Source organism: Haliotis asinina, chromosome 6, assembly GCF_037392515.1.
Source record: "Haliotis asinina isolate JCU_RB_2024 chromosome 6, JCU_Hal_asi_v2, whole genome shotgun sequence".
Taxonomy (NCBI): domain Eukaryota; kingdom Metazoa; phylum Mollusca; class Gastropoda; order Lepetellida; family Haliotidae; genus Haliotis; species Haliotis asinina.
Genome location: NC_090285.1, coordinates 1784015 through 1912190, shown reverse-complemented (window position 1 = coordinate 1912190; position 128176 = coordinate 1784015). Strand labels below are relative to the sequence as shown.

General features: G+C 41.0%; 6 protein-coding genes across 10 annotated transcripts; 2 read left to right on the top strand and 4 right to left on the bottom strand.

Annotated features, from left to right (window-relative positions):
* Positions 1-20662: 20662 nt before the first annotated feature.
* Positions 20663-27013, bottom strand: LOC137287564 (baculoviral IAP repeat-containing protein 7-B-like). The gene is made up of 7 exons (XM_067819927.1): positions 26911-27013; positions 25680-26593; positions 25007-25155; positions 24567-24591; positions 24044-24142; positions 23112-23222; positions 20663-22986 (listed from the first exon to the last, which is right to left on the bottom strand). Exons 2-7 carry the CDS (start codon positions 26389-26391, stop codon positions 22790-22792), a joined length of 1293 nt encoding a protein of 430 aa, XP_067676028.1. The 5' UTR covers positions 26392-26593; positions 26911-27013; the 3' UTR covers positions 20663-22789.
* A 3758-nt stretch (positions 27014-30771) lies between these two features.
* LOC137286928 (rab-like protein 3) lies at positions 30772-40666 on the bottom strand. 3 transcript variants are annotated; one of them, XM_067818968.1, is made up of 9 exons: positions 40538-40666; positions 38182-38273; positions 36461-36578; positions 35576-35678; positions 35037-35193; positions 34820-34891; positions 34477-34503; positions 33343-33385; positions 30772-31218 (listed from the first exon to the last, which is right to left on the bottom strand). In XM_067818968.1, exons 1-8 carry the CDS (start codon positions 40581-40583, stop codon positions 33350-33352), a joined length of 651 nt encoding a protein of 216 aa, XP_067675069.1. In that variant the 5' UTR covers positions 40584-40666; the 3' UTR covers positions 30772-31218; positions 33343-33349. The 3 variants fall into 3 exon arrangements, with proteins under 3 accessions (XP_067675069.1, XP_067675067.1, XP_067675068.1); XM_067818966.1 differs by having other exon boundaries at positions 33362-33385; positions 40538-40614; XM_067818967.1 differs by lacking the exon at positions 33343-33385 and having other exon boundaries at positions 40538-40651.
* Positions 40667-43482: 2816 nt separating this feature from the next.
* On the bottom strand, positions 43483-44622 carry LOC137286722 (tigger transposable element-derived protein 2-like). Its single transcript, XM_067818705.1, has one exon. The coding sequence runs from the start codon at positions 44620-44622 to the stop codon at positions 43483-43485; it is 1140 nt and encodes a 379-aa protein (XP_067674806.1).
* A 1416-nt stretch (positions 44623-46038) lies between these two features.
* Positions 46039-52914, top strand: LOC137286925 (general transcription factor IIE subunit 1-like). 3 transcript variants are annotated; one of them, XM_067818961.1, is made up of 5 exons: positions 46039-46186; positions 47977-48641; positions 49120-49330; positions 50168-50363; positions 52713-52914. In XM_067818961.1, the coding sequence occupies exons 2-5, from the start codon at positions 47995-47997 to the stop codon at positions 52886-52888; spliced, it is 1230 nt and encodes a 409-aa protein (XP_067675062.1). In that variant the 5' UTR covers positions 46039-46186; positions 47977-47994; the 3' UTR covers positions 52889-52914. The 3 variants fall into 3 exon arrangements, with proteins under 3 accessions (XP_067675062.1, XP_067675061.1, XP_067675063.1); XM_067818960.1 differs by lacking the exon at positions 46039-46186 and adding an exon at positions 46465-46659; XM_067818962.1 differs by lacking the exon at positions 46039-46186 and adding an exon at positions 47747-47755.
* A 2070-nt stretch (positions 52915-54984) lies between these two features.
* Positions 54985-72783, bottom strand: LOC137286720 (mycocerosic acid synthase-like). The gene is made up of 8 exons (XM_067818703.1): positions 72780-72783; positions 70093-70235; positions 64641-64858; positions 63434-63594; positions 62852-63055; positions 62325-62506; positions 61795-61969; positions 54985-61583 (listed from the first exon to the last, which is right to left on the bottom strand). The coding sequence occupies exons 1-8, from the start codon at positions 72781-72783 to the stop codon at positions 54985-54987; spliced, it is 7686 nt and encodes a 2561-aa protein (XP_067674804.1).
* Positions 72784-79431: 6648 nt separating this feature from the next.
* Positions 79432-89611, top strand: LOC137286887 (uncharacterized). Its single transcript, XM_067818901.1, has 6 exons — positions 79432-79735; positions 82898-83182; positions 85773-86162; positions 86424-86516; positions 87409-87492; positions 87617-89611. Exons 1-5 carry the CDS (start codon positions 79675-79677, stop codon positions 87477-87479), a joined length of 900 nt encoding a protein of 299 aa, XP_067675002.1. The 5' UTR covers positions 79432-79674; the 3' UTR covers positions 87480-87492; positions 87617-89611.
* The last annotated feature ends 38565 nt before the right edge of the window (positions 89612-128176 follow it).

Below are 128176 nucleotides of genomic sequence, written 5' to 3'. Positions count from 1 at the left end.
TTTGGTGTTCGTAATAAAGGCTTGCTGGGCTTTTTGTATCCCCTGTTCTATGTACTTTTTTTTCTCGTCCTCGATGATAGCAGACTTACGAGACTTGGATCGAATATCTTGTTTCATTCCATTATATTTTGTGAGTTCAGAGAGGATTGAATTCTGAGATCTTACTATCAGAGAGTGCCGTGGAAATACGCTCACTCACTGTGTTGAGCTTTGCTTCGGCCAGAACCCTGATCTCGTCGTGTTTCAATGCCTTACGATGAAGTCTGCGTGATACTAACTTAAGCGCCAACCCTGCCAACCCTGCCACCCCTGCCGTTATTTCAATACCTAGCACTATAGGTGCAGCCACGATGGTAGCCAACAACCCAACGCCTGCCGCCCCTAGTCCCATGCTGGTTGCCATAAGGGTAGTGTCAGCCCCGTCCACGATATTGAAAGCTCTATTGTACTTCTTACATAGTGCTTTCCGCGTGTCACGGTCTTGTTCTAGTTGGCGTTTCACATCACATAACTGCCTCAAGCGGAACCCATCTACGGTTTCCAGCGTCTTCGCTACTTCCTCTACGACTGGGTACAGACCCATCCTATAATATATATTTTGGAAGATATTTTAATTGGGGTTCAGTTAATATTCTATCAATGAATTTGAAGTCTACAAGTTCTATACAACTAGTCAGGGTAATAGGTGAGAATCTAATAGACTTTCCTGTTGTAATAAAAACCCCACTGAGGCTTATTAAGCTGGTTATAGGGCCCGTGGGGGTATCCTGTTGTATAATAATACGACAATATTGGTGTATGTGTTCGTCATACCAGTGGATTGACACCCCGGGTAAAATTTGGCATACTCTTGGGGGGTTTTCATTACCTAAAACCCAAAAGAAGACTTCTATGATGAGTGTGAAAGGGGAGAATCTTCTATTAACAAGATCTTCGATATAAGGATTATTGCTAAATGTTAATTTATTTTTTACTATAGTCCTTAACCCATTTTTTTCGATATCAGTAGATATCATGGGTACTAATCCCATCTCCGGAATGAAATCCCCGGGCCAGATACCGTTGTTCCTAATCTTAGAGATACGCCACTTTTCTGTGTCTATTGTGATATAAGGTGAGGTGAGTGTTAAGTTGATCAGAAATTTGGGCTCTTTAAAATCTGATAACGACACCCGTCTGTACACGTTGTCTTTGAAATGCAGGATATATAAGGCGTCTTCCTCACCAGGCTGATCGAATCCCTCCGTATCTCCTAGATCGTTAAGCGTAGTGTTGGGATGATGACTGGTCATTATTATATTATTACGATATAATTTCCAACTGGTTTTTTGATAATAATTCAGGGGCGAACTTCATACCCATGAAGTGTATGTTGGCAGGCAGGAAGATATTGGTTAGTGATATCTTGTTTTCCACGATCACGTTGACCCCCTCCAGACTGGTGTTGGAGTCGGAACCCACCCGCACGTAAACGTTGCAAACTTGATACTGGTGTCGTTTCACTCACCCGAGTTTGATCCCATTCACGATCTCGACATCATTCCCCGATGTTTCCCCTAGGTAGACTTTGATGATCAGTGTTGAGTTTGCCGGTAGACTCTCTAGTAGAGTGGCCACGCCTTCGAATTCAGACACCAACTGCAATTTCACGTTTTGTATGGTCGGTTTACTCGATAGCATGTGGGCTGCCACAGTGTTGACTGGGCTGACGACTACGCTACGTCTCTGAGTTGGGACGTAAGCCACGAGCATGGTTCCATTGTTCACGACTTTGTTTAGGTGGTTGTCTTTGTTATCCGTGAACACGTAGGGAGAGACGAGTCTAATATTGATAAACCAGTCGTCTTTATCAGGTAACAACACCCACTTGTCATCTTCGGTGAAGACGAGTATATATGGCTTGTTTCGGGCGACGGTAGTGCTCTCAACATCGTCTAAGTCGAACAGTTTACCCCCGAACGATGGGTATATTATCCAGTTATCACCGGTGTTGACAAGGGCGTACTTAGTGTTGACTGTTGCTCTTGTGGTATCTACTATATCACTTAGGGTTCCACCGGAGACTTCAACGCGTTTGTAAATGTTGTTTTTCAGTTGCAAGGCGTACGATTTACCATCTACTCCGGGAGCGTCGAAACCGCGTGTGTCTCCGAGGTCGGAGATCCCGATATTGGCGCATTTTTTCACTCCGGGCCCTTGTGCGCTGGTCATTTTACATGAAGCGTTAAGCTGAGGTATCTTATATTTACAGGATTATGATTTATATCTAACACCGATATTATCAGCTCAGATATGTTGCCCTGGGTTAATCTCTTATACTGCCGTGGTGAAAACGACTCGGTTCTACCGTCGTTGTATTTCTCAGTTTTCACCGGCACTGCTCTCAGTATAGTGGAAGGGTGACCTCCTTGAATGTTGTACGTTGTGCTCACCTGACCGAGATGAATGTACAGCTCTCGGTACGGTACTAGGTCGGGTAACTTCGTGCCTGTGACGGTTGTTGTTGGTTTTATCTCGTCAGGAGACATACCGAGTATCCTCGCTAATGGTCGGCCGAGCCTCAAGGAGGTTCTTCCGTTGTTGATTAACACCACTGTACCGTTTGAGTCGTTCATCTTGAGTTCGGCTCCCAGGGGTTTGAAGACCTCGTCGTTTAGAGAGCACACGCTGTAGTAGCCGTCAGTTATCTGACTGCGAGCCCCACTGACGAACAGCTTATTGTTGCTGGCGTTAATGTTAGTCCATTGCGGTAGGTAGGTGATATCGCAGAGTGCGACTTCGAGTTGACCTGACGTGTTATCGATCGCGTGCGTCAGCTGAACGGCCTCACCTCTCGTTATTCCTGGAAGTGTTATGTACATGTTAGAGTATATATGCTCATTATATAATAGTTTTTAAAATGTATTCCCCTGGTGTGTTTTACCCTAAACTGGATGTAGATTTCTCCCCCATGAAGATCGTGGTTGCTCCTGGGTTGTATTTCAATGCCCAGTTTTTAGATGTGTTCGATCAGTATAAGCTTTCGGTGACTAACATTGAGGCAGTCCACGCTTGGTTCAACAACCCTATGCAGTTCTGGCAGAATCAATTAAACTTTGCCGTGTGGTGCGCTACAACGGGGTGTGGTGTGACATTGACCGACACTCGGCGTGGACCGCTGAGTCAGTCTGTGTTCAAATTCCACGTGTACTACCAGGTCAGACGTATCCTTAAAGAGATCAGCGTCCCCCTCCCACAAGACAGTGGGTGCGCAGTCGATGACGCGTTCCAACATCATCGGTAAGGGAACTGCTTACGACGCTCAGACACAGTTCGTTTCCAACGTTGAGGATGCTATCAATTCTCCAGTTGATCTCCCGCGGGCCATCGACCGTTACCAAAACGTGTTAGAATACGCCAGATCGAAAGTCAATTACGTGTTCGGCGTGGGGCTGTACATGGCTCCGAGTGATATGCAACTGAGAGTAAAAAAAGTGGTGGGTTATAACAACAAAATAGTCATAGCCACGGCGGATCAAAAGTTGGGTATCAACCCCGATATTAACCCCCTCTATATCCCCCACATTCCACCACGTGAAACGGGTATAGTGGCGCCACCCCCGGAGTCTAAAGTTCATGTGCCCCCCACACACCCCCATATGCATGTGGGGGTACCCCCTTATCAGCAGCATATTGATAATAAAACGGCCCTGGCGGTTGGTGGGGTAGCTTTGGGACTTATTTGGTTAAAAATTTCTTAGCCGCTACGTACACCAGACCAGCCACGGCGACGATGGCTGCCCACAGGTTTTGACTGAACCACGTGGCAGTTTTAGCCAGAGCGCTCAACAACCACGAGACGATGCTACCCAGGATGCCGGGAAGGGCTTCGGCGGCTTTACCAGCCAGTTTAGCTAGGTGTTCCCCGAGTTTTTTTATCCAGCCTTTAACACCCCCACCGCCACTTGGAGTTCCCCCACCGGCAGGCCCCACAGGGGTACCCCCTGTCAGTGACACCACCAGGGTTGATATGATGAAACCCAATGCAGTCAGAATGCTGGCGATGGTGATCCCTTGCTCCCGGAACAATATCCGAATCCTGTCTGCTAACGTGGTGTCTCGGTGGAGGACTTGATTGATGGTTTCCCGTATACGGCTGACCTGGGATCGAAGCTTTTCTTTGAAGGAGGATGCTGTCTCCAGCCAGACCTTCTTTTCCTCTTCCAAATCACGTATTCGTTTCTCGATGGGGGCTTTCCGAGCCTCGTCCTCAGTTTCACCGAGTTTTTTCCTTTCATAAGCGATGTGGTCGTCTATCTCACTCATTTTGGCCGTGCTTTTCCAGAGATGACCACGAATGGTTTGCATTAACAGGTCCAACCCCCGCAGTTCCCGAAAGGTACTTTTGAGCCCCGGGAAGGGCTCGTTCTCGTAGTCGGCCAACACCTTTTTAATATCATAAGTCATGTTTTGATCCGATGGGGCGTCCCTGATGCCTTCCAGACTTTGAACTAACTCTGGAGGAATCTTAGGTCGCGCGCCACCGTAATCTATGAAGCCTAGTTTATCGCGGATAAAGTCAGGCCCATATCGCTTTTTCAGTGTTGATAAGGCAAGCGGTTCTCTCTGGCTTTTTGTCATGAGATCGGCATCCGGGTGAGACTTCAAACGCAGCGCGCCATCGATGATGGTAAAATCGGAATAGTACCTTCCCGGCGCCTTGATGTTGTCTTTCTTTTCAACTTTGTTGTAATAATCGTCGACTGCGCCCTTAATGAGTTCGGCCCTTTGCTTCGATAATGAGGTCTCAACTGCGTCGACAGCCGGCTGTAGGCCCGTACTGAATGAGGTCTCCTGGTCATCATCGAATGCCTGGGCACTATCGCCCGACATCTCCGTCATATCTATGTCTTCATCCATTAGTATTAAAAATATATTTCATTTATATAACAATGTACGGTAGAAAATTAGATCCTTTCAGAAGATTGAGAGAGCCATTAGGAGCCAGAGCCGTGCGACAGTCGGTGACCATCACCAACAATCCCAGCAAGATAGACCAGAATCAAACTCTGCTGGTTAGATTTCCAAACCTTGGTGAGAATGACCTCATTGTACCAGGCACTGTTCGACTGGCGTTCAATATCACGTTGACCTTCGACAACGACAAACGCGAGCTAGTGCGGAACGTGGGTCGAGCCATCATCAAGAAAACGACCGTCAAGATCAGCGGTAACGAGGTGCTGAGTATCGACGACAGCGACGTGTTTCACTGCTATGGGGATCTCTGGAAAAGCGAGGGAGAACGAGTCAATGATGTGTACCAGGGTATCAGCAAATCAACCCGGTCGCGTATAGGGTATGCCTTCACGCCAGACCAGCTAGACAAGCTATCGGACGGTGAAAAGGCCATCGCTCGAGCATACGGGAATCGATTCTGCGTGCCGCTCGACTTCGAGTTGCTCATGGGACACGCGCCGTTTTACCAGGCCGCGCTGGGTGATAGGCTCGAATACGAGCTCACGTTTAACGACTATAGCAAAGTAGTGCGTACGCCGAACGGTGATGAGACCAGTTATACCATAGACAACATCTCTCTGGAGTTCGACATGGTCACTAGCCCGGAGCTGGCCAGGCAGGTTCGAAGCCAGTACTCTGGGAAGATGGCTATCCTGTACGATCGCGTACTGAGGCATAGATCAGTCGTGCGAGATAAGAGCGACAGTGTGTGGAATATCAACCTGAACGTGCCTGCCCGATCGATGAAAGGTATCCTGGTCGTCCCCGTGGAGGATTACGAGCCATTCCGGAGGGACAGCGAGAAGTTTTTCAACCCCGAGATTGAAAAGGTGGAAGTGACCATCGAGGGCGTGCCCAACCAGCTGTTCAGTCATGGTATGAGACCACACCAGCAGTGGGATGAGATAAAAAGCTACCAGTGGGGACCTCACATTATATAACAAAGGACCTGGACCTCGGCTCCGTGCAGATCGGTGAATACCTGACCACCAAGTACGCCCTATGGTTGGACATGCGATCCACGGATGATGATAAACTGCACGGTAGCGGGCGCCGTACAGATAACGGCAGCGAAGGGATAACCATCCAGATTACTAAGAAGGCTCAACCCGCTGGTAAGTTGAAATTATATCTGTACGTTATTATGGACGCGCAACTTAATATAGACAATGGGAGATTCGTGCAAGCCATCTACTAGTGGGGGTACCCAGGGGTACCCACAACTGCCCACTGACCCACACTGCGCCATAGTGTGCGGGCAGACTGGCTGTGGGAAGACCGTTTTCGTGTTGGATATGTTGGAGGGTTACTACAAGGATGTGTTCGATAACATCGTTATCATGTGCCCTACTCTGAGCATGAATAAAACGTACGCGCGACCTTGGGTGATGACGGACCCGGACGTACACAAAATCGACCCTGGAACACGCCTGCAGGACTGGTTGAAAGCTCTTCACGAGAAATTTAAAGGGGAACCGACGCTGTTCATACTGGACGACTGCAGCGCTAATCGCGAGATAACAAAAAAGAGAGACATGCTATCGTACCTGGCCTTCTCCGGCCGGCATGCAAATCACAGCGTCTGGGTGCTAACGCAGAAGTTCAACTCGGTGTTGAAAGACCTCAGGGAGCAGACGCGATGGGTGGCCTTATTTCACTGCAAGGACAGGGATTCGTTCGAGGAGTGTTTGAGAGAGAACGATGTGATGAGCAAATTAGAACGGGAACGGGTGAAGAAACAGCTCGCTGAAACTAAACACGCTAAGCTCGTTCTAAAAACCGACCAACCAGTAGCATATAGGGTGTGCTAAAGCTAAGCAAAGCTAAGCAAAGCTAAGCAAAAGCTAAGCATATAGCTATGATATTTGAAGTGTTTGTCGTGTGCAACTTAACCTTCATTTCTCTGTGTTTTGTCTGCATCGGGTATTATATAGTTAAAACTAAATCTTACTTGTTATATTATAAGATGGAGTGTGAGGAATTGCTCGAACAATTGTTGGTGGAGGGTTCCCCCACTGATGATAAGCGAGAGAAACTGGTGGCGTTGGCTGTTGGCGGCAAAGCCAAACATTACTTTGGAGACTACACTCCTGATAAAATTCACAAAATGTCAGCCGAAGAAATCGATAAGCTGTACGCTAGATACGAGTCCCGGCTCGGAGCAGAAATGACAAAGACAATAGGATCGGCTATGACCCAGATATACACCGGTATTGTGTCATACTTCCTTCCCATTCCACCAGAGCGCCGACTTTACCTGTGGGAAGACCTCGAGAAAGACCCTTTTATCGAACACGCCGTGAGCTCTATCAGCTGCGGGCTGTACCACAAATATGGTATGTTGTTGGCTCCAGTGACGGCGGCGATTATCACAGCAAAGCATTGTCAATTTGAGAGAAAAAATAATAATAATAGTATAGATGGATGCCAGGGAGGAGGAGGAAACCCCAGTGGTGGTACCCCCCACACCCCCAACAGTGAGGGAAGTGACTCCTTCACAGGAGACCAGGGAACCAGTGGGGGAAGTGACCCCAACAGTAACCAGACAGAAGAATCCTAAGAGAGTAGCTGCCGGTAAAAAACGGTGGTGTAACCAACATAAAATTATTACAGTGACCAACCCCCGACTGTTGTTGGCTGTAGGCGTAACTGCTGCCTTGGCTATCTTGTGGTTATATACACGTGAGGGACGTGAGGTAAACGTGGGGGTACCCCCCAACAGTGAGGTGGTAACCCCCACTGTCGACCCGCATATCATGTTATAATTTAAAATATTTTTATATATACATAATGTCTGAGGGGAAAACGTTCGTCAACGACGCATACCACGCCACAGTGGACGCCAGTCTAGCAGTAGGGTACGCTCGGTTGACTAAAATGGTGCTTAAACAACCAACTATCAAGCTAGATTTCAACCTGCAGGATATGGGTATGCTCATAATGAACCTTGGTATGGCGATGGCCACAAAAGACATCCTAGTAAAACAAGGGATAATACCTGATAATATAATGAAATAAATATAGGATGGCCACGATAGCTATGATGATCGGTGGGGCGTTAGTGAATGCCCTGGCATTTTCCGGGAGTAATTTCCTCTTCTCAAAACTACGAGATGATCACACGGCTGAAATACAGGAAGAAAGGAAGCGGCACAATCTCGCTACTGAGAACTTACAAAAGGCACAGGCCGAGTACGCTAAAAAACGCCTCCAGAGGATCGATTTTATTAACGAACAACTCCAGCGTGAAAACCATGCCGTTCAAACATTCAACGATGTCGATGAAGCAATGAAAGAATACTACCTACTAACTGGTAAACGATTGGAACCGCTCAATAAACCCACACTCGCTCAGTACTACACACCATCCAAGGGACAAATGAATCGTGAACTGGGCTTCATAGTGTTGGGTATAGCAGCTACTGCATTGGTTGCTAAGCAATTAAATTAAAATACCTATATAAGTAAACATGAGACCCGCTCCATACCGATGCGAATACATACTTATGGGGAAGACCGAGGCCTGTGGTAGGAAATGCAGGAATCAGGGGTTCTGTTGTTTCCATATGGGAAGTCCTAACTACACGTGTTCTGTGTGTGGTATCGGGGTTAAAGGACACTACTGTCTATGTAAAGCTCACGGAGCGAACGTAGTCAGACATCAACTCATCTACGAGAATAAAAAAGTCTGCATAAAAGAACGTAGGCGACTGCTCAAGATAGACTCCAAATAAATGGGGTTACCTCCCTTTACTGTGACCCAATTAGACATTGGTTATGTTAGGTGTAAACACTATGACTACTGCGCGCGAGCTCAAGCGGGTCGCAAAACAGAGAGGTGTGATCGGGTATTCTAGAATGCGGAAGTCAGCATTGTTGAGATTACTAGGTTTAGAAGCCCCTCCTACGGTAAAACAATTAAAAGCTCAAGCAAAACAGCTTGGATACACGGGTTATTCAAACCTGGGGAGAGCCGGGTTAGTCGAATTGTTATCACATCCCCCCGTAGCACATCCCACTGTAAAACAACTGAAAGCCGAGGCACACGATTTGGGTTTAGGCGGGTATTCCCGTATGAGAAAACCACAGCTTGTAGAATTATTACGACAGAATAGAGCTATTGACCTACAGTTCGTGCGCACTGAGCGCGCTGTAGGCAACTATTTGAGAGGTTGGCGCATGCACGTTGATAGAAACATAGACATTACAGATATCAAGCCTCTGATAGCTGATAAGGTCAACCAGGAACTAAATAACCTAGGAAGTATCAAGTTTCAGATCACAGTGAAAATGTCGCTCGATAAGCAGGTTGGGGGCCCCACACGGGCCACTGAGTATGTTCAGCCTTACTTCCGAGGTCAACAAGAGGTCGTCACACATACAGAGACCATTGACGCATCAATCGATACCAGTTTTCAGCAGATACGAGAATACCTAGAACGCTACACACACTTGGGGTCCGGGTGGGCTGTAGATAAAATCGATAATGTCTATCTAGACATAGCTAACTACGTGCCGTTCAGAGGCGGGTCATACCTAGCCTTGCCTCCCTACTATAGGAACAAACATGCCATAGTAAACGTTAAGAATAGAGGAAACGATTGCCTGAGGTTAGCTATCAGGTCAGCCTTATTTCCAGCTGACACTAATCCGAACAGGCCTTCTAATTATCCTCAGGATGATGGGCTCAACTGGGATGGTATAGATGAACCCACCCCCATATCCCAGATCACTAAAGTAGAAAAACAGAATAATATGGCTATAAATGTCTTTGGGCACGAAGGTAACAAAACAATAGTACACAGGGTCAGCCCGGTGAAGGATCGCCAAGTTATCAATATATTCATGATCCAACGAGGTGAAAAGTATCACTACACGTGGATAAAACATCTCAGCCGGTTGTTGCACGACCAGTCGAAACACGATGGGGGAAAACACTTTTGTGTACGATGCCTACACGGTTTCAGTCGAGCTGATTTATTAGAATCCCACCGGGAGGATTGCCAAGGTGTGGGGCAGACGGCTATACGAGTCGACATGCCTAAGGAAGATAACAAAATCCTAAAATTCAGTAACCACAAGAACCAAATGTCTGTGCCTTATATCATATACGCCGACTTCGAAGCCTTGGTTGTGGGTGGGGATTCCCCCAGTGGTGCCGCCGGCGAGGCTCCCTTCACCCACAAGACACAAGAGCATAAAGCCTGTGGGTTTGGATACATTGTCGTCCGTTGTGACGGGGAAACGAAAGCTCCGGTAGTGTATAGGGGCCCTGACGCGGCTGAAAGGTTTCTAAAGTGTTTGCAGGAGGAAGAAAAAATTATTAGGAATGCATTGTATAAAATCGCTCCCATGCGTCTGACCCAAGACGACAAGTTAGCTCACAAGCGTAGCACTAACTGTCACGTGTGTGACTCACCACTTAACGGTGATTCGGTGAGAGATCACTGCCACATAACTGGTAAGTATAGAGGCGCCGCTCACAGCGCGTGCAACCTCAAGCTTAAAATCAACCCTAAGACAATAAACATCCCCGTTGTCTTTCACAACTTGAGAGGGTACGACTCACACTTGATCATGCAGGCCATCGCGAAAATCGATGGTAATATAACGTGCATCCCCAACAACATGGAGAGATACATCTCCTTCAGCTTAAACGGACTTAGGTTCATTGACTCGTTTCAGTTCCTCCTGTCGTCACTCGACAGTCTGGTCAAGGCCAACAATACCTTCCCTATCACCGATCGATACACAGACGCCGAGACTAGACCCCTGCTTATGAGGAAGGGTGTGTACCCCTATGAGTACATGGATAGTTGGGTCAAGTTCACCGAGACCAGACTACCCCCTATTGACTGCTTTTATAGCAAGCTGAATGAGGCGTCCGTCTCACGAGATGATTACTCGCACGCGACTAACGTATGGAATAAACTGGGTTGTAAGAACCTGGGTGATTATCACGACCTGTACTTGAGGACAGATGTACTGCTGTTAGCCGACGTGTTTGAGACGTTTAGGCGGACGTGTTTCAAGCAGTATAAACTCGACCCCGCATGGTATTACACCAGCCCAGGTCTGTCGTGGGACGCCTTGCTTAAAAGGACCGGAGTTAATTTGGAATTGCTCACAGATTACGACATGCACCTATTCATTGAGAAAGGCTTGCGAGGTGGGATTTCCATGGCATCCAAACGATACACGAAAGCAAATAATCAATACGTGAAAGGTTACGATCCTAACAAGCCAACCAATCACATTCTCTACCTCGACGCAAACAACCTGTACGGCTGGGCCATGAGTCAGTATCTACCTACAGGGGGATTCGAATGGGTACCCCACGTTGATGTTATAGGGGTTGCACCAGATTCGAACAAAGGGTATATCCTCGAGGTTGACTTAGAGTATACCAAGGAATTACACACATCACACAACAGCTACCCCCTGGCCCCCGAACGTATGAGGGTTAACCCAGACTGGATGTCTGAGTACCAACATAACTTGTCAGGTGGTCGTGTAACAGACGTTGAAAAACTCGTGCCTAACTTAATGAATAAGACCAAGTACATCGTTCACTATCGCAACCTACAGCTGTACCTGTCGTTGGGTATGAGACTAACCAAAATACACAGGGTGCTCATGTTCGACCAGAGCCCATGGATGGAGCCCTACATCAGAATGAACACAGACCTACGAAAAAAAGCCACCAGTGATTTTGAGAAAAATCTCTACAAGCTCATGAACAACTCGGTGTTTGGTAAGACTATGGAGAACCTGAGGAAACGCGTGACCGTGAAGCTGGTTCGGTCGAGTGAGGAAGACAAGCTCAGGAGATTGATAGCCAGTCCGGCATTCAACCGTAGTAAGATATTCACAGACAACCTGGTTGCCCTACACATGAAGAAAAGCCACATAAAATTCAACCAGCCTGTTTACGTGGGGATGAGCATCCTCGATTTATCCAAACACCTGATGTACGACTTTTACTACAACGAGCTCAAGAAACAGTACGGTGACAGGTGTGAAGTGCTGTACACTGACACGGATTCCCTGCTGATGGAGATTCGAACCGATGACGTGTACGAGGACATGAAAAAACACCTCGATTTATACGACACCAGCGACTACCCTAAGACCCATGCCATACACAGTACGGTAAATAAAAAGGTCCTAGGTAAGATGAAGGACGAGTGTGCTGGCACGCCCATAGCCGAGTACATAGGTTTGAGACCTAAGATGTACTCCATACTGAAAGCCGACAATAGTGAGATCCGGAAGGCTAAGGGGGTTAAGAAGTATGTGGTGAAACAACACATCAAACACGCCAGATTCAAGGAAGCCCTGTTCAAGACCCGTACCTTTAGACATAAAATGAACACACTTAGAAGTGATGGGCATAAGATATACGGACTGACTATAAACAAGACGTCCCTGTCGCCTATGGACACGAAACGTTGGATAGCTATTGATGGGATAAACACATACGCGTATGGACATGAAAAAATTTGAGGCTATTTACTACAGCCCGCGTGGGTACTGGAAAGGAGCTAGCGCAGTAGATAAGCTAGCTAAAATAGCGCGAGTACCCCCGGAGGAAGCCAAAGCGTGGCTTGAAAAACAAGCCCTGTGGCAGATCTATTTGCCGGCACCACGCTACGTGCCTAGAAGGAGGTTCGGTATTAACATACCTAATAGCGTTCACCAGGCAGACCTACTGTTCCTACCCCACGACAAGAGGTACAAGTATGCCTTAACCGTAGTGGACGTAGCCAGTCGTTACAAGGAAGCCGAACCCTTGACCACGAAAGATTCGGCCCAGGTAGCCAGAGGATTCGAACGCATATACAAACGCAGCCCGCTGACGTGGCCAACAGAGCTGCAAGTTGACCCCGGACGGGAGTTCATGGGTGCCGTGTCACAACTGCTAGCCAAACACGATACAAAGGTCAGGCGTGGCACGGCCGGAGCCCATCGCAGCCAAGCCATAGTTGAGAGATTTAATAGGACTTTGGCTGAGCGCTTGTTCGGTCATCAGTATGCTAGGGAGATGGCCACCCCTGGAAAACGATCGACTGAATGGGTCACGAGGTTACCCAAGGTGGTGTCGGCAATCAACCATGAAGTCACCCGTCTAACCGGTAAGAAACCGGCAGACGCTATCAAACTAAAATCAATAGTTGCAGAGTCGGCCGCTCCATTGCGTGGGAAGGAGAAACAGATACCAGATAGGGCCCTAGTGAGGTATCTATACCAGCCGGGGGAACACGAGGGTGATAGCCGTAAGCGGGCCACCGATCCTATATGGTCAGTCAAAACTTACAACATAGATAAAGTGGATATGAAAGCCGACGAACCTAACTGATACTACTTGAGGGATGGGCCGGGTAGGGGGTTTGTAAGAGAAGAATTATTGATCGTACCGTACGGCACAGTGTTACCTCCAACACACGTTAAGTAGTAGGGGTAATAGTAGCAAGAGCTAAGGGCCCAACCAAAGCCTTATTTAGTAAATAAGGCTTTGTAGAGACTTTTCTTGAAAGTGTTTTAGAACTGTCATTCCCTATACTACTAATCACCATATTTTACATTTGATAATTTGATATGTAAATAATAAAAGAGCAAAGGTTATTCTTACCAACCATGACTAATCTGATAATTACCCGTCTGACTGTCGACGCGTCTGACATTTGGGAAGATGCCAGTGTGCCACCTAACCCGCTCAGCCACCGCAACTCCCACAAAAACTGGAAGTCACACAATTGGTAGTCAAGAATGAGTACTTTGTTTACCCCTCTGATAAGTGTAGACTGGCACGGATCCCACGACCGAAAACTGTATTACGCAATGCCATTATGGAAGTGGTCAGATGTAACAGGTGTCATATTCTGGTAGCCTAGACTGCGGACTTTGTGTATCACTCTGAGCGTATATTAGATAAGTCTCGACTACCAGTTGTCCGACTTTCATTTTTTTGTGGAAGTCGCGGTGGCTGAGCTGGCTAGGCGGCTGACTTTATGTGCTGGCGATTAGGTGCCCGACTCTGAGGGTGCGGGTTCAAGTCCTGAATCCCGGATGGGACTCAGCCAAGAAGTGCTAGAATTTGTTGAGCTAACCAATAAAAACCGCCCAAATATGTATGTGTATATAGTGGCTAGATGAATAATTGTTATTCTTATACGATCTTGGAACGAGCGGTTTCTGAATCTGTTTCTCTTTAAACTTATTAATTGCTCGCGGTTGTTGGCAGATTGGTCAATTAACAACTTGCAAATTGCAATAGACAGGTGGTATGTGATCGAAGTGAGACTGTCACAGCAAGTGAACGAAGCAATGGTAAAACGTCGCGATCGCGGTTACCGTCGTTTAGTCTTTGAACGGCAAAAAAATGCCCATAAGAAGGGAGTGAGTGAGTTTATTTTTACGCAACACTCCGCAATATTCCGTATCATATAAGTGAACGTGTGTGGATGTGGACCTATTACGAGAAACACCACGTTTCCTCTTTCATCATCAAGTGAAAAGATTACTACGAGGAAGATAGATACATGAGCACAACAAAACTGGTAAGTTAACAATGGCGGGCAGTTAACAAATGAGCCAGATGTTAACTGGCGCTGATTGGCATTGGCAATTAACAAATAGAAACTACAAATTAGTCCAGGAGTAAGAAGTCGAATCAAGCTGTGATCGGTAAAGGATGGGGCGTGATAGCACTGAATGGCGGTGATAAAGAAGACATAGAAGCGGAAACAGATAATCATATTGTTAAGTCTCAAGTGTTCTTGGTCATGGTTGACTTCTGGCTGGGATCTCCCCGCGGTTACTGTTATTGCTTTAAAGGTATGTCAGGGCTAATCGATCGAGGATGTCCCTTTGCCGACTGCTGTGATTTAAAGGTATGACAGACCTGATCGTTCGAGGATCTCCCCGCGGTTACTGTTGTTGTTTGATGGTATAACAGGGCTAATCGATCGAGGATCTCCCTTTGCTTACTGATATGTTTGAAGATATGACAGGCCTGATCGTTCGAGGATACCTTTGGCTCGAAGCTTTCCCTTCACTTATTGTGTTACTTAAAGGTATGACGGGCCTGATCTTTCGTGGATCTCCCCTTGCTTACTGTCATTGTCTGAATGTATGACGGGCCTGATCGTTCGAGGATCTCCCCTTGCTTATCATTGTTTGAAGATATGACTGGCCTGATCGTTCAAGGATCTCTCTTTGTTTACTGTCATTGTTTGAAGGTATGACAGGCCCGCACTGAGGCTGAAAATTGGTCCATCACGTTGTCATATGATTCCAAGGTGCAAACGTTTTTACCAGCATCGGTAGTATGTTTTAGATGAATATCAATGGAAACATTAACGCGAAAAAACATTAATTCAATGCAAATTCAATACCTGTATATCGCTGATGCATTTCATGAGAAAGCTCGGATCTCATTGTAAAGAGATTGTTTCTTCAGCACCGCATTTAGATCAGTTGTAAAGAATTAGTGGAAGTCGCGGTGCTTGGTGGGTTAGGTGGCTGACTGTGAGGGTTGGCCATGAATTAAGTGCCTGACTCTGATTGCGTGGGTTCGAATTCCGGATGGGACTCAACTAAAAAAAAGTACTAGAATTTGAACTTTACCTAGAAAGTGCAATCCCAAATGTAACGTTACATTAGATCACAATCTAAATGGAATTGTGAAATCACAATTGTAAAGAGTTGAGACTTACTTTAACACTATATGTCAATCTACTGACACTCTTCGCGACCTGTTATCGTCAGTGTTAAAGTAATCAATTCATTCCCGCACAAAGAGAATCTATTTCGTGGGCAAATCGAAACTTTTCATTCCTTGGTGTTGATCGACGTTATATCACAACATCAGACGGACCTCCCTCGTACAGCCAAATCCCAGTCATATACTAGAGTTGGCTCATATGGAGTAGCATATGTTGTCCTCTGTTATTTTTAGCGCAGTCCGAGTACTCGTATAATTCTTTAAAAGCAACATCAACGAAATCCCCAGAAACTCGTTAGGAATTTCATGTTATTGTCCAAGGACGTCCGTCGTGGTCGTCGCCCTCGGGTGGTAGTTTAGGATGGTGGAAAAGAGACAGGGATGACATGAGTCGGTGTTAGAGTTGAAGACAGCAGCAGCCATGTTTTATTACTGTTTGGTCGAAGGATGGTCAAAATGGTAAAATACAGTGGTAAACATGTGACAGAACGCACATCAGGACTGAATGGCCAATGATCCCGATGTGGAGACCCGCTCTGTCACTTACACACATTCAGAAGTCCGACGGCGATTCTTCATCGTCGACGTAGTCGTAGGTGGGGCGACGGCCTTGGCCGACACCCCGACTAGACGCACAATCCGTCCACTTCTGTCGATGATCTAGTCTCCATGGTTGGTCTTGCTGGTTGGTCTCGCTGGATGGTCCCGCCGGTTGGTCTGTCGACTGACCATATCAGTCAGGTTTTTATACACAGGGCCATTACGTCACATTGTGCAAGATCACTGGCCCATGCACATGTACATACGTAAGATTCGCCGACGTAGGGAGGTGTTAATTGACATGTATTGATAGCGTTTGAGAATTAAGGGTCCTGCCCGGAGGGGGGTTTATGATAAGAGGGGATACACCGAATGTTTGCTGAATACATTACATAGACAAAGGGGATAGAATTTCGGTGCAATTTGGACTTATATTGAAACAAATAGATTGTTTGAATAAATGAAGTTTTAAGGAAACTTATTGAAATGCTTTAGTCTATGACAACACCCCTGAACGTCGTGGAGCTTTTGTCCTCAAAAGCACCTTTTGAAAATAATGACAATATTGGATGTACAAGTATACGGTAAACTGCATGAAACGTTGACGCGTTGACAATATCTGGTAGAGGCATTGATCATAAGTCACATAATCGTAATGGCATTAGATAAGATATACAGGAACGTCAAAGTAATATATGAATCGAATTGTCAACATTAGTCAGGCGAAACATAACAATAACAATACCGGACGTTTATACACAAAATACAGGTCAGCGGAGATTCCAGCCGTTAACAAAAACACAGGTGAGCGGCTATCCAGCTCGTACAAATAAAACATTGGACGTTTCCACCGAGCGGCAAAATCCTGCTCACGGTCGACCATACAGTCGGAATACCAGACTGATAAGTACACGTATGACTTACAGGAACAAAAACAGAATGTGCGTAATGCGTCGTCGTTTGCATTTGAATGTAATATTTTCATGACAACAGTAAGATCTTTGAAATTGGGAGTCTTATATTGGTGAGCCTAGACTCGACAAGGCTAGCAGATGTAGATGTGATCTGCACTAAAAGTAGAATTGGCATGAGAAAAAAAATAAACCTAACCAACTTCAAAAGTCTAAACCGAAAGTTGATGACAAATTAATTCAAGTGAAATTGGCTCGTAGATATTTCAGCGAATTGTATATTGTGTGCCAGTTACCATAGAAAGTATTATGCACATGGATACTAAATTTTCGCCGGTATCATAACTAAGCACAAACACGTTGGCAAAACGAAGTAGGATGTAGACTGGATAAACAGTCTCCATCAAATATGCTTGGAGAGACATAGCTTATTATACTTCAACGACTGCTTTTACCACATAAAAAGATTTAGACGTTTTCACGAAGAATAATTACAGTATTGCATAGCTCGTTATAAGCTATTGTCTATAGTAATAGTTATAGAGGTACAAATTGATAGAAAAATCCTTGAAACCGGGAGTCTGATTTGAGTGGGACGACTCGGGACCCGCAGATAGCGTTGATCTGCATTAAATGTGTAAATGCAAGAATATGTATAGTAGAGTAAGTGCCTAACCGACTTCAAAAACTTCACCTAATAGAGATGCACGTCTCATAACATCAGGTACAGATTGCAATACGTACTCAGTGGATGAAAAATATGACATATATAAACACATGTAAAACAATGGTTGGATAAGATTGACATACCTGAGATGTACAAGAACGTCCGAGAGAAATGTATACACAGTAAAACTTTGAGATAGTTCGAACAAACGTCCACATGTATTGTCACATACACAGAGTAGGGAGTAGTAGTTGCTGACTTGATCTTGACGCATGACGTTGACGGTTGTTGTACTGACAAATGGACTTTGCTGGGTCTTGTTGTTTTCGATGATTTAGTGGAAGTGCTGAGGTTTGCCGGCTATGAGCTGCTGTTTCGCTGATGACCGTCGGGTCGGCTGTCTGTCTAAGGTCTTCGTTCTTCCGCCAACATGGCGCCCGACGTTGACCCTGCTCTTGTCAACCACCATTTCTAAACCACCAGTTGCTTTGCTGCGAGTTAGGGTAGGGGAATCGTGCGTGAGTCACAGCAAACTCACGCTACCCGGATATTTCTCCACCATCTGTCCAAGAGCGATCGTCGTGGTCGCTCTCGGGTGGTAGTTTAGGATGGTGGACAAGAGTCACGGTAGACAAAATTCAGTGGTAGACATGTGACAGAACGCACATCAGGACTGAATGGCCAATGATCCCGATGTGGAGACCCGCTCTGTCACTTACACACATTCAGAAGTCCGACGGCGATTCTTCATCGTCGACGTAGTCGTAGGTGGGGCGACGGCCTTGGCCGACACCCCGACTAGACGCACAATCCGTCCACTTCTGTCGATGATCTAGTCTCCATGGTTGGTCTTGCTGGTTGGTCTCGCTGGATGGTCCCGCCGGTTGGTCTGTCGACTGACCATATCAGTCAGGTTTTTATACACAGGGCCATTACGTCACATTGTGCAAGATCACTGGCCCATGCACATGTACATACGTAAGATTCGCCGACGTAGGGAGGTGTTAATTGACATGTATTGATAGCGTTTGAGAATTAAGGGTCCTGCCCGGAGGGGGGTTTATGATAAGAGGGGATACACCGAATGTTTGCTGAATACATTACATAGACAAAGGGGATAGAATTTCGGTGCAATTTGGACTTATATTGAAACAAATAGATTGTTTGAATAAATGAAGTTTTAAGGAAACTTATTGAAATGCTTTAGTCTATGACATTATGTTTCTAGGTATGTATCTGTGCTGATCGTGGGTATAATTAGTTGTCGATGACCAAGAGCAAATATATTGTCAGCCTCTCTCTCCAGCAGGAATAAGGACCGAGTATCCTTCGAAGTATCTAAACCAGCGTCGCCACTGTCAACTATTGCATCCAGATTGTTGTTTTGCGCCGGAATAAACACTATTCCGGGTGTATGGCGTCAGTAATCAAGTCTGAACCTGACAAACAAACACTATTCCAGGTGTATGGCGTCAGTAATCAAGTCTGAACCTGACAAACAAACACTATTCCAGGTGTATGGCGTCAGTAATCGAATCTGGATCTGACAAACAAACATGAGCATACATCTACGCATTTCGGACACGGTATCCAAGACGTGTCAACCAGGTCAGCTAGCCTGACCACCTGATCCCGTTAGTCGCCGATTACGACACGCATGTCTTGCTGAAGATCAGTTCTAACATGCACTGATCTTCACTGATCCTGCATCCAGGGGCATGTATCGTACTCTGACAATGTTTCACTGCAGCTGTTTATTGAATGTTAAACTGGTCAAATTCAAATGTAAGGTAAAACAAAATGATTTTTGAATGAGTTTGATAAAATATGCCAGGATTGCATCTTTGACAACGACACGCTGTACGACTTTCAGCGTCCGTTTCCGATGCGAGGGTTTTCTATATTTCGTTCATATGACATGTGCCAGCAGTCTATGGAAGCAATCTAACTGGATGGAGGCGCCATGTCTGTGACATCGGCGGGCTGGAAACCCTACAACCCGTAAAAGAAATAGCTATGGAATCAAAAAGAGAGGAACGTGCTGTGATTAACAACTGTAATATCGAACTAATCCATATCACATAAAACAGCGGCTTAAACAGCGCCTCATCTGTTGGACGAGTGATCATAGCGGACGATAAAGTAAAATACATTGAACTGAAATCGGATATGAAGGGTCTGTTCCGACATTGATAATATCCACGCATTTTTAATGCAGAGATTCCTTTTCACAGTGTTACAGAAGAATGGCAAACATACATACGAAATGAATAAGAACAACTGACTGTCCCGGATGGTACTAGAATTTGTACTTTACTAAGAAAGAGGAGGTGGAGGATATGGTCACTAACTTTGACATGCGATCACGTGTGGCACATTTGAAGGAATTCAAGTAGTTAAGTCCACTCACCTAATTCTATAGGTAAATTAGAAGATTACGGCTACAGGCAAACGGATATATGTCAAATGAATTCCAAAGGCATGTACATTTTTGAATATGTCTGACATACATAAAAACTAAAGTATGTCCATGCTTCATAATACACACAACATTTCGTTTACTTCTGCAACCATATCAATTTTTACTACTTATATCTGTGTGGATGATACCAAGATACTCTGAGAGTGCAGGTTCCAATCCCAGATGGCACCAAAATCTGAATAAAAACATAAAATAAAACTAGAATAAACACACAGAAAACAAACATGTACTCTCTCTCTCCTCTCTCTCTCTCTCTCGTGTGTTCATTTCAGATAGTTTTAAGCACATGAAGTATTTTCTGGGAAATCCCATAAACAATTGGAAAACATGTCACTCACAAACCATCTTCTGAGTTTTTACTAACAGTATGATGCAAAGGGAGACACTGACATCTGAAAACATATAACCATATATATGTAAACATATACACCTTGATGAAGTTGTAGACTGTGTTGTATCCCACTGGGGACCACAGTTGTACTTGGGCGAACATTTTAACCAGCGTTTGGTCCACCTGGCCACATGCACGTGTGGTAAGTTCCTCCACACTGGACACGCAGGGTATGGTTCAGACTGTCCAAGGATCACAACCTGTTTTCATCTGTTTGTAGTTACAAGAGAGCACCATCAAAATCTTGCAATGATTTTCTGACTGGCAAAGGTTACCAACAGATCTATTAAACCGCCATTGGTGGTCAGGCAGTATATAAACATTGCAGCTTTCTTGTGGTTGTGAGTTACAGCTGCATTTTCTGCTAATAATGCAGTTTCATAAATAATGTTTGCAATGTTACAGCTACCTAAAAACAATGAACCAAACAATCAGATGATGGAAGCTATGTCAGCATTGTTACAGCTACTTGTAAACAATGCACCAGACAATCTGATGATGGTACACATATAACAGATATCCAACATTATGTCATCCATCACCTGCCTTCTTACCCTTAAGTTTGCATAAACATATATATGAATAGACATGTTTAAATACATCTAACTATAGTGTATTAAAAGTGAGATAAAACAATCTGTAGATCAGAAAAAACAAACACTGAAATTAACTCATATTAATTAACTCATTAGAGATGAATACATCTAGTGTTTTGCTACATAGTTCAATTTAATCACTTATCTATAACAATTGTCACAGCTCCTCTCGGTTGTACATATACTGAGAAACTGGTGTCACAATGTTTACAAACTGTCTGAAACAACTGATCCAGCAAGAAGATGAAGCAGGAGCTCAACATGACACTTTTGACAGGTATGTAATGGCTTGTCAGTGAAAACATTATATCATAATTAGTGTATTCTGACTAAAACTTTCTCTCTCTGTAGCACAGGCACAGGCACAGGCACGCACGCGCGCGCGTGCGTGTGCATGTGCCTGTGCTACAGAGAGAGAAAGTTTTAGTCAGAATACACTAATTATGATATAATGTTTTCACTGACAAGCCATTACATACCTGTCAAAAGTGTCATGTTGAGCTCCTGCTTCATCTTCTTGCTGGATCGCACACACGCAGAGTAAATTTAAACAGATCTCTCTGCCAACACATTTAACGATTTGGAAGAGTATAACTGTACATAAAATGACAAATATTAGATAACTGAGTCTAAGATGGAGATATACAAGTCACAAATATACAACATTCAAACGGGTTCGGACACAAAATCTTAAATCACAGCCATTTTCACAGTGTTTGTAATAAAGCACTATAATAAGTGGGTCTATAAACAAATGGTACATTATCAAATGACCAGACTTATTCCTGTAACCAACCCATGAGAAGTCAGGAATACTTGCAAGCCTATCAGTTCACTTATTGTTTAGGATGAAGGCTTTTATGGATAGACGTCTTCTTTCTTGTAGTAGATGTGACGTGTTGATTCTAACACCGTTATCAAGCAAAAGATGCACTTACTGTTTAGTACAATTGGACAGATGATGTACTACGACAGTGTCATGTGTAACATACAGCACTACAGGCATAAGAGAGGTATTACTAGCTCACGTATCTGGATGATAATACATCCAAAAGAATATAATCCAAAAGAAAACAAGGGAGTTGTCTCTTCAGTTTGCCTCTGGACACATGACAGACGCCAGTTACAGTGCAGAGCTTGGCTTGTTGGCTTCTCTGAGTTGAACTCCAGCATTTAGTTTTGAGACTGGAATCATGCATTAATTTTCTGGTGTAATGACATCCTTAGAAATCGTCTGAGCTAACTTAGCAACACTCAGAAAGGTCAGATGTACAGATCCTCAACTTAACAGTTCCGCATGTGGAGGGGCCAGGATTCCAATACTGTTATGATGCAGCACACCTGATACAACCTCCAGACATGTCTAACACTATCACACAAGTGTTGCTGGTTGCACACATCATACAGTATGATAGACAATATTGATAATCTGATAATAGTCTCCCACACACAGGAACTTCTGAACTGGTTCATATTGGTTCTCACAGCCAATAAGCTTTGGCAGACCCATTGATCTTGGTGCGACATATGGGGCACTCTGACAGTGATGTAGCACACTGGCTGCAGCAGGTGAGGTGGCCACAGGGCAGGAAGATGACGCTGATCTCCTTCTCCAGACATACCTTACACAGACGCTGCTCCTTCAGCTCCCGGTTCTCATTCAGCAGCGCTTGTACATCTGAAGACAGTACCAATGATCATCTTCACCCTTTTAAGTCAGTGAAAGAGAGGCTTATATACAACCAGAATTGAGCATGTTATCACCTTTTGTTTCAGCTTGCCTTCATCTACAGAAAGCCTTACCGTCATTAGTTTGTGAGTGTCCATTTTCAGTCATCATCCTGGTCTGTGTTTGGGACCTCTCCTCTATCTTTTCTAATATGGCTACAGCCGATGGTATTGAATCTTGACCAACTGTGGACAAAAATCCAATCAGGAATAAACATGCACACTGCTCAGTTTTTCAAAGTCCAGACATTAATTGCATGCAGAGACGAGGTAACCATTCACCACTTGTCTCCCTAAGTGTGTTTGGAACGTCCTATACATAGCAGCAATGGCAAACTTGGACAATCCATGTTCTCTGCGTTGCAGCCCAAAACAGTCCACAACATTACACAGCGTCTGGACAAGACAATCCAGAGGATGAGATCAAGAGCATAGATTAATTTCAGTGCACTTCTATGTGTCTAGAGAGTGATCATGCATGACAACTAGATCCCCTATTTCATCTCTTGCGACAAGCATGAGCTGCTCAAGAGCATTTTGATCCTGCATCCTCAGCGGTATCAGAACAGGTGTGAAATGATCGTTCAACACTGTCCAGTGGGGATTCTCAGCAGCCAATATGGCAATCATAAGCCACAATATATACAGGCTTCTTAGATGTGGGACATTGTTCTTGAGGCCAGTAAAATTCACAGGGTAATTTTTTAATCATATCACTCTCTCTGACTGAAGCTATAATAGATTTTAAGTCATGCAAGATTATGGAATGATTAAAATGTTCATCCTATAAACAGCTTAATGATAAAAACTGTGTCATGCCAACAATATCGTATTCTCAACTATTTTTGTAATCGTTTTGCTTAGTTTCTAAATTAAGAACTATTCTGCGGCTTTTAGCCAAATTTGGAAACCTTTATGCACAGTGGTCACAGGTAGCCATCATGTGTATTGACTCTGCTGCAAAACACAACAATGAAGCCCCTGCAGCATCGTGCAGGACAACCTACCTCCATCCATATGCAGATCCTCAATGGCTTTACTGATGTCCTCTAGCTTGTAACCATGGTCGATCAACGCCTGGACTGGTGCATTCTTCACAAATTGATCTGAAGCATGATGAAGAAGAGAATGTGCTCTAGTTCCCATCTGAGCATTGCCCAAACAGGCACAAGAGAGGGTCCTCATGCCTTGCACAATGATCGCAACTTCAGCTCATAGAAATTCAGGCATAAAAATGCCATATCCTATCCTGCCATTATCATCTCCAAATCTGCAGCAAATCTTAAACATTCCAAGTTTGGAATTACAAATTATCACAGGTGTGTATGTCATGGACTCAGTAACTGAACCAAACAATGATATTTTGTAACTTGATTGCCAACGGAATTTAGCTTGGACACCTATATAAATCCCTGCAATCTAATTAACTCAGAGCAATAATTCACTTGCAAGTCCACTATCACGGATTTGTGACTTGTGAAAGGAAACATAAACATTTCTATGCTTAAAGTAACAAAGAAAAAATATTACCTGCATCAGTTACAGCAGTGCCATTCTGAAGACATAAACAAGCAGCCTGTAATGTCTCACTCATCATATGGACATCATCAAACTAAGGCACGTCTGATATTTCATGCCTTTAACTAAGCAATCAGAATCTAGCACTTCCCAAATAAATTCATGGCAGAATGTCCACTTTATATGTTGATTAACTACCTGTAGTTTATTTTCTGACCTAAGCCATGTATCTGGAATATTGATGTGTGCCTTATTAAACAACAAACCAACCAGTCAACCTGTGGTTCAGATGTTTGTTACCAGAGTATACAGTACGGCTGGTGTCTTGCAAGTGTACCACAGAAGCCAGCAAGCTTTTCAACAAAGGAATACAACAGGGTGTTAACAATAATATTCTAAACATACTTATGGAAGTGTTTAATGAAACATTTTGATAACGGAACAGTCTGTACCTTGGGGCCTGATGAATTGTCTCCCTTGACAAGTTTGACAAAGGGACAGTCGGGAAACCACCTTTCATGTTCTGCCATGGGATCATCAGTTGGGTCCCAGTTGCTGAGGACACCGCCACAGGAAAAACACTTTGCTCTGTCCCCCTTCCCTATAACCATGAAATGGGATATGCAGTCTGGAGGAGGATCACAAACACAGGAACAAGCATCACAGTGTAATTAACGATCCACCAGTTCAAGAAATTAATTCATAAACATAGCATAAACAGACATCATGGCATGTGCCTTGTTTCTGCATTTTATGACAATTTGCATTCAAATCCATTAATAATGGATTTATATTTACTGATTTATATTTACACTTGTCAGCAACAAATACAAACAACAGAGAAAAGTGTTCCTTCACTCTTCAGCGTCACTAGACATTCCTGAACATCTAACATCTGAGACTAGCTGACTTATGTTCAATTTGAAACTTTGATAAGTATCATGGTTAAGAATCATATGATACACAAGAAGAAATCTCTGCATACATGCTATATCTGGGATAACACATTGTCCATAAATCAACGACTGAAAAACATATTTGGACTAGTAGTTAGAAAAGATTCACCATGAACTCATCTACAGTTAATTACAGCATTGAGTCATTGAGGCTGAAGAAAGTATTTACCCAAATAATACATCCCAGCCTTTGCCAAGTCCTCGGGCTTCTGTTTCATTTGACTGGGCCAGTCTTTGAATGTTCTCAGGCGTGTTGACTCCACTGCATATTGAGGATGTTTGGGGTTATTTCTCACAATGCCCAGGCTGTCTGCCTGCGCTACCTGATGGCTGCTGGGTGCTGTCTGGTGACAAGCTGCTCGAGCCCTGTGTACCACACAGTGGGGATAGTGTTTCTTGTGCTCTTCCGAAACAACATCTCCCTTCTCCCATAGCTTCAGTACTCCCATACAAAAAACACACTTCACTCTGTCCCCAGGGCCTACATAATAAAACCCATCCCGGGCCAAAGCCTTGGGGGTGACAGGAGGGTGTGCCGGCCATTTACCTTCAAATGTTTTTAACCGATTACCTTCAACATGCAAAGGATTTGTGACAATGTCTACAGGTTCCGAACAAACATCAGCTCTGTTGAGAGGGTTCTGCTCTGGGGGCGTCATGTCAATGGGCTCCTCGACTATCCTGCGCCACACCATATGGTTGGTTCCATACACTCGATGTTGGGTGTATTCAGGGGGCATCGAGGAAATGTTGTTCTCATGACTGACGTCGAACGGACTCTGGAAACCTACATCAGGAGGATTATCTGTTGTCAAGTCCATTTCCAATCCATTTTGATATTCTTCATCCTGTGGTCCGATGTCATACCCATTGTCATCCATTATGACGATTTCTCAGCTTCAATTCAGTTTTCAAAATTGCTGAATTACATATATTATACACAGATCCCTCCAGGCAGACAGCCCATCATGTTGATGAAAATGTTATGTTACGTCAAGATATATGATATGATTGTTTATTGCTTGTTTGACGGTAGTTGAGTAGATGTATAGTAGCTGCTTGTAGGTGCCCCAATGTAAATACCTGAAATGTGTGTCAAACCGGAAACAAACGTAAGTGAAAGTATTCAAGGGAAGAAACAACATAATATTCTGGTCAGAAAAACAGATGGATAATCATTTCGTACACGATACGCAACACAACATATCACCTTCCCTGTTTCAGTTAAAACACCGGATGTCCTGTTATCTCCAATAACATTCCTATCAAGTATTAAGTATAGTCAATTCAATACAAACGTCTACCTTTAGACTTTAATAGTCGATCACACTCGATCCTGTGGGTATCTGATTGGAAAGTACCAAAATAAGAGCAAAGACGAATCAGTGACCATGACATACCACCAGTTTCAAACCACTCCTCACTGTGTGGAATTTACCAAGGGGCAAAACAAACAGAAGAATACACCTTTTCCCAGTCTGGCCTGGGATTCCCCTTCTGGTTATTACGTTCCTTTCGTATTCGTGACCAACTGTAGCTATTCCGGGACAACCCGAATTGGAGTTACGGAAAGGGGCGAGTGGTAACATTTCGCAGCATTCGTAACTACTCGGTTCATTCCGGCAAGCCTTCTTGCAGGTTACGGAAAAAGGCGAGTTGTTACGGGGTTCATCCGGCTTGTTCCGGAAAAGTACGAACGGTGAAGGGAATTCCCCTTTTCACCGCTGCTTTCGGCTTGGCAACAGACAGCTTCAGCTTTTGTTTTATATTGTCGCAACTTGTGTTTACACCTGATGATGGGGCTAGAACAAGCCTCGAAACGTTGGTGGTAGATAGAGTATTTCATTAGGTCTGTGTGTTTATGACATATACGACACTTTCGTTTGGTAATAGCTAATTAAGATACACACTGCAGTACTGTATGGGAAAAGAGTATGAAAAGCTTAATGGTCACATGCAACCAAAAATCAAACGTAATCGAAACTCTGTTGTCACTTATTCATGATATATGAAATGCACTGCTGATTAAGAAAAAAAAAATCATCAGCGTATAATCGCAAATCAAAAGTGCAGTATTTTGCACTTGTTTTACCTCCTTCGAAACAAAGCAGCCACGATATCAAACCCAGTCAGAGCTGGTGCCAGTGGTGGGTGTGCACTCAAGTGTACCTCAGCTTTTTCATTGACCACTGGTTCATTTGCCGATACGCTTAGTCGGCTCTTTGTTTACAGCTTATAGTCCGGATAGGTATACGTGTTAATTGCATGTGGTCAGTGATTGCAGTTGTGCATTGCATGTTGTCATTAGCAGACACACAGGCAGACCTAAGTGTCAATAAACCAGACACTGAGTTTCCTCTGAGACAGAGTCTGCTTATCTCAAAACTTGGGTTTTACTTTGCATGTGACCTATAAGTCAGCCATCGTATTGAATGCCCCCGAATATATATAGGTGGCATGGCCACCCGATGATCAACAGGACTGCACATTATTTACAAACACTGACATGCATTTAACCGCCCCAGTTTTATTTCCCTAAAGGATATTATCTTACCTCTGAGTCTGTTGTTTGGCCAAATTTAGTTCAACAAATATTTCACACTTTCATATTTCAGCTACATAAGTTGTAGATATAAATACGAAAACACATTTTCCCCACTGTTTCTGACAGTACTTTACTTTCATAATGATGATTGTTTGACTGGCCTTCTAGAAGTTAGTGAGAAGAAAAGGGGTACCAGTCAAACTACCCCAGCTACAAAATACCCCAGCAAATTTGATCAAAATGACCCGGATTTTTTTTATACAATTGCCTAAGGTTTGGTCAAATTGCCCCAAGAGCTAGTCAAAATGCCCAAATTTCAAAATGATGAAATATTTGCCATAAATGCATAGTTTTTGTCAACTTCCATATTATAGCCTTCATATAAAAGTTCCTATAGGAAGTAATACTTCTTAGCACAATGCATATTCTTGCATAGACAAAAGTGAAATATCAATTATTGTGCATGTAATTAATGTTTTTTGTAAAGAAGTACAGGAATTAAATGAAATGTTTAATGGCCTTAAATGCATAGTATTTGTCAATTGGGACCTTATAATACTCATTTCAGAAGTTATTAGGATGTAGCATAAGTCTTCCTTTCAGTTGTACAGTGTTGTCTATTCAGGAATATTCCTTTTGCTCTCATGTGTAACAGAACTATCCAACATTGATTTTCCTAATAACTTTTATATGATGATCATAATATTGAAGTTGACAAAAACAACAATGCATTCATACACATTTCATCATTTCAGATAAAGCGGGGCATTATGGCTACCCACTGGAGCAATATGACCTAAGATCTGAGGCATTTTGACCATACTACCAATAATGTCTCTAACAGACGCATGTGATCACAGTGCTCTTGAAATCTCCCTCACTGCCCAAATCATCTCATGTCCTTAATTTTCTTAATTTACCAGTTCTTTTTGAGGGTGCAAAACTTCAAATTTCAAGAGTTTTGAGGGCTTGTCCAGTAAAGGTGCAACAATCACATATAAGCCAGGACTTTCTTTTATATGCTTCAAAAATAGTAGGGGAACCTGAACTTTGAAGTCTGGTTGAAAGAAAACCCATTGAGGAACGTTACAAATGGCATTTATCTTGTGTATGCAGCTTCATTTCACGTTATCACCACATGCAAACACAATGCATGGAAAGCATGTGCACAGCATGGGAGCCTCCTACATGTACATAGGGTGTCATTATGAACCTTGACGTTTTTCAGGCAGGTCGATAAATAACTGTAGACAATATTTCCTGATAATTTTCTTGTATCCGTGCATGGTCAGGGTTTTCAGGGTCAAATCACACACTACTGACTGAAAATGGTATACCTGAAATTTTCATGCTCTACTCCTAAACAAGGGGGAGAAGTGAACAAACAGCTTTGCTTTGAATGAAATCCATGTGGTGATGCATTCTCAAAACATCCATTATTATTGTATCAACACTGATTCAACCCCATATATCTTCCAGTTTTGACAATGAAAGTATAGTTCCCCTACTTTTTCGAAGAGTATATAATGCAGCTACATCAAGTACATCAACTTGATCAAGTTTGGATGACAGGCTGACAGAGCATTTAAACGAGAGTGCCACCCTTCTGTGTGATTGGTCGTTCTAGGTCCATCTGTATCAAAGTGCTTCCAGAGTAGCAGCAGCTTTTCAACACCTGTTTGTTCCTGCACTCCACCTTTACTGGTCCTTATTTCAACTATGTAAGTTCATCTGAATGTGTTTCCTACTTTTATTGTTCTAATAGATAAATCAAATGAAAATAGTTTGCATTTCTGCATACTCATTTTTCTGCCAATGTGTCAAAAATGGGACAATATGCAGATAAGTGAACTTAAATTACATAACACATTGGACATAGTTGGTGGGACATCAACCTCTTAATTCAATGAAAAGGTGGATGTGTAACAACACAGCGCATGCTGTCTAGTGGACAACAACCTACTGTCTAGTGGACAACAACCTACTGTCTAGTGGACAACAACCTGCTGTCTAATGGACTGTGGCAGGAACCTGCTGTCTAGAGGACAACCTACTGTCTAGTGGACAACAACCTACTGTCTAATGGACAACAACCTGCTGTCTACAACAACCTGCTGTCTAATGGACTGTGGTGGGAACCTTCTGTCTTGTGGACAACAACTTGCTGTCTAGTGGACAACAACCTACTGTCTAGTGGACAACAACCTGCTGTCTAATGGACTGTGGCAGGAACCTGCTGTCTAGAGGACAACAACCTACTGTCTAGTGGACAACAACCTACTGTCTAGTGGACAACAACCTGGTGTCTACAACAACCTGCTGTCTAATGGACTGTGGTGGGAACCTTCTGTCTTGTGGACAACAACTTGCTGTCTAGTGAACAACAACCTGCTGTCTAATGCACTGTGGCAGGAACCTTCTGTCTATTGGAGAACAACCTGCTGTCTAATGAACTTTGATGGGAACCTTCTGTCTAATGGACAACGACCTGCTGTCAAATGGACTGTGGTAGGAACCTGCTGTCTAGTGGACAACACCCTGCTGTCTAATTGACTTTTTTCTGAGAGGTTTATGAACTTACACCACCATTGTTATCTGATCAGTGTTCAGGCACTGCAGCTGTCTTCAGGAACCTCCACAAAAATCGACAGATCACACGAATGCCTCAGTTCAGCTTTTTGGACAATGCCCTACATAAAAAACTTAACACATTTGGTTTCCTGTACAATATAATATTTATCAATGAAATATATACATCATGATGACTGAACAAAACATTACAGTCTTCAATCAAATCTGAGAGTTTATAACAGCAGTGTAATGCTGTATGTTCCACCAACAGATTAAGATTGTAAATGGTTGTTCCAGACCGATGGAGATTTGCAGAGGATAACTCTTGAGCAGACCTCTGAATCTTAGCTGATGGGTCTCATTCACACAGTATCGTGATGACATGGGTTCCTACTGTTTATTCTCACAGTGTCACACAGTGTAGGAGGAATGTTGCAATTCTGCCACAATAGTCTGCTGACTTCGCCTCCCATGCCTGCCCAGACGTCTACTGGACAAACACTGATAGAGTTTTAACACTTTCATCATGACCTCAGTCCACATGGGAATTTTTCCAGAACCGTCTCCTATCCTGATTTGGACTTACATGGCCCTGAAACAAGAAATATCAAGATGTATCAATAAATGTTTGAAATATACACTCACTTGACAGAATAAGTAAAACTGACAATAGTCGACATGGCTTGAAATGTCAAGAACACGTTTAGCATGGACCATCTCCTGTCAACATATCCTGAACTAGATATAGGATGATCTAGTGCTGAAAGTGTTGATACTGTTTGCTCAGTCATTAGGCCAGGCCAGTTAAATGTTTGTTTGTTGAAATGAATGGATGGGCCTGCACTAAATTTAAAGGAAAGACAATATTTAAAAATTGAGACACGGAGTAGTAATTATGTCAAACTAAATCGTGAACATTAGTTTCCAAATGTATCTAAAGATTTTGTTTCAAAGATTGAAGCCTGAAAAGCAATTCTTGTAATTTTTTTTAATAACTTGAGGATATTGTTCAATCTAACAGCTAATATATTCTCAAATTAAATCCCCAGTTTTCCACTATATCAAGGATCAAAAATAGACAAAAAAAGGCAAAAGCCCCAACACACATTATATTAAACAGCATTATAGGAAAGAGGTAAGAGAAACCTCCCACCGTCATCTCCATCAAGGGAGATAACTGCCACCAAGGAAAAGACAATACACAAGAGAGAAGTGGAATACAGGAGAAAATACTTGAAAAAATAATAATGATAAACTGCACCTGAATAATTGTGTTGAATACAAACTAAGGCATGAATACTTCAAGCAGTATCTACAGATGAAAATGACTGAAACTAAATTCACACCTTAGTCAGATCAACGCAAACAATAACACAGCAAAATATATCTCACTAGCTCGGGAGGAAAAACATTCTGAAGAGATGCTCAATTTAGTAATTCAGGCATCACTCAAACACTTGTTAAGAAAGTGAAACGTGAGGAGGGCAACAAACCCATGTTCTCATTGACACACACGACACATTCTCTCATACTGATATACACCAGCATACAAGCTTGTAGTACACAAACTGACAGGACACAGGGAGACATTTTCACTCACTGACATATGATACACACTAACATACACTGACATGTGACACACTGACAGGATACAGGGACACATACATTGACATAGGCCATACACTGGCATAAAACACACACTGACAGGACACAAGGACAGATACAGACAGACACATCCTCACGTATAGACATACACCTATAACGTGGGATACACTAACATATGACACACACTGACATACGACCCACACTAACACATGACACACACTGACATACGACACTGATATTATATTAACATATAATAGCACATACTGACATGCACACTACTTACACATCACACACACTGACACATACTAACAGGATACAGTGACATGACACACAGTGACATATGACACACTGACATACACCACACACACATTGACATGACAAAAACTCACATGACATACAACACACACACTGACACGACTCACACACCGACATATGGCACATACTGACATATACACACTGCCTACATACGACACAGGACACAATGTCATATACTGCCACAACTACTTACACACGACGCTCTGATATATACTGCCACAACTACCTACATACATACAACACACTGGTATATACTGCCACAACTACTTACATATGACACACTGAATATACTGCCACAACTAGTTACATACGACACAATATACATTGTCACATACCAACATGTTCACGACACATGACACACAGCACACCTATACACAACACACACTGAAACATGACTGTCTCTTGCACATTTCCACACACCAAGTATATATTCTGTTGCACTTCACTTTGTCTGTTGGTATCACCTACAATGGTTGGAATTCAGGAACAGGTCTGCCAACATGTTACATTACTATATTTGTGATAACTTTATGTTTCATGTCATTTTTCATTTATTTGTTAAATAGGAGATATGAAACACCTTTTCCATATTTTTTAGAAATTGCAAACTGTTCCAGTCAATGATGCTATTGTCCTACAACTAGCTGCATACATCATTTCTGTAGCACCACTGTCATGGCTGCTCATGGTGAGGGTGAACCATTCCCCAGATATGACTTTGTAACACATGGTATAAGGATGCAAGACCAATGACAACATGCCAGAACCCAGGGTGAGAAAATGTCAAGGTGCTCACACAACGCTCAGGTAATTACCTCGAGGTCCTCCTCGCCCACCTCCTGTATAGACACAGTTACTCATCTCAGTGCCCTCTTGCACTTTAATTCATTGATTATATAATTTACATTACATCACTGATTTATACATTACTTTACATCACTGATTTATACGTTACTTTACATCACTGATTTATACGTTACTTTACATCACTGATTTATACGTTACTTTACATCACTGATTTATACATTACTTTACATCATTGATTATAAACTTTACATCTTTGATTATATACTTTGCACCATCTATTATTGTTCACAATCAGTGCTTTGTACTCAGTTTCTGTATGTACACATATATTTGTGGTGGCACAATATTTCTACCTTGCATGCATTCATATCATGATACTAGAGTCAGGTATGCATCACATTGAATGGTTCATGTTACGATACTAATCCTGATAGCAGACATTTGCTGTGCTGCACAAACATCATCTATTCCACCTTGCCATGGAAACATACCAGTTTATGTTGTACTAAAATTTGTCATGTCCTGATATCATGCTGTCAGAAGAAGAATTTTGGGAGGTCAAGTAAAGCTCCCTCCGTCTAGCCATCAGTGAGTGACATCACAAAACCTAAATATCACCTAATAAACAGCAATACAGCTTCCAAACAGGTCAGTAAACATAAACTAGTATACTGGTGTGTTCATCTCTTGGCGTCAATACGTCAATGAGTTGTGACATCCTAAATCCACATGCAATTACATGTCTGCCCCATATATGTACAGATTCAAATATGAATGTACATTTCGATGTTATTTCTATGTTCAGTTCCAAAAGTGTCATTTGTTATCTGAACTTTAGCAACAACACAACAAACTGTTTGTCAGAATTCAGCCAGGATGTGGTACCAGATTATCCACCATTACGTGAGTGATGACAACTCTACATGTACCAGTACCACTACAGACAAACTACACTACAACACTAGAGACCTGTCAATCATTTCTCCAGGGAAGTGTAAAGGTGAGAAAGGTTCAAGAGGCCCAGCACCGGGAGCCAGGTTGAATATTCCAATTGCTCTCTTACTGTTACTGGTTAATGAATCTATCACTCAGCAAACTCATAGGCCGCTCGGTTACCACTGACCTGATTGCCGGCACGCCGCTCGATTGTCTGGAAACATATATCATGACAAATTACATGGACGAAGACAATTATACCTAAAAACAAAAGCATAAACAATTACTTTTGACTGATAATCAAGGACAAAAGGTCACACAGTCTCTGTCTGCAACCTTCCACTTCATATTTCCCGGAGGTAAACTGCACAAATTCACCCCAAACCCTAAATGAGGAAATAGTATGCAAGTCTGGTACACAGATCAATAAAAACATTTACTACTAATTGTTCCTAACATGCTCTTTAATGTTTCTTGAGAAATATATATACATGTATAGTGTATATCGTCAATTTTCAATTTCAACTTACCCTATCAAAAAATTTGGTCAGCTTCACTGCATTTGTTGTGCCTGGGGCTAAATACTTTACTTGCATACAATCCTGAAAATAAATATTCTTGATCACATGATGATATCAGTTGAGTCATAAATATAAAATATTGATTTTTTTTTTCGTCAATTACAACTGCCATGTCCCATAGAAATTTGACATGCATCTTTCATCTCAAGCATGCAGTGCCACCTACCAGGTTCAGCTCATCAGCTCCGCATTCCTCAGCTATAGATGAATATTTGTCATAGGTGCGTGTGTCCTCTCGGAGACTTTGTGCAAGGTCGGCCTTGCTGCCCACCACCAGGATTGGGATCTGGTTCCCGGCAAACAGCTCAGGGTCAAATTCATATCTGAAATATGTTGTTCAGATGATACCATAGTCACCACAACAGGAGTCCTGGGGACTAAGAAAACTGACAAAGATGGTACGGCAAGTGCTTATCAAAGCCATACAATTCAAATCTTTGAAGGGCATGACCTGATGAAGGAGCAAGCATACTCTCAGAAACATGTTAGTCACAAAAAAGAAGTTGACATCCATAAATCTTGCTTTTCTCATACAATTTAAGTTAAAGTATTTGCAGAAATTAAGCAATAGTGAATAAAATCGGTCCTATCAACACAGCATTCACCTGTCAAATACTGTCACAGGAGGGCCATCTACAAAGATAACCTACAGATTGGTCAAAAGTTGATCAAGGTGCTATGCCTTCAACAACCAGGTCACCTCACCCATTGCCTTTCTGTGTTGAGTCTCGGTTGAGGACCTCAGATAACCACTTTCTGATATTCTGATGGGACTTCCTGTTTGTCAAGTCATGGACAAGAATAATACCTGTGCCAACATTAAGAGAATGTATGAGACATATTAATAAATACAGTGGACATTATTTCATTGACTTCATGCAGTGCATGAAATAAGGCCTGGCCAACCGCCCGACACAGGCTAGATTTCTGACGCACATTAACAGCTAGTTAGCCCAATGGTCTGGCAAAACTTTGAGATAATATGTTCCATACATCTGAGTAAATTAACCATATCATAAAATTTACTTTTCAGATTAAGTGTTACATTTAGACTTGACAGTCACCATGGGAACCTATTTTATTGAGGTAGATAAGGTTGCTGATACTGTCATTATGGACTTCTACTGACATTTGGCATTTATACATATTTTAAGTTGACAGATGTTAAATTTTCATTTCTGTTACAAATAATGTTTCACACAATCATAACTCATTCAATATGATTGCAACAATCCTAAATTCCTCTTTAGATCAGTAAACTGAAGCAACTCTGTATTATCACAGTATTGCTACTTTTTACGATAGCATCCGCAAATGACACCTCTCCATATATCTAGTAACAAATTGAAATAGTTTCAAAAAAGCTTACCTAGGAATTTCAATAAGATGAACACCATCATCATGTTGTAACCAAAACATCTCAAACTTCTATTCATTTGGATCCAAGTTAACAATATTGTAACAAAATAATGTTTTGCTGCCATGAAACATACCATACAATTCATTACAGAATCTCTTTACCGCAAATAAAAGCAGTGGTTTGTGGAATAGCCTTGTAGTGTGGACAGAGTTATTACTAAGGTAACTTACCATTTACTGAGTTATAGAAGATTGAGCGGCTGTTCTGGTGACTAGCTGAGCCCCCGATGTCCCATAATTCAATAAAGTATGTCTTCTCGTTGGGAAGTCCTGCTCTGTATTCATGAAGCTGAAAATTAATCAACAAAAGTCTGTGATGTAATGGTACATCTCTCATTGTATCAGAAATATTGCTATTCTGTATTGAAAGAATTATTTAAACAAATACAACTATGAAAAAACACTTGCTTCTTTTCATTTGTGATGATACATCAATTGCTTTCAGAAGTTATGGGCAACTACAGAAAAAGTAGTTATGGAAGTTTTCTTGACACACTTAAGTTATAAACGACACTCCTAACTAACTCCACAGAGGCTTGTGTGCTAGAAACTGCCATCAAGGTATAAACTGTCTATGACAGGGTTGTAGTACTAAATAAAAGGAGAGGGATGTTACATGGTCAACACACTGAGTTTGTTTCAGGGCGAATTCAACAATGATCACTGTGTTTATCTCATTTAAAGTATACACACATTTCAAGCCAATAGAATTGCCTACAAAATGAGACACACAGCACAAAAAACCGATGAAGTACTTTGGGAGTTTGAAAAATCGTGATTTCTTGATTCCGAGCCAAAATCGCTTCTCAGAATTTGTAGCAGTAACTCGCTTATTTTCTTGTGCATTTCACAGTACATACAAATGATGTGCACCATGTTGAACTGACAGCATCATTCAGCATGCTAATTGCCACTTTTTGGAGACACTTACACCTTACTGTCATAATGATTTTAGGTACATTTATTCATTGCACACAGGATTGCATCATGCCCGTTCGCTATTGACAGCCTTGGCCTTGACCTGCCCCACACTGAAAATAGCCAGGAAGTTCAAAATATGTCCCATCTTTTCGGTATAAAATGACACACCTAACTAATTCTGTGAGTAGAGACCCGTGAAGGTCCCGGGGTAGAATAGGCCTTCAGCAACCCATGCTTGCCATAAAAGGCGACTCAGCTTGTCGTAAGAGGCGACTAACGGGATCGGGTGGTCAGGCTCGCTGACTTGGTTGACGCATGTCATCGGTTCCCAATTGTGCAGATCGATGCTCATGTTGTTGATCACTGGATTGTCTGGTCCAGACTCGATTATTTACAGACCGCCGCCATATAGCTGGAATATTGCTGAGTGCGGCGTAAAACTAAACTCACTCACTCACTGTGAGTAGATGTTGCATACTTCCCACTGTGACTGCAAATGAATCAGTGCAGTATCCATCTAAAATACACATGTTCCATATCTTTGGTTTCTCACTTCCTGCAGACTGAACACTGTTCGTGTTAGTGGTACAAACATTTTTTTTATTCTGTCAAAGCAGAAACCTGGATAAGCCAACAACTTGAACAAGCCTACAGTGGCTTATATAAACATGAATCCAGTACACTGTTCCAATAGCTCGTTATATAACTGAAATAACTTTACAAAAAAAGAAAAATACTGAGACGAAATAACAGAAAAATGATTGAATAATCAACAGCTGTAAGTCTGATCACAACATTTGGCATCAATTATCAAAATTAACACTTGTCATGCAAATCATTTCAGTGTTGGAATATGGAGACAGGAACATATTTGGACAGGGTTTTCAATCCACGACATTCGATGACTGGCACGGTATTGTTGGTAGAGAATCAACTTATCTTATCAATTGCATCCTAAAAATCCGAGTTACCTTCACTTCAACTGAGCAGCCAATTGTCGCAGCGGGATTTGATTGTGGTTCATTGTGACAGATGAGATGGACAAGTGACGTTTTACCCACACCTGCAATAAGGAACAGTCATGATCGATGTCAGGGGTACACTGCACAATACAGTTCAAACTTAAAGGGGCACTGATGCGGAGCAATTTCCGTGGACTGGTGTAAACTTTTGTTATTGTTTTTCTCCCGTGAGTACCCGGATGATATCCCAGAATTTGTGACTGGTTCGTGACCTCTGCTGCGCAGTCCGTAAGCGCAATTGATAGTTTAATTATAGACAGATCAACTGAGGTGAAGTCATTTGTACTTCATTACAAATGTATTATGAAAACAAATGAAACACTTTGAAGGTAAATCATCTGCCAGTAGTAGAAATGGTAAAAAAATATTAGGACGGAAGAATAACGAAGCCAATGTACGTCTCTATATTTTGTCTCATAACCCTAATTAGTTTATTGTCATATTTGTATGATTCTGAAAATTAATAAAAGAACACACGATTTGCTTATACTCATCGTAAATTTCTAACATAACAGCAACATTTATACATTGTATAGATTGCCAGTGTGGATCCTATTTCACACACATACGCGATCTAGTGTGTGTTTTCTGTCATACAGATTCTGCTGAATGCTACAACAAATAAATTAAAACAAAATGCAAATAATGAATGTAAAACAGACTAATTTTATAGCAACAATGTCAGGCTACTACCTTGTTCAGGAATGTATCCATCAATATCCACGTAAAAGAAATCGTATTCCATTCATCTGCAGCTGGTAAATAATCCTGCTCTGTGTCGCGTGTCTTACAACTGTCTCCTTTGCGAAAAAGTAACACATCGTTTCACGTCTTTCGTTGGTGAAAACCAGATAAACCTCTCATTGGTCTCCCAAGATAGCACACCTGGCAACTAATTGTATGATGTCAACTATTCGAAGTAATTTAGTTAACCAATAATGAGCAATCAATCAATCAACGCAAACGTGGTTAATTCTTTGAAGGGAGGATGTTGTTTTTGCACTCACACTTTACGACAGGGTGTAGTCATCTACACCCACTGCCTTTTGACAAATCCGCTAGGAGATAAAAGTAATTAATCAATCAGTGTGTTCTCGGTTAATCCTTTGATCGATGTTTGTTTTTGTAACTCAGCTGATAAACCCTCTTGCATCACTTACATGCACATATTACATAACATACAATACATTTGCCATTACAGACCTTAATTTATAATGTTGAGTATTTACTCCAGACAGGAGAAATGCCAAATGGGAACCTTTGTTGAGTAACCGAAGTGGTGTTGCTACTAATTATACCTGTTATAAATTCATGAATTGACCATCAAGAGAATGATGACAAATAACACGTGTAGGTTTACACCATCAAACGCGAGTTACAGCAAGGAAGATGTAATCTCTGTGTCGCATGCAGCCTGAAAACACTTATGGGCCGAAACTGTTTTGAGGATACCAACGGAATTTCGTTACATAAGGAATACACACAGGCATTTGCTGTGTACTTTGGTAAATAAGTGAAATAAGTTGTTTTTTTACGTAAGACAATTTTCAGATTTCTCTACCAAAGCCAAGGTCATCGTTTTTTTGTTTACGAATTCAAATAAATCAACTGTGTGTTTTATTATCATAAATGATAAACCATTGTAGCAACCATAGCTACCAAACTTTACGTATGATATTTGCTATCACAGCTCAACCAACACTCAAAACTACCTAAATATAAAGCTTTGCAATCTTCCGTACTGAAACAAATGGCTTGCTACGTGCCTGTAGACATCATATTTTCATGTAACATGATTAAATATCGAGGTTAAAAACACAGAAATAGGATCAAATTGGATCAGTAAGTATACCATCCAAGCATCCGAAAAGAACTACACTGCTGGGATATATGGTTACGATCAGACAAGGAATACCATGGATATTTTTAAACAAATGGCATGTGATGGGCATCCGGCCTCCTGAGTGTTTAAGTGAAGAAATTTTGCTAATATGGACAGGAGCCCAGTTCCTTTGTCCGTCACGGTCGAAGGAGTGGGCGCTGGCCAATTTGCGGTCTGCTTTCGTAATTAGACCGTTGGCGAGAAGCATTATTCGCTCCGCATCAGTGCCCCTTTAAAGGTCCACATAAACTCACTTGTTCAGATAGCAGACAGCCCAAGGGAAATAACCCTCTACATTATCACAATTAGTTCTTGATGACGTGGCAGTAACATTCAGCTCACTTGCAACCTATACAGTCAGCCTGTTAAGGACATTGAGTAGAATATATGGAGTATCTGTCATCATGCTCTGTATTGTCTTACCGGAATCGCCGACGACCACAACTTTAACTTTGTCTATTGCTGCCATCTTGCTTACTTCCCGTCTTTGGGCTTCGGTTAGTACCCGCTATGCGAGGAGCTGCTGCTACATCATTCGGAAAGTATCGTAATGTTTCGGATGTTTACGTATATGCTATAGCCTAATCGGCGCTGTACCAAACTGACACTACTTTGGTTGATTAAAACGGCATAATTTCGCCATGTCTTGCCATCAAGACTTATCATTTTGTTACTTGAGAAAGTGAATGATATAGAGTCCGTATCTAAAAATCTTAGTTCAAAACATTGCACAGATTTGAGGCATAAAAATATATCCCAGTGTTAGGGGTTTTCGACGGTATAAGACAAAAACATAATTTTTATCTTTAATATCATTTTAAGTTTTGATTTTGCTAATCTTGAGTGATAAGGTATATTCATCTATTTCACAAAAAAAGCATCATGTGTTTCCAACAAAAATAGCGTTTATAACATCGCATCGGCGGAACTGTAGTCGCTTGTCACATCCGGGTATTTTTGTATGTGTTTTCGACGGTGAGCCATAGGAGTCAGTGCTCCGAATACCGTACACGTTTGGCCACAGACATCACCTGAATCGCTTCGGTTACAAATACTACCTCATGGCGCATGTTGTTTAAAAGATCATCCAATCATCTTGCCTGCTCATTAAACCGGTTGAGTAATCCATTTTCCGTTTTTACCATGTGTTCAGTCAAAGGAGGCTACCCTCAGTCATTTAAATTCGTACAGATTGACTGTAATACCGTACACTGTTTCTTCTAATATCGTACACGTATCTTAATTCCGTACACTATCTAAATGACACTTTCGCTGCTGTTAGTTCTTAATACAAGTTACATCTGCTGGTTAATTATTAACTCATATAAATGATTAGAGGTAAATCAAGTTCAAAACTATATTCATTTTTTACATTTCTTTATTCATAATTATCACTAGAATATAATGAACTTGAGCTGATGAATATCGAGTGTTGTCAATGTTAGCTAATGTTGGAAATGAATACTTGTTTTAAATGTAAATTTTTATTCTTCATTTGATCCTTTAGAGATAAGTATATTATAACATATTATAATACACAAATGTATTTCTAAAAGCATTTGAAAACAAACACAGGAAATACACATCAAGCAGTTTTACTAAACCAATAAACTAGAAATTCCTATAGTTATAAGATAAGACATGAAATAAGAGTTTCGGGGTTGGGTAACTGATTTGTAGCTGGCCCTGGGGGTTGGGGGTTGGGAGGGTCGTCCTTACTGACACATTCCGCGGGAAAATGTGAATTGCAGTGACGTAGTAATGGTGCATCATCGTCATCAACGGTTTTAGGTTGAATCAGCGCCTCCTTCCAAAGTTACACAGTGAACTGTTAAGACGTCGGATAACGTGAGCATGGAAATAGAGATTTCACTTAGCGTCAGAAAGAAACGAATTTAAAAATATTATGGTTTTGTAACAAAGACTTTAAGCACTGCAGTACAGGAAAATAGTATTTCAAGTGTCATTAACGAAAAAAATGGAAACCGAATGACTAACTGGGAGCACCTGTAGTACAGCGGCGCACTACAACATCTCGTGGGGGCAGGGTCGACATGTTGTATGTCACGTGTCGCCAAAATCAAGATATCCTGAAATGCATCGCAGAAGGTAAGAGTTTGAACAATACAAGATTATAATACAAAATGGGCAATAAGACTTAGTGGCGTCATTCTAAAGACAGTATTTTTGTGCAGTACTTCTTGTGGGCTGAGGTCCCATTGTTAGACAACTAAGCGCTTTTCCTCACAACCGCGTTTTAACTAACGGGTTACATTACGGGATATCAACGGGACTACCACTAGTTTATGGTACAGCGCCTGTTACAGTTGAGGAAACAGCCACGAAACCAATTTCTTTATCATCCTGCTGAATCAAACATGGCACCGCAATGTGTAATATGTGAATGAGGCCACCTGTCATGAGTATTTTTCACCAATATGCTGTTTTTATCAGCGTGTTGACTAAGGGTAATTATCAACTTATGCAGGAGTGTGACGATGTTACGTTTTTCTGCTGGCAACAATGACTGCTAATAATTTGGCACACCAATTTGAATATATGTTGCTTAAAAATACCAAATACAGAAATTTCCTTCCAGCACATATGATAGTCAGGTAATAACAGGCGTTGTTGATCATGCGTTTGATTTTATTGTAGAACTATGACTTACTCACTAACACAAAATCTAATAATTGCATCAAAACTAAATTTTGCACAGTGCCATGAAAACCGCAGACCAACACTCACGATTAGTATTATAATTTTTGACACCCAAATTAGTAACAAGCTGTCATTATGATGTTGTCTAGCGCCTAGCGGTTTCACCTGCATGGGGTCACCGTCCTAAGAAATAGTGACAAGTGACAACAAAAATATTTATCGATATTTTTTTTGTGTGTGTTAGTGAGTAATTCATCGATCTTAAATGGATTGCAGCAGCTTATGGGCACAGTGTATTTATAAGATAATCTTAGATATAGAAGCTGGCTTCCAACCCTTCTGACGAGATTGCCTGGCTTCCATACGCGCTTGTTTTTCTCTTTCTAGTTTCTCTTTCTCATCTCTTTTCTCTGTCTTCAGCTTAATGATCTCATCGCTCGTCAGAATGCGATGGGAAGTCAGCTTCCGTGGATTTGATTTGGAACTTTGTTTCATTACAGAGGGTGGGAGAGAAAACTCGGACTTGATAGCGTCCATAGCCTCAACCTAGGACACTGTAGCTATTTCAACAACTAAGTTGCCTGGTTCATCTAAAGAAGATGGAGTGTCACCTGTCAAAACCGACAAAATGAAGTCAGTGTCAGACAGGAGAGACGCGCCCTCTGGTAACGTTGCTTCAGATGTAGATGAATCCACTGATGCCCCAGCTATTGGTGTAGAAGACGCTCCGGCATCAGGCGTGATGGTGCCAGAATTGACTGGAGTGTCAGCTTCAGCAACAACTGGAATATCAGCAACTCCCCCTTCTCCAGATGACTCGAAGCTAACGTCAAGGGGATGGAATTCCTATTTACAGGGAATATTCCGCATTTCCTAAATCCACTGCAGACATTTGAGGGCGTGAAAGCAATACCGTAAGCTTGTTTGAACAAACGGGGCCATTCCCATTTGGTCACTAGATTATTTGGTCTTTGCACCATGAATTCGCTGCAAACCCTGTTCCACTCCCTCCTGAGTGGGCCAAAGACTGATTTGTCTAGAGGGCAAAGCCACTGGGTTGTGTGAGGAGGAAAAGCTAGGATGGTTACATCATTTGCCTTTGCCTTCTCAAGAAGCCCAAGTGTTTCGTGCGAACTGTCCAGCACTATAAGTTGAGGCCTCTCCGGTCCACAGTGTTTCAGGAAATGGTCCTCAAACCACCCTTCACCCAATGTGTCTTCCACCCATGCACGACTTTGGTATGTGTAGGCCGTGCCAGGCACTCCAGCCGGAGTATTGTATACGTAAGCCTGGAGACATTTTGGGGTCTTCCCCTTAACTATGGCCATAGGGGGGATGTTGCACCCCGCAGCATTTATGCAGGCTAAAACAGTGACATTATCACGTGTGTTCCCCACACGCCCGGGAACATTTTTAACACCAGCTTCCGCCAGAACTTTGATTGGTTTGTGTGTCAGCGGAACACTTGTTTCATCAATGTTCCAAATTAAGTGCGCTTTATCGTTTAGTTTAAGACTCTTGACAAGTTCCTCAAGTTCATCAAAGTAACTATTTGTGACACATGGATTGAGCATTCTTGCCCTGACTGTGGTGAGAGGGACGGGCGATCTCAGATGTATGTCGGGGTGGCGCTTCATAAAGCCAGCTATCCACCCTTTACCAGGCACGTCATTCTTGAAAGGGGTCGTCAGCTTAAGTCTCCTGCATATGCGTGCCACTTTTAGCACCAGCTGACGACGGGTAATGCCGAACCCTGTCAGTGCTGCGGCCTTTATTTGGTCGGCAATGCCATCTTCAACGGCCGCTGATAGCACTGATGGGCGACCAAGATTCCCTTCCTCAGACATCCCCCTGACATGATCGCTTATAGTCATGACGGGAAATTTGAAACGTTCAATACTGTCCAATTTGACACAATATCGAAAGAACACGTTCCAGAATTGTATCTTGTTGACATTCCTTTTCGTTATAAACATGAAGCACACGTCTTGCTAAAAAGATTGCAGACATGGGGTCTTTAGGTGTCTTTTGATATGTCATTATTCGACAAACAACTTCTGCCACTGCAAGTCTACATCTAGAATGGTCTAAATATTTCTGCAGCAGGTCAAGTATTGCTTCAGCTTCGTATTCAACAAACACATCATCCAGGATTAAGGCGTTTAAAGCTGTACGGGCGACTGCAATCACTAGTTCATGTCCACTTCCAAATGATTCGCTGAGCTGAGTGGATTTTGAAAGCGCCATTTTCTGTAAAGTTGACAGTACTGTTATTGATATTATTTGGGACTGATAAATAATCGTAAAAGTGTGATTTATGCGTTTTTGTTATATAAAATTGTATTAGCTTCCGTGTAAATAACAGTTAGACTGTTGACAAATTGTTCTACTGTGTTGTTGACATGTTCTGAATATGTTTGTGTATTCACATTTATGTATTTGTTGCTACAACGTTCATGGATTAAGATATGTAGTTTCTGTTGGTATGCAATATTTATGTTGTCATTTCACATCATGGCTGCGTTTGCAGAGTAGTGAAGGGGTAAGGTTTAATTCGTTATTTGATATATCCCCGTAATGGCACGGCATGGGACCAGAAATGGGCTCAACACATTGTTTCCACGTGGGAATCGAACCCGGATATTCGGCAAGACGAACGAGCACTTGAACCATTAGAGTCTACCCTGCCGTGGCCGTAAAGGAGTGACGAATAATAACCGACACTTTAAGGCTGCATGGGCTAATACTAACAATAAATACATTTCTGACAATGCGTCACTACTTCAAAATAGAGTTTAAAAACGGCCATATAAATTATTTTTATATTACATCTATATATGTTACATCAATTTGTATATCGATGCCTATGCAAATGTTTCATGTGAGTACATATTACATGAGAAAAAAAATAAAATGTCACTGTACGAAATTAGGCGCATAGCAAAAATATATCATAATCTGGGCATCAAATATCGTACGTCTTATTCTTTTTAAAATTTGAAAATAGCTTGTATGAAACCTATTTTTGAGAATACGTTTTTGGTTAGTTAAAATACATTATTTCGGGTTTCCGTACCGTGAAGTGCTTTTTATATTTCTCGCTTTGAGCTGTCGTGTGTTGAGGTTCTCGGATCGTGACCTTGACATCAACCCGGCAAGGAGTGGAGAGAGTCGCTATTGCGCAAGTGCACATCGCGATAACCAATCGTATATCGAAAAGGAAAGCACATGAGGAATACACACGATAGCTAAATATAGAGATGGGGATTACCGCATTTCAACCGATAATGGTCTTGTTTTGCCACACATCAACATAATAAGCTATTGCGCACAAATGAAAGTGTACGGAACTTAGGAGCCTGTACGGTATTCGGAGCACTGACTTTTTTACGCCAAATATGTCGTGAAAAGGTATTTTTCTATTCATCAGTTTGGTCGTAGAGCTTACTCGGGATACATTTAAAAGGTTGGTGGGGAATCCAACTGATGTGGAATCTGAAAATGCACGACAAAATTATTATTTCATTTTGTCTTGAAAGGGACCACTTAGCCATACCTTAACATGATCGCTGTAGGGTCTGTATAGTGTACATACAATGTTATCAATAAGCCGGGGCAGCAAACACTCTAATACATGTACATGTTATCACCCCCAACGCAAAAACTGAGTGATAGGTTTTTGGTAACCCGAAAAGGGAGGTAAGCCTGTTTTCAAAATGGCGTCGAAAATGATTTTGCGGGAACGTCTTTTGAAAAGTTATTGTTTGTTCTTGTGATCCTCCCAATGAAACATCAAGCATACTTGATTTGAACGAAAGTGTTAACAACTGGACTTGAAAGTAGCAAAAGGATTCATCAAACCCTGGAGTTTTCAGAACAAATATGTAAGTCTGCTTGATACAAATATACCATCAGATAGGGGAAAATACCGATCGGCCTATAATAGGCCAACCGGGATATTATAGGCTATAAACAATAAACATAAAGCAGGCCCCCCTAAGTAATTGAAGGAATTACAGCAAATTTGAAGGAATTGCATCTCAAATGTAAACAAACGCAGCGATATCGGTAATTTAGCGGTAATAACAGAAATACATCGGCCCTATCGGAAGCAATGTCGGTAATACTGGAAACACGATCGGCCATCTTCGGAGATTTTTCGGTCGCGAGCGGAAACTCACGCAGCAAAACATGGCGTCGTTGGAAAAAGCACCCGTCTCGGTGAGATTTGTTTTTAGTTTCTACTATTACATTTTTATACTTATCCATCTTTGACCACCCGTGTTGAATGCGTTTAGGTATGAGGTGTTGTCGGGGCAATAGCTTATGTTTTTAGGAAAAGATAGTCACTCTAGGAGAGCGTCACAAGTCATGCCCCTGTAGTTTGTTTACATCTGAACATCGAAGTCGTGCCGATGATTACGAAAGTGCGCCAGATATAACATCATTTTTTTTTTGTAAAATGTGTTTAAATTTGTCAATTGCACCTCGTAGCAAGAAAAATTAAACTCTTAAATCTTAAACTTCTTCATGGCGCACGTTCATGATGTTCGTAATCATCGGCACGACTTCGATGTTCAGATGTAAACAATCTCCAGGGGCACGACTTGTGACACTCTTCTGCAGTGACAATCTTTTCCTAAAAACATAAGCTATTGCCCCGACAACACCTCATACCTAAACGCATTCAACACGGGTGGTCAAAGATGGATAAGTATGAAAATGTAATAGTAGGAACTAAAAACAAATCTCACCGAGACGGGTGCTTCTTCCAACGATGCCATGTTTTGCTGCGTGAGTTTCCGCTCGCGACCGAAAAATCTCCGAAGATGGCCGATCGTGTTTCCAGTATTACCGACATTGCTTCCGATAGGGCCGATGTGTTTCTGTTATTACCGTTAAACTACCGATATCGCTGCAATTGTTTCGCGAGTGGGCTGCGTTTGTTTACATTTGAGATGCAATTCCTTCAAATTTGCTGTAATTCCTTCAATTACTTAGGGGGGCCTGTAAAGGATAGAATCAAGGGCTGCGAATCTTGAATGTGGGGTGCCCAAGATTGCCTGAACTTTAGCGAAAGAAAATGTTGAATGTGAAACATTAGAATAAAGTTTTATATGTCTGACATGTCACTGTCCAACCACTATTTTGTTTGTGAGTTGTTGGTTTTTGGACGAGTAATGATAGTGTTTTGTTTGTAGAGTACCAACAGTTCCATAATGGACACAGATATAGCAACTGAAGTTCCTGACTCCCTCAAGCGACTGATTCGGCTGATAGTGCGAGGGTTCTATACTGTTGAAACAGCCATAGTTATTGACATGCTGGTCAGGAATCCCTGTATTAAGGAGGATGATATGTTAGAGTTGCTCAAGTTTGAAAGGAAACAACTTAGAGCAATCATCAACTCTTTGAAAGTAGACAAGATTCTGAAAGTGAGAATGAGGGTAGAGACTGATGCAGAAGGAAAGACAACAAGGCACAATTATTATTTCATTAATTATAATGTCTTTGTGAATGTGGTGAAATACAAGCTTGATCATATGAGGAGAAAGATTGAGCTTGAGGAACGTGATAACACAAGTCGTGCCTCATTTAAATGTCCAAACTGTTTGAAGTCATATACTGACCTGGAAGTTGGGCAGCTCGTAGACCCAATGACAGGCTCATTACAGTGCACCTACTGCCAAACTGAAGTGGAAGAGGATGAGAGCTCCATGCCAAAGAAAGATGCTCGCACAACCATGGCCAAATTTAACGAACAGATTCAGGTCATATACGACTTATTACGAGATTGTGAGGATATCAAACTTGCACCTGAAATATTAGAACCAGAACCTATTGACATCAAGAAATTATTACCAAGGTAAGTTTTGTTTCAATCACCCCTTTTGTATGTTTGGTTTTACTGTCATTTTCATAGAATGATAACGTTGATAATGACTGAAGAATTAAGTCGACATGTCATCATTTTGTTTGCAGAAAGATGTATGAATTTGGTTAGAAAATATTTAATGCTGATTTAATGAGGTAACAATTAGAGTTATGCTTAGTCCTGGATTACATATAGAAACAAGTGATTTGTTTTGAACTGAAAACAAGCCCCAGTGAGATGGGAGATTCCTGAACCAGAGGAAATCCAGACTTGCTTTATCAAGGGCATTAGCATTGCAGACAGGGCTGTGTGGATGGGAAAATTATGTGGGGGATGTGACAGACTAGGATAATAATGAGTACAGAACAAAGTGTAGATGAGATGTCTTCACCTGCCATTGTCACATACAAAGATCATGAAGAAGAAAAATGGTAACAGTGTGTGTCATATATCTGTACACAATCTGCAGGGCGCCAAGTGACAAGAACAGGCCCAATGTAGATGCCGAAAAAATGGTCTGGAGCGGGGAACTGTCTCGGAACAATCGCTTTGGCTACACAGACAACCGTATCACCATCAGTATGGATGAGGATGAAAAGAATGGGACGGTGCAGAAGAAGGAGGTACCTGAATGGATGTCCAAGAGCACTGTAGAGGGTGCCACTGTCATTGACGCACAGGTAACGTCATCACCAGCTATATGTCACTGACCCTGCGATGAAGTCATGTAAGATTGTAACATACTTCACTTTGTATTCTTCACCTTTCCTCTTGTTTGTGTGAAATGAATTATTTGTACTGGCAAATCTTTATTAGTGCCATGAATGGTAAGAAATGAGATGCTATATGGCAATGTGCAAGCAGTTATTATTTATTTGTGTTGGATCTAACTTTCTTGAAATGTAAACATTTTGCTGATTGATATATTGGTCATTGGTTGTCAGATTGTTTTCCTGCCATTAGTACCTGAGCAGTGTGTGCCCTAAACCTTTTGGCATCTTTTTATATCCTTGTTATGATTTAGTGGTAATATTTGGTCTTTTATTTGATGAGCTTACCACACTGATCAGAATTCTGCTGGACAGGTTTCAGTCCAGCGGCTGGCGTGCCAGACTGCCTCTGTGTGTCTAAACATGGTTTCTTTAGGTGTGAATGTCAGTTCAACTGTTGCCTTGATATGCCAGCACTGTACAAATGGCAGTGGTTTCAGCATGCCAGTGGTTGTTGTTCCACCATTCTTTTGATTGTTGCTCAGCTCTGTACCCATGGCAGTGGCTTCACCAAACCCGTGGTTGTGCTTTTTCGTACATGGCAGTAAATAATCAAAGGTCTCAAGTAACTAATGAATTGATGATCACAAGTTGCGACAAAATGTCACAGTACCATGATGGCACAAACTAGCACCAGTGGCTAGATTGTCTAGTCCTGACCAGATTACTAACAGGCAATATTCCTGCAATATTACTGAGTGCAGTGCAGTCTCAATACGATAATGTCAACTTCTTTCAATTTTCTAGATGGAGAGTGCTTTTGATGCTGGCCCATCTCAGGACTTGTCTCAGGTGAACGCCAATGATGAGGTGATGAATGCCCTTCTGGTACATGAACAATCCAAGCCTGGCGCTGGACTCCGGATCCCAACAGACAGAGTGGAAGAAAACTCCAGTAGTTCATCAGAAGATGAAGCCCCGAAACCTGGTCCATCACATGGAGGTTTGTTGGTATATTTATCTAAACTGCCACCATATCAAGAAAACTTTCAACTATTTACCTCACGTTGGTGTATTTCTCTAAACTGCCATCATATCAAGAAACCTTTCAACAATTTACCTCATGTTGCTGTATATCTCTAAACTGCCAACATATCAAGAAACCTTTCAACCATTTACCTCATGTTAGTGTATTTCTCTAAACTGCCTTCATATCAAGAAAACTGTCAACCATTTACCTCACGTTGGTGTATTTCTCTAAACTGCCATCATATCAAGAAAACTTTCAACCATTTACCTCATGTTGGTGTATTTCTCTAAACTGCCATGATATTAAAATACCTTTCAACCATTTACCTCATGTTGGTGTATTTCTCTAAACTGCCATCATGTCAAGACAGCTTTACCTCATGTTGGTGTATTTCTCTAAACTGCCATCATATCAAGAAAACTTTCAACCATTTATCTCATGTTGGTGTGTTTCTCTAAACTGCCATCATATCAAGAAAACGTTCAACCATTTACCTCATGTTGGTATATTTCTCTAAACTGCCATCATATCAAGAAACCTTTCAACCATTTACCTCATGTTGGAGTGACATTGTAATGTTTCTGATGCAGGAAAGATATTCTTTTCTCATAAATATATAAGTTTTACAGTTGTTAAGAAACTGATAGCACCTGTTGCTGTTTGAAGCATAGCTCCTAATGAACAAAGCATGATTGTGGAGCATTTTTCAAGTAGGATGTCTTGGGCAACATGTTACAGAAAAATATTTGGAAAAGTTATGATAATCATCATTGTGGAGTAATAAAAGAAATAAAGAAATAATATCACATATGTTATGCATTGAGAAAATACAAGATCCAAAACTAGTAGGACTGCCAACAGATCACGCTGACCTTGATTCAATTTTCGATATTGGACCCACAATGCGATCATTTTCAGTTCGATTCTTCATAAAAGTAAAAACATCAGATTTCCTCTAATTCTCACAGTTTAAGAAACAAAACGTATCACACAGAAAACTTTTTTCAAGATTTGACCAGATCAGGGTCTCCTTTCACAAAACAACCTTTACTAAGGTTAAACTTAACTCACATTCTTTAAGGTAACCTAAATCTATTGTAACCTTAGTGCAGTGTTAAAGGATGGGAGTTAAAGTTAACCTTAGTAAAAGTTGCTTTGTGAAAGGAGGCCCTGGAATGTAAAGGATGTAACCTTTTTAAAAAAATGAAAATATGATGTTTAAATGCAGAACACCACTCAAGTTTGAACTCGAAATGGAGAAAATGGTTATTGAAAATCAAAACGAAGGTGTCAGATTCAGTTTTCGATGAATCAGGTTGAATTGTTGCAGCCTAAAAACTTTAGCTGATTATATCCTATTTCAAATTGCAATGTTATGTGTTTAAGTGGACAGAAACCTAGCTGTGCCCTGTTAATTGTTTTGTCTTATAAGTCACATAATTACTTCACATGGATTCTTGTCCAGGGTTAAACCTAGTATGCATTTCTGCAGCATTTCCGCATCAAAATACCAATTGCCGCTGATAGAATTTTGGGTTGCGTCCTGTGGACACAAAATATTTGAAAACAGTGCATCCCCAAAATACTAGTGTGGCATACAATACAAGTAACTATAATGCAATAAATATTGTTTTTGTTTACTGCATTCACGCAAAAGACTATTATGTGAACCAGTTTTAATCCATATGCAGTAAGTTCAGCCAGTGAAAGCATATTTTTCTAAAACTCTCCCATGTGGTAACATTCAGTATGGGGTTTCTTTCATGATCATGAATGAGCAAGCTTATTAAAACAGTTTACTAGCATATATATTGTGTAATACATTGAGTTGAAAACACCCAAATCTAAAAGTTACCAACCTAAAATTAACCTGTTGGGGCACATGGACCCTCCTATCAAAAATTTAACCAGTTGTGGTATTAGCCAACCCCCCAGATTCCTAGGTCTGCCCCTGCTTATCTATGCTGGAGCTGAAAGCTTGATGACTTCTTTAGTTGTCATTTAGAAGTTGATATGATGAAGAAATGAGATAATTCTATGGATGTACAATTTCTTTATTACAAAAAGTGCATTTTTTATGATCTAAATACTAACACCATCCTTTGCTTGATAACACCTTAATGTCACACTCCCTTGTGAGACCTCAACTCTACAAGCCTGCTTGGACACTGAAAACAATGTCAGTTCAGGGCATTATTCCAATAGGTATCAAAGTGTGCCATTTTTCACTCACAATCAATGCATTGCTACATATCTGTAAACAAGATTCCAAAGTGTACATTCTAACTCTGATACTCATTGAAGAAGTTTTGTGTTACTCAGTTGTTGAAGAAATGGACAGTGATGATGAAGAAGAGAGTGTTCCCATGGTAACAATTGGTCTCCGCAAGGTGCCCTATCAGGAAGTGACCCCTGACATGGTGGAGCAGATGACCCCAGCAGAGAAGGACGAGTATATACGTATTGGGCAGGAGTTGTATTCAGACATGTATGAATGAGGAATAAAGTGAATGTGTTTTGTAAACAGATGTTGTTTTGATGTTTTTGGAGAGGATGTAAGGTATGCAAGGGGCTGCTCTGTCAACTCATTACACAACAAGGCATGTGTAGTTACATACCTTGGTGTCCTGTCATTTCATATCACTGTGCTGACCAGTTACAGCACAAACAAGTGCGCGGGTGGAAATGAACCATTGCCCAACGTCCAAGTCCAGTGTGTTTTCTGTTGGGCAAGCAAATTTGTAAATCATGCTGCACTGGTTTCCAGTTGACTTTTCAATGTTAATTGTGTTGTTTGTTTATGAGATCAGTTGGGAAATCGACCTGTGTAGTGGACAATTTATCAGGGCGATTTTACATGTGCCACTGTACTGAAGTACACTAACAATTTTAAAGATGTTACTTGTCCTAGTGTGGATTGATAGTCTAGTGGTTGAAATATTGTAAATCCATATCATGCCCATACGTAGATTTTAGAGTAACTCTACGAGATGGTTGACTGCTGGGACACAAGGGAGTCCTAGGCTATCACACGATCTCACAGACAATGGAACATACTTGCTAAACAAGACAAAATACTTAAACACAGAATGATTGTTCTTTTAATTGAAGCATACATTGTTGAACATCATGGTGAAGCATGCCTGATATTAATGGACAGAGCAAAACATGGTGGGTAGATATTTTCATGGAAGTAACATAATAATTTCAAGAGCCATTTGAAATGTGTGTACAAACAGTGGATACAGTCGGTATACAAACAGCTTCAGGACTTGAGAATGAACCACAGACAGATGGAACCAGCAGAAGGTAACTATGGTAACATCTGGCATCCTGAAGGATGTTTACTGTTGTATTCAGAACCATGCTTCATATCAATGAAAGTAACTGATACAAAGGGTGTAATGCCACTGTTCCTTCTCAAATTATATATTTCATATATATTTATTTGGTTATTTACTATACGGCCAAACCATTCTCCATCACTGAAGTACTGGTACATTCAACATGACCCTTCTTGCTACACTTCACAAGGTCCTTTTGTTCTTTCACTACGTGTAAATAGACGAGACCACACTCAGTCAAATCCATGCACAAATCACGTCTTAATCAATATGTATTTGTGGAATATCAAAAACTGCCAACAATGTGTATAAAGAAACACAGATTTCAAGGTTATGCAATATTTAAAAACTGTAGAAGACAGGCCTGCTCAACGGAGACAACTAAACAACAAAGACTGGCTACAAACGAACAGTACTAGATAACACGAGTATATAACCCAAAGTATGCTTGATCATATACAAGCAGACAACCCAGAATGTTACATGCCACTGATTCCAGGTAGGGGACTACTGCAGTGTAAAAGTCAAAAGTTCAGCTTGGGTTTCAAAACAGAAAGCATGACATGTCTCACCTGCAAACGCAAGTTAATGGTAACTACAGGTTATTGTTTAATTCAGACACTACCTTCTTCACAGGGACTGTCGAAATGAATGAATACCCGGATAAACGAACGTGTCCAGGGCACATTGTAATTTCCTCATTACACGTGGTGAGTCCAGCAATACAGGTGCCCGGTTTAACAGAGTTCCTGTGTACACGGAATACAGTGATTGTTCAAAGGTTGTACACCATTCGACGAAACAGTCGTAAATCTACATTTGCATACTAAACCCACATTGCCATATTTACAGCCTGCGCTTAAGCAGACAGCTTGAATTTAACACTCATAGCCTGTCGCTTTTGTGATGTGTCAATGTGTGAAATGGTACATGTGTACAAGTCAAGCTGTTTGCTCAAGCGCTACAGCCAGGTATTGGCATAACTAGTACGCGGCGAAAACTGGTCGCTAGCCAGCAGAGTTATTTGGTTGTGATTTCATTAATGTTAATACGTTCACTCATTCCATGGCAAATGGTGTCCAATTCTAGACATGGTATTGATACCAGAAAACTTGTATCAACTTGTGATATGGTTGATATCAAAAGACATTTGGTAATATTCTCTATTTTCTGTTCGTAATTCCGACACAAGGAGGACGATATGACAGAACCAGGAAACATGAACTGTGTCCAGTTTACAACGAAACTGTTTACATCAGAGAGCACAATGCAGACAGGACACGTTTCTTGGAGCTCCTTTCGTCCAAGGCCATGTAGTTTTGTTGTCTTAGATGCCCTAAAGTTGAGTCAGGGAAGTTCAAAGAATCATCCATTAGACCTAGGAATGCCTTGACGAGGACCTCAGCCCTCGGGTTAGTGAACAGGTCCTTCCTCAGATGAAACCTGATCTCCATGAGTCTCGTCTCCTTCCTCTGCCAAATGTACATGAAAGTTTCAATGGAGGAATCAAAGACGACCGGCATGTCTACTGTCAACTGGTTAGACGTATTGGTGATGGTATCAGTCTCATATATGAAGTAGTTTGGACCCAGGCTTTTGTCCTCGGGAATCAGTTTCTTGATTTCGTCTGACGGATATATTGCATATTGGGTGAAATGTTGTATAGTCTTCTTGTTGTGCTGTAGGAACTCCTCCACTGTTGTGTTGTCTTCGGGTACTTGGCATATCAGGGGGATGAAGTTCGTGCATCTTCCAAGGGTTCTGGTCAGAGCGGGAACCAAGCTACGAAGGTCAACTGAGGTCGTGATAGTTGATGTTGTTTTCCTGCTGACAAAGGCAAGAAATAGCTGGTAGATACTGGCAAGGTAATCAAAAGGTGTGAGTCCTCTGTCCTTTGCGTATTTCAAGATCTTTGTGTACAGGTGACTGTTTATTGGTCGTGTGAGGAAGATGTGGTTATTTTGTAAATTGTGTATAACTGGCGCTTTCGATAGGCTGTTGTAGGGTATGCACATTGCCTTTGTCTTCCAAAACTGGTTCACTCTCTTGAAATCTGGAGCAAGAACTTTCTGGATTTCTTTCGCAACATCCTCATCTGGATCAGTTACGACATCTTCCAGGGGTTTGCCCAGCAGCGCTGCATTGGCCATACTTTCAAGTTCCTTCACAAAGATTGTGATGGCCTTCAAATCAAATGCAAGTCTGTGGAAAACGATTCTGAGCTGTAAGGATCTTGTAAGAAATATGAATCGTAAAGGACTCTTATGCCGAAGATGCATTGACTCCTCTGTATGTTTCCTGACCTCGGACAGGTCATCTCCGGAGAGTACACGGAAGTCAAAAGCATCCTCCAGGGGCAACATGTTTGTGGAAACTTTGTTATGGCTTAGGATGTAAGAGGTTCTTGTGACCTGATGACGTGATACACATTCTTTTGCCACCGCTATCAATGTTGATACATTTACCACATCTGGAACTGAAATGGTACTGATGATTACAAAACCCATGTTATGTTCACAGTTTGTCTTCATCCCACAGATTGACTTCGCAATTGACATGCTTATTGCTTGTTTAGTTATGACGGACTCCATGTCACAGACTTGTGTCTGTTCCTTCCCTGTACCTGATAGTATATCCAGTATTCTCCTGGCAATGCTGTTTGTCGATTGAAGCTGGATTTCGTGGGTGGACAGCTTTACTCCAATGTCTGACAAGATTCCGCCAGTAACTTCCATGGCATACATTGAGTCCACACCTTGATCCTTCATGTTGGCGTCCATCTGAAAACTGTTTATATCCAACAAAGCCTTATCACACACAAGGTGTTTTACATATTCCCTCAACATCTGCAGCTTCTCCTCCTCTGTGCATCTCTGTAGTTTGTCAACACTGAAAGAGCATTTACCCCCTTCCGATGTTGCCTTTTGATTTATTATCTTCATGGCAGGTTCCAAATATGTCTTAAGTCGTACCATAAGTGTTGTTTCCTTATCCCTTTGTAATTGCTCTGCCATTTTCTGTCTGTCTATTCTGCACACCAGGGCTTGCGGCTCATTCAGCATGAGCATGTGTGTCAGGCACTGACTGATATCCTTCTTGCCAATGATCATGTACCCTTGACTCTCCAGCTTCCTCAGTACAGATCCTTTGTTCTCTAGCATCCCAAGGTCGAGAGGTCCCCAGTTGATGCTCTGGCCACTCATTCCACGCTGCCTTCTGTACACTGCCAATCCATCCAAGAATCCATTACCAGCTCCATAGTTTGACTGACCAGCATTCCCCAGAACAGCTGCCCCAGAAGAATGCAGGACGAAAAAGTCAAGAGGAAGATCTGCTGTCAGGATATGAAGATTCCAAGCACCTGTTACCTTTGGAGACATAGCTGTGGCGAGCTTTTCCTCTGTCATCTCAGAGAGGGAGGCATCCTGTAAAACCGCTGCACCGTAAAATACACCCTTGAGAGGTTTCATATGTGTCTTTATCTTTAATACAGCTGATTCCAGGCCCTTGTAGACAGTGACATCAGCTTGAATGGATGTTATGTGGCACTTATGTTTCTGAGACAGATGGTCCATATCTGCTTGTCGTTCAGGGTTAGGCGTACGTCTGCTCAGAATGATCACACATCCAGCTCCTCTGGCTGCAAGGAATGTCACACATTCCCATCCCAGCCCCGTGAGACCTCCCACAACCAGATAGGAAGCAGTCTTCTGAAATAGGTGGGTACTTGGTGTCACCATAGAATCCATGTCCAAGCTGCTATCTGAAGACAAGGACAACACGGTGCTATTAAGAACTTCTGAAATGTTCAGTGGGGGAGCTGTTTGTTCTTTCTTAGATACCGTGATGCCACTGAAGCTATGACATATGTTGAAGACTGTCTTACTGTGGGATGTGATCCATTTAATCATTTTGGGCACTGTTGCAGACATTACCCTTGGAGAGAAAATTTCAAATGGTCGTATGATGTGAAGCTGCAAGTTTTGCAAAGCCGCAAGTAGATACTCCTGGGCAGATCTTTTAGTGATAGGTTCAAAGCAAATTATTTTCAGTACATTTGTGAATGTTGTCAACAGTCTTTTTGCTTCCACCTTCGTCAGTAAAACCGTCGGAATCAACGTTACAGAGTCATTTCTTTGCTGTGCAGTGTCGTTTAGGTTGGCTAATGACACTTTCTTTGCCCCTTGTGAAAGAAGCAAGTATGACAGTGCATTTGCAAATGGCTTTGAGCTGTTTGTGTACAAAATGACAATGTTGTTCCTTGCTGTGTTAATGGACAAATTCCACATTAGATAAAGTGTTGTAAGATGACCTGGAGCATAACCAGGCACCTGTCCTGCGTCTATGGTGCAGTCCTTTGGAACCTGGATACTCTTGCAAACGTTTGAAGGAAACAGGGTTATTGCATCGGGATGGCTACGTCTGGATCCCATGGGCAGTTTACCAATTGTTTCAAGACACAGAATTGGGTGGATATCGACTGTGGACCCTGCAGGGCACCCAATGTGAAGTCCATGCATCAGGGAGCTATGGACAACCACAGAAGTCACCTCTATATCGGTCATATCCTTCATGGATGTAGCTGTCTTTTGTTTGGGGTAGAAAAATGGTTTGGTTATTGATGTCTTTGATTTTGTGCACAGCATGCCCTCAGAACGTTCATCCATTATAACTGATCGAAACGTTGGTTGCAGGCATGGGTATGACATAATTGTGTGCATGTAGACTTGATCATTGTGAAGAACTATCTCAGGGTACCTTTTGAAGTCATCAGATCTGCATTGTGGTAATATCCCTGGAAGCCTTTCTAAGAAGTCCCTGTCATTGTCAACTAGAACATCCACAAGCTGAACGTGAAGAGCTCTGTACTCCCTTAAGACACACCTGATGAAACCTTTGACAGCTTCACTGAGACAGCCAGTTGCAATGGTATCTCCAGTGGTTTCTATTTCTGAAATTATCACCAGAGGCACAGACACCCCTCTACTGGCTAGGTAAAGGGCGATCAGTCTCAAGGCCATTATCCTTCTCGTGAGTTCTTCTTGAAGGGATTCTCCCCGGTCAGTTTTTATATCAGGTGCTGCAAATACGAAACAGATTTGCTTGATGTTGTGTATGACAGAGTCAAGAGCGTGTCTTGTGCCTTCAACTCCCATGTGATCCAATTCATGTATGACACAGGATGTTTCCACACTGGTTAGATCTGCATTGGTGAAGACGACAGTTCCAGTATCAACACTGTTCTGAGGAACTGCACAAGAATCCAACAACACCATGCTTGTTTTGAATGTCGCTTTGTGAATATCAAAAGTATCTGACCCAATAAATTGTGTTGTGAATCTTTCAACATGTGCTATGACAGTTCCATTGGGCGAAAGAAGTGTTAAGGTAAAGGATGTGTGGGATCCGTTGCTGTCTGTAATTCTTGTATAAACAAACATATCTGTCTCCACTGGATGCCTGACGATTACATTCTTGAGCTCGACTGGGAGAAACTCCCTTTCTTGCATGTCGAATGCAGCTGCTGACTGCAGCATTCCATCAAGTATTGCCGGATGAATCACAGTGTGGGTCATCTCCTCTTTCAGCTTTTGCCCGACTGTTAGGCTTGTGAGACTCTCTGCGTTCCCTCTTAATGCATAGTGTACAGTTGCAAAGTTAGTTCCATATGTAAATCCAGAATATTGCAGAACTTGATACACTTCTTCGCCCGTGACTGTTTGGATACATCTCTCCTTTATGGCCTCAATGTCCATCCGTTCCTCTTCAAGTTCATTGTGGCACACCAGCATTCTGCCTTTGGCAATGACGTCACCAGTACTTTTGATGGTGAATTCTTTGGTACAGTCATTCGTAGTTTGGCTTTGATCTTCAATCACAGCATCCAGCTGAACAGACACGTCCTTCTTCAAAGTAACTGGATTCAGAAAGCTGACAGATACCACTAGATGTCTAACATCAGCAATATTCATTGATCTTGCGATTCCAAACCCTGCTTCCACGTAGGTTGCACCTGGGATGACAATAATGTCCTTGACCTTGTGTTCATAGACAGTTCCAAAGTTAGAAGGTTTGATGTTCAGTATGCACTTGCCCGTGGAAGGTGACAGTTTCACAAAGAGGTGACTTCCAGAGTTTCCATTAGATCCAAACACTTCTTCTTCTGTAATTGGAGGCAAGATCATTAGGTGCTTGTGTGAGAAGGCATAACTCGGTACCGGCGTTGGGGGTTCTGTGTAGCTGAACAGCTCCCGCCAGTTTATGTTCATGGCCATCTGGTACAGCTCAGACAGTGTCCCCAGGATCGTCTTTTCTCTAAGCTTGACTGTCAAGGAAGGAAGGCATATACACGATCCTGCTCTTTCCTGAAAAATGTCATCAATATGAGCTCTCAATACTGGCTTAGGACCAATTTCTATAAATACATTGAGATGATTGACAGAGGTAGAATTTTCTATTCCCGAAGCAAACTGAACAGCATTGCGAACATTAGCACCCCAGTATTCAGAAGACGTTACATCTTTCTCTGTGGGGCGAGATGCGGCTGTTGATATCATATGTATCCTCGCTGGTGATGGTTTCAGGTCAGCTAATATGTTGTCCAGCTGCTGCGTGCATCGGTCCATGTGGTGGCTATGGTATGCAGCACTAACAGGGAGATCAGTCAGCATAAGATCGCTGTGAGAGGACTGAAGACGTGACTTCACCTCATCCACGGCAGTAGAGTCACCACTAATTGTACACGACACAGGACTGTAACGAATTGCAATATTCACGCCTGCAGCTTCTTCACAAATGTCTTGTACCTTCTCTGTCTTAAGGTTTCTTATAAGAACCATCTTACCTCCTGTGACTTCAGCCAGGATTCGAGTCCTGTGGAAGATGACCTTGACAGCTTCATCCAGAGACAGAATGCCAGCAACGTGTGCCGCGGCCACCTCCCCAACTGACTGACCAACAACAGCGGCTGGGCTTACTCCCCAGGACTCCCACTGCTTGGCAAGAGCGACCTGACAAGCAAATATGGCGATTGGACCGAAATTAGGGTCTTGTACATCATAACCGTTTCTGAGCCTCTCTGTCAATGACCAGGAGACGAACTTTTTCAAAGACGCGTCAATCGTGTTGATCGTTGTGCTGAAAGTTTTGTTCTTTTTCATGAAGCCATCACACATACCCGACCAAGCAGTGCCCATCCCACAAAAGACGAAGATAATCTTCAATTTGCTTGTCTTAATGTCAGCAACGTCTCTGCTTTTTAGTATCATTTGTACTTGCTGTTTCAAGTCATTAATACTTTTTACAACAAATGACTTTCTATGCGTGAAATGTTCCCTTCTGACTGTCGATGTGTAGGACATTGCTGGCAGGTCATCGTCTATGAAATCGTCACAGGAGAGGAAATCCTCAAGACTCTTCTTCAATGACTCTGAGGTGCTGCCTGAAAAACAAACAATATGCGAAGCCCCCAAAATGGGTCTGCTGGCATGTGGTGGTTTATTGAAACTGTGTAAAACTGCATGACTGTTAGTTCCGCCAAAACCAAATGAATTCAGGCAAGCTACTTTCGTAACTGAAGTCCATTGCAAAGGATCTTGTGGAATGATAAACCGAAAATTTTCAAAGTTTATGTGTTCGTTTGGTTTATCGAAATGAAGAGATGGTACGATTGTGTTGTGTTTCATCATGAGCAAGACTTTTATAAGACCTGCCACGCCTGCTGCCGGTTCCAGATGGCCTATATTGGTCTTCACGGAGCCCATGTAACGTGTCCTTGGATTCCTATCAGAGGTAAAGAATTCTCCAAACGCGTTGACCTCGATAGGGTCACCAAGTTTGGTGCCAGTACCTGTGAAAGATAATTATATCATATTGATTCAGAGCTGACAATGTCAAATCACCGAAAGTAATACAAGTTAGTGATCTCAGATATTAAATTAACTGTAAGTTATATTTTCAGGAATGCATGTTATGTACTCAATGTGCATCTGCACGCTGATCATTGGCAGATAAAAGAACACTACGAAAGTACAGCGTAACACATGGACACACAGACCTACCGTGAGCCTCAATGTATTCAACGGTGTAAGGGTCCACGTCATGTGCCCTGTAGAGGTCGTGGAGTAGTTGAAGCTGCTGGTTACCAGATGGCGCTGTGATTGGTTGGGCCGCTCGGCCATCTTGGTTCACACCAGTAGAAACCGTGGCCCAAATGTTGTCACCATCATGAAGTGCCTTCAACATGGATACAAACCATTCACTTAATCTGATTCTAGCGAAGACATACTTGATATGGAACAGCCTATGATCTGAACATGTGACTCGGTTTCACACTTTGATATAATACCCAGACAAAGTAAAGTAGGGGATCTCATTTTTGTATGGAGCAATGGATAATCAGGTTTTTAAACACGCCGCCATTCGCCATACAGAGTTGCGTCCCTTGGGCGTGGCAGAAACGTAATACTATGATTCTAGTTTGCAAAGTATGTTAATACTCGTGTCTCATGTCGAGTGAAACCAACTCCTCCAACATCAGATACGACCTGATAAAACTGAAAGAAAATGACAGCAACACCAACTCGCTCACCTGTGCTAGTGGCTTGATGAGGACCATGCCACATCCCTCTCCCCTTGTGTACCCGTCGGCGTTAGAGGAAAAGGCGTGGCACTGTCCACTGGGGGACAGCATCTGGGCCTTGCTTAGGGGGACAAACACTGTGGGGTGCAGCAGCAGGTTCACGCCCCCACAGAGTGCCATCTCACAGTCTCCTGGACAACACATGGGGATAGTTGGTGAGACATACATGTCCAGACAGTGTTCAGCTACCTTCTTCAGTATACAGAAATATAGGTACGAGTATATTTGAAGCAATGAATCGATTATCGTCAGAAAATAATGTCATTTTGGAGACGTCTTCACAAAATGTGCAGACATATATGGGTTACAGTTCACATTGCAGAGAAAAGGTAGATATCTGACATCACAAAATACGTTGCATTTGCAGTTGAACATGTGGACATATTTAAAACTAATTTTCGAAATTAGTGTAAGATGTAGTGGGGAGCCAACTGTAAATATAACAGGAGTGTGACTGTGACGGGATGTACACGCACCTGCTCGGAGGGCCAGACTTGCCTGGTGTATTGCCACCAGAGACGAGGAACAGGCTGTGTCCACTACCATGGAGGGCCCGGACAAGTTGTACACGTAGGACACTCTGTTGGCTAAGACACTTCCCGCGAGACCAGCAACAGAGTAGTGGTCGATCTCGTGAGAGTTGGCAGTCATCCTCACCGTGAAGTCGCTGTTCATGGCACCTGGTGGGGGGTAAATGAGTAGCTTATAGACTCCCGTCATCACTTGTGTTCTTTCCAGAGTGACCGAGATTAGACTTATTCCACAATTTAGAAAAAGAACTCCACAACTGGGAACAAGATGGGCTTCACACATATTACACCTATGGATATCGAAATGTTTGTTATGGAGTCTTCCAGCCGCCTCATTAATACATCTTTAGATTTTCCTCCAGATAAACTCCAAACATTGGAGCCTGTTTCACATCAGGGAATGTGACCTAAAAAAGTGTGGCACTCCATATCTGTTACAGTAGACATACCCTTGTGTTTTGTCTGTTGGATTGGAGTACATGTATGGTGTTGGTCATCTGCCTGCAGCGTGACGTCTACATGACTTACCTATGTATACTCCGACGTTCTGTCCTGCTATATGTTGTCTGGTGATGCCAGCGTTCTCAAGCGTCATGTACGTGCACTCCAACACCTGGCGCTGCTGGGGGTCCATCTGACCAGCCTCGCTCTCGCTGATACCGAACAGTTTGTTGTCAAAGTCTGCATAACTGGAATAGCAAGAAGACAACGTCATCAATATCCCCCGCAACGGCAAAATATTCTTCATGATTATGTCTACAAGTTATGATTATGCCAAATGTTTTGATGTGCCTATAGAAAAGTGGAAGGAGCTAGGACAATGAAAGGTTTTTAAGGTTCTGCTCCTGGAAGGAGCACAATCACCACTTTCAGTCTAAGTCAAATCTGTTGCCATGGAAACACCAAAATATTTTAATCATGATTTCAAATTACCAAATGGCACCAGTACACCACTAGACCAAGCTTGTTGAAGAAATAGTGAACAGGTTTAGAGTTCTGTTCCGGAAAAGAGCACTACTACCAATTTGAAAGTAAAAACCGCCAAAAATATTTTATTCAGAATACCCAAACTGCAAAAGAGGCACCATTGCACCACCAGATCTATCTATGCGCCAAGTTTGGAGAAGAATTAGTGAACGGTTTCAGAGTTCTGCTCCGGAAAAGAGCACTACCACCAATTTCAGTCGAAGTCTAAATTGTTGCCATGGAGAAACCAAAACTATTTTATTCAGAATTTCAAAACTACCAAAAGGCACCAGTACACCACTAGACCAATATCTGTGTCACTTCTGGTGAAGAAATAGTGAACGGTTTTATGGTTCGGCTCCGGAAAAGAGCACTACCACCAATTTCAGTCGAAGTCAAATTTGTTGCCATGGGAACGCGAAAACTGTTTCTTCAGAATTCCAGAAACTACCAAAAGGCACAGTACACCGGCAGAGCTGTCTATGTGCAAAGTTTGGTGAAGAAGTATTAAACGGTTTTAAGGTCCTGCTCTGGAAAAGATGAATGTGCACGGAAGGACAGACGGAGCGCATTTTAATACCACCAGTAAAACGCGTTTTGGGGGATAACAAATTTGTAAACATTCAAAGCCTCTCAAACAAATAACTTTTATTTTCTTATGACCAGTAATGCAAAAGGGGGACACTTCAACAACCACGAAGTCGCTCAGTGTTTGAAGTTTTCATCATCTAGGCTAGTAGAATGGTCTTACAGACAACTACAGGCTTACTTCTCTAGGAATCCCGCCTTTCTAGAGTAGAACTTGCCCGTGGCGGTTACATCCGGGTCATAGAAACTGCTCATATTCCATCTGTCTGGTGGGATGTCTGTCACGTGGTTTTCTCCCTTGACTAAGACTCTCCAGAATTCCCTGAGACAGGAAGCCCCGGGAAATCGGCATCCTACACCAATGATGGCGATGTCCATTTTCTTTGCCGTCTGTTGTTTCTTAAAGAGAGAGAGAAAAAAAATTGAACTGGACATAAACAAAAGCGAAAACAAAAACAAACAAACAAAGGAGCAAAGCAAGCACACAAACAAACAAAGGAGCAAAGCAAGCACACACACACACACACACACACGCACGCACGCACGCACGCACACACACACAGAGGAGAGAGTGAGAAACCCCCACATTGTGCACAAGCTATGTCTCTGTTGATTATGTGCGTGTGAATGTATATGCGTGTGTGCATGTGTGCATGTGTGCATGTAAATCTGCGCGTGTGCATACATGTACATGCATGTGAATGCGTGTATATATGTGCGCGTGAGTGTGGGTATGCATGTATGTGCACACCTACGCTTGTGTGTGCATGTCTGTACATGAGTGTGTGTGTACATGTGCGATCGGTGGTGTCTATACTTTTCTGTAGCATACTTATTATATTAAGATATATGGCAAGAAGTGTTTGAACATGGAGCAGAGCGTATATCAGTGTTTGTATTCAAGAAGAGACAATCACTAAACATCAGAGTAGAAGTACACTCATTTCCCTGGAAGCACTGGTCGGCCATGTGCCTCATCGTGTGTGGCGAGGCAGTCACTGAATGTCTAATATACAGTGAACATGCACGTTGCATGCTCATTTCATGTCATGTTAGTATTTATGACTCAAACTCCCATGTGGGTGTGTTTCTACCCACTCAAATCACTCCTCACACATTTAGTCATGAGACATTAATATGCCATGTGTGATGATTTGGGGCCCTAAATGTTCTAGGAAAATATATTTCAGTTATGTTACGATGAATCGGTAACGTTTCTATGTATAAACAAAACCGAAACACACGTTTTATACAGTTAAATTTTAGTGACCCTAGTAGTTTCCTATGTATTGTTTTGTAGTAGTTTTTATGTACCTTGGTGATTTTGACTGTTTTTTCTGTTTTAGTTTTGCTCCCAGGCAAGTTCATACTCCCATTGTTGAATTGTCACGTGCGATAGTTAATCCTTCTTACGGTGAAAGAGCCTTACACAATGAGTACAGGTCCCATGAGGAGAAAATAGATGCAGTTTCACTGTGGCTGATACATGTGAACTCGCCTGCTTCAGGACAATAACGTGTATTAACTGGCACAAACGTTAAAACAATGAAATTACAAATTTTGCTGAGGTTCATGTTTTGAGGGCACCATGTAATTGGTCATGTCTGTTGACGGCATTCCGACTCTCGGGGTAAACACTGGTTTCTTTGTATACGTATCTGTCGTTTCACATGGAACTATAACTATTTTGCAAACCTTTCGGATATGTAAAGAAAAGAAACTTGAGGGGACGCATTTAATTGTTTATCGTAATATCGTGTTATCTGGTCAAACTTCAGTTTTGGTATTTGTTCCTCTCATTGCATGGAGCCGTGAAGATCCGGGCTAGAACTGATCTTCAGTAACACATGCTTGTGGTAAGAGGCGGCTACTCGGGTGACTTGGTTGACAAATAGCATTATATTCCCAATAGTGCAGATCGATGCTCACGTTGATGATCATTGGATTGTCTGATTCAGACACAATTTTACAGACCGCCGCCATATATATGGAATATTGCTGAGTGCGATGAAACACTAAATTCACTCACTCACCCACTCACTCATTACATGAAAGTGACTTGATGATACATGTCCGTTTATTTGTGGTGACAATATTTACATTCTGGAAATATCATTATCTGTTATACTCTCTGTTACTGTTTCCTTACATGCGTAATCAGAATATATCGCTTGTGCATAATATGTTTCTTTAATTTTTACCGCCTTTAAACATACAGTACACTAAAATATGTCAGTTATTTATTTCTGCCATGTGCTCACACTTCTATCAATGGGTCGTGATATGATAGAGTAAGACATCGGGTGCAATTCAAAACACCAGTCTCCCCACTCCTTGAGATCACATAACGATGCGTTACCAATAGAGTGTGTGAAAGATTTTAGTGAAGTGTACAATATACGGTCTTATTTCATTCAGAATGTCAAAAACAGTTGTCTTTACCGAGCGATGACATCGTCATCAAAAAGCTGGGCCAAAGCCCCATCGCAAAATCTTCTTCCTCATGTGCATCCGATACGTTGTTCTCACAATACTATATATGATCAACGCAGCCACGTAAACAATAATTGTAAAAATCTATATGGGAGAGGGTGCTTTGTCAAACACGGCAGTGACCTCTGCGTACTGCTAGCGGGTGCAATGCATCACTAAGCACCAGTAAAATACCAAGTGACTACCTCTGGGCCCCGTTTCACAAAGCTCTTGTAAGCCTAAGAACTCGTAACTTTTCTCCTAGCAATGAAACTTACTACAACACAGAAAATACGAATGTTACAAGAAAAGAAACGAGATCTTAGGCTTACAAGAGCTTTGTGAAAGGGGACCCTGATATCTTATTCTGCCAAATGACAATGACCGAACGACGTAACGAACGAACGAATGCTACTTACATGGTGGGAGATCTTCGTGAACGCCATCGAGGACACGTCAGTAATACAGGGTGTTGCTTTGGCACTTTAGTAACACCGACCCTATGGTCTTATACCTAACACGGGGACATGTCTGTACATCTGCTGCATACTTAATTCATCGAGTCCAGCTCTCACGCCGAGATATCAGAGCATTAAGTTGTCAGTGAGCATGGATGGTAGTAACTATGTTTGAATGCTTGATGTGGAGTGCCCTCTTGACCATTGACTCTCTGAACTAAGTGCCAGTCAAGCAATCTGACGCAACTGGCGGAGTGAGTGGAGATACTCAAAGCATTATATATTTGCATATCGGCGACACCACTACACGCCACTTATATGAACCAAACGCTGATCGCATGATTAAAAACTCTTTCACGATGCTGCAATTGTTTTAGAATTTAATTAGATCTCCCCAAACATGTTATACGTGATGATACTGATGATTATTGTACACGCACGCCTAACACTATTGCATGAATACAGGTCTTTTGAAAGTAAACTTATCTGATGCTTTAATCTGTTTTTGAAATCCAGGTAGAATCAACATACACATCATAAATTCCCAAATATACAATGTGAAAAAAAATATTCTCTAATTTCATACCTACTGGAAGTTACCTACTTACATGCACAGTGCTGTTGTGAACTGTCTCTCGCTGACAATGTTCTCATTGTCCACAGCTCCTTTTATACGTGTGTTCGTGCGTATGTATATATTTTTGTTTATTTAGATTTGTGTGTTAGTGTTTGTCTACATACACATTTATGTGTAAGTACAAGAATAATCTGTTCATAAAGCATATGCATTTTATGCTTGTGTATGCATTTTTCACACATTTTATGTCAGCAAAAGGGTCTGTATTTTCTTATGACTATTTATCGATGTCATATTTTGAAATGGAACACATTGCCAGTATGTTTTAATCATGTTTGTTTTAATGTTATTGGTTGCATGTGACCTTTAACAAAAAAGCTGACCCCCACGTGTTTGATTGTACCACTGTTGACAGCAGTTCAGTTTGTGTAACCTAAGAGATCCGATTTCGATGTTCTGGATGATCACAAATGATCTTTCATTGCCCTCAGTCGGTCTCTGTCCAACAGTCGCCTGTGTAATGGCATAAGCAGGACACGACTCCTTTGTAGGAATGTGTACTGCACTCTCTAAAAACAAACAAACGCAAATATGATTTTGAGAATATTGGACTCAAGTAGCTGCAGTAAAAACAATAGAAATACACCCAAACGTCGTCCCTGTGTGATTGGAAACGGCTTCGTCGCCAAAACGTGGCAATTTGAACTTTTTCTCAAAACGTGGCAATTTGAAATTTTCCCCTTGTTTTAGAAACGCTTGAAGAATTTCCAAATGCCACCAAGAAAACATGCAAAGCAGAATTCACGTGCACGTAAGCGCACATACACGAGGTATCGATCACTATATAGAGACAAACGTTGTGTTTAATTTGTCATTCGTTTTTGCCTGGAAATGGGGAAAGCATTATCCCACGACTGCGTGCCGCTGAGTGAATCGCGATTTTCTCCTCACCAGCGAGATGGAAGACAGTGAGTTTACAGACTGGGTGAGGACAGAGTCACGGTCTGGGGTGCGATATCCAGCACTCAATGATCTGATTTCGTGGTGGTTAAGGGGAACTTGACAGCAAATGGCTACATCATACAAGTCCTCCCTTAGGCATCACATGCGTCCGATTATGGACCGAACTCTACTTCACACAACAACACGCATCACGGCCTGGTACACTGCCTATTCTAACGTCAGTGTCTTACCATGGCCTTCTCGACCACCAGATCTAAACCCAGTAGAACACCTCTGGGATCGACTAGATCGACGCGTGCGTCAACATCAAAATATGCCTCAGACACTTCCACAACTTTGGAACTGCCAAGGTACTGTAGAACGAGCGCCTTGGTCGACTTTCTGTGCCGGGCTGTTATTGTTGCCATACAAAGTATCTTTGAGACTTTAGTGAACAGATCCACAACAATAAAGGCTGCTGTTTGTGGGTGCGAAGTGACTATTGTGGTAGCCTGTGATATATATTAAATCGGTTGGTTAGACACCTACCACGCTTCCAAGATAGAAAATTGTATTTAGATTTGTTTTCATGGAGTTAAAAACAATCAAAACGACTTACTGGTAGTAGTAACCACACTAGATGACGAAAAGGATTTTGCATGACACAACTTCGATTTCTTCAATCAGGGTTGTGGTCGAAGTGACACAAACATTGTTAGTAGCATTATCCCGACATCCACCTCGCCTCCAAGAGTGAAATTGTTATGTTATGAGAAATTTCTCCAAAAGTTAACTAAGTTCACGTGTCCACCAGAAAACACAAGCTCGTAAGTTCTTCTTACACATTTTCTGTACAAGTAACTGAAAACCCTTTCTCACATGTCACTTCTGGTTGGCTGCAGTTCCCTGGCGATAGAGTTACGTAATCTGCTTCTTTCTGGCAACTTTTCATCGCTCGGTATGAATTAACCACTAGATTTTAAGTCTTTCGTATGTAATGGTTACAAGAGTACCAAAACAGAAGTTAATTCGTTCTTTCACTCCGCTCTTCCTGCTATGCGGTCTGTAACCAATCGAGTCTGGATCAGAAAGTCCAGTGATCAACAATATGAGCATCGATTTATGCATCTGAGATACGAAGATACGTTTACTACAATCATGGGTTGCTGAAGACCAATTCTAACCAGGATCTGCACTGGCTGAAGACCAATTCTACCCAGGATCTGCACTGGCTGAAGACCAATTCTAACCAGGATCTGCACTGGCTGAAGACCAATTCTAACCAGGATCTGCACTGGCTGAAGACCAATTCTAACCAGGATCTGCGCTGGTTGAACGGCAACAAATGGCTCACCTGGTTTGTTGATCGTTTCAGATCACTGTGTTATATATTTCAGTTTATAATGTCACAACATGGTGACACGTGATGTAAACTGAAGTATTTTAATATGCTCCCTACAAACAGACACGACGATTGTTCACGAATGCCTCGGGCGAGTAAAACACGTTCAGTGAGTGATAGATGGACAGGTGTTATATTTACCTATATTTAGCGGCACTTCTTTGTCATACCATTAGGATTACAAATGAGATAAAGCAGAGCCATTTTAATCACTATCGTTTGTGCACACAGTCGATATATGAAGTCACTTATTTTGTGTTAAATTGTGATGATTAATTTACCACTGTATCAGGAGACTATTATTATTTTTATAGACATCTGATTTCGTATTTATTTTGAGGTAGCTTTTGAATCTTCCCTGGTTAATTTGGAGCAGTTTCGATTGCATCGTTTGTTTAAAGATCAGTATTGTATGAAGTTGTTTCTGAAAGAACGGGCCCAGTCGGGCCGAATACTTGTGATAGAGACGATGTTGAGAATATAGCATAGATGGCGTTACTTTAAAAAGGGATAATCTACAGCACCTTATAGATCTAGTCTCCTATCATTAGAAACTATGAATTTGTGATTATGCAGATGTGAAACTTTTCAAAACGTAAACATATTTAAATTGTCTGTTCCAAGCTGGACCGAACATAGACCAAACACATTGATAAAGATTATTTTGAGACTATAGAGGAAAAGTTCTTCACTTTGAGCATCACTTTGCCGAACCCAAAACAGAAACACTTTGATAAGCTATTTTGTGGCCAGATATCATTAGCTGCGATTTAAAGGGACAATATATAACGGCCTTTGTGTACATATAATATAATTAAATAAAAGTGTTTCGCGTGAAATCCCTATTGCGTTTTAGTGTTGGGTCTAAGTCAGACAGAACACTGATAAAGCGATCGCCAATGGCCGTAATTAATCCTGCTATGTGGGGCGTAAAAAAACTCATTGATAACGCGAAATAGTGGCGAGGATTTCACTTTGTGTATCGTGCCAGCATTAAGCACTGTTTTACCCTTTAGGAAATGGTATTTATGTAGATATAATACTATTTTACATATGTCCACACCTATGATGAAACATAGATCTATGACGTTTTATTTGGTTGTAACAACCAAAGGCAACATGCGACTGATACTGTGAGACAGGAGTAAAGGGTGAAACTTTTACAAGCATATAATATGCTTTAAATACGACTACCAGTGATCCTAATATTTGATTGAATATAGATGTAAACGTGTTTTCCTGACAAATGAAGATGTGTATCCAGACAGAATGAAGTACTTAAACGTTTCAAATCCTGTTTCGTTTAAACGTTCCTCTTTTGCACGTAAACTAGCTTAGTCAATGGTAACGCAGTCGCGACCGCTCCGCAACGGCATTTATGCTTCATGTTTGTTCAGTCTAAGTAAACTTAGCCTCAGTACTTTTCGTTACACTCCACTACAGTAGTGGAGGCTAATTATAAGTTTACTTAGACTGTGTTAGACTCAGTGGTGGAGAGTAGAATGCGTACTTGTCAAGCGCATCATGTTTAACAATGGAACATACTGGCTAGCGACCAGTTATCGTCAACACCTGGCTGTAGCGCTTGCGCAGATGCGCAGACAGCTTTATTTGTACTTCTGTAGTATTTCACACATTGACACATAAAAAAAACCCAAACAAACAAAAAAAACAACAAAAAACAAAAACAAAAAAAACCCCCAACCCCCCCCCCCCCCCCCCCAAAAAAAAAAAAAAACGATTGGTTACAATGGTTAAAATTACTGTGAATATTTTACGTTTTATACATTACAAATATGAATCCCTCGGTAGACGAGACCCGTATGTCACGTGACCTTCAGTGTGTTGACTTGGTAAGCACATATAAGATGATCCACGACCTGACAAATGACCCCAATTTGCATACTTGGGAACGCCCCACAGAACGATCCACTTGAAACAAGAGGGAGACAGGTTGTCTGATAAATATGAGAAGTTCATTTTCCCCGTGCGGTTCACGCATCTTATAGCACACTCGATTTGGGAACAGGTACAATCCCAACGAATTGAATCAACACAATATACTGAGCAAATATGTTTAGGACCACCGATCCATTTCACGAAGCAAATGACATTTTCCTGGGTTTTCTTTAAACAAAATTGTTGAATATCTAAAATGCTTGTCAATGCCCCAATCATCTATTTGTCTTCGTCTTAACTAAAGGTTAGCGTGGAATATAAGTATCCTATGCCTGAAATTGCAGTCTTATCATTCGAAGGAATATGCGGTGTTGATTTCATGTCACGGTTAGCATGTATATTGCACGTGCATAATCGTCAGGCTACCTGTAACAGCCAAGTGTACTCGCCCAATTCGTTGTACAAATGTCACAAATGCGTTTAGTGCGCAGGATCATATAATATGTGTCTAGCAGTATGACTTGACAATTCAGTCCATAAAAGTGCAGATTTAAATTTGTCTGAACTTACCCATAATGCCAACATTCAATCACTTAACTTTGAATTGACCCAAATTTCCATCTTCTTTTTATGGACTCGACTGATACGATGCAGGCGATACAGACAAAATATACTGAGATGCTATGAAAACGCACAACCGACTTTGACTGAATGTGTTGGCGAGAGATTATGCCATAGAAATGAGATTTTCAGCATAGTTGTAGGACGGCCAATTACAAATACAAGTAAAGCAATACAACTCACAGAGACTGTAAGAAACTGAATTAAACTGATACAGCAGCACAAGGGGTGAACCCGAAAAGTCAATACATGTAACGGGTGTGTCCTCCCCCCGAAGAAATACAAGCCGTACAACGCAGTCGGATAAGAGGTGATAAGCCTTTGAATTGTCGCTTGTAGGATCCTTTGTCACTCTCACTGCAATGCTGCCTCCAGTTGACGGAGATTTTGCATTTGGGGGCCCTGTTGGGGACGGCGGCCAGTAATGTCCCAAACTGGTGAAAGATCAGACCAGATAGATGGCCATTCGAGCACTGGCACAATGTTATGACGAAAGAAGTCCATAGAGACGCGCGCTGTATGTGCTTGAGCATTATCTTGTTCTTCAAAACGTGTGCAGATCCTGATGACGTCTGACCCAACACGTTGTCCCCGTGGTGCACGGCATTTATTCTGCCTCTGCACACGTGTAGTACTGTCCTGTGTCGGTAGCTTATGTCTTCCAAAACCCTTACACTGTCTTCGCCCCAACGATCAGTTTGCACAATGCAGTCATTGTAGCGTTCCCGTTATATACCTCTGATTTTCAAACACATCATGTACTTGTTTAAAATCTGAATAACACGGTTATGGTAGAATGGAGATAAACGTATTGTGTTGGAAAATCAGGTTACGCTTTCGGTTTTAAATCAAATTTAGAGCTATTATAATTTCGTTATATATCTCTGATTTCCCAACACAGTATGTTTATCTCAACCTTCCGTCAGCGTTCCTTAGATGAAACCTGGATGCGTCTGAGAACAAAGCCATATGCCATTGTTTTATTCGCCACTGTCAGTGATGCCTTGACCAAAGTAAACGGTGATCGAGTCAGTATTGGTCCGTCTGGCGTGAAGTCCGGTTGAGAGCAATCGGCGATGAACAGTGTACACCCTGATGTTCCTATGTTTCCCTCTCACAGCAGCAGCAACACGGGTAGCTGGCAATGTGCGATCCTGCACATGTTGGACAATGTGTCGGTCTTGTCAAGCCGTGGTCACACGTTGCCGCCCCGGTCTTGGTCGACCCGTGGTGGACCCCGTTTGTTGGAAACGTTGGGCCAGTCTCAAGATTGTGGAATGATGGCATTCAAACCTTCGGGCAATGGCTCTGCTGGGCAATCCAATGGCGTGTTCTCTGTATTCGGGTGTCAATCTTGACATGTGGCCGTGTCTTCGTCAGGACAGTAGCAATCGTACTGACGAAAGTTTCTGACATGCCAAATTTAATACCCCAGGTATGCAAGCACAAATCGTGCATCTCAACATTCCCTTTCAGCCACGTTCTCATTTTTGTGTTTTGGCAAAATGTTTCATGATGCGTTTTGGGAATCACTCAAACACCACTTTTACATGTTATTGCAGTGATCTGATGTTGCTTCAGTCGCTTTTCCACGGATTTGATTGTTTTTGAAATATAGAAATTTAAAAGTCAGTGCGTTTTCATTGCATCATAGTAAATAACAGTCAATTTTCACCTTTATCTTTTCGTTTTTCCCCGAGAAAAGAAACATTGTGAAAATTGCAAACTACTAATCGAAATGTCAAGTTTCATAAGTTCAACCCAGCGGTGACATCTCCATATTCCCATCAGTTTATATCAGCATCCGTCAACATTCACAGTGAGAGCGAGTTTTGTTCTTTCAAATTTATTTTTTTTAAAAAAAAATAAAACAAATTCCAATTATGAAATTTCTTCAGTATGTCAAGGTTTGAAACACAATAGTTTTATTGCCATGTTTATGTCACATTAGGTGAATAACATAAACAAAAAAATCAGAAATGGCGATAATTGGTCTTGTTGGTTGTTGGGAAAGCACAACATATACTATCGTTCTCCCTGTTGACCGCGTTTCGAAGAAACACGATCGGCTACAAGCAGTTTCGGATCACTAACGAAAAACCAACTGCATGCGCCTCAGCAAAAATATATCTGAAGCACCTAAGGGCAATTTCTGACTGAGCAATGTTTCATGTTACTTACACCCAAGTATTAAAATAATTCGGTCCTGACTGACTTTAGAAATATCGCATAAGAAACGCTCCGCCGTTACGGCAGTTCCGAATCATTTCAGGGTACTCCGGATCACGTGACATAACGAGGCAGTGTTCGGTTATTGGTGCTCGTTTGGGGCAACAGGGGTCTGTGTCAAACAATAACACGCGTTTAATTAAATAAATGCGTTAACAATATTCATAATGTTTGAAAAACGAATAATTAACAAACATTGCAGTTGATAACAACATCCACTTGGTAGATAGTTTTAACACTTGCTGCTCATAACAACATACTCCAGAATCATGATTCCAGGTACCAGTGTGGGCTGAAAATATTTTCTTGGGGTTAATACATAAGTGGTTTATGGTACTGATCTCTTCAGTATTGATATATAGTATTTTGTCGTGACTTTTACATGCGACTGTATATTAAATGTACAACTATCGAGGCAAAATAACCCATCATCAGTTGCTGATTGTAAAGCTAACGAGCATAATCTATTAATACCAGCCTATTAGAACTCTTTATGGGTGTACGTGTATCTTCTTGTGTTTAAAAATGAAACAAATTTAAACTATAGCTCGAGTCTACTCCAACCTCATTGCTTCCGCCTCTGGCATAAGTTACAGGATATTTTTGGTTGTCATAAAAGGTAACTTTTTGTTGCTGTGGTTAATAACGTAATGACATAGTATGACCACGCCTCCTCCCTTCTCTGCCGGTGCAGCAGGCCAATGGAGAAAACGTGGAACAGGTTCTCCAGCTGGCTCAGCAAACACACTTCAACCTACATATTAACATGGTGGAAATGCACAATATTTTATAAAGATTCTATGACAGAATATTTTATTGAAATATCGAAATGCTACACGTTCCACATCTTCAGTCTGCCAAGGGTCACACTGATAACGAAGGTCCAAGACCAATATCTTGTAAGTGTCAACAGATAGAGATAGGCTAATCCAATTTATCGTGTACTTCACTCGTTGTCACACTGATGTCGAATGTCCAAGACCAATATCTTGTATGTGTCAGCAGATGCATCATGTCTTTCGCTTGTCAACGCCGTTGTGGTCAAATACGTTATGAAAATCTTTATGTAATTCTGACAGATAGAGTGACTTAACTTCGCAGTAGGTACGTTATCGGTAGTCGAATTAGGCAATAGGAAAATGGCAATAGGTCGTTATGTTGATGTGGAACGTGTAGCATTTCGATATTTCAATAAAATATTCTGTCATAGAATCTTTATAAAATATTGTGCATTTACACCATGTTATGTTAACTCGCGAGTTTGGGGAATCAGCTCTAAAAGATATTAACGACCCTCGTTCCAGATAACATAACGACCTTGCCAAGGATCTTAACATGTGGTCATGATAGCAAAAATGTATTGCAGAAAACATTGAACAGTAATGGTAACGATTTGCCAAGGTAGAAGAAAGTAAAGGGTCTTACCTGATAAGTTGTTGTATCTAAATCCTATTGCCTAATTCGACTACCGATAACGTACCTACTGCGAAGTTAAGTCACTCTATCTGTCAGAATTACATAAAGATTTTCATAACGTATTTGACCACAACGGCGTTGACAAGCGAAAGACATGATGCATCTGCTGACACATACAAGATATTGGTCTTGGACATTCGACATCAGTGTGACAACGAGTGAAGTACACGATAAATTGGATTAGCCTATCTCTATCTGTTGACACTTACAAGATATTGGTCTTGGACCTTCGTTATCAGTGTGACCCTTGGCAGACTGAAGATGTGGAACGTGTAGCATTTCGATATTTCAATAAAATATTCTGTCATAGAATCTTTATAAAATATTGTGCATTTCCACCATGTTAATAATATCCCCCCGTTCGTTTTAAAATTTCGCCCCGAAATTTTGCATCAAGAAATGACACTATACAGATTTACACAACCAGAGATGGGTAGATAGAGATAGCAGGTAGTGTCCCTGCACGTGTCGCAGAGCTGACTGGCAGTATGTACCCATGAGTGAGTGAGTGAGTGAGTGAGTGAGTTTAGTTTTACGTCGCACTTAGCAATATTCCAGCTATATGGCGACGGTCTGTAAATAATCGAGTCTGGACCAGACAATCCAGTGATCAACAACATGAGCATCGATCTGCGCAATGGGGAACCAATGACATGTGTCAACCAAGTCAGCTAGTCTGACCACCCGATCCCGTTAGTCGCCTCTTACGACAAGCATAGTCACCTTTTATGGCAAGCATGGGTTGCTGAAGGCCTATTCTACCCCGGGACCTTCACGGGTCTGTACCCATGATGATCTATCAATATATAAGCACAAAATGGCCTCTTTAAACTTGAATGCAAACAGGAGGCAATTCTGAATGGCAATAGAAAGGAAGAAGGTAAGGTGACAGCCTTACCTAAAGAAACGTCAGTGATGGTAAACCCTGGCATATCGACATATAATCTAGGACGAAGCCAACCTACTATCTGGAGACTGGTGATGTTCACCAGAGGCTCTATGTTGTATTGCGTGATGCATTTGGTCAGTTGGGCAATGGGCATGAAAATGCATTTGGGACCATTTGTTATGTACGGAGTCTTCAAAGGGCGGTGGTGAGGCAAACAATGGATGGGAAATGGCGATTATCAGGATACAGGGGATGTTAAAGATGAGTCCCCTTCCTTAAAACAAAACACAAGAAAATGTGAGTTATTTAATGTGTACACCAAATAGAAGAACATATTGGGTTTGGGTGAAATTGTCCGGATAATTTCTAGCACTTTAGAACTATGTTTGATCTAGATGGTGTTGACATAATTAAATTTAGGTATGAAGGACACATCCCAAATCCCCGTGATCTACGTTATCTGAAGATATTTATAGGTAGCTCGTGGAATATGCCAAGCAATGGGTCTTCACAACATATGTATACGTTTACATGTAGCTAATGATAAAGCACGAATATATCATGTCCACAATGAGTACTTATAAATGTGATGCTCACATGTTCAAAAAGAACGATATGAAAATGTAAGCATGAAATCACAGGGTTCTGAATAACTTCTTGAAAGCTGTTATCTAAAGCGATGGGTATAGACATACAACCTATGAGAAAAATCCTTGAAACCGGGAGTCTGGTTTGTTTGGGAAGACTCGGATCCCGCAGATAACGTTGATCTGCACTAAATGCGTATATGCGTAGGGCGTAGGACGTAACCATATTGTACCGTAGAGTATCGTACCGTAGAGTAAGAACCTAGCCGATTTCAACAACTTAATCTGATAAAAATGCATGTCTGATAACATCACATAGATTGCAATACGTACTCAGTATATGAAACCATGACAAACGTGAACACGACGAATCAGTGACCGGAGAAGATACAACATAAGTACTAACATACCTCACATACACAGGAACGTCCTTGAAAAGTTCATGTACACAGTTGACGGTGAGAGTCAGAACCCATAAAGAATTTGCCTGAATGACCCTGCAAGACTGCTTGGCACTTGTAGTGAGTCGTACCTTACTAAAATGCATCAAGTCATTAAAAAAAGAATGATATGACTTGAAAACAAAACAAAACAATATCAACCCCAAAGCATTGTCAAGTTGGTTATTTCCAATATTCATAACCTTTCACCCGACAGACAGTTCTGTACCGCATATTACGATTTGGCGAAATGAAGACCAAAACGTTTTATGTATCTACTCTGTGCAAAGAACATCTAAGACAGACCTTTGAGTGAGGATATATTTTAAATAAAGGCAACCGCAGTAAGATCATGAAACTTTATTTCAACAGCAATTACCATTTTTCGACGGTTGGCAGTCTTGGGGTGATCTCTATTTTCTGGTGATCCGGAACCGACTTAAACATGTGGTTCGATAAATTGCTCATTTCTCAAAAAATATGACAGATGTAGAGAAGATTTTTGTTGCTTTTCAAAGGTGAAAAGTATATGCATGCAATGGAGTGTTAACGTGAAGCAACTTGATTCTAGTCTTATTTGAGATGGGCCATTTCGAATGAGTTACCTTTTCCTGACGTGCCAACGACAAATTGCGCGATGATAGGTATCCTCGTTACAGGGCGCGCAAGTAAACTTCTGGTTCAGATCAAGTAAAACAAAATATATCACCTTGAAGAGCAATATCTCGGCTTAAAATGAGAGATTGGGTGAAGAAATCCGTCGAGATTTAGAGTTTCTGGGGGCTAATGTACGTGGCAGTGATCCGGATTACCCTTACCCACTCTACTTTCAACAAGCAGAAAACATCGGTGAATAGCTGATCTATCATCAAGACAAATTTCATTTCATTCTGTTAAGAAATAATGGAGCAAATGGTTAAAAACAGCGTAAAATGGCGACAAGTGGTCGCTAACCAGTGGTGTTAGCCTCCACGCGAGATGAACAGGTTTATGCGTTAAGAGATTCGATCAGTGATGCTGAACATAACCACGCCTCTTATTTAGCATTTGCCTCATTCGGAATAATTGTGCTGTTCACCTGACTGATTGCGAAATTTACCTTGCTGCTCTAATGACTAACGATCACGTGATATTGGCTCAATACACTGCCAGCATTGCTCAATATTGATGCTTTTAAGAGCCGCGACAGACTAGGGCAGAATCCACATCGTCCACATCGCAACATGGCCCCAACATGGCTGACTGTTCTGAGCGTCTTGTGCTGGCAACTACTTATGGTGCAGGGTGAGTTGAACAGTCGCCAATGTTTAGAATCATTTGTGTATGCATCGGTCACTGTACAGGGTGATAACAGAAAACGGAGTATGGCGAGGTCGACTATGTGTACTGTAGCCAACATGAGGGATTAATATTTGTACTACGCAAACCGAGTTTTGGCATTGTTCTTCGATTTGGAGAGCTGTGAAAACAGTTAGATCTAAACCAACACAACAAAAACAACAACATAAGATACAGTCATATCAGATACAAAATATATCAATGATGTTCAGATTACAAGACACAACTCACCAATTTTTAAACAGAGAGCATAAAACTGGCTGATACCTTATTACAAGTGGTCTGAAGATCTTTATGAGATCTAGTTTGGGTTGTTTAAACAAATGTTGTGTAATCAGTTGAAGATCATGCAAGGAGTGTTGTGTAACCAAACTCAGTTGTTCAGTGATAGTGATGTCCTAAGGTTGAACTATGTAGTTGGGTGCTAAAGATCTTTCTGTTGCCATATCAACATTTTGAATTATACTCCATTCAAACAGTTTCTTTAACCAAAAATGTCAAACAATATGTTAATTCAATTTTGATGTCCCAGGTTTATGTATTATTTTTCAAATAAATATTTGTAATTGTTAATTTTCATCTATTAAGTAATATTCTTGCCCTGAAGGGGTGGTTAATGTTCATGCCCTAAATGTATGGTTTTTGCACTAAATGTAGTAATGTTCTTGTTCTAAAGGAAGTAATGTTCTTGCCCTAGATGTTGTAACATTTTTGCCCAAGATGTTGTAACATTTTTGCCCTAGTGGTTGTAATGTGCCACACCTATGATTGGTGGTATCACTCTTGTTTTGACCCAGTCATGGGTTTTGCCAGAGTGGTAAGTGTGTACAACCAGTGTCAGCTGGGGCTTTCCTGCCACGTTTACCTGACTCTGCTATCTGGAATAGTGTGCTGTGGATAATGATGCAATTACCTTGTATAAGGAATGCATCTATCATTGATCTCAAGCTGACTAAGTTAGTGTTCTGTGTCCTCTGACAATCTACAATATTGTAAGATATAGAGTGCTTCTGGATGTTGTAAGTCATGCTCCTTTTTCACGATTTTACAATTTGGGTAAAGTTTCCAATAAAACCTACTTTCACTGAGTACATTTGACAAATCCATTGTGCAAGACAGCAGAGATAAGTCAGTAAACAGAATCCATTGATTAATGCTTTTGCTTTAGTCAAATGACATTTCCTCTGTTACCATGGTAACTGTGCTTTCACATGGATATTACCTGACATGTCCTACAATAACATCAGGCCTGCAGACAGCGGGAATACAGGAGTAATGGACGTCTAAAAATCAATGACATACGAATTAATGTAATGTTTCAAGTGTATCGTATGCGCATAAATACCTTTGTACATCTAACATATATAAAGTTTAAAAGCTGAAAAGTTGTTTATAAATATAACAAATCACATCACTGGCTTGCTTACACAAGAATATGTCAGTACACCTTCAGAATTCTCAGTACACCTCCACTTGCAATATGAACCTGGACCTGAGAGTCCTGGACCTGAATTCAGGTTGGGATATTGAACCAGGTACAAGAAATATCAGCTGGGAACCTTTGTCATGTAAACTGTAATCTTACCACCACTTATGCCTGCTATACATTCTCTATCTGAGCTTCCAGTGAATGATAACAAACCAGGTGTAGGTTAAAACCTGGGAACATGGGTACAATGTGTGAAACCATTTCTGGTGTTCCTGCCATGATATTGCTGGAACATTGGTAAAATCCACTTAAAAATACTAAACTCTTCAAACAGTCCAAACATTATGATAATGATGATTGTTGTATGCAATTTTGTTGCCTAAAGATACCCACAGAATTTCATTGTTGCATAAATAAATTGATAAATAAGTAAATAAAAATCAATAAATAAATAAACAAACAAACAAGTAAATAAATCTATGAATAAATGCATTTACTGTGAATTTAGGTAAATAATTGTAGGTACTGTTTGGTGTTGAAAAATTATCTGGAGCCCTGTTGTATTTAAGAAAATTATCCCAATCCCAATTTTTAATTCCTTTTACCCATTAGCAAAAGCTATTAATTTGGAATGTATATCTCTGATATCTGTTAAAGAAGTAATTCCATTGAAGGAAATCCTGATAAGCTGAATATTTGCATATAATACGCTATACAAAAGTTGAAATATGCAAAAAAAAGAAATAAGTTCCAGCATATGAAAAAAAAACCTAAATTTTTACCTTTACGCGATGTCAAAATATTATAATGTGTTTTTACCTAATGCTTCAAATCATTTTGCATATTGTAGCAATCCAAGCCAATCAGATTTAAAAGTTTTTCCATCTTTAAATATTTGTGATTAAAAGAATTTTTAATAATTCTAAACGCATTCACAATGTGCAACGCAGATAGAATACCCAATCATGGTTTGTTAACCCTTCACTGATTCACCGATCTATAAATAGCGATAAATCAAAACATGGTTTTCTTTCTACATGTCTTGTAAACAAACCATTAATGGCTTCCACATGCTCAAGGTAAAATGTCTAAAAATGTTTACTCTTTACAAACAGGGTACTTCTTAGAGGACTACTAGGTGAATGAACAGGCAAGTACTGTGTTTCACAGATTCAGTTGCCGGGGATGTTTGATAAATATAAATGAACTTGCATCATTAACATGGAAGTAAAACAACAAAGTTTTTAAACAAACAACACTCTGTTAGAGTGAAGACATCGCTGATATCATCAAATAGTCATCTTGATATCTTGTTTTACACCATAGCTAATGTAGACTAAGGCACAGACTATTTTTTGTAGCAGAAGTTGATATAGCTGTTAGCCTTAATTTAGCATTGTTAGTAGGATTTTGTCTGATCTTATTACCAATTAAAAAATGTCGCACCTCTTATACTTATTGGATTTCAAAAAGCAAGGTGGCTATCTGACAGTATCGATACCCACTTGAAATTGGAAGTAGCGACTTATTTTCAAAAGTATGGGTATCATACCACATGACCAAAAGGTCATCCGGTGCTTAGGAAGGCCATTGTCTTTCAAAGTCTCATCACTGATACATGTACATGAGAATATCGTAATGTGATGTGCCATCCTCTCTATACTTGTCCTTTGTTCCAGGTGAAGACGTGAAGGAGATGAAGAGGTGCACATCCGACGCCAATGTGACTTTCAACCTGGCATGCAAGGCTAACGAGATGATGTATTACATGCATGCTAACTTGCAGGATATGACAGATGATTGCCAGCCAGGTGGTGACTGTAGTTTCCAGCACTCCGTCAGCACAGACACAGACTGCGTGGGTGTGTCGGCTTGTACCAAGACAGTGCTGAAAAGCTGGTATGAAAGTGGTTGTAACAAGACCGGCTTCTTTCAACCTAAGTTGCTATATGAGTGTATTTCTGGTATGTATAAAGACTGGGTTGTTATATTTTTTTGTGGTATGATATGTGAGAGAGTGCACATTTGTTTGTTGTTTATTGTAGCACTCAGCTATTTTTCAGCTATAAGCAGCCTGTTAAAGTCTGGACCTGATAATCTAGTGATCAACATCCTGACCAGTGATCTGCACAAGTGGGATACAATGTTAACCAAGTCAGTGAACCTGACGACATGATCCCATTAGTTACCCCATAAAACAAGTACATGTATAAGCTGTTCTAACCAGTTCTAACCAGGATCTACACGAGCGAGACAAGAATAGTTTGCTAAAGACTGGTTCTGACCAGGATCTACATGAGAGAGACAAGAATGGTTTGCTAAAGACTGGCTCCGACTGGGATCTACATGAGGGAGACAAGAATAGCTTCCTAAAGACTGGTTCTAACCGGGATCTGCATGAGAGAGACAAGAATGGTTTGCTATAGACTGGTTCTGACCTGGATCTACATGAGAGAGACAAGAATGGTTTGCTAAAGACTGGTTCTAACCTGGATTTTCATGTAGTTGTGTCCGAGTCCATACTGTCACAATGATATGACAATAGCTTGTGTTACCATGCCAACTAGGTGTTCCCCTTTAGACCGGCGGAGTTGATATTGACATCCAATCAGTACTCTGTTCTGGAATTACACCAGACGAACAATGGCAGGTACAGTGGAAGCGGTCTTACTCAGACCCTTAGTAACTCGGTTTTCTATATTAGTCCTGGCAGAAGTTAACTAAGTTATCATTACATATAGGCTAACTATTCAGACTTCATGTAACTCTGTTTTCGGACTGAAATCTCTGCCCTTCAAGGTAATTTACCATGAAAACATCACAAATTAACTCGGACAAGTGGGACTGCCTGAGGCGGAAGTGCTTTGTATTTAGCTGATTACCGACTTCAAATGGATTATCAAGTGTTATGATAACCAATTAACAAAAGGAATTAACAAAGAAGTTCAGTAAGCTGACACGACTCACTCAGTGAAGATTGCATCACATGCGCTTCCACACAAGCGTTTTCCTGCAAAATAGTGAGTACCACGAAAACATGGTACATCACTTCTAGCGCTGGTGCTTACGGACAAGACATAAAATGTGTGTTGCACTGGAAACCACCGGACGACAGAACATTCTAACAATAAATTATGTATAAAAGAAGAGGTGATATTTACTGACGGAGTTACAGTTCTGATAATCTACTGATACACAATCATGTCCATGATCATCTTTTGCGCTATTACCCCCGAAAACACGCTACACCATGGTAACAGTATCGTGCATGCATATCTCCTGGTCAAGGGAGCTAACTCTTCACTCTCACCAGTCCAATTTGAACTCTTCGTATTTCGGACACAAAAGTCGGTCCCAGTCGGGTCCGAATTAGACAGCTTCCACTGTACATCTTCCTGGAAATCACAGCATGGATGTATTCAGTAAACAACGTATACATATTCAGTAAACAACGTATATGTATTCGGTAAACAACGTATATGTATTCAGAAAACAACGTATATGTATTCAGTAAACAGCGTATACGTATTCAGTAAACAACGTATACATATTCAGTAAACAACGTATATGTATTCAGTAAACAATGTATATGTATTCAGTAAACAACGTATATGTATTTTCATTGTGATGTAGAATGAAGTGTTTCTCCACCATTGTAATGCCTTTATTACCTTTACATTGTGTCAAGGCAGGATGAATGGATGTACATCTGTTAGTCAGACTCTGAGGTATTGAATTTTTACATAGTAAACTGTGTGTAGGTCAATGATTTGGAACCATGAAATGTAGTTGGTCAAATGTCAACAGGTCAAACAAGAAGACAAAGTCATCAATATCCCCCACAATGGCAAAATACTCTTCATGAATATGTCTACTAGTTATGATGATGTCAAATGTTTCGGCAAAGTGGAAGGAGAGTATTGAAAATATTTTATTCAGAATTCCAAAACTACCAAAAGGCACCAGTACACCACCGGATCTATCTATCTGTTGAGTTTGGTTGAGAAATAGTGAACGGTTTTAAAGTTCTCCTCAGGAAAAGAGCACACCCACCAAATTCTGTCAATGTTGAACTTGTTGCCATGTAAACGTTAAAAATATTCTTCTCAGAACTTCAAAACTACCAAAAGGCACCAGTACACCACCAGACCAATCTATGTGCCATGTTGGTGAAGAAATATTGGAAGGTTTTACAGTTCTGCTCTGGAAAAGAATGAAAATGTGGCAAATTTGGTGAAGAAATAGTGAACAGTTTTTAAGTTCTGCTCTTTAAAAGACAAATGTGCATGGACGTACAGATGGAGTGCATTTTAATACCTGCCACAAAACGTGTTGTGGGGGATAAAAATCAAAATGCAAAGTTCTCTTTTAATGGGCTTTTATCAGTTGACAGTAGTCAATATTGCTTTATTCCACATTGCTATAGTCTGATTTAGTCACAATTTGGCTGAAATATTGCCGATGTGACTTAAAATCATCCCTCACTGACACACTTACTCACCATCACTCTCTTTCTCACACTCACTCACACACTCACACTCTCATGTATTCCAGAGACACCAGTTGACATTTGTGATGAAGCTGGTCTTGCAGCTGCTGCTGACAATTACGTGTATCTAAAGTCTCCCAACTACCCAATGAAGGTCGATTCTCCATACCCAAATAAGACCTGTACCTGTGACATCCGGGGTTCTGAAATGAGACTACAGATCTTGGAAGCCATGATCCTTCCCCGCTCCAATGACACCATGAAGTATACTATGACTGCAGGCTCCACTATATATCCCACTGATGGAGAGGTTAACACTGTCACAGGACATATCTTCTCCGGTGTTCTGCCGTTCACAGAAAGAGAGTTGAAGGACGTCAAGCATGTCCGGCTGGTGTATAATGCTGGAGGGAAGGAGGGCAAAGATAACAACTATTTGTGGATGAGAGTTAAAGGTAAAAGGCTTGTTTCACAGAGTTTCAGAGTAGCCCATGTCAATGAGTGTATTGAAGTCTGTCCTACTGGTGTTTCTTGAATACTAAGGCATTATGTATTGCGATTTGTGGCTAAGACACTACCTTGTGAACAAACAGTGCAGTATATGAAGGGACGCAGCTGTTGCTATGTTGGCTATTGTACAGGTGACTTCATCGCTTCAGCACTATCAATCATAACAAGTAAAATACTGTGTATTTATAGTGTCAAAACAATTGTAGGTAAATCAGCTGTGACAGTGGCATGCAATGGAGCGCCAGAGCCAAGTACACCTGCCCCTGACCCAGCCAACAAGGTCGCACCGACCTACTCAGGTATGTCGACATGTTTGCCAGGTCAGTCTCGTAACACATGTGCCGCTATATATATCACCCTATGTGTCCTGCCATGTGTAAAAACCCATGTGTGCTTCTGTGTATAGCATCCCATGTGTGCCGGTGCCTAGGAAGTGATGCTCAAAGTACCTTTTCTGAATCGACTGTAAAGAGTCTATATATCAGGGTGCCATTGTAGAAAAAACTCAGCACTAACATTACCTTAAGTCGATGTTAAGGTCTGGGAGTTATGGTCACCTTAGCGCTAAGATCGCTCTGTACAACGGAATCCTGATACCCAGGACCTGATGGGAAAAGTACTTTTTCCAATTCAACTGTTGTGCGTCTATATACCAGGGTGCTATTGTACAAAAGAACCTCAACACTAACACTCCTCTAAGTCAATGTATGGTATAGGAGTTAGAGTCACTATAGCACTAAGATTGCTTTGTCCAATGGCACCCTGATACCCAGGGAGTGATGTCAGAAGCACTTTTTCTAACTTAACTGATTTCTTATATCTGTTTGGGCGAGGGATGGGGCTAAGATGTGTGAGTGAGGTTAGTGTTAGTTTTACGCCACAGTGTTCTTGCAATATCGCAGAGAGGGGGACACCAGAATTATGAGCCTGGGTCTTCAGCATGAGCTGTGACCATTAGGCTATGGCTGACGTTGTGGCTAGCCATTAGGCTATGGCTAACGTTGTGGCTAACCATTAGGTTATGGCTAACGTTAAGCTGTGGCTATTGCCCTATTGCCTCTGATGGGGATATTGGATTGGGGTCAAGTGTGAAAGGTATATGATGTGTTGTTATTCTCTGGTCGGGATGTATCTGATGTCAACCACTTATGTGTAGCCATTCTAAATAACGTTATTGCTCCATCTCTTCAGGGTATCATCAGTTGACAGTATCAAGTCTAGTTGCAGTGGTTATGGCTATGGTGAAGTTTGGTGCTGCCTAACTCAAGAACCAATGTAAGTACATCTAAACAGCATCAAGACAGGACGTACATCTAGTTTACTGTTAAATACAACGATCTGAAACCTTTACCTGTTTCATATGCTTTCTTATCCAGCTGATACGCATCTTGTGTTTCAGGGCTGCCAACAACAGCAGGGCACCAATGAGATGGTCAGAATTTCTTTCATGTCAGATATTAACATGAAATATCAGTATGAGTTTTAACTGAAAGATACCATGCTTCCATCCACCATCTGAGATTGTCAAGTGGAAAGAAATATTTGAGGTTTGCCATTTTGAACCAGCATAATGCCAGTTGTCACTAAGGACCACATTTCTTCATATATACAGCAAGATACACCAATGCTTACTCTCTGAATATACATCATTTTCATAGTTAAAAACAAACCCATTTAAACTGAAAAGGAGTTCCAGAGGAAATCTAGACTAGTCATTTAGAGCTTTAGCATTGCAGAGAGGGCTAGGGAGAAGGAACAATAATGTGGTCCAGGGACTGTGAGCCTGACTAAAGGCAGTTGTCCTATGTCCAAACTTTTCCTATACATTTATTCATGTCTACATGAAGATATACTAAGGGCTGTGAATCTCATGTGAATGCAAGTGTTTTATATTACTTCTTAACCAAAAACATCATCTAGAATATTTATAAACAGTGTGTCTTTATGATTTTCATGAAATGGGAAGATGCAAACTAATGATTCATGTTCTTGAAAAAGAGATTGGTTTAAGTACTGTTTACCGGCGCCTCTGTAACCCTGTGTTCCATTCCCTGTCCTGCGGAGAGGAAGGTTGTACTCACTGAAATGTACACAAGAAATTTGTTGTTAGATGGTACCTCACATTTCCATGTCTACAATGGGTTCAGGTACAAAATGCTTCTCTATTAAAAGCCAGTGTCAACCAAATTTTTATATATGTTGTAATCCTTATATATATTTAACCAGGATAATCGACCAATAGTGCTTTGAAATGGAGGATTGTAACTATATGTGTTTGTTGCATTTCTCAACAGCGAGGGCGTCAGTGTGTGAACGTCTGCATCTACTGTACTTGTCAGGCTGTGGTGATAGTTTATTTTTTTGTCACATTATTGTTATGTCAAAGATTTTTACATGCTTTAATGCAGACTTTCATTGGTGGCCTTGTATTCATGTTTTAAATTAATATGCAGCAGGTGCTTGGTCAGTCAAACAACTTTTCACTCGAGTGCAGTGTGTGAAATAGTTTTATAGCCAGTCAGACAGGCAATGCCTGAAAGCTACTAGCCCATGAAATATTTCACTAGCCTGAAATGTGAATGTAGAAGTCAAGCAAAAGATTACAAAAACAGATGATAAGATATTGTCGCTATGACATGGGTTTCAGCATCACGCTGCCGATATGATGAGCATTTTAACCAGGCCATAATATATCTTGCATGATTTAATAGTGTCTTATAACTTAACAAGTTGGATAGAGTGTTATATTTGTGAAATGACCCCATGAAAATTCACTAGCCAGTCAGTCTACAGGCCCAACTGGATATTTATTAGGCAAGGGCTGGCAGGCCAGTGGGTACTTTACACGCTACTTGTGTGTTGGTTATGGGTGGATGTACAGTGTCATTTATTGCTCACATTTTACGTTGCCCCGCCAAACCCCAGATACATGTAATAGTTTTCATAGGCAGTGATGAATTGAATGTACATTTTAGATGTCCCACACCCGTGACATACCAGGTATACAATGTTTGCTTTACCCTTTTTACAATATGTTAGTGCAATAATTTACAAAGAAGATGGAGGTATGTTTTAATGTAAAATTGTTGATAATCAATATTTGATGTCTTTCTCCCACCAAAACACCTCCACTTCTATTATCAGGTAAGTGTCCTTGTGTTCAGCAGTGGGGTATAATCTTAATCATCTATGTTCTTGATTTTTCTATCTCATTACACCTGCACAAGTGCCTTCACTATGTTTTCTATGTTTTATATGTGTCCAAGGTGCTGCATCAGTAAGCTTACATATTATAATGTTTGCCTAAATGTTCTAGAAAAAGGTTTTTATTTTTTGTTGCAGTACAAGTTTTTGTATTTGAAGACGTTGAGCATTATAAATATTGTTGAATATGCAGAGTTTTAGTCTCATTATTTTGTCCACTAGCCTGAAAATCGATCATTTTGTTAGTCAATTTTCTGTGGTCCTGTATTGTCTCACATTCCTGAGGCAGATTTACGGGACAGAACCAAGACCCTTCTTCCAGACTGGTGGCTCATGTCACAGGATGTTGATTGTAGGGAGACTGTTTTCATGTTTTCCTGTATTGTGCTCACTTCAGTTTTCCAGCCAGGAATGGCTGTGGTTTGTATTTAATCCTGTTTATTTCCTAGCTGTTCGCAGTATTTGATTTTAACAAACTGCCTTGGTCCAGTGTAACCAGTTCTCCATCTCAAACCGAAAACAGCAAATACCTTGACACGTCTTTCAATTTTATTAAATTTCTTATTGTGTTCTTTTTTAATCTTAAAATGATAAGTATGTTTTCTCTCTAACATCATCACTACACATGAATCTTGGTTTCCATGAAACACCCTTTCTCTAAGACCCTTGCGTGATTGCTTTTGTGAGCGACATCGCGTACAACAAAACACTTTATATTGGTCACCAAGTCTCATGGCCTATATATGTTTGGACCAGACCATCCAGTGATCATCAGCATGAATCTATCATAGGCAGCATATCATCAAAGGCTACAGGGACCAAACATGGATCAGCGCCAAAGGGCTGAAAGGCAATTTAAAATGTTTCCTTTCTGGATTAAATTCCTCATGGATATGTTTTTCCAGGATTACCGTAGTTCCATCAAATTGCTTCCAGATATTCATGATGAAAAGGAGTCTCGGGACCTGAGAACCTTTGAATATGGTACAGCAATACATCTTTGCTGCCAAGAAAAACAAGATGAATTATCTGAATATTTTATGAACATGGTAATCGTTGGCCAAACCAATGTTATGTAATACATTATACTATATATGTAAGACATTTATACAATTCAAGAATTTTAACAAACATGGATACACGAACATACATGTACATCTTATAGTTACTGATTGTAGCATGCAAAGTAATTCAGTAGACAGCTCAATAGTTATGTAACAAGCAACCATTACTTAAATCAGTGTAGGTAACTTTAAGCAGATTGTAAATCAATCAGTTAATGTAACTTTAGGCTGCTGAAGAAACACTGTAAATAGCACTAGGCAGCTGGTGACACAATCAGTCTTGTAACTAAATCAGCTGGTAAAACAATCAGTTAATGTAACATTAAGTTGCTGTTGAAATAATGAGATTAGTCTAAGTGAGAATAGGCAGCTTGTAAATCAATCATTCTGCGTAAGGCAGCTTGTAAATCAATCATTCTGCGTAAGGCAGCTGGTAAACCAATCATTCTTGGTAAAGCAGCTGGTAAACCAATCATTCTTGGTAAGGCAGCTGGTAAACCAGTCCTTCTTGGTGAGGCAGCTGGTAAACCAGTCCTTCTTGGTGAGGCAGCTGGTAAACCAGTCTTTCTTGGTGAGGCAGCTGGTAAACCAGTCCTTCTTGGTGAGGCAGCTGGTAAACCAATCAGGTACATGCTCAATTCAGTGGATGTTAATAATACATATTTTTGGTTCATACAGACCAGTTTACAGACCAGCTGACCTGTAGAAACTAAAGCAGTAAAAAGATATTACAATCCAGACTAGCTGCAAAATGTTTTAACTAAACATCAAGCATATTAAGGGCAACAGGCATGCCAAACATGCACTGGTCAGGCGAGTGGCCATTGGCCTGGAGATGGGTGCACGATTTATACATGCTCTTGAAATTCTGCATTCTGGAACTGATCCTGACAAACACTGCACTGCAAGCTTGTGGTTGTGGAAAAGGTTCCATGTGGTATTGCCATATAACCATTTTAGAAAGACAGTCAGACTATAAGACTTAGATAGAGTAAGGTTAATGAGCACAAGGTGGAAATGGTTAGAAATGGGAGCTGTGCACTAAGCTCATGGTTAAACAGATGTTAAATAAAATATTAGCGACTTGCAGAAGGACTTGTGTTGAGAAATATCTGCCAACAACAAATATGTGATATGAGTTAATCTACTGTTATTGTTTTATTTTTTTCTATTTTAACTCCAATATATCATCAAGACTCTTTAACATATTTATAAATGACATACGTAAATATCTGCAGCCAGAAATACTATAACAGGAACATTTTCAAGTATGTTATTTATTATTTGCTGATGATCTCATGTTATCATCAGATTCATCCTTGCAGATGTTACTGAGCAATCTATCATGATACTGCACTATGAATAATCTACAAATTAACCATGATAAATCCAAAGCAGTTATCTTCAGAAAAAAAATAAATGCAACAAAATCTGTAAATGGCCTGCAAAAGGAGAAACAATAGATTCAGTTGACAGAGACACATGTCTTGGAGTATAACTTCATGAAAATGGAAAGTTCAAAGTTGTTTACCTGCGCTCGCTGAGAAAGTAACAGGTCCTTATCATTGGCTAAAAACATTCGTCTTTCATTATGATGTTTCAGTAAAACTAGCGACTGTTAAAAACCTCTTAGAACCAATAATGTTATACAAATGTGAAGTATGGATGTAGATTTTACAATGTTTACAAATACTGACACATTGCTCCCAGAAAAAAAACAGTGCTTCAGTTTTGCAAATCATTTCTAGGAGCAGGCAAGAAAACATAACTGGGTCTGTCGTGCAGAACTATTTGGAAGCAAATATCAGTCTTTGTGAGCACAATATAGGCTGGGTTCATGAAGTCAATAAATAAAGCAAACTTTTGAAATAGTAAACTCCCTTCTAAATGTAAAGACATGTTAAAGCATTCACTAACTGATTCATCAAATACATTATATTCAATGAACAAACTTAAAACACACACAAAACTTAAACCAGAAGTTTAAACCATACCTAGAGCTCTGAGCAAGGTAAAACTATAACTGTAACCACTTCACAAAGCTACGACTGGGTGATCACAGACTACATGTTGAACTGAGTAGGAGAGCAAGATCACCAACACCTTTGTAGGACTGTCTCTGTGATCAGTACTTCTTCCTTGAGGATGAAGGACACTATTTCATGTCTTGTACTACATACTCAGATGTAGGACACTTGTTATTACCTTTCCCTCCAAATTGAAAACTTTGAAAGACTAATAACCACTGAAACATATAACTTCCTGTTTAGAAATAATGAGCCAAATAGTATAAAAATAATCTGCTACCATACATACAAATTTTAAACAAATCTAGAAGATCAATAGATTATCGATATACAATTCCATTATTATATATATTTGTATTGTTGTATGGTTTGTTACTCTCATTCATTATATATCTTGTTTATGTTGTTAACAGAATTCTGCCACTGTTTCTGCATGGAACAACGTGCAGTAAATATCTAATTAATGACTTTAAAGTTAGGTAAAATGTGGCTATTGCTGTTTCACCATATTTTTTTACCCGAAGAGGGAAGCAGAGAGTGCTCCTTCCAAAGAAATTATCAAAGAAGGCAAATATCAAAGAATGTTTGGTAGGATTTGGAAAGGGACAGTATTTGCTTGTGGTTATATAGCTCACAATAAAATGCGGTGGACCTGCTGTCGGATTTGTGTTGTCAGTTAGAGATATATTACAACACGAGTCACAACAACCGGTCATTTCTACGGCAGATACAACTTAAAGGAAAATGCAGTATATCTAAAAAGATTCATACCAGATAGTTGGCAGCTGGAGCTCAGTCATGAACATAGTCTATTTTCAGTAAGAGTGTTGGGTGGCATTTTCTTGTGAATGCTTCAATTAACCCAACACGTTATGTTGTTTACGTCTTTGTTTTACTTACACTGCAGCGACACACCACATTTTCTGACTGACAACAATGTTCAGAATTTTAAGACATTGTTTTGATACAATGTTCACCATTTCCTTCAATTTCTTGATTGACTTCTACAGGAATGATGATAGTAAATAACATTCCCAACTTGTCAGCAAATACTGAATGTCCCGGATGATAGTAAATAACATTCCCAACTTGTCAGCAAATACTGAATGTCCAGGATGATAGTAAATAACATTCCCAACTTGTCAGCAAATACTGAATGTCCAGGATGATAGTAAATAACATTCCCAACTTGTCAGCAAATATTGAATGTCCCGGATGATAGTAAATAACATTCCCAACTTGTCAGCAAATACTGAATGTCCAGGATGATAGTAAATAACATTCCCAACTTGTCAGCAAATATTGAATGTCCCGGATGATAGTAAATAACATTCCCAACTTGTCAGCAAATACTGAATGTCCAGGATGATAGTAAATAACATTCCCAACTTGTCAGCAAATACTGAATGTCCAGGATGATAGTAAATAACATTCCCAACTTGTCAGCAAATACTGAATGTCCAGGATGATAGTAAATAACATTCCCAACTTGTCAGCAAATACTGAATGTCCAGGATGATAGTAAATAACATTCCCAACTTGTCAGCAAATACTGAATGTCCAGGATGATAGTAAATAACATTCCCAACTTGTCAGCAAATACTGAATGTCCCGGATGATAGTAAATAACATTCCCAACTTGTCAGCAAATACTGAATGTCCAGGATGATAGTAAATAACATTCCCAACTTGTCAGCAAATACTGAATGTCCAGGATGATAGTAAATAACATTCCCAACTTGTCAGCAAATACTGAATGTCCCGGATGATAGTAAATAACATTCCCAACTTGTCAGCAAATACTGAATGTCCAGGATGATAGTAAATAACATTCCCAACTTGTCAGCAAATACTGAATGTCCCGGATGATAGTAAAAAACATTCCCAACTTGTCAGCAAATACTGAATGTCCCGGATGATAGTAAATAACATTCCCAACTTGTCAGCAAATACTGAATGTCCAGGATGATAGTAAATAACATTCCCAACTTGTCAGCAAATACTGAATGTCCAGGATGATAGTAAATAACATTCCCAACTTGTCAGCAAATACTGAATGTCCCGGATGATAGTAAATAACATTCCCAACTTGTCAGCAAATACTGAATGTCCAGGATGATAGTAAATAACATTCCCAACTTGTCAGCAAATACTGAATGTCCCGGATGATAGTAAAAAACATTCCCAACTTGTCAGCAAATACTGAATGTCCAGGATGATAGTAAATAACATTCCCAACTTGTCAGCAAATACTGAATGTCCCGGATGATAGTAAAAAACATTCCCAACTTGTCAGCAAATACTGAATGTCCCGGATGATAGTAAAAAACATTCCCAACTTGTCAGCAAATACTGAATGTCCAGGATGATAGTAAATAACATTCCCAACTTGTCAGCAAATACTGAATGTCCCGGATCATAGTAAAAAACATTCCCAACTTGTCAGCAAATACTGAATGTCAAGGATGATAGTAAATAACATTCCCAACTTGTCAGCAAATACTGAATGTCCAGGATGATAGTAAATAACATTCCCAACTTGTCAGCAAATACTGAATGTCCAGGATGATAGTAAATAACATTCCCAACTTGTCAGCAAATACTGAATGTCCCGGATGATAGTAAATAACATTCCCAACTTGTCAGCAAATACTGAATGTCCCGGATGATAGTAAATAACATTCCCAACTTGTCAGCAAATATTGAATGTCCAGGATGATAGTAAATAACATTCCCAACTTGTCAGCAAATATTGAATGTCCCGGATGATAGTAAATAACATTCCCAACTTGTCAGCAAATATTGAATGTCCCGGATGATAGTAAATAACATTCCCAACTTGTCAGCAAATACTGAATGTCCAGGATGATAGTAAATAACATTCCCAACTTGTCAGCAAATACTGAATGTCCAGGATGATAGTAAATAACATTCCCAACTTGTCAGCAAATACTGAATGTCCAGGATGATAGTAAATAACATTCCCAACTTGTCAGCAAATACTGAATGTCCAGGATGATAGTAAATAACATTCCCAACTTGTCAGCAAATACTGAATGTCCAGGATGATAGTAAATAACATTCCCAACTTGTCAGCAAATACTGAATGTCCAGGATGATAGTAAATAACATTCCCAACTTGTCAGCAAATACTGAATGTCCAGGATGATAGTAAATAACATTCCCAACTTGTCAGCAAATACTGAATGTCCAGGATGATAGTAAATAACATTCCCAACTTGTCAGCAAATACTGAATGTCCAGGATGATAGTAAATAACATTCCCAACTTGTCAGCAAATACTGAATGTCCAGGATGATAGTAAATAACATTCCCAACTTGTCAGCAAATACTGAATGTCCAGGATGATAGTAAAAAACATTCCCAACTTGTCAGCAAATACTGAATGTCCAGGATGATAGTAAATAACATTCCCAACTTGTCAGCAAATACTGAATGTCCCGGATGATAGTAAATAACATTCCCAACTTGTCAGCAAATATTGAATGTCCAGGATGATAGTAAATAACATTCCCAACTTGTCAGCAAATACTGAATGTCCAGGATGATAGTAAATAACATTCCCAACTTGTCAGCAAATACTGAATGTCCCGGATGATAGTAAATAACATTCCCAACTTGTCAGCAAATACTGAATGTCCAGGATGATAGTAAATAACATTCCCAACTTGTCAGCAAATATTGAATGTCCAGGATGATAGTAAAAAACATTCCCAACTTGTCAGCAAATACTGAATGTCCAGGATGATAGTAAATAACATTCCCAACTTGTCAGCAAATACTGAATGTCCCGGATGATAGTAAATAACATTCCCAACTTGTCAGCAAATACTGAATGTCCAGGATGATAGTAAATAACATTCCCAACTTGTCAGCAAATACTGAATGTCCCGGATGATAGTAAATAACATTCCCAACTTGTCAGCAAATACTGAATGTCCAGGATGATAGTAAATAACATTCCCAACTTGTCAGCAAATACTGAATGTCCAGGATGATAGTAAATAACATTCCCAACTTGTCAGCAAATATTGAATGTCCCGGATGATAGTAAATAACATTCCCAACTTGTCAGCAAATATTGAATGTCCCGGATGATAGTAAATAACATTCCCAACTTGTCAGCAAATACTGAATGTCCCGGATGATAGTAAATAACATTCCCAACTTGTCAGCAAATACTGAATGTCCCGGATGATAGTAAATAACATTCCCAACTTGTCAGCAAATACTGAATGTCCAGGATGATAGTAAAAAACATTCCCAACTTGTCAGCAAATACTGAATGTCCCGGATGATAGTAAAAAACATTCCCAACTTGTCAGCAAATACTGAATGTCCAGGATGATAGTAAATAACATTCCCAACTTGTCAGCAAATACTGAATGTCCCGGATGATAGTAAAAAACATTCCCAACTTGTCAGCAAATACTGAATGTCCAGGATGATAGTAAAAAACATTCCCAACTTGTCAGCAAATATTGAATGTCCCGGATGATAGTAAATAACATTCCCAACTTGTCAGCAAATACTGAATGTCCCGGATGATAGTAAATAACATTCCCAACTTGTCAGCAAATACTGAATGTCCAGGATGATAGTAAATAACATTCCCAACTTGTCAGCAAATACTGAATGTCCCGGATGATAGTAAATAACATTCCCAACTTGTCAGCAAATACTGAATGTCCCGGATGATAGTAAATAACATTCCCAACTTGTCAGCAAATACTGAATGTCCAGGATGATAGTAAATAACATTCCCAACTTGTCAGCAAATACTGAATGTCCCGGATGATAGTAAAAAACATTCCCAACTTGTCAGCAAATACTGAATGTCCAGGATGATAGTAAATAACATTCCCAACTTGTCAGCAAATACTGAATGTCCAGGATGATAGTAAATAACATTCCCAACTTGTCAGCAAATACTGAATGTCCCGGATGATAGTAAATAACATTCCCAACTTGTCAGCAAATACTGAATGTCCCGGATGATAGTAAATAACATTCCCAACTTGTCAGCAAATACTGAATGTCCAGGATGATAGTAAATAACATTCCCAACTTGTCAGCAAATACTGAATGTCCCGGATGATAGTAAATAACATTCCCAACTTGTCAGCAAATACTGAATGTCCAGGATGATAGTAAATAACATTCCCAACTTGTCAGCAAATACTGAATGTCCCGGATGATAGTAAATAACATTCCCAACTTGTCAGCAAATACTGAATGTCCCGGATGATAGTAAATAACATTCCCAACTTGTCAGCAAATACTGAATGTCCAGGATGATAGTAAATAACATTCCCAACTTGTCAGCAAATACTGAATGTCCCGGATGATAGTAAAAAACATTCCCAACTTGTCAGCAAATACTGAATGTCCCGGATGATAGTAAATAACATTCCCAACTTGTCAGCAAATACTGAATGTCCCGGATGATAGTAAATAACATTCCCAACTTGTCAGCAAATACTGAATGTCCAGGATGATAGTAAATAACATTCCCAACTTGTCAGCAAATACTGAATGTCCAGGATGATAGTAAATAACATTCCCAACTTGTCAGCAAATACTGAATGTCCCGGATGATAGTAAATAACATTCCCAACTTGTCAGCAAATATTGAATGTCCAGGATGATAGTAAATAACATTCCCAACTTGTCAGCAAATACTGAATGTCCCGGATGATAGTAAATAACATTCCCAACTTGTCAGCAAATACTGAATGTCCAGGAAGATAGTAAATAACATTCCCAACTTGTCAGCAAATACTGAATGTCCAGGATGATAGTACATAACATTCCCAACTTGTCAGCAAATATTGAATGTCCAGGATGATAGTAAATAACATTCCCAACTTGTCAGCAAATACTGAATGTCCCGGATGATAGTAAATAACATTTCCAACTTGTCAGCAAATACTGAATGTCCAGGATGATAGTAAATAACATTCCCAACTTGTCAGCAAATACTGAATGTCCCGGATGATAGTAAAAAACATTCCCAACTTGTCAGCAAATACTGAATGTCCAGGATGATAGTAAATAACATTCCCAACTTGTCAGCAAATACTGAATGTCCCGGATGATAGTAAATAACATTCCCAACTTGTCAGCAAATACTGAATGTCCCGGATGATAGTAAATAACATTCCCAACTTGTCAGCAAATACTGAATGTCCAGGATGATAGTAAATAACATTCCCAACTTGTCAGCAAATACTGAATGTCCAGGATGATAGTAAATAACATTCCCAACTTGTCAGCAAATACTGAATGTCCAGGATGATAGTAAATAACATTCCCAACTTGTCAGCAAATACTGAATGACCAGGATGATAGTAAATAACATTCCCAACTTGTCAGCAAATACTGAATGTCCCGGATCATAGAAAATAACATTCCCAACTTGTCAGCAAATATTGAATGTCCCGGATGATAGTAAATAACATTCCCAACTTGTCAGCAAATACTGAATGTCCAGGATGATAGTAAATAACATTCCCAACTTGTCAGCAAATACTGAATGTCCAGGATGATAGTAAATAACATTCCCAACTTGTCAGCAAATACTGAATGTCCAGGATGATAGTAAATAACATTCCCAACTTGTCAGCAAATACTGAATGTCCCGGATGATAGTAAAAAACATTCCCAACTTGTCAGCAAATACTGAATGTCCAGGATGATAGTAAATAACATTCCCAACTTGTCAGCAAATACTGAATGTCCCGGATGATAGTAAATAACATTCCCAACTTGTCAGCAAATATTGAATGTCCCGGATGATAGTAAATAACATTGCCAACTTGTCAGCAAATATTGAATGTCCCGGATGATAGTAAATAACATTCCCAACTTGTCAGCAAATATTGAATGTCCCGGATGATAGTAAATAACATTCCCAACTTGTCAGCAAATTCTGAATGTCCCGGATGAATATTGCTAAACTTCAGAAATTGTTTGTATATAATTACTCCTCACATGCATGTCACCAGAACTGGCATGATGTCTTTAATCTTAATCTTAAATTTTATGGAATTTCCAGATTGGCCTGTTCTTCAGGTGCAAGGGACCTAAATCAGTAAGTTACAGAGGTGTCAAGGGTCGCTCGCTAGTGGAAGCGTCACAGTGCAGTGTAGTATACAGAGTGCCATGTGCATCACGCCACGTCAGCGGCAGGCATGGTTACAGCTGTCACGTTCCCCGGGCATGTTTCAGTTAGGAGAACACTTTTAGCAAGACATATTATATGTCATAAGAACTTACAGATCACTTGGACACTATTGTCAGACAAATTACAACTGGCACAGATGTTCCCAGAAACAGCAAGCGACATCCTGCAACGGCTTTGAAACTGCACAGAAAGACTAGAACAGGCGAGGAGGACAACTATCCATGCACCAAGTGTCGTCTCTTTAAAGATAAACTGGGAAAAAAGAGCAGGCACGTAAAGAAACTGAGGAACTCATGGGTTGGCAGAAAATTAATATATTAATTGATACATACAATGAATAAATCATGATTTCAGAGATATATGTTACAGTAGGACACGTTACATAAAGGTTATTTCATTTCAAATCTAAATATCTTTGTGTGGCATCAAATCTAAATGAAACCTAAAGTGAAATGATTTGAAATTAAGAATCTCTACAATCAACAAGTAATGGATCTCCCTCTCCATGTGAACCACCAGCCTGTTTTGAAAGACCAAAGCCTGGTACTACCCAAAGTGATGTAGGTGTTTTCAGTGTGATTACGGAAAAAAGAAACGGAGTAGAGGTTAATAGACTAGAGTAAATATCCCTTTGGTAATTTAGTGAAACGGAGCAGATTCTCTTAAGTGACTTTTGTCATGAAGCATCTGGCATCAGTAGATTAGATAAATAACATTTTGTCCACAATAACATTGAATTGTTTGTTTCAATGTCATCCCAAGTATTGATTGTCATTTTTGTTAACAGATGAAAGAACTGCTTCGTCATTCACACATTTACTTGGCTGGGTCCAGAAGGGATGGTTCCAGCTGGCTCCCTGAGGACGGGATGGCGCCATCTGTTCCAGACACTTGTTGGTTATGTTTATTTTTCTAAAGAACATGTCAAACATGTCCCTGACATCAGATAGGCAATATCCCAACCTCAACCTTTACCGTGTGAATGGGATAAATTGGGTCATTATGTTCATCATTTTAACTCGGATAATGTAATTAGAGTTAAAAACAAAATTCTACCTTCATTTTCATGGTACAATTTGAGTGGTTTATTGTTTAAACTTCTTATTTTGTTTTGACTTGCATGACAATTGAAGGATTTGAAAGATAAACATGTGCAGCAATGCTTTGAGGCCAATGGAAAAAAAACCCTCTGAAACATTTCATCTTCTTTTAATTTAGGTCAGACCATCTCTATGTCTTGGTTAACGGACATGCCTGTCGTAATTTTTCAAGAATAAGACAAAAGAGTGTTTTTGCCCCCTACACACTTCATAACTTGCCATAAATATAATACTTTGAGTATTTAGGAGGAACATTACTTTGATTGGTGATTTTATTTCTTATTTCTTTCCCTACCCCACGCCTGTCTTCAGGTTGTCTGAGGACGAAAGTTTGTAAAGCAAGAAATAAAATTGGTCTGGTTAGTTAAATTGAAAACAAATAACACATATGTATATCAATGCGGCAATGTCAATGATTGACTTGTTTGTGTTTTTATAATTGTAGAATACACAATGAGCATATCTGACTCACTGAGGTCCAAAATGTATCCTCTTAAAAAAGGCGTCTCAGGTATTTTGGGTGATTATGGGTGATTATATTATTTACGTAAATACTCATTGGAATTGTGTGCCTATATATGCACCTTTGCTTTCAGCATCAGTATTGTCTTTACATATTATTTAACTGTCTTTAATATATATTAATACCACATCCTGTACATCATTAAGATAATGCTCATATCGGTAACTGCATTTCTACAATAGCTCTTTCTGTCTGCACTGTACGTCAAGGTGACAACAAACCATGTTAACCTGTGCTTTGTAGTTTAGATATTGCAGTTGGAATTTGCAAACCCCCCTGGTCAGTTTAATATGCATTATTAATATCTTTTTTTGTGAATTAGACACTTTTGCCCATCTCTTTACCGTGAGACTTAATTGCTAGGAAACAGTAGTAATTCACCAGGTCTTACACTGACGCCCAACATGGGGCATGGTGTCGTAGCGTTAATACATGTCATAACTTTACAGATAATCTAATCTTAGTTACCTGAAATGATTAGGAATCTCAAACTAATCTCAAATCTTGCCAACATGTCCTTGCTCACAGTGTCTGAGCTCTTGGAAGCAATGCTGTCCAAAAAAGCTGACCAAGTGGTCTCTGGAATAACTGGGCCTCCAGAGGAAACCAATGTGGACTGGGTTGAGGATGAGTGGTCTCCAAGCCATGGGAAGATGTGTGTTCTCCAGGGGTTGATCCTGTCTATTACCTGCACCTTGTACTCAAGTCCCTCTGAAGCTTGGGCAGTATATACATAGAAGAATATAATATGTCAGCAAACTTGGTTATTGCAGGATCCCACCTAGAAGACATTGTGGCCAGGGCAGTAGACAGGCACTGAGCAGGAAGCCTGCCGTCACGATGGAAGTAATGAAGGCCCAGATGCTAGAAGAGTTTCAGCACTTACTACAACTCCAGCACAAAGAAGTCTTGGAAAGCTGCATCTCTCAGTCCTGAGGTCACCTGGCACATGGGGAAATAATTTAGTTCTTCTGAGAGCTGCACTGCTAGCAATATGACCATTCCCCATTACTGCAAACAGCCACCTTGACTTGCTTGAAAACTTAGAAGATGTAAGTTTGGACCATAAACAGGCCAATGTGGGTCACATGGTGGCAAAGGTTTTCGAAACCCAAACTCTCGATGATTCCATAATCACAACATTAGCTGATGTCACATATGATGCATTAGTACTTTGCCATTAGTAATGAATTTTTGTCATGATGGCTGAATCCCACTAAGCACCAAGTTGTGTTTACATGGAAACAGCATAAAACCCCAAAAGTCTGAAAGACTTTAAAATAGCAAAAGGGTAATCTATGGGTAATGATTGACGTGTGTGAAGTTTGGTGAACCTAGCGTGTAAACGTTAAGAGATATGCTCCGGACAAAGTTTCGGGACGAAAGGACACAAGGAATGAAGACTATATACCCGCTGCTTCGATGCGGGTGAATAATCATATGAAATCATTTCTAATTGAATTACTTTCTTTGACAGTTAGAAACTTAGAGACTTAAGGCAAGATATACCCTATCGACCAAGTTCTAATTTCCAACATTGCATTAAAGGTTTTTCACGTTGTCTCATATGTATAACAAATGTATCACTTGTTTGTTATAGTATATTTTCAAGGTAGTGAAACAAATGTGAACAAACTGAATGTTGTTACATGAAGTTCGAACAAGTGTCTATATCCAGCAAGCGAACACTTTAACCAATAGGCTACCCTTACATTAACTGTCTTAACCCTTACCCTCTCTCTCTCTCTCTCTCTCTCTCTCTCTCTCTCTTGTTTGAAAAAGGAAATGATTTACCTTTGCACCACCAACAAGCTGATGTGGGTGACACAGTGGCAAAATTCTTAAAACTCCAAACTCTCGATGATTCTGAAATGAGATTAGTTGATGCCACCCGCAGGTTAAGTCTGATTCGTCATTGAGATGTGGCCCCCATCCTTGGGAAGAAGCATCTACATAGAGGTGGAGATTATACTCCGGCTCTTTCAAACAGGTTCCGCTGCAAACATTCGATCTCACCGTCCACCATAAGAGGTATTGCCTCAGATGTTGTGGCAGACTGAAGTTCTGAGTATAGTTGAGATGTTTTATCAGGAAGAGCTGTAACGGTCTTTGTTGCAGTCTTCCTCTGCTTGTAAGATCTTGTGCCGACGTCCGTAACGCTAACAGAAGCTGCCACACCCTGAGGTTTAATGTTGTGTTAAGGGAACCTGAATTGGATTGTGTGTGGTTAAAAATCTGAGCCCAGGAACTTGTGACGGTTCTGATTCTGACTTCATGTGATTTACTAGCCACCCTAGCTGTGTCAGCAGAATGCTTGTAAAGTTCAGCTGTATTGAGCAAATGTGCTTCTTGATGTGCCTGTATACCGTCGTCTTGACAGAAGACACTATGTAGACCTTTCTGATGTAGATATGTGACGACTGGTTTGGTTATTCGTGTGAATAACCACAGTGCCGACGAAATTCCAAATGGCAGTACCTTCCATTGGTAGTGTTTCCCATCAAGTAGGAAACGAAGGTATTTCCTGGACTCTGGATGCATCGGCACGTGAAGATATCCGCCTTGCAGATCTATACTCGCCATAAAAATTGTTGAGTCGAACGAAGGGTCTCAACTGAGATAAATGTATCATTTTGAACCTCTCCAGTCTCAACAGGTGTTCTTTGTTGAAAAGTTTCATATTGTACATGATCCGGAACTTCTCTTTGGAGTTTTTCTTGACCTGTTACTTCTACTGCTTCTTTTTGTAGTCGCCTCTTTCAACTTGCTTCTCTGTATTTCTGGATATGTGTGTACCAAGGGACTGTTGGTCAACGGAGGCTTGATTTCATCTGGACTTTGTAGCCTTCTCGTAGAACTTCTACGACGTAATCATCCTGCTGTATTCTACAATGCTTCCAACACTGTCCAAGGCGTCTGCCCACAACTGGCGGCTCTACAGGAACGATTGGATGTGGGAGCAACCAATCATTCCGAACCTGATCTTCAGAATCGAGAATTTCTTGAACCCACGTAGGAGCACCGTCGACCAGAAAAAACCCTGTTGTTAGTGGCGCGACGAAAAGACCCGAGTAGCCGCCACGGGTGACTGAAGGTTTCTTCTCTTTTGATCTTTGTATTCCTGAAAATACAGGATCTCAAATGACTACGATGCGATGATTGACGATACATGTTGTTCATTGTCTGGACTGACGTAATTAACATTACGTCCTTAGAGTCTTCAGATACATCCCGTGATAGTTGACGGATGCCGCCATCAAACAAAGATTTGTGTAAAAGTGCTTTCGTGTAGATGTCTGGCAATGTACAAGCGCTCAGCAGCCCCTGAAGACGTAAGGCATATAATGCCTGCCGACGTAGATGCTAAATGATCTGAGATAAAACCTTGATCAAACGTTGGGTGACAAGCCTTTGATCTCGCTAAGCCAATGAATGCTCTACGGATTGTTGTATCAAGCTGAGCTGGCCTTTTATATTCAACTCTGTAGCTTCGTGACTTCGTTTCGAATGCTAGGTAGAAATCTTCATCTGCCTCTGGTGCTTTCATAAAATGCTCCATATTGTGATGTCTAAATCTCCGTGCGTTGACCTTGGGTCTTCGACGCGTTAACAAGAGCTGTTTCTAAATTTTCAGTAGCATCCGATACGGGCTTCATCGGCGGGATGGTGATCGACTCAAAGTCGTCTCCTTTCATAGTTTTGGTCGGGCTGGATGTCTTCGTTGGGGATGATATCTGGGGGCCGTCAGCTACCCATGATAAAACGTCCAACCATCTCATCCGGTTGTGCATCTTCAACGTAGGTTGTAGCTAACGCGGTAAAAGACCGCTCAGCACAAATCCCGACGACTGCTGCGGGCGAGCTCGCTACCTTCAATGTTGTTTCGGCTAGACGTCCGCTTCTGCTGAGCGTCTAGTGTCTTTTCTACCGCCTGACACACCCCATGGGCGAGGACTTCTACAAAATCTTCGGCAAGATAGTATTTAATGTTGCTATGAGACCGCTTCTTTGTGACAATTGTCACAGTCTCATCTTCAGATCTGGGCGACGGCGAAGCGTTCGCAAACGCTAACAGGTTCTCCACAGACGTCTGCTTCTGCTGGATCAATGATGTCCCTGGGATATTGTCCCTCGAATGGAGCAAAGACCCCATAGACGATAGCTGAGAAGACATTGGGGATGAACCATCTCTCGCGTGTTTCGACGTTGGTGTCACATCTGACGATGTTGCGATGACTCTCTGAAGATCTGTGACTCCAACACAAGTGGATCATCATAACTGACAGCATCATCTGCATCCTCCGGCGTCGGTGTGGCAGCTGGGGATATCTGTGATCATACATCACTCATCGTATGTGAAGATTTCGTTGATTACGCCGACCTCGACGTATGTCTCGACGACGGTGACGATATTTGGAGGGTGAAGTCGACCTGGTCTTGGCATGTTCTTTGGGATTTTGGTTGGCGAGGCTTACCTCTTACCTCAGGTATGTGCAGCCACCTCCGCTACCACTTGAGACGAAGCAGGTTTAAATTACGGGGGCATGCTGACTTGAGAACGATGATGAGGATGGTACCTCAGCAACTCACACGGATGACAGAAACGCCCCAACCGTCCGTTCAGGCGATTCAGGAGAGAGTGATACGTGCCATGCGGTTGGTCACATGAGTGGTTTTGGCGGGAAAGGGAGTGGGTTAAGGTGAGTGATTGTACGTTTGCTTCTAGGAATTTTGAATGGATTCAAGTTTCCACCGTTAGATAAGCGAAAAAGCATGAGTCAGGATAAGGAAAAATAATTCTGTCTTTTTACTTTTTTAATGTAGTTAGCAAGGGAAGTGTATCTGGATACCAGACTTTCCTTACGAATCAAGGTTATCCACAAATGGAGGTTACAGTTCTGTATGTATAAACGGTTTTATAGGCTTCCTAGGCCCACATTCATGTAAGGAGAGTTACTGAAACACCACTGTCTTCCATACACATAAACATGTTGTTGTAATATGTATGCATGACTATCAGATATACTACCCAGCAACAGTTTACACTCACTAGTGTCAGCGTAGCCTATGTTTTTCATTCAGCTAGAATTTGCACAATATTCGAAACCATTTAAAGGTACTTTAAACATCGTTGTTTATCTAAATTGTTCCTGTTTTTGAGTTTCCCATGTCTCTACAGATGCACCGGTACAGGTACAGGTGATCACACCCAATCATCTCCTGTGGATACATCTTTGGGGCATGTCCCACGACCTATGTAATAGCAACTTCAAGTTCACGTGGCATTAATTGTTTCATTCCCTGCCAATCTACTGTAAAATAAACACTCAAATAGTCACACAATCAATTATTCAAGGTTAATGTATGATATAAATATAGATCATTTCACGAAAGGCATTAGAAATTCCAAATGGCGGAAACTGTAAATGTTAGTTGTGAGAAAACATTTATTTATACTGCCATGATTCCCTTCCGCTGTGTTTTACAAAAACACGATCCTCGGTATTGAGCGAGCAGGTTCCACACTGTGGCTGTAGCAACACGATCCTCGGCATTGAGCGAGCAGGTTCCACACTGCGGCTGTAGCAACACCATCCTCGGCATTGAGCGAGCAGGTTCCACACTGCGGCTGTAGCAACACGATCCTCGGCATTGAGCGAGCAGGTTCCACACTGCGGCTGTAGCAACACGATCCTCGGCATTGAGCGAGCAGGTTCCACACTGCGGCTGTAGCAACACCATCCTCGGTATTGAGCGAGCAGGTTCCACACTGCGGCTGTAGCAACACGATCCTCGGCATTGAGCGAGCAGGTTCCACACTGTGGCTGTAGCAACACGATCCTCGGCATTGAGCGAACAGGTTCCACACTGCGGCTGTAGCAACACGATCCTCGGCATTGAGCGAGCAGGTTCCACACTGCGGCTGTAGCAACACGATCCTCGGCATTGAGCGAGCAGGTTCCACACTGCGGCTGTAGCAACACGATCCTCGGCATTGAGCGAGCAGGTTCCACACTGCGGCTGTAGCAACACGATCCTCGGCATTGAGCGAGCAGGTTCCACACTGTGGCTGTAGCAACACGATCCTCGGCATTGAGCGAGCAGGTTCCACACTGCGGCTGTAGCAACACGATCCTCGGTATTGAGCGAGCAGGTTCCACACTGTGGCTGTAGCAACACGATCCTCGGTATTGAGCGAGCAGGTTCCACACTCTGGCTGTAGCAACACGATCCTCGGCATTGAGCGAGCAGGTTCCACACTGTGGCTGTAGCAACACGATCCTCGGCATTGAGCGAGCAGGTTCCACACTGTGGCTGTAGCAGGAACCAATATATAACGGATGGGAGATACTACAGAGGACAGAGCATCGACAGAGCAAATAGCGGTTATAACTTCTCACGTAGTTTTTATTGTGGTGTTTAAACATGGTACGCCTTAGCTGAAAACAAGTCATTTATTGAACACGTGCGCCTCGGAGACAGTTTGTTTTCTCAAACACAAGATGTGCACGAATTCATTCCTTTCAGTTTCTAAATTGATAGGATATATTTTGTTTGTGTGAGTACGAAATGCTGATAAGATCAATTTCTACATCTGACTCTTTACGACCTGTGTTAAACTGTGATTCGAGAGACGGATCGGTTTTGATGACGCAGGGAGGAGCTTTAGCATTGCGTACATCAGCTGATCATCACTCTCATTGCCTTGGAGACGACGCCGACAATGTTTCGTCTAAAGGATGAGGACTGTTTTGTCAACGATATACAACGTGTCTATTCTGCACAGGCGACGTTTCCACAAAGATCTTTTAATGTTGTCAAGCAAGTGATCACTTTCTTGACAACGAGATTAAAACATAAGTAGAATCTGTGTCGAAACATCGATAATAGCTTGCATCTTCATCTAGCTTGAAATGCATGTTAACAGAAGATAGACTGAAACATGTGAAGCATGCCATTCCTTACACATGGTGTGCACTTGAACTAAGTGATCAAGTGATTGAAACACATGTTGGAGTTATCTCCCCTGGGCCAAATACCGTTTCTTTGGTTGTTGCTAAATGGCAGCTAGGCTTTAGCAGCTAAGTATAGGTAAGAAACTACATTTCCATATATGCACGAACATGATCTATAATTGCAGATTGACCTTTCACTATAATAGCCACAAGCGAATTTAGAACAGTGACCAATCATTGGGTTCTGGAGATATCGCCTGGCTAGACGGACACAGGGAACGCCGCCTATTTTTCATTGCCTATTTTTTAGGTTTGCTACAATATAAACGACAAAGGTGTATTGTTACCCGTGCACGTGCAACTAATGCACTAGCGATTTATATAACTCAGTATGACGTCTGTCGGGCCTTTCTATTGGGTTAATTTCCAAATCCAACAGGAGTCAAGGCAGCGGTGTTCCTGTGTGAGGTCGGCAAACTCTATCTACAATATATCATTCATATGACGTTCAGCGATTTCTCCAGTGTAAGGTTTGTGTGATAGTCATTCTATTAAAACCCTATCCATATCGATGATTTTGAGTATCAACCAGCCTATCTTGACTTGGCTGCTTCAGTCGTCTCAAGTTTCTAGAAAACAAGAATACTACTGCACACATGCCCATACTTACTCTGATTTGTCTACATATAAACGTGTCACACATTAAATGTCAAGTAACTTCTTTTATGTACTGGTCCACTTCATTAATCATTATAACGCGAAGCTACATGCATTCTGTGGGAAAGTCACATTTTACGAAAGTTGCTACAATAAATATCGTTGGACAGTTCAAGATTTATACATTTTCACAAGCCGTTCTATGAAATAAATGCCTAAATAATGTTTAATCAACATGATAGATGTTTGTTTCTTTATTGAGATCCCTGAATCCAACCTTTCATGGGTAACTCAGATATATTCCGTTAAACCAGATATACATCAGTCTAAGTAAACTTAGCCTCAGTACTTTTCCTTACACTCCAGTACTAAGTGGTGAAGTGTGACGAATACCACTGAGACTAAGTTTACTTAGACTGGGTATACATGTGCATTTGGCTCGTTCTTATGTAGAACAGTAAATCCTGCCACAGTTGGTTTATGGGAAAAAGATACGATATATTAATGAGATATATCCACACTTTGTTCTGATCTTGTATTGACAAATTATCTAATTTGAGACGTACTGCAGCCGGGCAGTGTTACTTATAGTGCATGTTCAAGCAAACATTTGCGATTGTTGAATTTCAGGGAAATTTGAGAAAAGGTAATTTGCACTTACAAGATTTGGCTTTTATCAACTAAAAACCCTTTCTTTGTGATATTGAAAAATGTTGCTTATGTGAAAAACAACATCTAGAATTCAGCAAATATGGGAGAGTTTTTGCAATGTTGTATTACTATGTGGATTCAACAGAAACAAAGTTCTTGTCCTTGTCCTTGAAGCTGGTCTCAATGATGTGCTTTATGTTCGGACACTCTGTTATATAAGTTATTTGTAAAGGGTTACAAAGACCTGCTGTGAGAATCATCTGACTGAGTGTAGAGTGTTCCAGCACCTAGTTGGGTATCTCAGCAGGAGCGGATCCAGGATCTTGGAGCAGAGGCGGATGCACGTAAATCATGAAGTCCAAAGGCTAGTGGGAAATGCTCTTCAGGGAAATTGTTTACTGAGGAAGGATGCGTACCCTGCTATCCGTACCCTCAACCCAGCCCACCCTTATGACGGGAGCTGGATCTTGCTTCACATTATATCCCAAGTTACCAGAAGACCAGCCTTGTGTGAGAAGATCATACTCTGCGTTTCTTTATGAATACCGCCCTAAAGTTATAGGTTCGGTAGACTTGGTTACTGCTGCTGAGATACAGATATTACCATCATTGTCTTTGTTGCCATGGCAACTGCTCTTCTACTGGCTCTGACTCTGTAATGACCCTGTGACATAATCATGCGTTTGAAGTCATTGTATTGATCTGTCAACTTGACTTTGTCCGTTCTAGAATACAGTTATTGATCATAGCATGTCGTTCTGTTGGGTGTTGATTACACATCTTGGTTGTGTTATGGATCACTGCATGAAGTATTTGGTATCAGCTGGACAATTCAGAGCCCTGAAAAAACCAACCCAGCTCGGAATAAACACCTTTCTGAAGGTTGTGAAATAGTGATCGAAATACTATTTCAATACAACAACGCCTTTTGAATTTCAAGTCATCGCATTCGTCCCTGAGTCCCCAGACACTGTAGTCCACCCAGACTGCCCTCTGTAACACCTGGTTAAGACACTGTAGTCCACCCAGACTGCCCTCTGTAACACCTGGTTAAGACACTGTAGTCCACCCAGACTGCCCTCTGTAACACCTGGGTAAGACACTGTAGTCCACCCAGACTGCCCTCTGTAACACCTGGGTAAGACACTGTAGTCCACCCAGACTGCCCTCTGTAACACCTGGGTAAGACACTGTAGTCCACCCAGACTGCCCCCTGTAACACCTGGGTAAGACACTGTAGTCCACCCAGACTGCCCTCTGTAACACCTGGTTAAGACACTGTAGTCCACCCAGACTGCCCTCTGTAACACCTGGGTAAGACACTGTAGTCCACCCAGACTGCCCTCTGTAACACCTGGTTAAGACACTGTAGTCCAGTCAGACTTACTGAATAAACTGAGGTGCTGAAATAAGTATACTTCGTTTAAAGTATTCGGAAATCGAAAAACTGATAAGATCAGTTTAGTAGTGTTGTTTCATCTCCTCTTCGGTTTTAAGTGTTCTAAGTGTTAACTCGCGAGTTTGGCAGCTAGGAGGTGTAATACCAACCCACACACAACACGAGAATCTGAGTGAATGAACAAGAGGTTTATTACGCCACAGTCACAGGATCATGTTACATGATAATCCAATAGTAATATGTAACAATGATAGTTATCAATCAGCTTTCAAAGAACATAAACATTATACGTAGATTCATTATACATACTACAATAATCACGATACACATTCAAAAGTATACAACATATTGACATCGTCAAATACTCTTTACATCAAACCAGAGGGCGTTTTTAAATCTATATAGTACATAGTTAAAAACAGCATAGTATGCACAACGTAATGCAATAGATGACATTCACTAGACAGCCACCCCCTGATTTGTGACTGTCGTCCGTATTCCAGCTATCGCAGATAATCGCGTTTACAGATAAAACTTACGATAATGCTGTTATTGTGAACCTTTGATTATGTCATGTAGAAGGACCATGGCATCGATGGCCAGTTGTAAGTATGCCACGTGGGTATACGTGGCACGCACGTGATTTGACCAGCGTGAACTACAAACGGCCGTAGAGACAGATACATGCCTTGCACTTGGTTCTGTTAGCTTAAGAGATGCTGGTGACGGATTAAGTCTGATACTCGTTATCACTGTGACCCTTGATAGGTTTAACATAGCGGAATGTGCTCAGTTGGTCTGTGAATTTCCAGTTTCCGATAACACATACCGTTATAAAATATGTGTCTGGTGACACATCTGTGTCTGGTGACTTAAGTACAATTGAGCTAGAACCATGGCTGGGTGCATGCGCTGCATGTAGAAGTAAGCGAGTATCCCTCGTAGCTGCAATACAGCTCATGTATGCTTTCCGATGTTATCTGGTTTCTCTAATCATTGACTCTGAGTCGGTGACACTGTAAGCCATTAGTTACAAACAGTGTCCGTTTGTTTCATCCATGTGCATAGCTGGGGTTTTGCCATTTTGTAACCCCAAACTGTCACTTCACGCTTGAACTGTGATGATCGATTTTCTGATTACTTGTATGAGTGGCATTTTAGAAGTTGAGGTGTACAAATAGGACAAATCGTTATGGATAACAACTTCTTTGTAACTTCAATTGTGGTTTCTTTGTACACTATGTTATCTCTTTGTTGTTTTTATTAGTATATATACTATACTATAGTATATATATATACTAATAAAAACAACAAAGTTATATATACAAGTTCTGGATTTTATGCATCGTTCCTGCTTGACAACGGTACAGTGAGTGAGTGAGTGAGTTTAGTTTTACGCTGCACTCAGCAATATTCCAGCTGTATGGCGGCGGTATGTAAATAATCGAGTCTGGACCAGACAATCCAGTGACCAACAACATGAGCATCGATCTGCGCAATTGGGAACCGATGACATGTGTCAGCCAAGTCAGCGAGCCTGGCCATCCGATCTCGTTAGTCGCCTCTTACGACAATCATAGTTGCCTTTTCTGGCAAGCATGGGTTGCTGAAGGCCTATTCTACCCCAGGACTTTCACGGGTCTGACAACGGTACAAGAATCTGTACCTAAACGTCGCAATCACGCAATAAGGAAGTTGTTATCCATAACAATTTGTCCTATTTGATTTTCTGATTCCTTGAATGAATGGTTGTCCCCAGCGATCCTTGCGCAGAGGCAGTTTTGTGTTCTCTCTGTACCTTCTTGATTGAAATAGCTGGGTATGTGTCCGCAACCCAGTCAATTCTTGAAGAGACACCAACACCTCTCAGAATATAGCTCAAGACTAGCTGTGACAACTGCTTGTAGGTCATAACTGTATCTAGCTTAAGTGCCTGTAGAACGGCCATAGCATCTATAATCCATGTACTATCACAAGGTACTACATTTACAGGTTCAGAATCTTTCTCAAGCTCTCTCAGGAGAGAGGATTTGACTGTTTTCACCAAACCACCGTCAGGTGTTGCAAGAACAAGAGGCTAGCTTTCCACTAGGTTTTCTTGTTTTCTTGTCCAAAGAGGCAAAAGGTTTTAAGTTCTCTGCCTTGGCAGAGGTGCATTGAAGTCTTTGTTTCCACTTGCATCTAATCCGTTCTTCAACAAATGTATTGATAACTGAACTTCCTTTTGCGTGTGCATTCAACAAATCATCTGTTATTTCGTCTGTGGCATTTTGCCCAGATGCAAGATGACACAGGCTCTCTTCAGGTGCTAGAAATGGGTTGATCCAGTTACAGTTTTTGATTTTGTGTGTATGACGCACTTATGTCGTTCAAATGTCAAGCTTCATTTTCTTCGCTCACACTTTCCCTAAAGATGAGACATTGAAAAATTCGTAGCAGAGTACTTTTATTGGTGCACGATAAAAAACGGAGAAATTTACTGTTTTTTAACGCTCATAAAAGTGTTGGACAACATTTAGCAGTGTCTTTTTCTCAAACCCCTGAGGAAGTCGCAGTTATACTTATACCAACGAATAGGAAATTAAATATTCTACATTTCCGACTGTAATTTTATAGTCGTACGCAGATCCAAGACCACGCGAGCGCAATTCTCGCACAAAGTTCACTTTTCAAACTTGCGCCAGAAAAAAAGCACTCGGCATCCAGGGTGATAATAAGGCCATGGGTACATGGGTGCAAATGCTTGATCGAGTTCAGTCCCAGTTGTCGGCTCTGGTAGGAGGTAACTCATTCTTCTTTGAATCTCGTGACAAGGTGTTCTATTGGACTTAAATCCGGCCCTAGTGGTTACCCATGATGGGTTTTGATGCCACGTTGTCTGAGGAAGTCAGTGTTTCTCTGGCAGTGTGGGCACTGTAATTATGTGACGTCCAACATGTGATACAAAGTTGGGTCTTATGACTTGGTCAATATAGCGGGAAGCTGTCTCGTCATTTTCTCGTCCTGGACAGAGATTGTGGAACACAATGGTGCCAACAATCTGGTTCCGACAGATTGCACCCCACACCATGTTGCTGGGACCACCCACGAGTTTCTTTCAACAATGCAATCATTGAAATGCAATCCCAAACGCATTCGCCATACTATCACTCTGGCATCGGTTGTCTCTAGGTCTGATCATTGTTGGTCCTTTGTCTCTAGGTCTGATTATTGCTGGTCCTTTGTCTCTCTGTCTGATCATTGTTGGCCCTATGTCTCTATGGCTGCCCATTGCTGGTCCTTTGTTTCTGGGCCTGATTATTGCTGGTTATTTGCCTCTAGGTCTGATCATTGCTGGTCCTTTGTTTCTATGTCTGGCCATTATTGGTCCTTTGTCTCTGTGTCTGATCATTGATGATCCTTAGTATTTAGGGCTGGTCCTTGCTATCCTTTGTTCCACTTGTCTGTTGAATGATTTGCTGTCTTTATTTGCTGTCAAAGTCTGGCATCTATTTATATATGTGTGAAAAGTTCATGGATGTTAATGAGACCTTGGAAGATTTCAAGTGTAACTATGAACGCGATATGCGAGATATGATAATGGTCCTTGAACATAAGAATGATGAAATCAAAGTGTACCACAGTGAAGTTCAGAAGCTCAAAGGAAATGTTGACAAATTAAAATCAGAAATCATAACGTTAAAAGGTGAAATCGAAAAGAAAAACATTGACATTAAGGACACGAAGGACACTCTTAGCTCAACAATAAATGGGATAAATAAAACAACTTGTGCAATTGATGGCAAAATTGACTGCACGAATACCAGAAATAAGCTGCTCTATTCAGAGGTAGTTAACAATCCAAGCTGTGGGAAGACCACAACAAGGCCAGTCATCACGGAAGACCAATCAACTCTGGACCATGATGTAACACACCGTGAAGTACAAAACAGCACAGTCCCAGTATGCGATGTTACCCATCCACCACCAAGCCCAGAAGAGAGCGTACTTCTTACTGACGATAGTCCAACCCACGAGCACGTGCCAGAAGCGGAAAGTACTGCCAGGAGGAGATACAAGCCAACCTTAACCCAAGACAACATATCTAATCAACCTAAGAAACACCAGCAATCAAGATCTGTACGGTTTGACAACCAGTGGAAACGATCCTTCACGGGTGTGGCTAAATACAAAAACAGGAGACTCGTGATGTCATATGTAAAAGCAGACGAATCTTTTGATATTGTGAAAGATGCTATCGTTGACTATGCCAAAGAACGGGGCGTGACCATTACGAATATAACTCTCCTGCGACACTGGGAAGGTTCTAACCCAACCTATACCATTCGTATTGCAGTCCCTGTACAGTGTGCCAAGATAATATTGGATGACAACACATTCTGGCCAGAGAACGTGAACTGCAGAGAAAGGGTTCCCCGGAATACATGGTACTCTAATGCTAAACACAGCGGCGAGAGTGAGTATTGACCATGATGGCTCATCTTGCAACTCTGACCATCAATGTATGTATACTGATGACCCTACTTGACCTAGCGACATGGAACATTCGTGGTATAAAACATGGAACGACTGAGCTCTGCAACAGACTCGACATATGTGACGTCATGCTGGTTACAGAGCACTGGCTTGACATGGAAACATCACAGTCTATGGAAACTCTACACGACAACTTTAATGTGTATTCTAAATCCAGCTGTGACTTTAACCAACACCAGCGAGGTTATTAAGGTATAGCCATGTTCGTACGAAAAGGCTACCGGTGTAAAGTGACCCTTATCGACGCCCACTACAGCTGCCACATACTGTGTATCAAACTGCACATTTGTACCAGTCATGTGTACATACTTGAGACAAGACTGCCCTCAACTAATGTTCTAGACAGTGTGTACTATGAACAACTGTACTATGGTATGGAACTTTATGATATTCTGTCTCAAGAATACCCAACCTATCTTCTAGGGGACTGATATCAGTCATGGTATTAATATGAAACCCAGGGCTAGGTGTTTATTACGACTGCACACTGAACGCCACCTCTACTCTGTGGTTCCACTTGATGAGCCCAAATACACCTTCCACAGTACATGTAACAAAGTAAAAACATTAATTGACTATGTGTTTATAGATACTGACTCACTAAGTAGTATTACTGGATATGTCATTGACACTAGCATTCCATATAACATTTCAGACCACCTACCAATACTTGTCTGTATGCTTCTTCCAGCTCATGTTGGGTACTGTCATGGAGAGAACTTAAATTGGACTAAGGCAAGCGAGACTGACCTTATGTTGTATCGATACGAAACAGAAAACTACTTTCGTGACACTGAAATTAACATTACTCATTTCGAGAACAATGGGGACTACATAGAGTACTATTGTGACTATATCACAGGCTCCTTACATGCTTCTGCTGCAGGTAGTATCCCTTCCACACGCTTTAGACCCTATCTTAAACCTTACTGGAAGGAAAATGGTCTTAATAATCTGCATAAATAAATGCGAAATTGTCGACGTCAGTGGGTTACAAATGGGAAAGTGAGAGACAAAAACGATGCTGCGTATGCAAAATATAAGCAAAGTAAACGACTCTTTCGTAAAAAACATCGCCATGCAAAACGGCAGTCATCTAAAAACAGATTTGATGAAATCTACGAAGCAGCAGAAGTAGATGTTAAAGATTTTTTTACAATTACAAAACGATACAAACGCTACAAGGGTAATACTGAAAAACTTACCTCTGAATCTAAAACTTGTTACAAGGGGAAGGATATTTGCAGTCTGTTTGGACGCTACTTCCATTCACTAGCTACTCCTTGCCCGGATGTAAAATGTGACTATGTACATGCCCAGAATGTGAAAGATCGAATTTTAAATATTGTAGCAACAGATGATATACAGAACGACGCCGGGTCGCCTCTACAATGTCCATTCACTGAAGACGAAATCCATTATACAGTAAAACGACTTAAAGTACGAAAGTCGCCTGGTCCTGACGGTATTGTGAATGAGCACATACTGAAGGCTGGTAGATCGCTGTTGCATCATATTGCCTTACTATTCAATGCCATTATTACGTCTGAATACATCCCTAAATCAATTTCTTTAGGACAAATTCTTCCAATACACAAGGGCCACGGTAAACCAAAACATGACCCTGCCAATTATAGGGGAATAACTATGACGTCTGTATTAAGTAAACTCTTTGAAAGACTTCTCCTTAACAGAATAGAGTCCTGGATAGATTCTAAGACAGAATTCCCCCATCCTCTGCAATTTTGGTTTAGGCGTCACTACGGTGCTGAAACAGCCGTACTTACGTTAAAAGAAAATATTGCATATTATAACAAAAGGATGTCGCCTGTATATTGTGCATTCTTAGATAACGAAAAGGCATTTGATCGGGTATGGCTTGATGGGTTATTTATTAAACTGTATGATATTATGGAGAATACTAAGACTCTCCTATAGCTCCATGAAATCATTTGTATGCTTTGAGGGATTTAAATCGGATGTATTCCCCGTGAATCAAGGACTAGGTCAAGGTAGAGTAATGTCAGCCTGGCTCTTCACATTATTCATTAATGATCTCCTATACGAACTCGGGAATTCAGACTCTGGTTTAACCCTGCCATGGGGCAAATGCCCTGGAATACTTCTTGCTGACGACACTACTTTTATGAGTTCCTCTACCAAAGGCCTGCAAAATCTCCTCAATGTCGCTGAAAATTATGCTCATATGTTGCAGCTAAAATACAATGTCTGCAAGAGTGCGGTTCTACACTTTGAATGCTTAAACGATAACGTTAAAACCAATAATGTATCAATTGGTGATGTGCATGTTCCACACAAAAACTCTATGACATATGCAGGCGTATATATAAGTACAGGCAAATCATCACTTGAACGTACTAAATCTGCATGTGAAAAGCTACGAGTGCTCATGAACACTAACCATAAAAATGGATTGCATTTTGGCGGTCTTAACCCTATATCTGCAGCACGTATCTGGGAAAGGGTAATGTTAGCATGTGGCCTGTATGGATGCAACGTATGGGGCAAACTTTCTCTTAAAGAGTATGAAATGCTCGAAGTTGTTCAACGACAATTTTGTGAAAAGGTTCAGGGATTACACAAGCGTGCTCCCAGTATTGTTGTACTGGATGCCATTGGGATCATGCCACTACAGTACTACACAGACAAAAGAACATTCTACCTGTTAGGAAGGTTATGTAATGCAAAGTATAACTATGTTTTTAAAGTAATGTTACTAGTTCGCCTTCGCCAATCCATGTGTTCGGATAGCTCTACATGCAACGTATGTAGTAGAACATCCCCGATATATAATATGCTGCAATTTGTACGTAAGTATAACCTAAACGATATGCTAGCAAACTATATCAATAATAGTCAATTTATTAATAAGGAAAGCTGGTCCAGGGCCGTGAATGATGCCATTAAATCTCATAGAGACAATCTATTTTATGTCCATCTTAACTCCAGACTAAGTCTGTCAAGATATGTTAATATAAGATCCAGTAAGGAACATTATCTCTGGATGCTAGCCACAGAGAAGAATGACCAGTTCACTGACCTTGCAAGACTTGTATTCTATGGAGCAGCTGAAATAGTTTCAAGAGAATGTTATTGTAAAACTGTCGCCAATGATATTGTAAAGCACGTGTATATGTCACGTACAATTAATATGAATGACAGAAATGAACTCTTTAACTCTATATGTGATATTTTAGATGTAGATACTTTTGTTAAGATCTGGGATCAAGATGACGATGTTATTCTTGCATTTCTACTCGTTGGATGTCCAATAGAATGTATTATGGAACTAGAGAGGGATGTGTGGGCAAACGTAATAATTATTGTAAGCCGTTTTATAAGGAAATGGCGACACTTGTTAAAACACTTGTATGTATATGAACAATCCTGACTGAAACACCCATTCATCATAATCATTTAACGTAAAATATATCATAACTGCACATTGTAATCTTCATCCAACTGGAGGAAATAAAGATGATCTATCTATCATATAAAGTGCTATACACTAACGTAACATACAATGAACCACCCCTGGAGTTATGAGAGACAAATGTGCTTAAACGTAGTTTATTATTCAGACACTGAAACATGACCGAGTACATAAAAGCCATATGCACACGTGTAATAAACCTAAACACGAACCTGACTGGTCACTCAGTTATCCCACCATGAGCTTCATGATCCAACAGGAATGTGGAACTACTTTGTTTCATTCAAAACTTTATGCTACAAATCTACCACGGATGTTCAGTCTCGCTACTACGAGGACGAACCAACTTAATGCTGTAAACTACAAAACGTTACAAAAGAAATTTTCATGTAGTATATTCATCAATATGTCATTTCCAGAATAATACACACTTCTCGAGTACATTTTGATAAGTTAACACAATCGTAGATGACAACAAGATGGCTTCACCCATCCCAGTCAACAGTCTCGTTCATATAGATGGGCAGCTAAGGGGTCGTGTTATCAGTGTTACTAAACCTCTGAATAATACCAGATACAGTGTTAGGGAGTTAAGTGAGACTGTGACATAAGCGCATTGTGAAACAAACAGTAACATGCATCTTCCACGCACAATGAACATAAATTCATAATATTCCTCCCAATGAGCTCAACGAAATTTTAATAAAGTTTTTCATGAGTGCTAGAAAAGTTGCAGGTGAGGAGTATCAACCAACTACATTACCTAGCGTGCTTGCCACTTTTGATAGAGATTTGAATCAAGTTAATTATGGCAGGTCCCGAATGACTGATCCCGTTTTTTATACTGATGAACTCATATCAAAACAATGACAATTAGAGAGAGATGGAGAAGGTATCTAACCAAATAAACCCGAGGCCGTGACAGAGGAAGAAGTAAGAAATTGTGGAATCCAAAATAAACACCCCATAATGAACCAAATGCCAAGTGGAGCACGCATCACTGGCGACAAACAGCTAACTTATCACAATGCCAGCTAACATTTGATTCAAATAATGCAGCTCCAATGCATATCATGCAAGTGTCTGGACAAAAAACTGTCTGAACAATTATTCACGTCTTTCTGATACACAAGACAGGGAAGTGGGTAATCTGTTGTCTTCGACCTGAAATCAGTCTGCCATCCTTCCATGCTCGTTTGTCTTCACTCGTTCCGTCATCTGAAGTTGTTCTGACCAAATCTACATCCCCAAGCATGTCGTACACAAACATAACAAACTGACTCTTCTGACACGGAGTAACTTTCCCATTAACAACGTTTCCAGTTCCCTAGGTGTTGGACTGATACTCTTACGTCGGTGTGGAATGACGTGTACAGAGCTGAGGGGGAATAAAATATGGGAAACGGTCCAATGAAATGTCTACATAAGGATGTGTATGTGTGTGAAGATAAGAATGTTTTTTGACAGATTTGTATTTTGACACACATGTTTTTGCAGTTGCTTAGGTTCATAAACATTAAATTTCGAGTCAAAATCTGTTTGTATTTTTGGTCTCCGTGCAAGAAAAGCTGTTCAAAACTTCGCGCTCTTTACTTAGTAACATTACACAGGCAGTGTAATTGGCCCCACATCAATACTTTTCTTGCTAGTCGATGTAGGAGGGAGTTGCAATGTTTGTAGAACTAGGATATAGACTGTTGGGGTTATCCATATCATGTCTCCAGATACAGACTTATTCTGTATCCTATGAAAACTTGCATAGCCTTGTTCTGGACTGTGTTGATACAGCTGATATGATATGTTCTCCAGTCAGTTGATCCATACTGCATTGTTGCCCATACCATAGATTCGTACAGTGTACTGGATACGTTGTACTGCATCCATCCGATAACCTTGCGCTGTCAGCCGAACGTGCTTTAGATTGCCCATTCGTCTGTACTTCAAGCGTTAACACAAATGATTATACTTATCAACAATTTCGATGACATTCGCCCGATATTCGAATACTGATGAATTTCTGAAGCTGATTAAGTTTGACTTTCCTGCATTCCTGCATCTGCACACGCAACCAGACTGATGTTTTCGCGGCCGAGACACCTAGTGACATGGTATTTACCTTGACAATCAGATCGTTCACATACAGACTAAATAAAAGCGATGGTAAAAGACAATCTTGTTTGAGATCTAACTTCACAACGATCCATGGGGTGTATAGTCCATTGAGTCTTCTCTGTGCATCCTTCCACGTTTCTAAAACTGCAGCTCGGTCTGTGACTATTGTTCCACCCTTTCTCGGTCTGTGGCTATTGTTCCATTCTATCTCGGTCTTTGGCTATTGTTCCATTCTATCTCGGTCTCTGGCTATTGTTCCATTCTATCTCAGTCTCTGGCTATTGTTCCATTCTATCCCGGTCTTTGGCTATTGTTTCACTTTACCTCGGTCTCTGGCTATTGTTCCAATCTATCTCGGTCTCTGGCTATAGTTCCACCTTATCTCGGTCCCTGGCTATTGTTCCACTTTAAATGGGTCTCTGGTTACTGTTCCACCCTATCTCGGTCTCTGGTTACTGTTCCACTCTAATTCGGTCTCTGACTATTGTTATCCATAAACTGGATTTCTTATTCCTGATATTACCGGAAGACGTCTTCTATCTCTTCTTACGTCTTTCAATATCATCTTCTGTCTTCCTTGTGTGTTGTTTAGCTTTCGGCACATATCTGTCACAACACTTTGTTATCTTCACACAGACATCCTTATGCAGAAGTTTCATTGGACGTTTTCCCTAACTGAATTCTCTCTCAGCTCTACACATATCACTCCACAGTGACGTAAGATTATCAGTCCACCAAGGTCATTTTCAAATTCGCTTTCACTGTTCAGCTCCGTCATTTGATACACTGTGTGTAGTTTTGATATCACCTCAGTTCTGACACACTTCGCAAACGAAACATAAACACAACTGCTAACCTCTTTCTTTTGACCTGCGTGTTCCGACTCATCTATTATACACTTCAGATTGAATTTGATTTCATTTGACATTATAAAATTCTCATGCATAACTGGTGTATCACTCACTACTGTTAGGGCAGGTAGGTTTACTTCCTTCTATGGTTAGAGCGTCTAGCAAGAGAACAGAAGGTCTTAGGTTCCACCCCCGCTCGGGTCCTCGGATGTTGGTACAGATTACAATTCATGTACAGTATGTACAAAAGCTATAGGACTTCTCCAGTAGTACAGAGAAATAAAGTTTAATATAGCAAATATGTCTGGTGTCAGTGTTAACAGCAAAGCGTGTGGTAAACAAGGACATAAGCTATGTAATTAACAAATATTTTCATAAAACATATAAAAGAAGTATAACGAAATTATCTAGTGACAGTGTGTTAAAGGTCACAGGCAATAAAAAAATCAAACATAATTAAAACACAATTATCACTTATCCATGACATCTAATGGCTGCTTGTTAAAAAACAAATAAACAAAATTATAAGCGTACATTCGCGATTCAAAAGTGCCATATTTTGTACTTGGGCTTACTTCCCTCGAAACGAAGCCCTCGGGAGACCAAACCCAGTCATAGCGGGTGGCTGTGCACTCAAGTGTAACGACGACTTCCTATTGACTGGTTCATTTGCTGATACGCTGAGGGCTCATTGTGTGTACAGAAAGATCATCAGCTTGATGGGCCTTTTATAAGTATGGTTAGTCACAAGAAAGTAAGATTCTTTATGGATAACAACTTCTTTTATTGTACGTGATACATCGTTTCAGCATGGATTCATATACCGTTGTCAAACAAAATCATTTACACTAGAATAAGTTGTTATCCCTAGAGAAAGTATATAGAGATGTTGGGTTTTGTAAATACACGTTTTCTGAATTTAAGTTCGATCAAATCAAAAATCATCTCAGCAGAGATGGTGAAATACTGCGTGACTGGAAAGTGCCATTCGTCCAAGTACAAAGCAGGACTTGAAAGAGTTTGCACCAGTTTCCGTCAAATCCAGTCATCCGAAAAAATGGATGTAGTTTGTTTGCAACCCACAGACATAAACATTTGTCATGTGTACTAGTATCACACCTGCCTAATTAAATAATGTGGCAGAGACTGGACTCGGGTGCACGAGTCATAAATCGATTTATTTTGTTCATGGCGTATATCAAGATAGGTGTTAAGTTCAAATTGCATGTGGTCAATGATTGAAGTTGTCTTTTGTATATTGTCTTTAGCAGACAGGCAGGCAGACATATAGGTGTCAATAAACCAGACATTGAGCTTTCTCTGAGAAAGAGGCTGCTTACTACAATCAACAAGCTTTTTTTATGTAACGAGTAGATTATTTACTTGTCTGAGTACACAACCAAGATTAGACTACTGCTCACGACCTCATACTCCGAGCATGCATAGTGTTTCAAGCTCCGCGAACCTATTCACTGCCCATGCATTATGGGCGCAGCGCAGCACAGCTCATGAAGCCAGTTTTCCCCCAGCGCTGGGGGGAATTTAGTGAATCGTTTGAACTCGGATTTCGCGGGCTTTTTTTCATTGCGTTTTTTTTTCAACTTTATAGACTGAATTGGCACTTTTCATGATTTGTTTCGGTAAGTGCATACCTAAAGGTATCAGAATCTGCAAAGTTGTGTTTTACGTTGCACGTGACCTTTAGTAGCAGGGTTTATGGTAAACAAGGATATGAGGGTATGTGATTAATTTCTAAGTTTGATGAAGCTAGCATGTATAGTTTAGGAGATCTGCTCCGAGCAAGATGACATACTCATAGTCACAGCCTAAGTCACGTGTCCATGGATACAGCAAAAAATAAAATTCTTATCTGAGTATAACCATTAAATGGCACATCTATGGATCATGCTTGATATGTGTGCCAAATTTGATGAAGCTAGCATGTATAGTTAAAGGAAATCTGCTCCTAACAACATGATATCTTTTTACCCACAGCCTAAGTCACATTTGGGTGGAAACCGCAAAAGATTCATATCTGGGTTTAAACCCCAAATGGCAAACCTATCTATTATGCTTCATACGTGTTCCAAGTCTGATTATCAAGAATAGTTTAGGAAATATGCTTCGGACGGTATCGCCCCCACCCCCTACCCCCCACCCCCACCCCCATCTTTCTGTGTTAATCCCTCTACCTGTACGTGTATTGTTATCATGAAATGTGACTATCAACCACTCACTCTCAAATTATCCAAACATATGAAACACTGTGCCTTTTCAAATGATATCATGTAAATATTTTAATTATATTTACATATACTTGTTTGTTCTATGTTTCAACTTTTGTGTTTTTGAGAACAGAATGAAAATTCTGTTTTGTTCTGCTACCTGTCACTGCAGAGTATAGTAACAACAACACATTCCCATCTTTGTTAGTTTACTGGTAATTAGAGTGAAAAGTAGCCGAGAACTGAGTTGTTTGAGAAGCTTGAAATTTCAAGTTTTTGACTGAAACATGAAGGGACGAGAAAATACACGAAGCAACGAGTAAATAATCGAAGTAACGAGAATTGTCTTTGAAAAAAATATTTTATGCTACAAAAGTGGCAGCATTAGGCTTTCGTAGTTACCTGGTGCCAATATACTGATAAGAGGAAATACCTCATTTGTATCAGCAGACAGTTCACAGTTACCTCTCCCTTGGCTAACTTCAGAATAATATTTTCAGACTTACTTTTCACAAATTGTACATACCCGGTTTTTGGTACAAACTCTTTTCAAAATACAGCTGTCTACGTTTATCATACCTTGGGCCAACCATCACCACATGTACAAAAGGGACATACTCTATTCCATACATCTAGCTTGCTCCACAGGCCTTTTTCCACAGATGGCACATGGGAGCTTAATCGAAATCGCGCTAAGGCTCTTCCATATATTGCCATTTCTATCCTACAAAGATAACCTTCAAATGTTTCCTTGATATGTACATATAATCGGTTGCGGTAAGCGATGAAAGCTGATTTCTCCTCATTTGGATGTGAACATCGTTTACTCTTTGTCTAAAATCATTTAAAAATCCTGTCTGTATATATCAATGAAACATCCACTCTGGTGAACACATTATGCTACAGTTGCTATTGACCAGCCACCGGGAAGTACAGATGAATGAAGTCACATGCATCACTGGATTCAAGAAACAAAATCTAGGTGCTGAAGAGCTACGGAACACCCCAGTGCACGTTATTGAGTCATTTTTCGACATTGTAAGGTAATCTGTGGTTACATCAATTATATATGTAGACGTTGGAGAAGTTATGGGAGACTTACATACACGTTATTGAGTCGTTTTTCGACATCGCGAGGCAATCTGTTGTTACATCCATTATAAATGTAACCAAAACCCGACACAGGTGTTGGGAGAACCGTGGGCCTCGACCAAGCATCATGGAAGACAAGAAAGGAATGATAGCTGTAATGTTATTTGAATTTACGTAAGAAATAAGGAATGTTGCTATTTTGATTATAATAACTAAACTCTGTTATTGCAAAAAATAAAACGAAGACCCCGCTGTTCTTACTGGATATATTCACTATTGTAGACAAACGTTTGTTTGACTTTATATTAACCACACTCAAATGAAGTTTTGGAGTGGGTGTAGTCTCGTGGTCTGTCGTCACGGCATGTCTCCGGAGCGTAGCTCGTAAGGCAGTCAGTATTTTCCCTTGCAACTTTGCACACCAATCGGAGCACACGCTGGTGCCGTGTGTCAGTCAGGCAAACGTACTTGCACGGAAACGAGCTGAACTACAAACGAGACCAGAAATCGGTTTTAAACTTTACTCACCAGGTGTTTCCAGTTTCAGGTGGTGAACTGGTAAGTTCTCCTACTCACGTGTTCGTTAGATCTCACGTTCAAACACTAAAGTAAGATTGTAATAAGTGTTTCATTTATCGGGTGTTTCATTTGTGCCATTGTCCCAAATGTCCTGAAATATGTGTTTGGTATAATGACGTATATTGCATTGGGTGTTTTATACTTATAATACATGCACATGTTTCAGATAGGCTTGGATAGGAATATTGATGACCTCTTGTTCCGATTAGTCGGATAGTCAGCAGTATACTGCAGTTTGCACTGACAAAAGTGCGTGTATGTAAGGTCACAAATATATAAATTATATAGATATTGCCTCAAAGTTTGATTTGGCAGTCTTCGGTCACACGCCTTCTGTTTCACCCGTTTTTATATAGATCTAGTACTGCCATGTCTTGTACATAGACTACATGACAACAATGCCTATAACTTGTACATAGACTAAATACCAACTGGGTATTAGTATTATTGTTGGGCAAATGGCCATCGTTTAAGTCATGGTTTCGTCGTTAGAAATGGAATGATAAATGTTAATTTTTAGATTTTTTGATTTTTAGAAATCTTTGAACGCACGAGAGTACTGTGGGAGAGACATTTCTGCTGCGCCGTGACATCTGTTGTGCCGTGACATTGCATAAAGCTGACTTAAGCCATAAACACCCACTCACATGGACATTCACCACACAAAATGACTGCTTTACCCAAATTTACTAACGTTGGAAAACATACGTGTCATCCTGCGGCCATATGAACAATGTTTGAAATCTACGTATCATCTAGCTGTCAGATTTACACACGTTTAAAGGGGCCTTAGGGCGTTTTCAAAATGAGGAACAACAGCAGCTTCCAGTACTTCCTGTTGGTATCTTTGGCCATTGAGTTCCCTTTGAAAGGTGATAAGATTCAGCTTACAGTCGTAGGAGATACACCCCCACACCATTACATAGCCACCGCTAAGGGGTTCCGCTGCATGGATCATCCGCTGTTGATAAGCCTCATTACTCCTTCTCCAAACTTGCCAACGGCCATCAGTAACACGAAGAAGAAAACGGCTTTCATCTGACCAATGGATTCTGCGCCATGTCCTCAGAATTTGGTTTTGCCGTTGATTACACCACGCCAAACGTTGAGCCTTGTGTCTGTCAGTGAGTAGGGGACATCTGATTGGACGATGTGCACGGAGTCCAGCGGACCTGAGCCTCCATCGGATGGTGCTGGTTGAGAGATCATTATTCTCCGGGATCTTTGGCATTGGTCATTGGCCTGCGTCTTACTAGGCGAACTAGGGCACGGTCATCACGGGGAGTGGTCTTTCTCGGCCTTCCTGATCGTGGACGATCCTTGACGTAACCAGTGGCTGCATGTCGCTTTACAAGGTGACTAATGACAGTGTGATTGATATTCAACCTGGACCCAATGCTGCGACAGGATAAACCAGCTTCATGCATACCAGTAACCTGCCATTTGGTATTTTCAGAAAGCCTATACCTCGGCATGTACAAAAAAAGTTCAATTTCAGCATTGTTCACTTATTGATGCGTCAATAAGAAAGCAATGAGAATACGTCATTTCACTTTTTATACCCCTCAGTCGCTTGTACCATGACAGAACTTTAGCATGAAAAGCATGCACGTCGTGAGCACGTGAATTTCATTCTAACTGCATGTGTATTTAGATATAACTGATTGACTTCTCTATTTTCATCCCTTTTTGTTACAATCGACAATTGTTTTTGGTGGTGCTTAATTAATGCTCATGTGTATATATTTAGTACACACGTGAACAGATGGTAATGGGTAAATATAATATAACAAGACTGACACCAGTTTAACATGAATGTCAGTGGTTCTGTAATATAACCGTCACGTGAGGTTGGTTATTGCGTTCGACCACGTCATAATGCACTGAGACAATTTGAAACACATAGTGAAGTGATAGCCATGACCGAGCAGCACTGTTAACGTACTTGTCTTTCTTGACATACACATAATATCTGTTTGAGAGGTTCGAATGCGGGGGTCTATGGGCCAGACCGACATACACATAATATCTGTTTGAGAGGTTCGAATGCGGGGGTCTATGGGCCAGACCGACATACACATAATATCTGTTTGAAAGGTTCGAATGCGGGGGTCTATGGGCCAGACCGACATACACATAATATCTGTTTGAGAGGTTCGAATGCGGGGGTCTATGGGCCAGACCGACATACACATAATATCTGTTTGAAAGGTCCGAATGCGGGGGTCTATGAGCCAGACCGACATACACATAATATCTGTTTGAGAGGTTCGAATGCGGGGGTCTATGGGCCAGACCGACATACACATAATATCTGTTTGA

Coding starts and splice junctions, on each gene's coding strand:
- LOC137287564 (XM_067819927.1), bottom strand. CDS start 26,391: ATGGATGACAATGGGTATGACATCGGACCACAGGATGAAGAATATCAA. Junction 24,592..25,006: donor ACAATTCATCAGGCCCCAAG/GTACAGACTGTT, acceptor TTATGTCTTCAG/AATGGCACTGCTGTAACTGA. Junction 23,223..24,043: donor GGATCTGCATATGGATGGAG/GTAGGTTGTCCT, acceptor TTTTGTCCACAG/TTGGTCAAGATTCAATACCA.
- LOC137286928 (XM_067818966.1), bottom strand. CDS start 40,583: ATGGCAGCAATAGACAAAGTTAAAGTTGTGGTCGTCGGCGATTCCG. Junction 34,504..34,819: donor TGACCAAATTTTTTGATAGG/GTAAGTTGAAAT, acceptor ATATGTTTCCAG/ACAATCGAGCGGCGTGCCGG. Junction 33,386..34,476: donor AGCGGCGTGCCGGCAATCAG/GTCAGTGGTAAC, acceptor GTGTCTATACAG/GAGGTGGGCGAGGAGGACCT.
- LOC137286722 (XM_067818705.1), bottom strand. CDS start 44,622: ATGTCTGAGGAAGGGAATCTTGGTCGCCCATCAGTGCTATCAGCGGCC.
- LOC137286925 (XM_067818961.1), top strand. CDS start 47,995: ATGGACACAGATATAGCAACTGAAGTTCCTGACTCCCTCAAGCGACTG. Junction 48,642..49,119: donor ATCAAGAAATTATTACCAAG/GTAAGTTTTGTT, acceptor CACAATCTGCAG/GGCGCCAAGTGACAAGAACA. Junction 50,364..52,712: donor ACCTGGTCCATCACATGGAG/GTTTGTTGGTAT, acceptor TGTGTTACTCAG/TTGTTGAAGAAATGGACAGT.
- LOC137286720 (XM_067818703.1), bottom strand. Junction 63,056..63,433: donor GAACGTCGGAGTATACATAG/GTAAGTCATGTA, acceptor ACCCCCCACCAG/GTGCCATGAACAGCGACTTC. Junction 61,584..61,794: donor TGAATACATTGAGGCTCACG/GTAGGTCTGTGT, acceptor TATCTTTCACAG/GTACTGGCACCAAACTTGGT.
- LOC137286887 (XM_067818901.1), top strand. CDS start 79,675: ATGGCCCCAACATGGCTGACTGTTCTGAGCGTCTTGTGCTGGCAACTA. Junction 79,736..82,897: donor GCAACTACTTATGGTGCAGG/GTGAGTTGAACA, acceptor CCTTTGTTCCAG/GTGAAGACGTGAAGGAGATG. Junction 86,163..86,423: donor TTTGTGGATGAGAGTTAAAG/GTAAAAGGCTTG, acceptor AAACAATTGTAG/GTAAATCAGCTGTGACAGTG.